Genomic DNA, 143,180 nt, shown 5'->3' with positions numbered 1-143,180 from the left:
AACACCTTTCCATGACAACTGTGACAAAAATCAATAATTGTCAGTCTGCTAGCTTACTTGTTTGCATATCGCCTTTGTTAGCCCACCATCATCAGATGGTGGGCTATTCAAATCACTCTGCGTCCGTGGTCCGTTGTCCTTCCGTCCGTTAACAATTCGTTATCGCTACTCCTCAGAAACTACCAGGGGGATTTTGACCAAAGATTGTCAGAATGATGTATTGGTACCCTAGTTGTGTCCCCCTGAAAATCAGACTGGTTCACCAATTTTTTAATAAGTTATGGCCCTTTGTTTATTTCTATAATTTACATAGATTTATATAGGGAAAAACTTTGTGAAAATCTTCTTGTCCAAAACCACAGAGCCTAGGGCATTTGTATTTGGTATGAAGCATCATCTAGTGGTCCTCTACCAAGATGATTCAAATTATTTCCCTTGGGGTATAATATGGTCCCGCCCCGGGGGTCACATGGTTTATATAAACTTATATAGGGAAAAACTTTGAAAAACCTCTTGTCCAAAACCACAGGGCCTAGGGCTTTGATATTTTGTATGTGACATCGTCTAGTGGTCTTCTACAAAGATTGTTCAAATTATCCCCCTAGGGTCAAATATGGCCCCCGCCCCGGGGGTCACATGGTTTACATAGACTTATATAGGGAAAAACTTTGAAAATCTTCTTGTCCAAACCACAAAGCCTAGGGCTTTGATATTTGTAATGTAGCATCATCTAGTGGTTTTCTACCAAGTTTGTTAAAATTATCCCCCTAGGTTCAAATATGGCCCCACCCTGGGGGTCACATGGTTCATATAGACTTATATAGGGAAAAGCTTTTAAAAACTTCTTGTCAATAACCTACAACATTCAAATTTGGACCACATGTATGGTTTTGAGCGGCAAGATGAACCTTGACATGAGTTGACCTTGATTTTGACCTAGTGACCTACTTTCACATTTCTGTAGCTACAACCTTCAAATTTGGACCACATGCATAGTTTGTGCACTGAAAAAAAACTTTGACCTTGACATTGACATTGACCTAGTGACCTACTTTCACATTTTTGAAGGTAGAGGATTCAAATTTGGTTCACATGCATAGTTTCGTGTTCCAAAATGAAATTTGACATTGATTTTGATCCAGTGACCTACTTTCACATTTCTCAAGCTACAAGCCTTCAAATTTGGACCACATGCATGGTTTTATGTACTGAAACAAACTTTGACTTTTACATTGACCTAGTGACCTACTTTCACATTTTTGAAGGTACAGGCTTCAGATTTGGACCACATGCATAGTTCTGTATTCCGAAATAAAATTTGACCTTGATTTTGACCTGGTGACCTACTTTCACATTTCTCAAGCTACAGCCTTCAAATTTGGACCACATGCATGGTTTTGTGTACCGAAACAAACTTTGACCTTTACATTGACCTAGTGACCTACTTTCACATTTTTGAAGATACAGCCTTCAAATTTGGACCACATGCAGTTTTGTATTCCAAAATGAAATTTGACATTGATTTTGACCCAGTGACCTACTTTCACATTTCTCAAGCTACAAGCCTTCAAATTTGGACCACATGCATGGTTTTATGTACTGAAACAAACTTTGACTTTTACATTGACCTAGTGACCTACTTTCACATTTTTGAAGGTACAGGCTTCAGATTTGGACCACATGCATAGTTCTGTATTCCGAAACAAACTTTGACCTTGACATTGACCTAGTGACCAACTTTCACATTTTTGAAGGTACAGGCTTCAAATTTGGTCCACCTGCATAGATTTGTGTTCTGAAGTGAAATTTGACCTTGATTTTGACCTAGTGACCTACTTTCCCATTTCTCAAGCTACAGCCTTCAAATTTGGACCACTTGCATAGTTTTGTGTACCGAAATAAACTTTGACCTTAAGATTGACCTAGTGACCTACTTTCAAATTTCTCAATCTACAGCCTTCAAACTTGATGCACATGCATAGTTTTGTGTACAAAGAACTTTGTCCTTGAAATTGATCTAGTGACCTACTTTCACATTTCTCAGCTTTCGAATTTGGACCACTTGCACAGTGTTGTGTACGGAAATGAAATTTGACCTTGATCTAGTCAATAAGTCTTGAAATTTGGAACACTCAAAAATGGCACATTGGTGTGTGCCAAGATCACTCTGTGATCTCTTGTTAAAGTTTGAATACATGTAGACATGTGACAATTAGGCAATCAGTATCATGTCAAAATTAGATTGTTTGCATAACAAGCGTGTAACATTGGTCAGTCAACTATCCAACCGTTTAAGTTTGCACCAATTAAGCAGATGACATGATCACTTGAGTGAATAAAAAATCGAACAACAGGCCCAGTTTTGTAATAAACTGCAGCCATTTTTCGTAATCATCACACTCAATTCATCGGAAATAACGAAGATTCGACGCACTGAAAGCCATACTGAGAATGTGCTCCCTTTTTAATATTGTATATCAACGACGGTGATTTAAAAAATTTCTATCTTATTTATCAATTTCCTTCATGTATTCAAAATTAATTTTTTTTAAGACTGTCCGCGTTTTTTATCTCTTTTAGTTACATAAACCCCCAGTGCAATTGCATTGCATATGTAATTCTCGCGACCGCGCACTCCTCACACAGCGTTATATATGTTTACTTCCGGGATACACAAATCCAATTTTCTTTTAGAATCACGACAAAATGAAAAGATGACACAGCGTTATAATTCTTTTAATGTATTTTTCAGTAGCATTTAAGGTAAATAAATGTCCCGTTTATACGATTCTTATTTCTTATTAACATAAAACAGCGTCCAAAATACGTTACCTGTGGGTGGGGTATTGCGTATACCGCTGATACAATCAACCCGCGTTATAAATTTAACTCCGCTACATCCGCGGGTCTCGAACCTTGGACCCCGACAACAGCGTTATAACGGGGTCCCAGTGTAATAAGTTAGCATTGAGCAAATAAATATTGATGAACCATGGCAATTTTACTTTAAAATAAATGTATTTTGTGTTAGATATAAATTATTTACCAAAAAATCAGGTAGGTAGAGGCAATGACAACTAATGTTACTAGTACGTTTCAGTAAATGTAAACCAGTGTTCAATTAGAATTGAAATTTGAAAAGTTTTCTCCAACCATCCTTGTAGAATGATGTATAATATCAATGGTTTTGCCCTATATATATATAGGCACAATATACAGAGAGCAGTCATGTTAAATTTCTCAACAGGTATGACAGACTTAAAGCAAACCTGTTACTTTCATCTTGGGAAGTTGTCACATTCTGGAAGAGCATTAGGAAGTACATTTGAAAAAATACAGGAAATGGAAATGTCATTAAATAGTACTTTTGAGTTTAACCAGTCAATCGTCTATATTAATTGAATGTATACCTGTACACAAAAGCACACTTTACAGTAGACACTCAATACTCAACTGAGTTAACAACTGTTTGACCAAATTTTAATTCATAGTTTTATGATAGTTTTTTTTTTGACAGACCTAAATGATTACCTGAGAGGATGATGACATGTTCAAGCAACAGACAGTGTACACCATGAATTAAATTTGCACTGCATGCATATTATTGTGTTCTGAATTGAAATTTGACATTGATTTTTACCTACTACCTACTTTCACATTTCTCAAGCTACAGCCTCCAAATTTTGAAGCACTTGCATATTTCTGTCAACCGAAATGAACTTTGACTTTGATATTGATCTAGTGACCTACTTTAACATTTCTCAAGCCACAGTTTTCAAATTTGGACCACATACACATTATATTGTACCGAAATGAAATTTGACCATGATTTTGACCTTGAGCTAGTCTTGAAATTTGGAACATTCAAAAATGGCTCAGTGGATGGCACCAATATCACTTTGTAATCTCTTGTTAGGTTAAAGGTCAAAGTCAGATTAAAACAGAATGGTAGAACTTTAATTTACAGTGAGCATATAATTTCTGTTCCTTGTGCAATTACTAAATGCATCAAGGGGGGCATTTCGTGTTCGACGAGCTCTTGTTTAGTGTGACCCTCTTCTAGAATTGTTCAAGTCAGAAACTCAGGTGAGCAGTCTAGGGTAAAACTTGCCTCCCAGGATAATTTTTTCAACTGAAGTAAAATACACTTGTTAGGAGCTTTGTTTAATTTTTATTGTACTTTAGTATTTGTCCGCCCACTTAACTTAGTAGGGAAAGTGCAGATCTACTAATTGCGGGATGTAAGTTTGACCTGGGTGAGATATATGTCACCGTGACCATTTGATGAAAAACATTGTGTCTGAGATCATTTGTCTGCCACCTCAGATTCATGTTGGGAAGCTGGCAGTTACTTGCAGCGAACAGGTTTTTACTGGTACAGAATTCAGAACACACCAGTAAGTGAATTGGTCACTATTATATATATAAATGAAATACTTTAGAAAAAAATGGCATTAAGCCAAAAACAAGCAAACACCAGTGTTTATCCCAATTTAATGATTTTTGTGCATCTGACCCCCGCCCCCCGCCCGTGAGTGGTGTGGGCATATAGATTTGGTCTTGTCAATGCATCTGTGTGTACGTCCGTCCGAAGTTTGTGTAACATGAAAAGTGTTTGATATAAATTGATGAAACCTTGCATGAGTCTTTATCATTATATGAACTTGTGCACCTCCTATTTTTCATTTGGCTCCGTTTCCTATTTTCAGAGTTATGGCCCCTGAAAAAGTCAAAAATGCACATTTTCACCTTGTGACACGCCTAGCTCAAAAAGCATTTGATATAGATTCATTCTGTCTGTCCGTAGACACAATCTTGTGTGCACCATCTCCTCATCCCCTTCACACAGTTTAATGAAACTTCACACAAGTGATCGGTAACAACAGTAGTTATTAATAGGGCATGTTAGGTTCTTTCAGAAAAAAAAAAATGCAGAGTTATGGGACTTTGTTTTTTTTTGTTACTATACTATATACATAGACACAATCTTGTGTGCACCATCTCTCCGCATCCCCATGACACAATTTTATGAAACTTCACACAAGCGATCAGTAACAACAGTAGTTGTGCATTGGGCATGTTAGGTTCTTTCAAAAAAAAATTTGCAGAGGTACGGGACTGTTTTTTGTTACTATATTATATACATAGACACAATCTTGTGCACACCATCTCTCCTCATCCTCTTGACACAATTTAATGAAACTTCACACAAGTGATTAGTAACAACAGTAGTTGTGCATGGGGCATGTTAGGTTCTTTCAACAACAAAAATTGCAGAGTTATGGAACTTTGTTTCTTGTTAACATACTACGTACATACAGTCTGCATATGCAATCTTGTGTACACCTAATCTTCCGAACCATTCCACACAATTTAATGAAACTTCACACAAGTGATCAGTACCAACCCTAGTTGTGCATGGTGCATGTTACGTTCTTTTAGTAAATATTCTGCATAGTTATGGGTTTGTTTTTTGTTACTATACTGTATACATACAGTCTATATACATACAGTCCACATAATTATGTTATCTTGTGTGCATCAAATTACAATGTACTGTGTCAGTGCATGTGGGAGTACATTCATCACCTTTAGTTATAGCTCTAGTTCATTTGGGTTCGCCCCCTATTTTTAGAGTTATGGCCCCTGAAATAGTCAAAAATGTACATTTTCACCTTGTGACGCACTTAGCTTAAAAAGTATTTAATATAAATGGTTAAAAACTTGCACAAGTCTTTTTTAGGATATAAACTTGCACACCTCTAATTTTGTGGCTGGCTCCACCCTCTATTTTTAAAGTTATGGCCCCTGAAATAGTAAAAAGAATGCACTTTTTCACCTAATTATGTGCCTAGCTCAAAAAGTATTAGATGTAAATTCAGAAAACCTTGCTGGAGTCTTTATCGTGATGTGACCTTGCACACATTTGAATTATTGCCCCTTATTTGTGACAAATGTACCAGTGGGGGGAACACCCTGTGTCCTACAGTCACATTCTAGTTGATTTATATGCTTCCCAAAAAGTTACTGTTTCCACTTTGTCCTTCAGTCAGTGATTCTATCCATCCCATTACCTTGCCCGGTACATAATTTCTGGACTACCAAAGGTAATTAAACATGTGATTGCACTGGTTTTGTCTTAGGGTCTTCAGATTTCTTTACTCTAGTAAGTCGACCACTAAAGATTAAGGATGTTTAATTCATTTTATCTTGTTTAAAAAATCATATTTTTGTAAAGAGAATGCATTTCCGGGGAAAAAAATCACTATGAATTCGCTTCCAATTGTTACAGACAGACATGCAGATGGACAGATAACAGTTTCAGCTATTACACAGCTCCTTAAATAAACTGTGGGTCCATAGTTTGTGTTATTATATGACTTATTATATATAAGTTGCCAGTATAGTCGTCCGCGGTATTCTCGCATCATTGGTAATTTCGCGTTATTCTCGTTTTGCACTGCAGCGTCATCTTGACATCATTAACAAACAACCTACTTCCATTTTCAGTTCAAATTTCAATCAATTTATCCAGAATGCATAGAATTTTGGTGAGTTAACATGCAAAATAGTTGAAATAATTAAATTTCTATCCAATTAAACCCAAATCCTGTATTTTTCACATGTTAACCGTTTTCACCAATGTTTTGTTTATGTCGTCTGTTATAAATATGCCCGATTCAGATGAACGACGATCCCACAATGCCCCGCTTCCCTTTAATTCTCGCCTTGGTACCATATTTTCCGAAACAGACTTATTTTAGTGGTCACATACAAAGGTTCAAAGGTCAGGGTTGTGAGAAGGGACAGCTCTTTCAGGTGTACACGCTGTCAAAATGAGTAAATTGTTAAGTACTGGGTGTGGAACATTTCACATAGTTTTACCAATATTGTTATAATTAAACTTATTTTTACACACAGACACAAAATTCCTTAGTGTACCGGAAATAAACAAATATCGTGGTATGTAACCTAACAATACTTCTACAACTACAACAACAACATCTTTAACGCGAAAGTACCAAGGATATACAAAATCAAAATGGTAGAAAGTGTACATGTTGACACGTGATTGTCGGGAGTATTTTAATTATATTTTGTGTCAAAACTTGTATGTTTTGATAGATAAGGAATTATTTTAAATTAGTTATTAAACAAAATAACTGTTATATTTTCATTTGCTTGCTAACTGTATTTAATGTCACTAGTACCACGAGAATATAGGGGAACAGGCTATGTAGTTTCTATTACATTATGAATTTATGATCACTATATACTCAGTAGTGTCATATTTACTGAGTTAATCAGTCAGAATTTTAAAGATAAAATTAAAAAATTATTTTATGATATTTATCATACTGAATGGCTTACCAGTCTATAGTCAAAACTATTGGCCCCCAGTCCGTCAAACCTTGGGTAATTATTTTGACTGGGAAGCCATTCAGAAAGTGTATACTATTGAGCTGTATAATGCTCAACACTGTATTTTGCTTGGCAAAAGTAAAAGCCTGTAGAAAAACTATGAAAATTGAAATCTGATGTAAAGTGTTAAAATACTTAAGGCCTCTGGCAATGGTTTTAACTATTGACAGGCAAAACCATTCAACAAGTGTATATTATTGATGTGAAATTTAAACTTGGGAAATGGGGAGAAAAAACTTGCATCTCTGCAAATATCTAATAACTATATTGACAGGCTGTCAACTAAATTAAGGAAAAATTAAAGATGTTGCAAATTTAACTTTTCGAATCTAAAAGAAGACTAAGGTATATATGTTTTCATTACAAGTTGTTGACAGCCAGAAACCAGTTTGAATACTTATCTAGATGTGTGTATTGGTTATAATACGTGTTGGTTAATTGGTGTGAGGTCAAACAAAAACAATTGTAGTTGTGAATAAATGTTAATTGAAATAAATGTTGAGTATAAGAACATTTCTCAGCTGATGATTCCAGTAGGATGAAACAAGAATTAATATATTTCAAAATGATCAATATTGTCAGCTGATTGATATTTTATCTTTCTGTTCCAAGAAGTAATAAAAATAATATCAGTAGAAATACAAAAAATATATATTTAATCCATGTATTAGCTCTCCTGAGCACAAAGTGCTCAAAGTGAGCTATTGTGATCATCCGGTGTCTGTCACCTGTCGTCAACAATTGGACTTTATACTTTAGAGGTCACAGTTTCAGCCCAATTTTAATGAAATTTGTTCAGAATATTACCCTTAATAAAGTCTCAGACTAATTTGTTACTGGGTCAGCTGGGGTCAAGAAGAAGGTCACTAGGTCAGTAAATGGGAAAACCTTGTTAACACTCTAGAGGCCACATTTTTTATCTCGCCTTCATGAAATTTAGGATGTTTTCCTTTATGAAATTTATGTCAAGTTTAAAACTGAGTTACCTGAGGTAAAAAACTAGAGCACAAGGTCAAATCATAAAAAAACTTGTTAACTCTCTAGAGGTCACATTTTATGTTTGACTTGTGTGTATGAAATCTAGTTGTAGTTCAAAACTGAATTACCTGAGTTCCAAAACTAGGTCACTAGGTCTGATCATAGAAAAACATTGTGCATACTCTGGAGGCCACATTTACTATTTGATCTTCATAAAACTATGTCAGACTGTTTGCCTCTTTGGAATCTAAGTCGGGTTCAAAACTGGGATACCAGACTTTTTGGTCTTCCATAGGAAAACCTTGTTGACTTTCAAGAGGTCACATTTTCTAATTGATGTTGTAAAACTTTATCAGAATGTTCGTCTCTATGAAATATAGTTTAGGTTTGATTCTGGATTATCTAGGTCAAAACCTAGGTCAGTAGGTCAAATTATAGAAAGACATTGTTAGCACTCAAAAAGGCCACATTTTCTACCTGATATGCATGGCGCATTGTAGGAATGCTTGTCTGTTTACAGTTAAGGACAAATTTGTAACTGGGTCACTTGTGGGGGGGGGGGGGTGTGAAACTAGGACAATAGGTCAAATCATAGAAATTCTTTGTTAACACTCCAGAGGCAACTTGATCAACATAAATCTTAGAAATTTTGTCTGTATGAAATCTAGGTCAAGTTAAAAGGCAGGATACCCAAGGTCAAAAACTATGTCACTAGGTCAAATTATTGAAAAACTTGGCTAATGATCTGATTTATATTAACCCTTGTCAAAATGTTTGTATCTATGAAATCTAATTCAGATAAGATACTAGGCTATCTAGGATAATAACTAGGTAAAGTGAGCGATACAGGCCCTTCAGGGCCCTCTTGTTGAAATTTTTCATATAAACCCAGCTAAGCATAAATGTGAAAATTTTTAGTACTATTGAAAAAAAGTTAACATTATTTTGAACTCTTTATTCTATGCTTATTTTTCTCAGTAAAAAATGGAAAAACCACCAGACAGACAAAATTCCATCTATTAACATACACAGAAGCATCATACCAAGGATGTATTGATGTAGATATTTATGAAGATACTTTTATCGATCAGTGGCTTTGTCGTTTAGTATACATGTAGATTCAAATCTAAAGTGTTTTTTTTTTTTATGTCTTCCAGTACGGAATATTATGTATCCAGAAGAGAAATGTAATGGATTGTCACATGGTTCAAATGTGAATTCCTGATTGGAAAAGAAAAATAGGTGTAGAATAGTTATAGATATCCATTGCCCAACTTTCACTAAAATATTTTATCTTTAGATCTTACATCAAATGTAAAAAATAATATGCACTGGAACGATGGCTTTCTTAAGTGATATTCTTGTTATTTTTGATTTCCTGCTAAAATGAAACATTAAAGTATAACCCATGCAAATAAGAAATTGTTTTGTTTCAGCAATCAGTAGTTTCAAAAGTATGCCAAATTGATGAATTATAATAATGTGAAAAACACAAAACTGTATTACTATCATCATATTGCCCACACTTTTACAAACATCTTAAGCAGTAAGGGAATTTGTATTGTCACACTTATTTCTTTGGTGAAATTTAAAAAAAGTTATCAATAAAATGCATACGTTTAAACACATTTCTCGAACACAGTATAGTAACTGTTTCTATATATTTTATTTATTGAAGTTGCTTATTATATTTAAAAATATTTTTCAGTAAATATTTTGGTACACTTTGGCATATATTGCTTCTTGTTCTGAGATTGGGACACTGCTTCATTTAATAAATGTCTCATTTTGTGTCAAACTGTTTATATCATTTATATTTTGATTTTCACCAAACTGCACTTAGAGTTGCCACTTGGAAGGATGTATGTATTTAAGATACAAATTAACTAAATGTTGTAATCATAGCTAGTGCTTCAAATGATATTTTTTGTGCACCTGTGATAACTTGAAAGGATGAGTGGATTGAGCTCAGTATTGGTACACAAGTATATGATCATAAGATACAGGTCAAGTTTGAATTTGGTTACAACATTAAAGTTTTTATCAGAGTTATTTTCAGCAACATGTCGATGTCAAACTGATATCTTTTGAAAGGATATGGATTAAATTTGTTTTTGATATTTGATTTTGGTTACAACCTGTTAATGTTTTGCAGAGTAATGGTCCTTTTTTACTTAAAATTTGTTTTAAGTTCAATTTTAGCCACAATTTGGCTATTTTTGGCAGATTTATGGCCTTTTTCTGACCTTAAATTTTGCATAATGTTGATGTCTGATTCAAAGCTTTCATTCCTGCTTGGTACACAGATATATGATTATGATATACAGGCAAGTCCAGTTTTGCTTACATTCAACCAGTTCTTGGCAGAGTTATGGTCCCTTTCCAACTTAAAATTCGGTTACAGTACAGATGAATGTATTGAATTATTTTTAAGAACACATACGTAATTCAAAAATACAGGTCAAGCTCAGTTTTAGTTAAAATTAAAAAAACAAATGGCAGAATTATGGCCCTCATCTGACTTAAAAATTGTCTGTTTGATAACTTTTGAAAGAGTGAATTCATTTTTGGTACAGGGTTATATGACTATAAAATGCAGGCCATATTCACTTTTGGTTATAATCCACCAATTTTTGATGGAGTTATGGCATTTGGTTGTCTGTTTTACAGATGAATGGATTCAGTGTACCCCTGTTAATCTTTTACACGGTCATGTAATTCTGAAAACCTGTTCTTTACCGACTTTATTACAGCTGCAAAACAGTTTTTATTTTTTTCTATTGGAGGGCAGTGTTATGGGAAATCTTAGTCTGCTGAAAGACTGACAGTGCTAGTTTGGATCAGTAGGCCAAAGGTCAATGAGAATCAGACCAGTAAGGGAATGTAAGACCCTGCTGCCTTAGAATTCATAAATTGAAAGTCTGTGATTAGTAGATGACCACACTTAGCTTTTGTGAACAGCCACAGCATACTTGAGCCCAGTTTCCTCCAACAGCCTTCATAGGGAGTGTAATTTTTTTAAAGGGCTTAGCTTTTCAGAATTAATAAATGATCATTTTGAACTCTGTTTAAAGGTAGATTGTTTTAAAGTGCAGAATTGAAATATATTGTCCCTGATGGAATTTATAAATGAGAGCAGTGTCCCTAGTCATTGAAATATAACAAAATTGAAAGTTGTAATGGAAGTATTTTTTACTTTTCCATCAATGTGGTTCTATTAATTAAAAAGTAGAAAACAACAGTAAGTAGTAAATTTAACACTGAAGTTAACTTATCAGATATTTTTTTAGTAAGACACCAATAACTAATCAGTATTGAGACAAAAAGAATTACGTATTGTTAGGAATATGCTTGTCATCATAGCTTTGTCAGCATTAAAAGCATCAGAATTATAGTGCAGTAATGGAAGAAATTATGTTTTTACATACATGTAGGTCAAACCATTATTAATGAGACATTATTTCTACTTCATTTGTTATATTTCTATCGCTAAAACTGTAAATCTGTGTACAACGATGACTGTAGCTAAACTTCATAGAAAATTAAATAGAATAGATACAATTCTCAATATATTTAAAAAGCTGAAGCATGGTTGTTGATTTATCTAATTAAAAACCAAGTTTGACACTGAATTCTTGATTTGATCATTTTAATGTGTCTGATTATAGTTTTCCTAGCAAATTTTCTTACCTGTTTTAAAAATGTGTAATCCTGACAAGAACTTGCCAAACTATGTAATTTATTGTATGACTTTGGCAAAATGTTTAAAGTCTTATATAAGATTCACTATTTCAAATTAAATTTTAAATAAAATGTCAAATATAATACCTTACATACAAAAAAAGAAAAACAACAAAATATTTTTGTACAGAGAAAATGGACTTTATGCACAAATAAAATTATCCCCAGGTATTTAACTATTTAGTAATCTAGATCATTGTTGCCTTACACCAGTGTCAATTTTGTGCTCAAGATACATGCTAGGTAGAATTATCAAAATTACAATGGTTTGATTCTAATACTACCCATAAACAAGTCTTGTGTAATTACTGAAGTGAAGCTTAAAAGTAAAAAATATTCAAAATTAGAAACCGTTGAATTTATAGTTCAGCTTGCATGTTTTTCAGTTAGTGTATGTTAATGGTTTGCAATCTGGATATTGGTAATTGTGTTGCTTTCAGTCCTGTTAAAAGCAATACTTGAATTGTTTGAAAGAAGGCATTATAGTTGTAAACAGATTTACAGTTTATCCCAGTATAAATGATTATAGCAGATAATAAATGTATGTGTAAACGAATGAGCAAATGAAACTGTTAGATTTGAAATTTACATTGTAGAGGTTCAGGAATTTTTTATTAAATAGAGAAAATGACTACACATAAAAGATATACCAGTACTACGAAATCATTTAATTTCATTGGAGTAAAATTTGGTGGTTTGGTTTCCAAGTTCTAAAGTTTCCAAAATGCAAAAGAAGTTTCTTTGTTGGGATTTAATGTCATGGAGTAACACAGCCAAGATGTCCGCGAAAATTAGCCCACATGAAAATTATTTCATAGTTACTCAGTTCTAGTATTGTTGGTGGTGTAAATGAGGCTTATAATTATGTACATGATATCATTATATGTTGTATAAATACATTTGGAAACTTCTATCGAAAGCATTCTCTTTTGCTCTTAATTGTTTGAAACTGCATGAAGAATAATTATCCATTAAATATGAAAAGCTAAAATAGGTATCCACTTAAAGGGAGGTAACAAAACACTTCACATTAACATCAATTTACCTTATAATCAAAATAGTATTATTATATGCTTTTAAGATGGATAAAGTTCAACATTTGGATTAAATGTGAAGCTGTACTAGATGACAGCTGAACCATGGCCCATCATATCCCAATTCTTATACTGAAAACAGGTTTAAGAAATCAAAAGTTTTTAGCTCACATGTCACAAAGTGACAAGGTGAGCTTTTGTGATCACGCAGCGACCGTTGTCCGTGCGTCCGTCCGTGCGTAAACTTTTGCTTGTGACCACCCTAGAGGACACATTTTTCATGGGATCTTTATGAAAGTTGGTCAGAATGTTCATCTTGATGATATCTAGGTCAGGTTTGAAACTGGGTCACGTATGGTCTAAAACAAGGTCAGTAGGTCTAAAAATAGAAAAACCTTGTGACCTCTCTAGAGGCCATACTTTTCAATGGATCTTCATGAAAGTTAGTCAGAATGTTCACCTTGATGATATCTAGGTCATATTTGAAACTAGGTTATGTGCCTTAAAAAACTAGGTCAGTAGGTCAGATAATAAAAAAAACCTTGTGACCTCTCTAGATGCCATATTTTTCATGGGATCTCTATGAAAGTTGGTCTGAATGTCCATCTTGATGATATCTAGGTCAAGTTCGACACCGGATCAACTGCAGTCAAAAACTAGGTCAGTAGGTCTAAAAATAGAAAAACCTTTTGACCTCCCTAGAGGCCATACTTTTGAATGGATCTTCATGAAAGTTGGTCAGAATGTTCAACTTGATGATATCTAGGTCAAGTTCGAAATGGGTCACGTGCCATCAGAATCTAGGTCAGTAGGTCAAATAAAAAAAAATCTTTGTGACCTCTCTAGAGGCCATATTTTCATGAGATCTGTATGAAAGTTGGTCTGAATGTGCATCTTGATGATATCTAGGTCAAGTTCGAAACTGGCTAACGTGCGGTCAAAAACTAGGTCATTAGGTCAAATAATAGAAAAACCTTATGACCACTCTAGAGGCTATACTTTTCAATGGATCTTCATGAAAATTGCTCAGAATTTTTATCTTGATTTCAAGGTCAAGTTCAAACTAGGTCACATAAGCTCAAAAGCTAGGTCACTATGTCAAATAATAGAAAAAACGACGCTATACGCCGTTCAAAACTGGGTCACGTGGGGACGGGGTGAGCGATTCAGGACCATCATGGTCCTCTTGTTTACCCTTTGATACCATCTTAAAAAGAAACTGAAATAAGTAACTTAGTTGCCTTGCCTCTAATATTCTAAGGTTTCAAGTGTTTGAAAGTAACAGATGCATCTGGATTACATACTGATTGGTTCTATAACTGGCTAATTTGATAATACTGAATATAAACATAAAATGAAGAACATTGTTAGATTTTATTGCCAATTAAGGGCTTTGTTGGTGTGAAGAATAGCTGTACAAAAACAATCTGGATATCAGAAATAAAAATTAGTTCCTGTGTGTCCCCTGATGTCTGAAAGACAAAAATAAGATAAATCCAAGACTACAGCACAGAGTATGTTAAAAATTGGAGGATTTAGACCTAGATCTTCTAAGCTGGAAAGTTGCCATCAGTGCGACGTTAAATTAAAAAAACAAAAAACAAAAACAAAAACAAAAAAACAAACATCACGGCAATGATACAGAATTATTTTATTGTATTGTATTGTATTGTTGTATCCCAGTTCATTTTTTGTATTTTGTAAAATGTTTTACAGTAACTATTGTTTCAGTAAACTCATTGTTAATATTCAAACTATGCTATAAGTTAATATCAGTTGATTATATTTTATCATAAGTTGTTTGATTAGGATGTATACATTTTCCTCTACCTACTGAGTTAGCCGGCATCAAACACTGAATGGTTTTTGTTGTGTGATTTTTAGCTTGCATCTTTTTGAGTTAGTGTATGTTAATGGTTTGCAGTCTAGATATCAGTCATTGTGTTGCTTTGCAGTACTTGAATTGTTTGAAAGAAGGCGTATGTTATTGTTGTATATTACATTTTGATATGATTATGTACTTTACCGTCTATTCCATGTTTACACTAAATATGTCGTGTATTTTCTGAAACTTACATAATGTTTGTTTCATAAACATAATTTACAATTATGTTAGTTTTTCAATTTTGAATGTTACACACTGTTATATGTATCATGTACACTGTAATTAGTTTGTTAAAAAAATATCTCAGTAAATAGGGAGATAAAGCGAGTATATGTAAACAGGCAGCTTTCAGCCTATGTGGAACACATTCTTCCTAGTAACAAACATTTTGAATTTGTAAAGACTGCATTCTGTTTGAAATGTTTTAGGCATTGTAGTGTAAACAAGCATTGTAGCAATGTTGTCATTTAGTAATATAAAATTGTGTGCAGATTTTATCAAATGCAGACGTGTTGCTTTAAATGTTTTTAGCAGTGAATAAAGATTTTTGTAAAATCAGAAATTTTAAGGAGGGGTTTATATTTTTTTTTATTACATGACTTCTTATATAAATCAGTGGTGCATAGTTTTTGTTTTTTGATCATTCTACAGTTCAAAACTAAATTTGCTTGGCTGAAGACAAAATTTGAAGAAAAAGGCTTTCATTGTCATATAATAAAACATTTATTGAATGGCTTTCCAGTCTGTAGTTAACCCTATTTGATTTCAGACCTTGGACAACTGTTTTGACTATTGACTGGCAAGCTATTCCGTAAGTGTATTATCTAGCCATGTACCTCTGAGTCAATATGTTTCCCAAGATGGCCGAATATTCTGAACATTCAGCCTAACAAACCATTCCTATTCTAAATATAGGAAACTGTAAGCCTCGTAAAAATATCTGGTTTAACAGTATATTGCAGAGGAAAAAGTTATATAGATATTTAAATTGATGAAAGTGGACTCTCAGCAAATGTGTTGCAATTATTATGTTCTGATACACAATTTTGGCAATCTTCAGTCTGGCTGAGCATCTTGTCAGTGAGAAAATATTGCTGAAATAGCATCTGGAAAATATGTATTAAAAGATAGAAATGTCAATCAAGATGCCTTTTCAAGACTACAGTTAAATGTGGATTTCTTTTATATTGCTTGTGACTATATCCACATTGCATTGTATTTTATTTGTTCACCTGAACTAATGGGTCCAGTTGAGCAATAAATATAGGCAGATGATAATCCCGGCTTTAGTTACCTATCTTCAATAAATTTATTTTGTAACAATCTTGAATTCACAATTTTGACCCAATTATGATGACATTTTGTTAGACGTTTGCCTCTATAAATCATAGAAAAAACCTTGATAACACTTAAAGCCACATTTTTTTGCCTGATCTTCATCTTAATATCTGGATTATCTGTGCATATAATCTAGGCGACTATATCAGATTATAAAGAAACATTATTAACACTGAAGAAATGACATTTTATCTGGAACTTAATGAAATTTTGTCTTGTCCATCTGGTTTCATTTTAAATATAACTTTTACTTTTCATGTCATAATCTTCTATGAAATATTCGAGGTGAAATGTTCAAGGTCAGGTGAGCATTTTATGGTGATTTCATTAGTGGAACCATGGAACTTGGCATTACAACATATTTTATGTTAATATCTCAGATTTGAATGTCGTGTATTTTACATGTTCTTCAGAATTCATTGTAATTTTCATGTGTTGTTTTTGCACCTTTAGGGCTTAAGGTATTTTCCTCAAATACTTCTCTTTAAAATTATCATATATGCCAGGTTATTTTTATTATTCTGTAGATTCATATATTATTTTACCAGCATAAATTTGATTATTGATTCAATAGCTTTTTAAGCTTGAGGGTTCTTATTTATGTTGCTACAAAATCTAAAAAACTTAGCATTAATGTTCCTGGAATGCTCTATATACTCCCAGCTTATTCAGGAAATTTTCTTAGAACCTGTAATGCAAAATGTTTTTTGTCTCTTTGTTTCTGTAATTTTGACCAAAATAAACAATAATTTTTCCTCAGCATTTTTGAGGCATTCCCAGAAATTGCGATCACTCAATGTCCATCCTACATCTGTTTGTATGTGTCAACATTTTCTTTGAACAACAACATCTCATGAACTGTTTTGTAGGTCTTCATGAAACTTGGTCTGAAGCAGCATTGTAAGATTCTTTCCCAAGTTTGTTCAAGTGGTGGCATTAAGCCCCTTTTAGGGGCCACTAGTTTATACTACACAGTTGTTACCGTCTATGATTCTATGTGTCATACCTGTATTCACGGCCAAACAGTCAGGGTCAGGTGAGCAACTTAGGGCCACAATGACCCACTTGTAAAGTAATTTCACAGACATGTTTCTTTGGTGTCCCTCTTCCAAGTGAATTCAGATTATTAAAATTTGTCAAAACAGGCCACCAGAGGGCGTAATCACATTACTGGAAACTTCAAAATATTTTTGTCAGAAAGTTCTAGCCCAGTTTTAAAAAAATTTGCACAAGTGTATCTTGAAAGACCCATTACAAAAATTGTTTCAGTTGTTTCGATGGCCAAATCTCCAAACAACATCCCCTAAACCACTGGGAAGATTTTGAAATAATTAAGCAGAAATGTTCATTTGGTGATCATTTACCAAATATTCGTATTATTCTGATTTTTATATAAAACTTGGTCATCTGAGCTTATACAGAAAAATCTTCAAACATTATTTCCTCCAGAACCACTTGCCCGATTTTGAAATAATTCTTGAAACTTTGAAAATCTTTTTCTCTGAAGCTTCGAGCCAATTTCTTAAAGGAATTTGGCAGAAATATGTCTGAGGTGTGAAAGGCAGGTGAGCAATATTGGGCCATCCTGATGCTTTTGTTTAAAGTTTGTTTTGTGTTTTATTTAGAGTTTGTGTATTTTTAGCTCACCTGAGCTATATGCTCAGGTGAGTTATTATGGTCGCCCTATGTCTGACGTCTGTCTGTTAGTCGTCTGTCAACATTTAGCTTGTGTATGCGATAGAGGCTGTATTTTTCAACTGATCTTCATGAAATGTTGTCAGAATGATAACTTTATGAAATCTAGGCTAAGTTCGAAAATTAGTCATCTGGGGTTTAAAACTAGTTCACTAGGTCAAATCAAAGAAAAACCTTGTGTAAGCTGTATTTTTCAACTGATCTTCATGAAATTTGGTCAGAATGATTACCTTAATGAAATCTAGGTCGAGTTCCAAAATGGGTAAAAAATTAGGTCAAATAAAAGAAGAACATTGTGTATGTGATAGAGGCTGTATTTTTCAATTGATCTTCATGAATTTTGGTCAGAATGATAACCTTGATGAAATTCAGGCCAAGTTCGAAAATGGGTTATCTTGGATCAAAAAGTAGGTCACTAGGTCAAATCAAAGAAAAACCTTGTGTATGCGATAAAGGCTGTATTTTTCAATTGATCTTCATGAATTTTGGTCACACTGGATATTCATAAAATTTAGTCAATATTCATAAAATTTAGTCAGAATGATTACCTTGATGAAATCTAGGTCAAGTTAGAATATGGGTCATCTGTGGTCAAAAACTAGGTCACTAGGTGAAATCAAAGAAAAACCTTGTGTATGCAATAGGAACTGTATTTTTCAATGGATCTTCATGAAGTCTGGTCAGAATGATAGCCTTGATGAAAGTAAGGTCAAGTTTGAATATGGGTCATCTGGGGTCAAAAACTAGGTATCTAGGACAAATCAAAGAAAAACGTTTTGTATGTGATAGAGGCTGTATTTTTCAATTGAGGTTGATGAAATTTAGTCAGAATGATTGCCTTGATCATATCTAGGTCAAATTTGAATGTAGGTCATCTTGGCTCAAAAACTAGATCACTAGGTCAAATTGAAGAAAATACCCTAAAATCCCGAAAATAAGCCATGGCTATTTTAAATTTTTGTAAGGATTTGGTGGCTTATTATCGAGACCTGCTTAGTTTTGAGTCCGACGAACTTTTGCGTACATATATTCAGCAACGGTTTAAAAACTGGCGTATTTTCAAGTACCGAACTACTGAAGATATGGATGTCATATATTTTGCTTTTTAGTAAAAACATCGACGTCAGTAAATATTTACACTTCTGACATACCAGTTTTGATACAATTTGTTACAATTTCTTAATTAAAATAATCCGATGCTAACAACCCATTAAAAAGTTTTATCTGGCCTAACAAATAAATACACCTATGATTTAATAGGCCAACGGGAATGAATAACTTACACAATGTGTGTTAAACACTGCATTGTGTTAAAAAGATCGGTCATGTTTATTAATAGACTGACATGACAAGAAGTGTTTGAGAATGCAATTTTATTGCTTTTAAAGTTTTAATTTGTCCAGAGTTTGAAAAATCAGCACAATTTCCATTGTTTCAAGTGTTTTTATTCCAAAGTACCTTTTATTGCAATTACATATGGAAATAAATCTGCTATGTACACGTTGGTAACTTTTGCTATATTATATGGTGTCCTAACAAAGTCATTGACACTATTACTGGTACAAAAAAATGGACAGCTTATTTTTGAGTGCGGCTTATTTATGAGCCCGTTTTGCCTGTAGTGAAATGGTGGCTTATTTTCAAAACCAGCTATTTTCGGAATTTCAGGGTACTTGTTTACACTTAAGCGACCACATTTTTGGTACAATCTTAATGAAAATTGGTCAGAATATTTTGTTTCCATGAAATCACTAGGTCAAACATGTTTACACTGTTATGGTGTGTTTCTCAGGTGAGCGACCTAGGGCCATCTTGGTCCTCTTGTTAATTTTCTTTTTATTTCTGCAACAGTTGCTGCCTTTATCATGACTTTGGTTTATGTTGAAAGAGTAACATGAATGAATGTCATTCTATGCCTGTTCGTATGAGAACAGTGTGCAACATGAAGAAATCATGTAAATAGTTGATGTAAAATATTTCCTTAAAAGTATGTTATGTATTTTTTATGTAACTATGTTTAGTTAGAATAAGATGCAGTTTTGGCATTAACTCTCCATTGGATATATAACTTTGTAGTTATCTGTATGACTGTCATCTAGTTACCACTGCTTAATGTTTAATAAACAGAAAAATGTAAGATTACTACATACATGTCAAGTTTCCCGGATAGTCCGGGAGTTTCCCGGATTTAGACTCAATTTCCCGGACGTACAGAAAACTTAAATATCTCCCGGAAAATCATTTTTCCATAATAAACATACCTTAGTTTAGTGTAATTTTGGACAGATGACAGCCTTAGCCAGACAGTTTTTACATTCCAGTGGCCAAAATTCCAGGCATCAAATATTAAATCACTAATTACACACTGTGGCTGACATAATTTATCACTCTAATCGATAAAAGTTTAACAAGGTCTAGCTCTGATGACATCAGTAGACAGGTGTATGTATGGGCTATTTTTAGATTGTGTTAATTGGCGAGTTTACATAACGTCATGATATGGAAATTTTAGATGGGAAAAGATTTAAATACATTTGAAATCTAGTAGATAAATTGGAGTGATGGGAATCATTACCACCAATGGCAGAAGTGTCAACAACTTAAAATAGGTTTAAACATTTTTTAACAGCTATGATTTTTATTTTCATTTTTATTGAGTAATTTTTTTTAAAACTATATAATGTCAAAATGCTGAAATAGATTCATTTCCAATCTATTTTAGCTACTGCTTGTGGGCTAAAATTCTAGGTATGTCAAAAAGACCTGCAGATTATTCACTGGATACTATTCTCCTCTGTTTATTAAAAGATAATAATTGAATAAATTTAAATCAATACTTTTTTGAAAAAAATATTTAAACCCTTACCCTGCTAAATTTCTATAATGAACTTGCCCATCTTTCAATTTGGACAGTTAACCATTAACTGTTAAAAGAGGTGACTGACTGAATGGCATACAGTGCAGATCATGATCACACTTTGGGTATGTGCAGGCTGATCATGATCTGCACTGGTCGCAAAGGCAGAATTAATAGTGTCCAGCATGATAAGGATTAAATGCAAAATACAACTCCTGAAACCATTGCCCAAATCAATTAATCAAGTCAGAAAGGATATGGTTTAGATCTAGTCTGTTTTACAGTTTTATGTTCGGCCCAAAATTTCCTAAAAAATGCCGGTCGATAAAACTGGAGTTTCATCAAATCTCCTGGATTTTCAACTGATATCTCCTGGAAAATTGTCCTGGGAACTTGACATGTCTGTTACTAGACTCTTGAAAATGTTATGAAAGTGGTTTCAGTTAATGAGTGTCCCAAACTGTCATTTTATTTGTACATAGAACATAAGTTGTATGTTGTTGTGTTGAGATGAGTGTTAGAATATATGTATACAAGTTAACTTGATAGAAACTTTGCTATATAAAAGCTAATGAACCTGCTTATTTCTCTTCGAAAATTTGTGTTTATTGATGTTATTTTTAGCTCAACTATTATTCCTCCTTATCACCCACATCATCTGGCATAAGGGCCATAACACTCATGCCAATTATGAATTATCCCCCCTTTTTACTTAGAATTTCAAGTTAAAGTTTTGGTGCACTTTCGCTCTATCTCTATTATTACGAATAGATTTGATTCAAATTTAAAATAGTTGTTCACATCATATGACACAAGGTCCATAACTCTGGCACCAATTTTTAGCTCACCTGAGCCCGAAGTGCTCAAAGGTGAGCTTTTGTGATCGCCCTGTGTCCGTCATCAAAAATTTGACTGTTAACATTCTAGAGGTCACATTCTTGACCCTATCTGAATGAAACTTGGTCAGAATGTTACCCTCACTAAAATCTTGGATGAGTTCGATATTGGGTCATCTGGGGTCAAAAACCAGGTCACCAGTTCAAATCAAAGGAAAAGCTTGTTAACACACTAGAGGTCACAATTTTGGGCCAATCTTAATGAATCTTGGTCAGAATGTTATCCTCAATAAAATCTTGGATGAGTTCGATATTGGGTCATCTGGGGTCAAAAACTAGGTCACCAGGTCAAATCAAAGGAAAAACTTGTTAACACTCTAGAGGGCACATTTTTGGCCCAATCTTAATGAAACTTGGTCAGAATGTTACCCTCAATAAAATCTTGGACGGGTTTGATATTGGGTCATCTGGGGTCAAAAACTAGGTCACCATGTCAAATCAAAGGAAAAGCTTGTTAACAGTCTAGAGGTCACAATGTTGGCCCGATCTTAATGAAAGCTGGTCAGAGTGTTATCCTAAAAAAAGTGTTGGACGAATTTGATCTTGGGTCATCTGGGGTCAAAAACTAGGTCACCAGGTCAAATCAAAGGAAAAGCTTGTTAAAACTGTAGAGGCCACATTTATGACTATGTCTACATGAAACTTCATCAGAATGTTAATCTTGATGATCTTAAGGTCCAGTTTGAATCTGGGTCATGTAGTACAAAAACTAGGTCACCGGGTCAAATCAAAGGAAAAGCTAGTTTACACTGTAGAGGCCACATTTATTACCATATCTTAATGAAACTTGGTCTAAACGTTAATCTTGATGATCTATAGGTCAAGTTCAAATCTGGATCAGGTGGGGTCAAAAACTAGGTCACTAGGTCAAATCAAAGGAAAAGCTTATTAATACTCTAGAGGCTACATTTATGACTGTATCTTAATGAAACTGAGCCAGAATGTTAAACTTGAGAATCTTTAGGTCAGGTTTGAATCTGGGTCAAAAACTAGGTCACTGGGTCAAATCAAAGGAAAAGCTAGCTTACACTGTAGAGGCCACATTTATGACCATATCTAAATGAAATGTGGTCAGAATGTTAATCTTGATGATCTATAGGTCAAGTTCAAATATGGGTCAGGTGGGATCAAAAACAGGTCACTTGGTCAAATCAAAGGAAAAGCTTGTTAACACTCTAGAGGCCACATTTATGACTGTATCTTCATGAAACTTAGTTAGAATGTTAAACTTGATGATATTTAGGTCAAGATCGAATCTGGGTCATATCAGGCCAAAAACTAGCTCACCGGATCAAGTCAAAGGAAAAGCTAGTTAACACTTTAGAGGCCTCATTTATGCCATATCTTAATGAAACTTGGTCAGAATGTTGATATTGATGATCTTTAGGTCAATAGGTCAGGTGAGCGATACAGGGCCTTCATGGCCCTCTTGTTCATGAATTATGCCCCATTTTTAGCTCACCTGTCGCGAAGTGACAAGGTGAGCTTTTGTGATCACGTGGCGTCCGTTGTCCATGCGTCCGTCCGTAAACTTTTGCTTGTGACCACTATAGAGGTCATAATTTTCATGGGATCTTTATGAAAGTTGGTCAGAATGTTCATCTTGATGATATCTAGGTCAAGTTCGCAAACTGGGTCACGTGCCGACAAAAACTAGGTCAGTAGGTCTAAAAATAGAAAAACCTTGTGACCTCTCTAGAGGCCAAATTTTTCAATGGATCTTCATGAAAGTTAATCAGAATGTTCATCTTGATGATATCTAGGTCAGATTTGAAACTGGGTCAACTGTGGTCAAAAACTAGGTCAGTAGGTCTAAAAATAGAAAAACCTTGTGACCTCTCTAGAGGCCATATTTTTCATGGGATCTGTATGAAGGTTGGTCTGAATGTTCATCTTGATGATATCTAGGTCAAGTTTGAAACTTGGTCAACTGCTATCAAAAACTAGGTCAGTAGGTCTAAAAATAGAAAAACCTTGTGACCTCTCTAGAGGCCATACTTGTGAAAATTAGTCAGAATGTTCACCTTGATGATATCTAGGTCAAGTTCAAAACTGGGTCACATGCCGACAAAAACTAGGTCAGTAGGTCAAATAATAAAAAACCTTGTGACCACTCTAGAGGCCATATTTTTCATGGGATCTGTATGAAAGTTGGTCTGAATGTTCATCTTGATGATACCTAGGTCAAGTTCGAATATGGGTCAACTGTGGTCAAAAACTAGGTCAGTAGGTCTAAAAATAGAAAAACCTTGTGACCTCTCTAGAGGCCATACTTTTGAATGGATCTTCATGAAAATTAGTCAGAATGTTCACCTTGATAATATCTAGGTCAGTTTCGAAACTGGGTCATGTGCCGACAAAAACTAGGTCAGTAGGTCAAATAATAAAAAACCTTATGACCTCTCTAGAGGCCATATTTTTCATGGGATCTGTATGAAAATTGGTCTGAATGTTCACCTTGATGGTATCTAGGTCAAGTTCGAAACTGGGTCAACTGCGGTCAAAAACTAGGTCAGTAGGTCTAAAAATAGAAAAACCTTGTGACCTCTCTAGAGGTCATACTTTTGAATGGATCTTCATGAAAATTACTCAGAATGTTCAACTTGATGATATCTAGGTCAAGTTTGAAACTGGGTCACGTGCCGACAAAAAGTAGGTCAGTAGGTCAAATAATAGAAAAACCTTGTGACCTCTCTAGAGGCCATACTTTCGAATGGATTTTCATGAAAATTGGTCAGTATGTTTACCTCGATGATATCTAGGTCAAGTTCAAAACTGGGTCACGTGCCGACAAAAACTAGGTCACTGTGTCAAATAATAGAAAAAACGACTTCATACTCAGTTCAAAACTGGGTCATTTGCGGACAGGTGAGCGATTCAGGACCATCATGGTCCTTTTGTTTAATTGAAATTTCAGGTTAATTTTTTGGTGCATTTTCACTGTATCTCAGTTATTACTAAATGGATTTGATTCAAACTCGAAATAATTGTTCCACCTTACCTCCCACATGACACAGAGTTCATAACTCTGGCCACAAATTTTTCATGAATTATGCCCCCTTTTAAAACAGAATTTCAGTTTTGGTGCACTTTCACTCTTATCACTGTTGCTACTTGATGGATTTTATTCAAACTTGAAACAATTTTTCATCATAATCACTCAGATCATATGGCACAAGGGCCATAACTCTGGCACAAATTTTTCATTAATTATTCCTCCTTTTGACAACAGATTAAAGTTTTGATGCACTTCCATGCCCTGTTATTATATTTTGACTCGTGTTGTATGCCTCTTTTTTTTTAACTTCCCATATTACAACTACATCTGTACCTTGTGTTCTCAACACCTGCTACAGTTTGCTTCTAATTCAAATGAAACTTGGTATGTACCGAGATGCATTTTTTATCAGAACTTTCATGTCCTGTTATTATGTTTTGCCCTTTTTTTTCAACTTACTCTTATTATGCCACCCTTCGAAGAGGGAGGAGTATATTGTTTTTGCAGATGTTGATTGGTCTGTCAGTTGGTCGGTCTGTATGTAGACCAATCAGTTTCCAGATGATAACTCAAGAACACTTGGGTCTAGCATCATGAAAGCTGATAGGGAGATTGGCCATGACCCTCACTGATCTTGAGTTCAGTAGGCTAAAGGTTAAGGTCACAGTGACCCTGAACAGTTAAACGGTTTCTGGATGATAACTGAAGAACTCTTGGGCCTAGGATCATGAAAGTTGTTAGGGAAGATGGTGATGACAAGCAGATGACCCCCATTGATTTTGAGGTCAGTAGGCTAAAGGTCAAGGTCACAGTGACTCAGAACAGTTAAACGGTTTCCGATTGATAACTCAGTGCTTGGGCCTAGGATCATGGAAGTTGATAGGGGGTTTGTCATCACCAGCAGGTGACCCCTATTGATTTCTAGGTCAGTATGTCAAAGGTCAAGGTCACAGCGACTGGAACAGTTAAATTGTTTTCGGATGATAACTAAGGAACGCTTGGGGCTAGGATCATGAAAGTTGATAGGGATGTTGGTCATGACCAGCAGATGACCCCTATTGATTTTGCGTTCAGTAGGTCAAAGGTCAAGGTGTGACATGGAACAATTAAACATTTTCCGGACAATAACTTAAGAACGCTTTGGCTTAGGATCATGAAACTTAATAAACAGTTTGATCATGACCAGCAGATGACCCCTATTGATTTTGAGTTCAGTAGGTCAAAGGTAACGGTCACATTGACCCAAAATAGTAGGACTTTTTTGGCCAAATAACTAGAGAATGCTTTAGTTTAAGATCTCATTTGATACAGAAGTCACTTATGACTGGTAAATGACCAGTAATTATTGATTTGAGACCAGTATGTCAAATGTCCAGTACACAGTGACTAAATAATTTCTGTTCCTTGTGCAGTTTCTGAATGCATCAAGGGGGGCATTTCATGTTCTATAAGCTCTTGTTATGTCTCCTCCATATTGTTTTTGCCCCGTCCGTCCTTCTGTCACACTTTATTTCCGATCAATAACAGGAGAACCATTTGACCTAGAACCTTCATACTTCATAGGGTGGCAGGGCTTATGGAGTAGACGACCCTTATTGTTTTTGGGGTTACTCCATCAAAGGTCAAGATCACAGTGGCCTGAACATGGAAAACCATTTCTGATCAATAACTTGATAATCACTTGACCTAGAATTTTGAAACTTCATAGGATGATTGGTCATGCAGAGTAGATGAAGCCTATTGATTGTGGGGTCACTCTGTTAAAGGTTAAGGTCACAGTGGACAGAGCATGGAAATTCATTTCCAGTCTGTAACTTAAAGCAGCATGCCTCCAGATCGTTCCACAACAAAAAAAAAATGTTTTTTTTTAGTTATCATGAAATAAATGCTATATTTCTTAAGAAGGCTGTGAAACTTAATTACTGACAAACTTTATTTTGCGAAAACATGAGAATTTGCTGTTTTTACTACATTTTATGATGAAAATCGGAAAGCATTTGTCACGCTTTTACTCCAGGTAAACTGTCTCGATTATAAATATCTATATTTTGAAGTCATTATTCACTACTTCAGCTATAGCACTATTGGTTACGATGACAGAAAAATGTCTTTATTGCCGCGGCAGTCCGTGGTTCGATTCCCGGTGCGGTAATAATTTTTCCTTGATTTAAAGCTTTTAAAATATTTTAGAAATAAAAATTCATATTCTAATGTTCATAATATGACTAAACTTCAATTTGAAAGAAAGAATATTTTTAGCCAAAACTGGAGGCATGCTGCTTTAAGAACCATTTGACCTAGAACCTTCAGACTTCAAAGGGTGGCAGGGCTTATGGAGTAGATGACCCCTATTGTTTTGGGGGTCACTCCATCAAAGGTCAAGGTCACAGGGGCTGAACATAGAAAACTTTTTCCAGTCAGTAACTTGAGAACCACTTGACCCAGAATGTTGAAACTTAATAGGATAACTGGTCATGCAGAGTAGATGACCCATATTAATTTTGGGGTCTCTCTGTTTAAAGTCAGGGTCGCAAGGGCCTGAACATTGAAAACCATTTCAAATTAATAACGTGAGAACCATTTGACTCGGAATGTTGAGTGAGTTGCGTTTTACGGCGGGTTGGCACAAAATGGTCGTATATTGTTGAGAAGTAACATTGAAAACCACAAACCAGAATGATGACACTTCATAGGATGATTAGACATGCAGAGTAGATGACCCCTATTGATTTTGGGGTCACTTTGTTAAAGGTCAAAGTCACAGCGGACAGAACATTGAAATCCATTTCTGGTCAATAACTTGAGAACCATTTGACCTAGAACCTTCAAACTTCATACTAGGCAGAAATGACTTATGGAGCAGATGACCCCTAATGTTTTAGGGTCACTCCATTAAAGGTTAAGGTCACAGGGGTCTGAACGTAGAAAACTCTTTCCAATCAATAATTTGAGAACCACTTGACCCAGAATGTTGAAACTTATTAGGATGATTCGACACGCAGAGTAGATGATTTTGGGGTCACTTGATCAATGGAAAACTATTTCCAGTTCATAACTTGAGAACCGCTAGGCCCCAAATGTTGAAACTTAGTGGGATGACTGAACATGCAGAGTAGAAGATCCCTACTGATTTTGGGGTCACTTGATCAATGGTCATGGCCACGAGCCTGAACATGTAAAACCGTTTCCATGGCATAACTTGAGAACTGCCAGGCCCCAAATGTTAAAACTTAAGAGGGATGATTGGACATGCAAAGTAGATGATGCCTAATGCAGCCAACCATCAGTGTCTTTCTGACTTTCACTCCTGTCCCCTTTTGACTTCTTGCCTATACGACTAAAAAAATTGCAGTGGGGGAGACACATGCGCTTATCTACAAAAGCATCTTCTAGTTACAAGTATCTGTATCTTTGTGTTTGCTGTCTTGGATATTGTTTTGGCATTGTCCATACAGATGTTCGTCCGAGCCAATGATTGACACCTTAGGTGGTAGGAGGTGTGGTCTAGGACAAAAGAAATCCACTGTCTTCACTCCATAACCACTCATCTCTTTGTTCCTCAAGTGATCATTCTTTTTTTTTCGTACAATGGAATGACCATCTAATAACAAACCATAGGGGTGTCCGTCCAAAATTGAAAATGCTTATAATTCAAGTGTTTAACTAGAATCACCAAACCTCGCATAATTATTGATTAGCACATGACCTTTACTCACGTTTAGTATTAACCCCCTTGACCGAGTAAAAGCAGAGTTCCTCCAATTGATTTTATAAAAAAAAAAAAAAAAAAAAAACTGAAAATGTTCATAATTAAAAAAGAATTTTAGCTACCTTAACTAGTAGAAGCAAAGTTTTCCCCTTGATCTGGTAAAAAATAGGTACATTTGACTGTATTCAAGTAACCTTTTGATGGAGCTTCATGAAACTACACAAAAGTAGATCACTAAAGAGTGGGGGTCTTCAGAGATATAGTCTTTTAATTTTTTTACAATCCATAAATTCTCACATTAATCCATTGATGGATTTACATGAAATTTAAGACAAATACAGATCACTATAGGGCAGTGGCGCATGTACATCTTTCATCAGGATCTCTTCGGTTACTGCTGAGTAATTGCCCTTTGTTTTAAAATTCATAGATTCCCATGAAACAAAGTAACCTTTTTTTTTTTAACTTTGTGAAACGTCATACAAAAATAGATCACTCTGGGGCAGAGTTTTCCCCATGATTTGGTAAAATTAGGAACAAACAAACCATGGCATTGTCTTATTATACATAACTTGCATATATCCGGAAATTGAATAATTTACAAAATATAGTCCCCACATTAGGGGTCTGAAAGTTGGGCATGACATACATTACAGGGTACATTTTTGCCAAGTAATAAATTCATTCATCAACTACTGACTTGCAGACTGGACAGGAAAATAACAGTTGATCTCTGACCTATTAGTGTGACCTTGATACTAGTATTTGAGCTTGGGGTCTTGGTTTTTGTGTATGACATGTCGCCTCATCATGCAGAACATTTTTGCTAAGTAATATTAAAATCCCTTTATGAATAATAAGAGTTATGGAAGAGCTGTCACAGGAGACAGCGCGCCCTAATATTTCGATGCTGGATAGTGAAACTGGGCACATCTGAGGAAACTGGAACTGTAACTAGAATGTTAAATGACTCCAGTAAGAATGAAGATACTGGACAATAGCTTGAGTCTGTGTCAAAAATGTAAAGTAGTAAGAGAGATAAAGAGCATAAATAGTATAATTCTAAGCAAAAAGGGGGATAATTCATAAATTATTGGTGCAAGTGTGAATTTTGTACCTTGTGTCATATGTGGGTACCTTGTGTGGGTGATGATGTGGAATAACAACTTCAAGCTTGAATCAAATCCATCTAGCAACAACTGAGATATAGTGAAAATGCATAAAATTTAACATGGAAGTATAAGTAGAAGGGGGGCATAATTCATGAAATGTTGGTACCAGAGTTCTGGACATTGTGTCATATGATGTGATAAAGTGGAACATGTTAAGTTTGAATCAAATCCATTTCGTAATAACCGAGATAGAGTGAAAGTGCACCAAAACTTTTAACCTGAAATTGTAAGTAAAAAGAGGATAATTCATGAAATGTTGGTGCAAGAGTTATGGCCATTATGTCATATGATGTGAGTGATGATGTTGAATAACTATTTTAAGTTTGAATCAAATCCGTATAATAATAACTGAGATAAGAGTGAAAGTGCGGGAAAACTTTAACCTGAAATTCTAAGTCAAAGGGGGGAATAATTCATGAAATATTGGTACCAGAGTTATGGACCTTGTGTCATATCATGTTGGTGATAAGGTGGTACAACTATTTCAAGTTTGAATCAATCCATTTAGAAATAACTGAGAGTGTAAGTGCATCAAAATTTTAACCTGAAATTCTAAGGAAAAGTGGGCAAAATTTATGAAATATTGGTACCAGAGTAATGGACCTTGAGTCATATGATGTGACTGATAAGGTGGAACACATATTTTAAGTTTGAATCAAATCCATGTAGTAATAGGCCTAACTGAGATAGAGTGAAAGTGCATCAAAACTTAACCTGAACTTCTAAGTAAAAAGGGGGATAATTCATGAAATATTGGTGCAAGAGATATTGCCCTTATGTCATATGATGTGAGTGATGATGTTGAATACTATTTTAAGTTTTAATCAAATCCATATAGTAATAACTGAGATAACAGTGAAAGTGCAGGAGAACTTTAACCTAAAATTCTAAGTAAAAGGTGTGTGGGGGAGGGGGGCATAATTCATGAAATATTGGTACCAGAGTTATGGACCTTGTGTCATATGATGTGGGTGATAAGGTGGAACAGCTATTTAAGGTATAGGTCCATGTTTCGGAGAAAAAAGTTCGAACGTCATCAAATCATAGAAAGAAAGCATTGTTTTACATGGAAATTTAACAGCGTATAAAACATTTACATTATTCTACAAAACCATTGTCAATTTACTGATAAATATATTGAATTCCGGAAAGGGACTGCATGAAGGGGCCACACTTCTGGACAGTGCAGCGCCTTTAAAATCTCACCATTTTTTAAAAGCTGTTACACGTCTTCGTTTTGATGCATTTGCAACATCGTGCGAGTGTTTAAACTTTACATAACTAGGTAAAACATCGTTTTTGACAATTGTTTACATTTATTTCTTTACAAATGGCATTCTTATTTAAAGGGAGACAACTCAGTAAGAATATTTTAAGTATCCAACTCTGTTGGACAGAACAGTAAAACATGTATTGGACAGATAATTTGTTTGTCAAAATGCTGTTCATTCGTTAAAAATATCTGTTGTTTTGTGATATACTGCTAAACCTTAAAGTTTGATTATTAGTCCCCTACTGGTTGAAAACCAGTTTTGGGGACTATAGGAATGCTCTTTTCCGTCATTCCGTCATTCCGTCTTTCCGTCATTCCGTCATTCCATCCGTCCGCAATTTCGTGTCCGGTCCATAACTCTGTCATCCATGAAGGGATTTTAATATTACTTGGCACAAATGTTCCCCATGATGAGACGACGTGTCATGCGCAAAACCCGGACCCCTAGCTCAAAGATCAAGGTCACAATAGGAGGTCAAAGGTCAACAGGGCTTTTTTCCTGTCCGGTCCACAACTCTCCCATCCTTGAAGGGATTTTAGTATTACTTGGCACAAATGTTCCCCATGATGAGATGATGTGTCATGCGCAAATCCCGGACCCCTAGCTCAAAGGTCAAGGTCACAATTGGAGGTCAAAGGTCAACAGGGCTTTTTTCCTGTCCGGTCCATAACTCTCCCATCCATGAAGAGATTTTAATATTACTTGGCACAAATGTTCCCCATGAGGAGACGACGTGTCATGCGCAAAACCTGGACCCCTAGCTTAAAGGTCAAGGTCACAATTGGAGGTCAAAGGTCAACAAGGCTTTTTTTCCTGTCCGGTCCATAACTCTCCCATCTATGAAGGGATTTTAATATTACTTGGCACAAATGTACCTCATAATAAGACGATGTGTCATGCACAACTTTCAGACCCCTAGCTCAAAGGTCAAGGTCACACTTAGCAGTCAAATGTTAACATAGCATGAACAGGGTCTGTTTCGTGTCCGGTCCATAACTCTGACATTCATTAAGGGATTTTAATATCACTTAGCACAAGTGTTCCCCATGATGAGACGACGTGTCATGCGCAAATCCCGGACCCCTAGCTCAAAGGTCAAGGTCACAATTGGGGGTCAAAGGTCAACAGAGTTTTTTTCCTGTCCCATCCATAACTCTGCCATCCATGAAGGGATTTTAATATTACTTGGCACAAATGTTTCCCATGATGAGACGACGTGTCATGCGCAACACCCAGTACCCTAGCTTAAAGGTCAAGGTCACACTTTGAGATCAAAGGTCAATAGGATTTTTTTCCTGTCCGGTCTATAACTTTGTCATGCAAAGCAGGATTTAGATATCAGTTGGCACAAATATTCCCCTGGATGAGACAACATGTCATGCGCAAGAACCAGGTCCCTAGGTCTAAGGTCAAGGTCATATTTAGAGGTCAAAGGTCAAATTCAAGAATGACTTTGTACGGAACATTTCTTCTTCATGCATGGAGGGATTTTGATGTAACTTGGACCAAATGTTCACCACCATGAGGCATCCTTGTTTTTAGAATTACATCCCTTTGTTATTACTATAAATAGATTTTATTGTAACTTTTTTATTACTCGCGGTAGAGAAAAATCGAGACCACTTTTCTGTGGTACAGCATGCATGTTACATCCCATTTTTAGGTGTATTTTGACCTATCTCTACCTGGTAAAGAGTTTCTTGTGGACTTATATAATTTTTTTTTTTTTTTTTTTTTTTTTTTTTGAAAGATTAATTTCCCTTTGTTGTTACTATAAATAACTTACATGATAACATTTTTATAATCAGCCAAAAAAATTCAATATGAAAACAACTGTGGGTTTTTATATATGCACATTTTAATCCAAGTGTGTTGATATAATGTTATAACATATTGTATATGTAGTACAATATTGTTTATACATCGTTGACAGATATCAGTTCATTATGTTATACTGCAGTAGAAAAAATTAGGTGCCTTCCAGTAGGGGACTTTGTATTGCATGGCAATACTTCATTCACTTGTTTTTTTTTTATTTGGGTTTTACGGGACACCAACACAGCATAGATTATATGAGGCCAAACAGGACTACAAATATTGGTTTCATATCTCATTTACATTGAAATAAAAATATGAGGTATGGAATTAAAATTTGCATACCTGCTGGAATCACGGAGTTACAGCAAAACCAAGTGTTACGATCCTATTAATCGCATCTTACGATCATGCAAGGGTAAGGCAGTGGTTCCAATTCTTTTCATACACAGATCATCCCAGAACCACATGGAGCTCAAATCCATTTAGTAATAACTGAGACAGAGTGGAAGTGCATCAAAACTTTCCCCTGAAATTATAAGTAAAAAAGTGGCATAATTCATGAAATATTGGTGTGAGAGTTATATCCCTTGTGCCATATGATGTGGGTGATAATGAGGAATAACTATTTTAAGTTTGAAACCAGTCCATCAAGTAATTACAGAGATAAAGTGAAAGTGTATCAAAACTTTAACCAACGCAAAGCGGACGCGGAAGGATGCCAACACCGGGTCAAGTAGGACAGCTCTCAATACTTCGTATAGTCGACCTTTGAGCTAGGGGTCAGGTTTTGCGCACGACATGATTATGTGGAACATTTATGCCAGGTAATATTGTAATCCCTTGATGGATGACAGAGTTCTGGACTGGACACAAAATTGCAGACAGACGGATGGAAAAGAGCAATCCTATAGTCCCTTAAACTGGTTTTCAACCAGTAGATGAATAATTAACAATTATAATTATTCAAGGACAGCATTATGTAGTAAAATCATGTAGACAAAGTTATTGAAAAACATTTAATCACATACTAAATTGTACAATATAATAGCTAACAGATGGGCAAACACTGCTATTGCTTATTTCTCTGCAGTGGCATAGAAATACATTTCTCTCTCTCTCTCTCTCTCAATATCATACTGTATGTAACAAATAGATTGTGTCATATCAGTAAAAATACAGATTTGATTTCTCTAAGTGCTACATTCTCCTGATATGGTTCTCTTAACTCTGATTTTAAAACAAGAGGGTCATGATGACCCTATATTGCTCACCTGTTAAACTTGGCCTTGGAATCATCAAGATAAACATTCTGACCAAGTTTCATGAAGAAAGGATCATCAGTGTGGCCTCTACAGTGTAAACAAGCTTTTCCTTTGAGTGATGACCTAGTTTTTGATCCCACATGACCCAGTTTTAAACTTGGTCTAGAAAACATGAAGATAAACATATGAAGATAAGGTCATAAATATGGCCTCTAGGGAGTTAATAGGCTTTTCTTCTGATTTGAGCGGGTGACCTAGTTTACGACGCCACATTACACAGCTTTGAATTTGACCTAAGAATCAAGATAATAATTCTGACCAAGTTTCATAAAGATAGGGCCCTAAATGTGGCCTCTACAGTATTAACAAGCTTTTCCTTTGATTCGACTGGGGGACCTTGTTTTTGACCCCATATGACCCAGTTTTAAACTTTGCACAGTAATCATTTATACCCCAGTCACACATACGGCACGGATAGCTACATCGAGCCGCGGATAGAAACATAGTTATCCATATCGATTTGTACCTGAGCCGTACCTTAAAGTAGCTCAGGTACGGATCGATATGGATTATTACGTTTCTATCCGTAGCTAGACATAACTATCTGCGCCATATGTGTGACTGGGGTATAAGATAAACATTCTGACCAAGTTCCATGAAGATATGGTCATAAATGTGACCTCTAGGGTGTTATCAAGCTTTTCCTTTGATTTGACCTGGTGACCTACTTTTTGACCCCACATGACCCAGTATCTAACTTGGCCTAGAGATCATCAAAAGAAACATTCTGTGCAAGTTTGTATCAAATCAAAGCATAAATGAAACTTCTTTATGGCTGGAAGGGCCAAAATAGAAAATTTTGCCCCTTTCAGTGGCAGTAACTATAGAACCCATGATGGAATCTATCCGGTTTTCAAAAGGAATCTGGATTTTATTGTGACTCGAGTTTTGTGTAAATGTGATTAAAGTCGAATGTTAAATGTCACTTCTATCGTGTTCACAATGTAAAAATTAATGAATTTTGACTCTCAGGGGTCAATCAGGGGCCATAGCTCCAGGATTGGATTTTCAGGATTCATCCTAGAATCAAAGATCTATTGTTGTTAAAGATATTTTAATGCAAGTTTGTGTCATATCAAACCTATATTGCTGCAAAAGCCAAAATAGCAAATTTTGGCCCTTTAAGGGGCCATGACTCTGGAACCAATGATTGCATCTGGCCAATTTTCAAAAGGAACCGAGATATAAGCAATACAAGGTGTGTGGAAGTTTGATTAAAATCAATAGCAAAATTTGGTCTCTATCGTGTTCACGAGCCAAAACAGCAAATTTGGCCCTTTAATTTAAGGGCCATAACTCTGGAACCCATGATGGGATCTGGCCATTTTCCAAAAAGATACAAGTTGTGTGTGGAAGTTTGATTAAAATTGATTGCAAAATGTGGTGTCTTATCGTGTTCACAAGAAACTGTAAACTGACGACGGATGGACATATACAATCACAAAAGCTCACCTTGTCACTATGTGACAGGTGAGCTAAAAAATGATGTAAACATTGTATGACACATATCTCTAACTAGAATGTGTCTGTAGGACACAGGGTGTGTCCCCTTCCTGGTACATTTGTCGAAAATAAGGGGAATAATTCAAATGTTTTCAGTCTTAATTGGGTATAGCCTCAACAAATTTTTATGAAAGGATTCATTATTCTAGGTCATATACTTTTTGAGCTATGAGCATCACAAACAAACAAAATCACTATTTTGACTATTTATAGAGCCATAACTCTGTAATAACTGCGAAGATTCTCAGGAAGAATGCCAAGTGTGCAAGAACACATCATGATAAAGACTCTAGCAAGGTTTCATGAATTTACATCAAATACTTTTTGAACTAGGCACATAATTAGGTGAAAATGTGCATTTTTATACTATTTCAGGGGCCATAACTTTAAAAATATGGGGTGGAGCCAGCCAAAAAATTAGAGGTGTGCATGTTTATATCATGATAAAGACTTATGCAAATTTTCAACCATTTATATTCACGCATTCTCAAAGAACTTGCCAAAACTATTTCACATCCATTATTTTCTAAATTTCATTGAACCAATAAATCCAGATTTGATATAAAACGGCCCAAGGGCAAGTATACTCTTATACAAAATAGGAAATGCTGGAAAAGACACTCTCAGATCTCTTATAATAAAAATCAATAAAGCAGACAAGACAATGCCCCTCGTAAAAACAGCATCACAACATTCACTCATACTTTTGCAGTCATTATTGTTATGTCATATGGGAAATAAATCCGCGAAAACAGTAGTTTTATACATAGTAAGGATCATGTTGAGTCTTTATAAGCATCATGTTACAGTATATTACACTTCAGGAAAAAGACATGGATCAATAAAATGATGTCACAATCTTCGTGAAGTTTACGTGACATATTTTTCAACCATAAATATTGAACAGAGATAAACAATAGAAATATGCTGTATCTTACTAATTTAACCTTATAACACCATATTTGTCAAAAATACTAATGTCCTTTGGCAGAAATAATGGATATGCTCGCTAGAAAAACTTATAGCAAACAAATGTCTATTGGGGATTTTTAATCTGTATCTACACATGACGGCGATGCACAGGTATACACATACATTAGAAACAAATAAATCTTTGTGCTTCAATGGTATACGAGTTTTAAAACATTCTAAACTATACATGATGTCCAGGCAGTAATTTGACTTGAAAATAAATCGTTTGGAAAGCTGATATTTATTTTACGTGACGTAGTTTTGGACCTGGTGCGATGTTTAATCCGACTACAACAATATTGTATTTGTACATTGTTTAAACACAAGTACCCGAAAGTACTCAGAAGTATGGAACCGCCGTTTGCATTTGAATTTATGTAAACACTAGGGGAGGAAACATTTACCGTAGTGCAAAAGGTTAATAAATCCACTTACATGAACTGTGTTCATTTTTTTTTCATTATCTTGTGAAATATATTAATGCCGATTGAAGGCGAAGTAAGGATGATACAAATTGAGTTTCGATCGATTTTCTTTCAAAATCTATGCGGATCAAGCAATGATGTACTGCTGAAGAATGTCACGTAAAATTATTCTCGTTGTCACGTAAAATTCTTTTTTTTTTAAAGTTTTTGTTCCAACATTTTAATCTTCACCACAACTATTTACACTTCACTGTTATTAAATAGTTACTACGTTTTGTACCTAATGTTAACATTTCAATTGTAAAATGATGCCCAATATGCTTGCTTTTGTCATTGTGTGTCTCTAATTGCATACATATAAAGTAATATCACTGAGGTGATTGATTTGCAATTTTCATCGACCACGGTATATAACAAATTAAACTATATCTGTCAAGAATATTTCCGTACACAGTTACTTGTAATGTTCATTGAATCGATTATAAAGATGATTAAAATACATGCTAGTCTGAGGTTACATCTATGAATGAAAATTGCCACGTAAAATACAGTTAATTTTAATCTAATTAATTGTCAGTGACTGAACTGAATTTTTATACTGAACCATAAATAAACGTCAAATAGATTGATAAGTAAATTTATAAAACCACAATAATAATAAAAATCCTTTCCTTTACTCATTTTTTACACAAATAAAGTATTAATAAGATACAATGTAAACCTAATTTGTTTTGTCTTTGTATTCCTCATTGTGGCCAAAATCAAATGCGCAGTGCCTGAAAGAATATCAAGTTTCAAAAGTTTTATTTACAGTAACTCGCAATATTCTTTCCTTTGGCCATTAACAATATATTATATTAATGTAAAAATGGCAAATACATAATTATGTTATATAAAAAAGACATAAATTAATAGTGAACATACATAATTTATACAAATAACAGAATTAGGAAACAGTTATAGTAACAAGGGTATCGATACGGAACTTCAAGGCATCTCTCAAATATTTTGCAGTTCTAAACAACATATTCTTATTATTTGTTGACATATTTGTTGAGAATTTGTTTAATGACGGCCACGCAATTGGCCCAAGATATATGTTGCGTATATCAGTGTATCTATAACAATGCAAAACGAAATGATATTCTGATTCTACAGACCTTTGATTACGAAGTTTACATAAACGATTTTCTCTATGTGTACCATTGTACCTCTCAAATTCAATTTCAAGAGAATGTGAACAAAGTCTTAAACAAGTAAGTTGCAAGTTCTTTACATAATATATCATTTGGTATAAGGTCTAAGTATTTTTCATAGCAAAGTGACGTTTTCAGTTTTCAATAGTATTCTATAAGTTTTGGCATATCAAAAATAGAAGCATACCAGTTTTGAATAAACTGGTCCCTTAAATGACTTTTGAATAAAGATGTGAAGTTTATCCTGGGGTTGATGTCTGTTAAGACATACGAAAAACCTATATTGTTAATAATTGATTTTATACATCTACACCAAGACTTTGGATTGGGGCTATTATAATTATCAACTATAGTGAGTGTATAGAAGACCCTATATTGTAATTGATTTTAAACCAAAATGTATGTGCTCTTTCTTTACATAAAAACACAGAAAGGAAACCTACCAACTTCTCTATATACAGCATAGTTTGGTGTCTGTTTTTTTACTCCTAGAATGTATTAACAAAGTCTCATATGTAGCTTATCAATTTCTTTAATGTTATATACAACCCATATTTCTGCTCCATATATATATAATATAATTGGAACAACAGTTACTAAGAATCAAATAAATGCAATTTTGTTAAAATATAAAGTTTAACCCTGTCAAGTAAATATAATAGACTGTGATAAGCCCCTAAAGCTTGATCAGATAGGGCTAGCTTTAACAGCAACATTCATATTCCCTGTTTAAGTTAATTTAATACATAGATATGTAAAATTGTCTACCTGCTCTATCTTAATTAATGCCGTTAATAAAAATTGCTGTGTGAAGAAGTTGTTTTCTTTTTTCAAAAACACATAACGTGACGTGATATGTAAAGTAAATGAACCAATTTCCACTGGAAAAGCAAAACGCTTTTAATTGTAAACTTGCAAAGGAAGATCGAAAGAAACTGAGTGGATATTTCAAATAGATGCAGAATGTCGTTTACGTGACATATAAAGTTTAAGTGAAAGCATATTTGATGTATCATTCTATGACGAATACTTAATTGTTATCATAACACACTTACTTTTTTAGCTCGACTATTCATAGAATAGTAGAGCTATTGGACTCGCCCATGCGTCCGCGTCCGCGTCCCGATTTGGTTAAGTTTTTGTATGTAAGCTGGTATCTCAGCAACCACTCGTGGGAATGGATTGAAACTTCACACACTTATTCACTGTGATAAACTGACCTACATTGCACAGGTTCCATAACTCTATTATGCATTTTTACAAAATTATGCCCCTTTTTCGACTTAGAAAATTTTGGTTAAGGTTTTGTATGTAAGCTGGTATCTCAGTAACCACTTGTGGGAATGGATTGAATCTTCACACACTTATTTACTGTGATAAACTGACTTATATTGCACAGGTTCCATAACTCTATTTTGCTTTTTTACAAAATTATGCCCCTTTTTCGACTAAGAATTTTTTGGTTAAGGTTTTGTATGTAAGCTGGTATCTCAGTACTCACTAATTGGAATGGATTGAAACTTCACACACTTGTTCGCTGTAATGATCTGACATGCACAAAGCAGGTCCCATAACTTTATTTTGCTTTTTTTCAAAATTATGCCTCTTTTTCAACATAGAAATTTTTGGTTAAGTTTTTGTATGTAAGCTGGTATCTCAGTATCCACTAATAGGAAAGGATTGAAATTTGACACACTTGTTCACAGTCATGATATGACATGCAATGCAAAGGGTCAATAACTCAACTTCGCATTTTACAAAATTATGCCCCTTTTTCAACTTAGGAGTTTTTGGTTAAATTCCTTTATGTAAGCTGGTATCTCAGTACCCACTTATGGGAATGGATTGAAACTTCACACACTTGTCCACTGTCATGAGCTGATAAGCACTATGCAGGTTCCATAACCCTATTTTGCTTTTTTACTAAATTATGTCCCTTTTTCGCCTTTCGTATTCATTCAATCGACAAGGCTGTTGAATAGTCGAGCGTTGCTGTCCTCCGACAGCTCTTGTTAATTCATTATAATAATCGTTACAGTTGGGTATTCTATATATGAGTGGTACTCATATATGCCCATTGTTTTTAAGATGTTAAATTTACGTGACTTTTGAGTAATTTTCCATATTTTCACTGGAAATTGTTTTAATGTTGCACAAAGTGTGTCCCAGATACTTTATATCTCGTTTTAAAGTTAATTGACACAAATATTCCAAATATTTTCAATGATTTAAGTGAATTTATTATTGTCCAGAACAAAAGCAGAGTTTGTCGTTTACGTGACAATAAGACCTCTTACTTAAGGCAGAATACCAACATTTTGATAAATGGTAATTGCTGCGGTAATTGATTTACCTTTCATGCATTATTAATGATTAACGCTTTTGAAATAGTTGTGTGATATTTAAACATTCCTGCTTTCAAGAATAAGTAATAGAAAAAACAATAACAACAATTACAAAGTCACAGTTTACAATAAGATGGTGAAGCGAAACAAGTTGTTATAAGTTGTAATTCAGGAAAACTATGCAGTATTTTTGCTTTGATGCTGTGCATGGTTTGTTTCTTGTTGAATAAAGACGAGTAAAGTCTGATTTGGTATGTTTTGTATATTGTATTGACCAAATTTATAATTGTACCGTAAGATACAAACATAAATACATACACTGTCTTCAAATTGCTATATGTTAACTGATTCTATGATAGATGGTGGACGTGTCATATACAAAATAACGTCCGTAGAAGCTTAAGTTTTCAAAACAAATTATTATCAAACATTGTATGGACCATTTTATTTTCAGTTTAACCACCAGTCAGATTGGCAGGTTCTTTGAGAATGCGTGTAAATACTTTTTGAGCTAGGTGCATCACAAGGTGAAAATGTGCATTTTTGACTATTCCAAGGCCATAACTCTGAAAATAGTTGCTGCGCAAGTTCATGTCATGATTAAAACTCCTGCAAGGTTTCATGAATCTATAATAAATACTTTTTGAGCTAGGCGTGTCACAAGGTGAAAATGTGCATTTTTGACTATTTCAGGGGCCATCACGCTGAAAATAGGGAGAGGAGCCAGACAAAAAATAGGAGGTGCGCAAGTTCATATCATGATAAAGACTCATGCAAGGTTTCATCAATTTATATCGAATACTTTTTGAGCTAGGCGCATCACAAGTGGAATTTTGCATTTTTTACTATTTCAGGGGCCATAACTCAGAAAATAGGGGGCAGAGCCAGACGAAAAATAGGAGGTGCACAAGTTCATATCATGATAAAAACTTGTGCAAGGTTTCATAAATTTATATCGAATACTTTTTGAGCTAGGCGCGTCACAAGGTAAAAATGTGCATTTTTGACTATTTCAGAGGCCACAACTCTGAAAATAGGGAGTGGAGCCAGACAAAAAATAGGAGGTGCGCAAGTTCATATCATGATAAAGACTCGTGCAAGGTTTCATCAATTTATATCATATACTTTTGAGCTAGGTCCGTCACAAACTTCAGAAGGACGGATGACGCACGGGTGCACGGACAAGACCAAATCTATATGCCCCCAATAAATGAAATTATTTTAAAATTGAGCTAACAGTGACTGTTCTATACAAGAAGATTTTCTAACAAAATGAAAGGAAATCACAAATGCCGGGGCGTGGTCACTTTTCCCTATATGTGTGTAGTAGAAAATCTTGTATAAAACTGCTCTGAATTTTAAAAGAACTTCACACAAACTGTCCTTGTGTAGCTTTCTACAAATACTGTTCATTTTTTTCTGATTGGTCAAAAAACATGACAGCCAGAGGGCGTGGTCACTTTTCATAAACAGTTTCTTTAAGAAAACAATGAATGGATTTTGATGAAACTACACAAATGACCTCTGGGTAGCCTGCTTTCAGAATTGTTCAAATGGTTCCGGTTCATTGAATATACGCGTCTTTTTGGTTGAAAATAGTTTTTCAGCTATCACACATTAAAAAGCTTTTTCTCTAGAGCTTTGATATTTGGCATGTGATATAAGAGTTTGACTCTACAATAATTGACCAAACTAAGGTAAAAAATGGCATCACCCCAGTATGTGACATGTGCTTACTATAGGCTTACAATAAGAAACTTTGAAAATCATCTTCTTTGAATCAATAATAGCTAGGGCCTTGATATTTGGTGTATGATATCAGAGTTGTACTGAACTTTACCGTAATTTTACGAATTATTGCCCTAGGTTAAAAAGTGTGTTTGACATGTACATAGGCTAATTAACATAGAAGAAAACTATCTCTGTACTTTTACAGACACTTGTACCATTGCGTTATACAAACACACTTAAAGCCTTATACACAGGTGAACGCATTAGGGTCAAGGTAAGCATGATTGTCAGAATAGTCTTTTTTCCTCTGTGGCAAAGTGGTTACAGTTGTTGACTAAAACACCCCTTACACATATAGGTTAATATGTTGTTTATGAGGAAGCCATCCAGCTGGCTTGCTGAAGGTTGTTACTAAAAGGGTGCCTGCCTCTGCTGAAATAAGGCAAATAGGGGCACTCAGGGTCTTTAAGCTGGAGCGTTGCTGTAACACTTAAGCTGTGTCAATATCTTCAAAAACAAATTAACCCAACCTCTGGAGCAAAAGACAAAGACTGTTGCAACACAAGTACCTGAGAAAGTCGTGCTGCTCCTGATTGTAGTCAAGTCAGGAGCATGTTACAACAATTTACTTAAGTTAAATTTTGTAACTGTATTGAAAGTTCGGAAAATAAGAGTTAAGAAAACTGATGGAATAAAATCATGTCTGTTGGCAAAGAATTTGTGATTCAGCCAAAAAAAAGGCTATTTCATGGTTATATGAATTTGTGATTTCGGCCGAAAAAGTGAGTATTTCATGGGGATATGAATTAATTTGTGATTTTTGGCCAAAAACTGGCTATTTCATGGGGATATGAATTTGTGAATTTGGCCAAAAACTAGCTATTCCATGGGGGATATGAACTTGTGATTTTGGCCAAAAACTGGCTATTTCATGGGGGATATGAATTTGTGGATTTCAAATCCAGGAAAAAACAACAGAAAAAAAACAGTGAATACTTTGTTTTCTTTTCTTCTGATCCAATAGAGAGAATTTTAGCTTGACTATGCGAAGTATGGAGAGCTGCCTACTCGACCCGTCGTGAGCATCCTTCCGTGTCCGCACCTTGGTTAAAGTTTTGATGCACTTTCTCTTTATCTCTGTAATTACTCGATGGATTTGTTTCAAATTTAAAATAGTTATTCTTCATCATCAACCACATCATATGGCACAAGGGCTATAACTCTCACATCAATACTTCATGACTTATCCCCCACCCCTTTTATTTAGAATTTCAGGTTAAAGTTCTGGTGCACTTTCACTCTATCTCAATTATTATACACCCGTCCCATCTGTACGTCCGTTCGTTCGTTAACAATTTTGTGTCCGCTCTAACTCTTGAAGCCCTTGAAGGATTGAAGAAACTTGAAACAAATGTTCACCACGTCAAGACAACATGCAGAGTGCATGTTTTGGATGGCTGGCTTCAAGGTCACACGAGTTGTTTCGTGTCCGCTCTGTAACTCTTGAACCTCTTGAAGGATTTCGAAGAAACTTGACACAAATGTTAACCACATCGAGATGACATGCAGTATTTAAGTTTGTTTCGTGTCCGCTCTGTAACTCTTGAAGCCTTGAGGGATTTTGAAGAAACTTGGCAAAAATGTTCACCACATCGAGATGATATGCAGAGCGCATGTTTCCGATGCCTCGCTTCAAGGGCAAGGTCACACTTAGGGTCAAAGCTCATACCTTCGGGCATATAATGCTCCGCATTGCGGTGCCCTTGTTACTTAATGGATTTGATCAAACTCATAGTGGTTGTTCCACATCACCGTTTACATCATATGACACAAGGTGCATCACTCTTGCACCAATATTTCATGAAATATTCCCCTTTTTGCTAAGAATTATACTTATTTAATGTTTTGATAACTTTATCTTTATCTCTCTTATCACTTGATACTTTTGACACAGGCTCAAGCTATTGTCCAATATCTTACTCCGCATTAGAGTATTTAAACACTCCAGTGACAGCTCCAGCTTCCTCAGATTATCCAGCATCAAAATAGTTTAGCGCACTGTCTGCTGTGACAGCTCTTGTTAAATTATGCTGGAGGAACCAAAAAATCCACAAAAAAGATTCCCCAACAAACAAATGATTTGACAGTACTCTGAAGGGATGTTTAAACGTTGCATAAATCTGGTCACACATTGATTTTTGTACTGGGCAATACTAGAGACACAAAAAGTAGTAAATATTTGACATTGTTATATCACATTTTATTGCAAGCATTGACTGAAAACATTCACACAGTGCCTGTTTTACCTTACATTCTTATGATATGTTGGAGTATGAAAAACATGATACAACTCTCTTTCCATTAAGCATTGATTCCTTTCTTGACTTCATGATAATGGTTTGTCTTGTTGACAGCTGAGAAATTTATATATTGAATAATTATGTAATATCTATGTATAAAAGATAAATTCAAAGTGAAATGAAAAAGCATGCATTAAGGTAAGATTACACTTGTTAAGGCACTGCTACTGTTGGACTTGTTTGATAGAATGGTATCATAAGACTTTTAGTCATATATTGAAATCATAAAGTAGTCCAGCTTAGGTTGAGAAACAGCATTTATTATCTACTCGTATAAAATGATGGTGTGAATGCTTTGTAGCTGAATACATGTTTTGTTTTTTTTTTTGTTTATCTAACTTTAAAATACTGCAAGACCTACTGATTAGTATGACAAATGCGTGTTTGACCTAAAGATTATTCTCCTGAATGGCATTTATATGATTGAGAGTTTATGCGATGCTATTTTTTTTTCTTAAAAGGTCATGGGCATCTAAGAATTCTTTTGCTACACTTGCTGTAATTAACATATTACCATACTTGCCTAAAAGGTAACAGAAGTATATCATAGGATTTTCAGTATGATCAATATATCAGCCAAGTCAGAGTCTTTAAATGGTGACTCCTCTTCGTTTTCAAAAACGAGTTTAAAAAGAGCTATAGATAAAGTTAGCGCTAAATTTTGGAATTTAAAGTTATAATTAGTATAGTTTTTAGTTATTGCCCTTTGATTATTCAACATTAGTAAACTATAGCGCCATCCTTCTCCGGAGTATTTTTCAGCAACCACTGGCTGGAATTTTATTGAAAATTCATAGGATTATTCAATCTCGAGAGGATATGCACAGAATTATTATCTTCATGTTCTGGTCGGATGATTTTATGTTAATTTATTGCCCTTTGATTATTCAACATTATTTAGCTGTACTGCCATCCTTGTCCAGAGTATTCTTGAACAACCCCTGGCTGATATTCAGTGAAACTTTATAGGAAGCATCATTCCTAAGAGATGCGCATATTATCTGCATGTTCTGGTTGGATGATTTTTCACCAAGTTATGCTATAAAAGAATGGTCTCTTAATAGATTCTTTAAGTATTTCCAGTAAACCAGTGTTTCTGTACTGTTAATAAACTATAAATCATACATTTATTATACACTCTATTACAATGTTTGTCAAATTAACAATTCTGCCAAATAAATGTTTTATTTTTATGAAACAATATAACCATGGAGTCATCATCAATCATAATTTTAATCATCATTACTTTTTCATTTCCTCGCCGATGTGGGTTCGAGCCTCACTCAGGGCGTTGAATTCTTCACGTAAGGAAGCCATCTAGCTGGCTTTTACGGAAACTTGTTGGTTCTACCCAGGTACACGCTCGTGATGAAATAATGCACAGAGGGGCACCTGAGGTCTTCCTCAACCATCAAAGCTGGAAAGTCGCCATATGACCTATACATGTGCCGTTGCGACGTTAACCCAACAAAAACAAACAAACAAATAAAAATCACAAATCTTAGTTTGCGTGTTTCCCCAAGTACGATGCAATAGCCATGGCTCGCTCAATAGTCAGTGGCCCTAAATTGTCAATAAATGAATTCAATCTGAAATTTTTTAGGCAGGCCGTATTTTCTCCGTGACGATTTGATAAAAGACATTGTGCCTGAAATCATTCGTTCAATGACCGTGAAATTTTGAAAGCTGGATTTAATTGCCATTATACAATGTGCAAGTGCATGCGTACCCGCCAATTTTAGACACGGTCTCTTAATAGATATATCTTTTCAGATCGGGACATATTTTCGGTGGCGGCTGGTCGCATAATAAAAAGTCACTTAATAGAATTAATTTATTTAGTGAAAATGTTCGGGGGGATGATTTTAAGGGGTTGTTTAATAGAAAAAGTCAAATAATCAGGTGGCCGCATGTACGATTTTGATTGTACTTTTGGGAGCAACCATCAACATTTTCATATTACGCGATATGTAAGGCGAAAGCTGGCAAGGAGGACCTCACAGTAGTAAGGCTCGACTTAGCCAACGCCTACGGATCCATAGAATACCATCTTATCTACACAGCCCTCCAACACTACCATGTTGACCAAGACATCTAGAAAATCATCACCAGCTACTTGGATGGAATCAAGTTCCGGTTTACAGTTGGTGACCAGCTGACCAATTGGTAGAAGTTGGAGAAAGGGGTCGTTACAGGATGCAGTTTCTGTGGTACTCTTCATCATTGGGATGAACCTGCTGATCAACGCAACCCAACAAGCGACTCGTGGACCAAAGATGGAATCAGGGATCTATCTCCCATCTAGCAGAGGCTTCATGGACGACCTCACGTTGACAACAACAAGTCACATACAAGCTAGATGGATGCTGACAGCTCTGACAGAGGTTGCTTCATGGACAAGAATGAAGTTCAAGGCTGCTAAAGATCTCTCATTATCAAGAAGGGACAGACGACAGAGAGGTTCAGACTTCAAGTACAGAACGAGGAGATCCCATCCAAAGTGAAGAGTCCGATAAAGTGTCTGGGCAAGTGGTTTGACGCTAGCTTACAAGATAGCGACAATGTCAAAAAGCTTGAGAACCAGGTAGAGGACGGCTTGAAGAAGATAGACTGTTGCGGACTACCCGGCAAGTTCAAAGCCTGGCTCTACCAGCACGCCCTACTTCCAAGGCTAATTTGGCCACTCATGCTGTATGAGGTAGCTAGCTCAACAGTGGAAGCCCTCAGAGGCTCACCAGCCGATGATGTGGCTAGGAATACCCCCAAGTTTCACCGGCATAGAACTGTACGGGAAGAGCAACAAACTACAGCTCCCACTGTCTTCACTAGTAGAAGAATTCAAGACATCCAAGACAAGACCGATGGTAACTTTGAGAGTTTGTTTGTTTGTTTTGGGTTTAACGACGTTTTTCAACAGTATTTCAGTCATGTAACGGCGGGCAGTTAACCTAACCAGTGCTCCTGGATTATGTACCAGTACAAACCTGTTCTCCGCAAGTAACTGCCAACTTCCCCACATGAATCAGAGGTGGAGGACTAATGATTTCAGACACAATGTTAGATTCTCCGGATGAACATATCCGTGAAGCAAGGATTGTAACTCGAACTGGCAGGAAATGGTCAGCAACAGAGACGCTGAGCCAGGCAGAGAGCTCATTCAAGCACGAAGACATTGTCGGAATGACTGCTGTTGGACGTCAGGGTATCGGTGCCACCAAGACAGTACTGTAGAGCAGGTCAGACCAGAAAGAGAGGCGAGCCATGATCCAGTCAGAGGTCAGGAGAGCGGAAGAGCATGCTAGACAAGCGAGAGCGGTGCAAATGGGATCACAGGGCACATGGACTATGTGGAACACCACAGACAGGAAGTTGGCCTGGGGAGACATCTGGAAGTACGAACCACTGAGACAGTGTTTCTCCTCAGGTTTGTCTATGATCTCCTACCATCACCAGCGAACCTCTGCCGATGGGGACTAACACTGGCCCTAAATGCAGCCTATTGCCCAGACAGACCAGGTACACTAGAGCATGTACTTTCATCCTGTTCAACATCACTGACACAGGGAAGATACAGATGGAGACATGACTCAATCCTCAGAGTTAGCTGACTGGCTGGAGGGAGAGAGAAAGAAGGAACGTGGAAGTAACCCCCACCAAAGTCACATCGCCTTTGTGAAGCTGGGTAAATCTGCAAAGATATACTCACAGCAAGTATCAATCCTAGACGACACTACCGGATGGAACATGGAAGTTGACTTCGGGAGGAGACTTGTATTCCCCGACATTGTCCAGACGACTTTGAGACCAGATATCGTTCTGTGCCAAGTCGGGGAAGAAGCTCATCGTCATCGAGCTTACAGAACTTGATGGGAGACAAGATGTGAGGAGGCCTACAAGAGGAAGAAGGCAAAGTACACAGAGCCTCTGGACCTTTGAAGCAACATGGTTGGCGTACTTGGCTGTTCCCTGTTGAAGTAGGCGTTAGAGGGTTCAGTTCGCAGTCCTTTTGCCGACTGATGACAGCAATTTGAACTACTGGCAGAGAGAGACGAAAGGCTATCCAGAGACGTAGCCAAGCTGCTGAATGTGCGTCTAGCTGGTTGTGGCTGAGACGGGAGGAGAAGACTGGAAGCAATCAACCAACGTGCAGTGACTGATCACCACTGTGGGCCCACCCGCCACGACAGTGTTCATGGATTTGAGGACCGAAACACCGGATGGTGGACTCCATGCTGATGATGTTGGTTGAGGAGCAGTCTACAGTCCATAACAGGTACGACTACGACTGTATCTCTACACATTATATATAATTCATCAACTTTTATATTGTTATTTAAAGGAAATGTCACCCAAAATTGGCAGTAAACTTTTAGTGTGATATTCCAGTGTGGCAGCACTACTTGAGCATTGTGCTTGCGTCTACAAGCAGACAGTGACTGCATTAAACACATTGCCACAAGAGATACCTTTATAAAGTTTGCAGTGCAACCCTTAAGATCTTCGGAGTGATTTTCTGTGTTATAACTGAAGCAAAATCAAAACAGAAAGCTTGAACAGTCAATTTGTCAAGTGGCATATTGTGCAATTTTAGATGTCTATTATTCTGATGATACAGACATTGGTAATTTTTAAGCTGCAGAAAAATTGTGTAATGTCTGCAACAGGCACTTTGCCATGCTAAGTTATTGCTAAAACTGGCAAATGACTATCTTAAAATGACCTGCTTTAGCACTGAGCACAATGCCAGACTACAGCTGCCTCACTGGAATATCACTTATAATAATACTTGTAAAATGGGCCAGATTTTGACTTCCTGTTTCAACGTTACATGATTTTACATTATCAAGAAGATAAAAAGACAAAGAAATTTAATTTTATTGAGTATAAAAGATATTATCACAGTTTTGAGAAATATATAGCTATACAAATTGAACAGTAACTTGTAATGACTGCTTGACCAATCAAATGAAAGAAAGGTACTGACTAGCAAATCCTCTTCTGCCGTTTATAAAACTTGTCGGCTTTGTTAAGAACATCATTTTTCAAGATTTCAATTCAATAAACATGTACAGTTCAATGTCTTAAAGCCCTGCTCCGCGACTAGTCAAATTCTAGTGTGTGTATGCAACCCATCATTACAATAGTTCAAAAATAGTACCCCTCATGCTTATAAAGTTATATGAAGCTATTTTTCTACAGGATATGTTTCAAGCAAAGCATTAAGCTAAAACAAAGTATTATTAAACACTCTGATACAGAATTCTTATCCTTTTTATAACTGTCTATAACCCTAAATAGAAAACAATGTATGTGAATAAGCTGTCGTTCATTCAGAGGTCTAATTAAGCTTGTTCTCTTGCATATTATACACTTAAATAATGTACACAGTACAACATACATAGGAAAATAACATACTGGTACATTGTGAAATAATATTAGTAAAATAACTCTTGAGACAAATAATAATTATAATTTACCCACCACAGCTATTTAAGGTACACAAGATTTGAAAATTACATATTTTTCAGTGGTTATATATCTACTATTATGAACCTTTTTTGTAAACCAGGAAGTCCAACAAGGGGTTGAAGCTAAATCAAATTATGATTTTCTATCAGTTACATGCGAGAAACTTGTCTGACATCAAAGAACGTAAGTAAGGTATACGAAAGTTGTAACATGATTAAAATACAGGCTAACACAGCTCATTAAACAAATAGTTACAACCGAAAAAGCCAAAACACAGTTTACTATAAAACCTACTACTTTCTTAATCATCTAGAGCTATTACCAAATGTGATTCATACCCCCACCAAAAGCCTTGTTTGAAATAGGTTACATTTGAAATTAATGACTCCAATGGTGGATGAATATTGCACAATAGCTTGAGTCTGTGTTAAAAATATCAAATAATCAGAGAGGTACAGATAAAGTGTATCAAAACACTATATAAGTATAATTCTAAGCAAAAAGGGTGCATAATTCAAGAAATATTGGTGCAAGAGTTATGCACCTTGTGTCATATTATGTGGGTGATGATGTGGAACAACTACTTCAAGTTTGAATCAAATGCATTTCGTAATAACTGAGATATAGTGAAAATGCCAGGGTCGCACAGGTCTGGAAAAGTCATGGAAAATGAGATTTGTCTGGAAAAGTCGGGGAAAATTGAATTATTGCATTTTGTCATGGAAATGTCATGGAAAATTTAAAAATCATCATGGAAAGTAGGAAAGTGATCTGGAATAAGTCTGTATGTGCATAAAACGATTACAACTGTTTTAATTTAATATCATCAGTAATTTACGTCAATATTGGGGTCGAATCTGGTTGGGTACGAAATGACCGTTAAGTTTACTATTGCACCGTTTCCGGTTTATTTTTGTTGTACTTTTAAAAACGAAATTAAGCGTGAAATAGCTAAAAATAGTAAAATATGAGTCAGAAAAGAAGTTGCCGATACAACACTAACTGGAAGAAATCTCAGAATTGAAAAAGAAAAAGACTAAGCTTGAACAGGAGGTTCAAGATTTAACTTCTGCAAGTGAAAAATTGTGTGACAACGCAGAAACCACAGGAGAGATAGCATTTGTGACCCAAGCTAACTCTTTGAGAAGGACTGCTAAAGAAAAGCAACAGGAATTAGAGCAGTTGGACCTTAAACTTGACCATAAACTTGACTCACTAAAACAAAAAGAGTAAACAGCTGTTGGAACTTGAACTTTACTCTTGAAAAAAACAAAAAAAAACAACTGAAGTCTTATTTTGCAAATAGTTTGAAATAAATAGTCTTTGTATGCCAATAAAATGAGTGTATCATTGCATTTATTTCGAGTTTCGTATGTTTGGATTGCGTCATGGAAAACCAGGCAATGTCATGGAAAAGTCATGGAATTCTTGTATCCAAGATCTGTATGAACCCTGAAATGCATCAAAACTTTAAAAACCCTAAATTCTAAGTAAAAGGGGACACAATTCATGAAAAATTGGTGTCAGAGTTATGCATCTTGTGTCACATGATGTGGGTAATAAGGTGGAACATCTATTTTAAGTTTGAATCAAATCCATTTAGTAATAACCGAGATATAGATTCCTGGACAGTACAGGACTGGACAAGACGCAACGGGACGGGACGTGACAAAACTGACTCCTACATAGCACCCCACAAACATGTTTGGTGGGGTATATAAACCCTCAACGATATTTTTAATATTGTATAGTACTGTAAAATTAATCACTATAATTGTAAAAAAAAAAAATGAACTGAGATAAAATGAGATATTTGTATGTCCAGTCCCGACTTAACTGGCAAAGAGAACAGAAAAGACCTTGGCACAAATATAGATTGCAACTACAGTGTTCAGTGTAAGAACTAGAGTTGGCAAGGATTATTCGTATATTTGTTCATTACATAAATATTTGAATTCTACTTCATAATTCTAATATTCAAACAAGAAGGCCATGAAGGCCCTGTATCGCTCACCTGACCTATTGACCTAAAGATCATCAAGATTAACATTCTGACCAAGTTTCATTAAGATATGGTCATAAATGTGGCCTCAAGTGTTAACTAGCTATTCCTCTGATTTGACCCTGTGACCTAGTTTTTGACCCGACATGACCCAGATTCGAACTTGACCTAAAGATCATCAAGTTTAACATTTTGACTAAGTTTCATGAAGATACAGTCATAAATGTGGCCTCTAGAGTGTTAACAAGCTTTTCCTTTGATATGACCTAGTGACCTAGTTTTTGACCCCACCTGACCCAGATTTAAACTTGACCTAAAGATCATCAAGATTAACATTCTGATCAAGTTTCATTAAGATATGTCATAAATGTGGCCTCTGAAGTGTTAACTAGCTTTTCCTTTGATTTGTCCTGGTGACCTTGTTTTTGACCCCACATGACCCAGATTCGAACTTGACCTATCGAGGGTTCAACGCAATAAGGGCGTATCTACATATGATTATTATATGTAGATACGCCCTTATTGCGTTGAGCCCTCGCTATAGATCATCAAGATTAACATTCTGACCAAGTTTCATTAAGATATGGTCATAAATGTGGCCTCTACAGTGTAAACTAGCTTTTCCTTTGATTTGTCCGGGTGACCTAGTTTTTGATCCTACATGACCCAGATTCAAACTGGACCTTAAGATCATCAATATTAACATTCTGACCAAGTTTCATGAAGATAAAATCATAAATGTGGCCTCTACAGTGTTAACAAGCTTTTACTTTGATTTGACCTGGTGACCTAGTTTTTGACCCCAGATGACCCAATATCGAACTCGTCCAAGACTTTATTGAGGATAACACTCTGACCAAGTTTCATTAAGATTGGGCCAAAATTGTGACCTCTAGAATGTTAACAAGCTTTTCCTTTGATTTGGCCTTGGTGACCTAGTTTTTGACCTCAGATGACCCAATATCGGACGGACAGACGACGGACGGACGGACAATGGACACAGGGCGATCACAAAAGCTCACCTTTACGCACTTTGTGCTCAGGTGAGCTAAACAAGAGGACCATGATGGTCCTGAATCGCTCACCTGTCCCCACATGACCCAATTTTCATGAAGATCCATTGAAAAATATGGCTTCTAGAGAGGTCACAAGGTTTTTCTATTATTTGACCTAATGACCTAGTTTTTGAAGGCACATGACCCAGTTTTGAACTTGACCTAGATATCATCAAGATGAACACTCTCACCAATTTTCATGAAGAGTATGGCCTCTAGAGAGGTCACAAGGTTTTTCTATTTTTATACCTACTGACCTAGTTTTGACCACACGTGACCCAGTTTCAAACTTTATCTAGATATCATCAAGGTAAACATTCAGACAAATTTTCATGAAGATCCATTGAAAAATATGGCCTCTAGAGTGGTCAAAAGGTTTTTCTATTTTTAGACCTACTGACCTAATTTTTGACCCCAGGTGACCCAGTTTCGAACTTGACCTAGACATTATCAAGATGAACATTCAGACCAACTTTCATACAGATCCCATGAAAAATATTGCCTCTAGAGAGGTCACAAGTTGTTATTATTATCTGACCTACTGACCTAGTTTTTGATGGCATGTGACCCAGTTTCATGAAGATAAAGTCATAAATATGGCCTCTACAGTGTTAACAAGCTTTTCCTTTGATTTGACCTTGTGACCTAGTTTTTGACCCCAGATGACCCAATATCGAAATCGTCCAAGACTTTATTAAGGATAACACTCTGATCAAGTTTCATTAAGATTGGGCCAAAATTGTGACCTCTAGAGTGTTAACAAGCTTTTCCATTGATTTGACCTGGTGACCTAGTTTTTTACCCCAGATGACCCAATATCGAATTTGTCCAAGATTTTATTAAGGGTAACATTCTGACCAAGTTTCATTAAGATTGGGCCAAAATTGTGACCTCTAGAGTGTTAACAAGCTTTTCCTTTGATTTGACCTTGTGACCTAGTTTTTGATCCCAGATGACCCAATATCGAATTCGTCCAAGATTTTATTTAGGGTAACATTCTGACCAAGTTTCATTAAGATTGGGCCAAAATTGTGACCTCTAGTGTTAACAAGCTTTTCCTTTGATTTGACCTGGTGACCTAGTTTTTGACCCAGATGACCCAATATCGAACTCGTCCAATATTTTATTAAGGGTAACATTCTGACCAAGTTTCATTAAGATTGGGCCAAAAATGTGACCTCTAGAGTGTTAACAAGCTTTTCCTTTGATTTGACCTGGTGACCTAGTTTTTGACCCCAGATGACCCAATACTGAACTTGTCCAAGATTTTATTAAGGGTAACATTCTGACCAAGTTTCATTAAGATTGGGCCAAAATTGTGACCTCTAGAGTGTTAACAAGCTTTTCCTTTGATTTGACTTGGTGACCTAGTTTTTGACCCCAGATGACCCGATATCGAACTCGTCCAAGATTTTATTGAGGGTAACATTCTGACCAAGTTCATTAAGATTGGGCCAAAAATGTGACTTCTAGAGTGTTAACAGTCAAATTGTTGATGACGGACGGACGGACGACGGACACAGGGCGATCACAAAAGCTCACCTCTGAGCACTTCGTGCTCAGGTGAGCTAAACAAGAGGACCATGATGGTCCTGAATCGCTCACCTGTCCCCACATGACCCAATTTTCATGAAGATCCATTGAAAAATATGGCTTCTAGAGAGGTCACAAGGTTTTTCTATTATTTGACCTAATGACCTAGTTTTTGAAGGCACATGACCCAGTTTTGAATTTGACCTAGATATCATCAAGGTGAACATTCTCACCAATTTTCATGAAGATCTCATGAAGAGTATGGCCTCTAGAGAGGTCACAAGGTTTTTCTATTTTTATACCTACTGACCTAGTTTTGACCACATTTTACCCATTTTCAAACTTTATCTAGATATAAACAAGGGAAACTTTCCCAAAAAAAAATTTTCTGAAGACCCTTTAAAAATTTAGGCCTTAGAGGGGTTTTAAAAAGGTTTTTATTTTTTTGGGGACCTACAAACATATTTTTTTTGCCCGGGCAGTTACCCATTTTCAAAACTTGACCTAGACTTATCAGAAAAAACACAGCCCAAACTTTCATACAAACCCATAAAAAAATAGGGGCCTTAGAGGGGCCCCAAAAGGTTTTTTTATTATCGGGGACCTACTGACCAATTTTTGCCAAACACTTTGCCCCTTTTTTAAAAACCTGACCTAATATCATAAAGGGGTGAACATTCGGCCCAAAATTTTCAGGAAGACCTTAAAAAAGTAGGGCCCTCTAAAGGGGTCCAAGGTTTTTCTTTTTTTAGAACTACTGCCCTAGCTTTGATCGCGGGTGCCCCTTTTGGCCCGAATTTGGTCCTGATATCATAAAGATAAAAATTTTCAACAAATTTTTATACAGACCCCAAAAAAAAATAGGGCCTCTAAAAGGTCCCAATTTTTTTTTCCCTATTTTTTGGGACCTACTGACCTAGTTTTTTAAGGCACGTGACCCCTTTTTTCGAACTTGTTTAGAACCCATAAAGGAAAAAAATTTCCCTGATAAAATTTTCAAAAAGGATCCAAAATTAAATTGGGCCTCTAAAAAGGGTCACAATTTTTTTCCCTATTTTTAAAAAACCTACTGCCCTTTTGGTTTTGCCCCGCAGTTGCCCCGGGTTTCAAAATTACCTGATATCAGTAAGTTTGAACATTCAAACCTTTTTTCCCATACATTTTCCCCAAAAAAATGGGATCTCAGAGTGGTCCCCAAGCAAAAGTTAGGGGACCCCAAACCCCGAAAAAAAAAAGCCCCCCTTGGTCACTTTGTGACGGGTAAAGTTTAAAAAACAGAACAAACAAAAGAAAATGAAAGAACAAAATTTTTAAATATTTTGCTAAACCTGCTTTCATTATAAATACAGTGAAAATGGTTTCCCAAAATTTCTTTGTCTTTGGTTTTAAATTATAAAATTTGCCCCAAGATTGGGTGACAGGTACCCTTTTATTAAAAAGCTGTTTTAAAAAATTTCTATATGGTAACATTGATACAAAACAAAAAAATCGTCATTTTTTATAAAAAATTTGCTAAGGCTTGAAATTTACAAAACTCGGGCCCTACACTTGTCTAACGACTGGGAATTTCAGTTAAAGATGTTCAAAAAAATTTTTGGTGAAAAAAAAAATGCCAAAGTCCCCATGTTAATTCCAAAAGTGATGCAAATCCTTTTTTTTTTTGAAAAAATGGATTTAATGTTTTTGGGGGAATTTATATGACCTATGTTGTGGTGAATTAGTACCCTTTCAAAAAAATCAAAACCCCGGGCTAAATTTGGTTCAAAAAGGCCTTGTAAGTATTAAAGTCGGGAACACTCAAAACTTTAAACTTTTAAATTTTTCTAAAAACGATCAAAACGTAGTTACATCATTTTGGGGGTGGAAAAAAGGGCCCAAAAAGGGGTAAAACCATGCAAATGTAATGGGTATTAATTATTTTAAGAAAATTTGGCTCATCCAGTCAAATACTTTTAAAAAATTAATTTACACAAAATTTTACTAAAAAGTATTGTATGGTAAACTTTTTTAAATTTTGTACTCAATTTTCAACAAATGGTGAAACTTCAGCCAAAATTTTATTTATACTCCCCCCTTTAAATCCAGCTTTTCAATTTGGAGAAAAAAAAGAATCTATCTCCCTCTTTTAGAATAAAAAAAAAAACCCCACTTGATCGTAAATTTGTTCATGCTTTTTAAAAAAATTTAAATGTCAAAATGATGCTTTCCCTTTATGTCGTTTAAAGTATTCAAAATTTACCCCATAAAAAAGCCGGGTTTAAAAAAAAATTGGGGGATTGTTTTTTTTTTTATTTACTAGGGGAAAAACATCCTGTAAGAATTAAAAAACTAAAAAAGGCAGTTTGCCTTTTACAAAGATGAAAAAGGGCAATTAAAAAAATTTTGTTGGGTTTAAAAATTGTAAATATTTAAAAACTACTTTGGAGTAAACAAATAGACTTTATGAATTTTTGGGTTATGAAAACCACAAAGCCCTTTGAGTTGATCAGTTAATGGCTGATGTCATAAAAACTTTTTTAAAAAGGTTTTTGACTGAAATTTTTTATACCAAAAATCTTTTCCGTTGCCATCCCTAGAAAGAAAATTTTTTCTATCTCTGAAAAATTATAGAAGGGCTCTACTTTTTTTGCACTTTCATTTTTAACAATAAGGGCAAAATTTTTAAAAATTCTCAAAAGGGGTTTCACAGGGGAAATTGGGAGGGAAATGGGGTAAATAACAGCACAAGAAAAATTTTTTTCAAAATTTTTTAAACACTAAAAGAAAAAAAAATTGATTCTAATACAAATGAATAAAAATTGTTTTTTTTGAAAACAAGTAAAAGAGAAGAACCTTATTTTTAATTACCTACTATGAAATCTTTTTTGAAAAGAAACACTCCCATTTGAGGGAAATTTTTTTCCATAGTCAAAAAAAATATTTTTGACCAAAACCCAAAAACAAGGGGGCTTTGATGCCCCGGGATCGCTCCACCGGGGGGTAATATGAGCTACATTTTTTCAAAGGGTCAAACTGTATTTTTTAAAAAATTTTTTGGAAAATTTTCCGATGTAAAAATAAAGAAATCCCGGGGGCGGGGCCAAATTTTCCCCCGGGGGTTAAGGTTTTAAAACAAAGTTTTAGAATCTACTGGGCAATTTTTCATTTTAAAATTTTAAGATCTGGGCCCTTCTGGTTTTTTTTTTAAAGCAAATTTATAAATTTTCCTTATGTACAATCAAGAAACCCCCTGGGGGGGGTTTCAAAAAAACCCCGGGAGGGTCAAGATTTGAAAAAATTTTTGTAGGGGCCCCATGGGCAATGCCCCAATGCAAATTCTAAACTTTGGGGCCTTCGGGTTTTATTTTAGAAAATTTTGAAGATTTTTTCATGTAAATAAAGGGAAACCCCCAAAGGGGGGCGGGGTAAATTTGCCCCCGGGGGGGCATGTTTTGAAAAAAATTTTGTAGAACTATTTAGGAAATGCTACATGCAAATATCTAAGATCTAGGCCTTTTTTTTTAAATTTTTAGAAAATTTTTGAATTTTCCTTATAAAATCAAGTGCCCCCTGGGGGGGGGGTAAATTTTGACCCCCGGGGGTATGATTTGAAAAAATTTTGTAGGGGTTCCACAGGCAATGCTACATGTAAAATTTTCAAAAGCTCTAGGTTTTCTGGTTTTTTTTAGAAAATTTTCAAATTTTTCTAGGTACAACCCAAGTAACCCGGGGGGGCGGTGTAAATTTGACCCCGGGGTTTTAAATGTTTTAAAACCCAATTTTTTAAATCTCTAGGGTTTGTAAAATTATCAAAACCCCCTTCCCCTTTTTCTTTTTTGAAAATTTAAAGTTTTTCCTATAAAAAATCAAGTGACCCCTGGGGGGGGTAAATTTTTGCCCCCGGGGTTTCAGGATTTAAAACTATTTGGGAAAAGGGTCCACGGGCAAGCAAACTTGTCAAATCTAAGATTCCCCCTTTTCTGGTTTTTTTTTAAGAATTTTTTTGAAATTTTCCTATAAAAAAATCAATGGACCCCCCGGGCGGGGTAAATTTTGCCCCCCGGGTTTTGTTTTGAATTTTTTTTTTTTACAGGTCCACAGGCAATGCTACTTTCCCAAATATCTAAGTTTAAAGGGCCCTTTTGGGTTTTTTTTTTTTCAATTTTTTTAAAATTTTTCCCTATAGAAATCATTTTTAAAATCAGGGGGACCCCTGGGGCAGGGTTTTTTTTGGGCCCCGGGGTAATGTTTTTGAACAATTTTAGTAGAGGCCCACTAGGAAATGCTACATGTCAAATATCTAAGCCCCGGGTCTTCTGGTTTTGAAAAGTTTTTTTTTAAGTTTTTCCTATTTAAAATCAAGTGCCCCCCTGGGGGGGCGTAAAATTTTGCCCCCGGGTTTATTTAAATTTTTTGGGGGTAAAAGGTCCACTGGGCAATGACATGTCAAATATTAAGCTAAAACCCTTTTGGTTTTTTTTTTTAAAAAAAAATTAAAAGTTTTTCCAAAAGAAATCTAGGTAAAATAAGGTGCCCCCGGGGGCAGGGTAAATTTTGCCCCCAAGGTCATTGATTTAAAACAACTTTATAATGTCCCCTGGGCAATGCTACTTTGGCAAATACAAGCTCTGGGGCCTTTGGTTTTGGAAAGAATTTTTTAAGATTTTCCTATGAAAATCAAGTGCCCCCTAGGGCGGGGTAAATTTTTGCCCCCGGGGTCATGATTTAATATTTTTGGAAAGGGCCCCATAGGCAATGCTTACAAAAAATATCTAAGCCTGGATTCGGGTTTTTTGAAAGAAGTTTTTTCAAATTTTTCCCTTTTTGGTTGCCAGGGAAACCCAGGTTCTCCCAAGGGAATTAAATTCTTTGAAAAATTTTTTGTAGAGCTTTCACCCAAGGAACATTCCTGTGAATTTTGGGTGAAATTTCCAGCGGTTTTAGGAGGAATGTTGGGTTTTTAAAAGGGAAAAGGGGGGACGGACACGCCAAAACGGACGCCAAAAACGGGCGGATGCCGGGCGGGGGGCGATTTACAATAGCTCATCCCCCCGCCTTTGCGCTAGGGAGCTAAAAATAAAGGTATTGGCCCAAATAGGCTAAAAGCCATTTCAAACTTTCACTGATAGGGAAAAAAAACTTTCAGTGGAACTCAGTTTTTTCTTATATTTAACATCAATTTTTTAAAAAAATACTTTAGTAAATTAGATTCTTTTCCTAAAAATGTTTTGGTTTAGCTCCCCTGCAGGGTTTTACATGATGAAATTTTTAGGTCAAGTTTTTAAAAAAGAAGTGTTTTCTTTGGCCCCGACCAGCCAAACCCCCCAAAACCGGGTATCCCTTTTTTTTTATGATATACTTGGGTGAAGCGAAAACCCCGGGGGAAAGTTGGAAAATGTGGTTAAACCCGTTAAAACAGAATGACAAACATTTAAAACAATTTTAAAAAAAAATCACAACATAAAATAGACATTTTTTTCTTATTTTTAAAAGATTCCCTTTAAAAAAGGGAAAAAAAACCCGCTATTGAACTACCGGGAGTTTTAAAAAACACAAACCCCCCTAAAATGGAACTCTTGAAACCCCCGAATGTTTTTTTAAAGTGTTTTGGGAAAAAAAAACATTTCTATAGGCACAAATTATCTGTCTTTTTTTTACTCAACACTTTGTTTTTCCCCGTTTTTTAAAAAAAGACCATCCCAAAAAAATTTTTAAATTTTTTTGAAAACATTAACCTGTTTAGTTCAATTATTAATTTAAAAAGGATTATTTTAAAAACCCCTATATGACCTTGCCCCCCTGACTTTCTGGGTGGGAAACTTGCACCGATCCTCATTAAAAATCGACATTTGTTTCACCCTTTGGGGGTTTTTTTTATTCAAATTCTTTATACTCAAAATTTAAAATTGGGCTAAAAAAGAGCTTTAAAAATTTTGAGCTGTATATGGGAAAAAGGGGACCCTTGAGGGAAACTGGGGCAGTCACTTTGGGGTGGTTTTTAAAGACTCCAATTTTGATGAAGGTATTTGGGCAATAACTTTTGTTTTGTCCAAAAAAAATTAAGTAATAACAAGATAAAATAAAGTTTCAAAACATTAAATAAATAATTCTAAGGAAAAAAAGGGGGCAAATTCATGAAATATTGGGGTTGGGCAAAGTGATGCACCTTTTTTTCAACATGTGGGGGGATTTAAGTGTAAAAACTCTTAAGTTTGAATCAAATCCCCTTTAGTAAAAACTCAAAGAGTGAAAGTGAAAACAAAAAATTTAACCGAAATTCATGTCAAAAGGGGGGGTAATTCATGAAAAAAAAGGCCCCCAAAAAATTTTGGGAGGGTGTTTATGAAGTGAAAGATGATTGTAACAACTATTTAAAATTTTAAAATCCTCTCTTAATAACAAGGGTAAAGTGAAAATGCATCAAAAATTAAACCCTTAAAAAATTTTAAAATAAAAAAAGGGGGGTTATTCAAGAAGGGAATTTGGGGTCAGAGTTAGGGGCCTGGGGTAATAAAATGGGGGGGGGGGGGGGAAAAGTGTAACCAAAATTTTTTACCAAATCTTTAACGGAAAAATTTTAATAAAAAGGAGGGTAAACATGAAAAAATTTGGGCCCAAAAGTTTAAAGGGTCTTGGCCCAAAGATGTGAATGATGAGTGGAAAAATTGTTTTAAGTTTTAATAATCCATTTAGTAAAAACAGAGATAGAGTGAAAGTGCACCAAACTTTAAACAAAAATTCTAAATCAAAAGTGGGGTAATTCATTTAAATAATTTGGGTTTAAGATTTTGACCCTTTTTTTCCCTTGATGGGGTGATGATTAGGAATAAATACTTTAAATTGAAACAAAAAACCATTAAGTAATTACAGAGAAAAGAGAAAAGCAATTTTTTAAAAAAATTTAAACCCAAATTTCAAAGCGGAAGGAAAAACCCCTTTCAACGTAGGGGCAGTAGGGCAGCCCCCTTTTCCCTACTTTTATAGTCAAGCTAAAAAACGTATGACAAAAACTTAAAGAAATAAGTACACAATTTAGTTATATAAAGTTGTTTTTGTTTTTTTCTATTCTGTGACAGCCCCAAAATGTGTAATTGTTTTAAGACCCAAAAATGCAAAAGGGCAATCCCAGTGAAAAACATCCAAAGGTTCTTTAGAAGAAGTTACTTTAAAATTTTCTTATTTTGGGTGTGGGGTCAAACTGAAATTTGAATAAAAACTGAAAAAAAGGGACACCCAAAGGGGGCTACGACCCGTTCCATGAAAAAATTTTTTGGTGGTTCATTTTCTTTTTTAAATGTTTCAACCCCCAAAAATTTGGTAAGGGCCCTAAGAAAAACTATCCATAGGGTGGATGGCAGAACTGGAAACCCTTTAAAAAAATTTAATGGACAAATGACAGAACGTTTCCCAATGACAGAAAGATGCAACCCTATAATTTGAAAAAAGGGTTTTAAAAACCCTTGGGGACAATTCCCCAAACCCCAAATCACAACCCAAAATCACAAACCCAAATTTATGTTAACATTATCAAGTTTCATTTAACTATTTGGGAAATTTTTTTGGAGTTCCCCAAGGGAATATGTAGGCCAAAAAAAGGACCCTAACTTTAAAAAAATATAAATTTTTAACCATATGCCAAAAGTTATGTATACTATTTTTTATTTTAGTTTGGGAAAGGAAAAATACGAGGAATTTTAATAACCAGGGGACGAAGTATTTTTAAAGATTAAAAAACATCAAAAGGTGATGGCAGAAAGACAAACAGTTATTCAAGAAAGCCTTTTTATTTGACCTTAATTTGGAGGTACCGACCTTTCGGTCAGTGAAACTATCCCCTTTTTTACCGAAACATGAATTGTCAATGTGATAACTGTATCATAAAATTTTTTTGGAAGCCCTTTCTCTTTTAAAAACAATTTGTCAAAAATAAACCCCTTTTAAAAGGGGCATTCTTGCTTTACCCCTAAGGACCCTTTCTCCCAAAAAAACCCTGAAGCACATTTCCCCCCAGATTAGACCCCAAGGTTTTTAAATTAAAAAAACTTAGTTCACTGGGTAAGCTAGCCCTTAGGGCCCGATTTTTTAAAAAAAGGGGAAAAAAATTTCCGGCCCAAACCCCACAATACAAAAATAGTCAACCATTAAATTTTAGCTGGGGAAATTAATTTGGTTTGCAGGAATCCAATTTAAACATACCTTGAACCCGTCCCCGCCGAGGTTTTTATCTTAAAAGTCCACTTTCCCCTGGCATGCCCTTTTTTATTTTTCAGCCCGAACAGTTTTTCGGGATTCAATACCGCCCAAACAAACCTGGCTGGGGATACCCCAAGAAATAAAATTTAAAAAAAAATGACAATAACAGTTTTTTACAAAATTTCCTTTTATTTCTTATGAAAAATTTTAAAATGCAAATCGGGAGCTAATACCCGAAAAAGGAAATAAATACCAGGGCATATTCAACCGCAAATACATGTGCAGGCACAGACATGCAGAGACAAATTAGCGGGGTTTTGGGCATGCTCGAAAAAGAATTCTGAATTGTTAAACAGTTCTGGTGCCTTTATGTTTATTTAGCAATATAATCTCCCCCTTTTTAGCTCACCTAAGCATGAAGTGCTCAAGGTGAGCTTTTGTGATCGCCCTGTGTCTGTCATCACTCGTCAACAATTTTACTGTTAACACTTTAGAGGTCACAATTTTAGCACCAATCTTAATGAAACTTGGTCCGAATGTTACCCCTCAATAAAATCTTGGACGAGTTCGATATTGGGTCGTCTGTGGTCAAAAACTAGGTCACCAGGTCAAATCAAAGGAAAAGCTTGTTAACACTAGAGGCCACATTTATGACAATATCTGTAAGAAACAAAGTCAGAATGTTAAACGTGATGATTTTTAGGTAAAGTTCAAATCTGGGTCATGTGAGGTCAAAAACTAGGTCACCAGGTCAAACAAGAGGGCCATGATGGCCCTGTATCGCTCACCTGAGTTTAATTGCTTTCTTGAAAAAAATTCTTTGCTAAAGCTAAACAAATAACCCCATGGGGTGGGGTCAATTTGACCCCGGAGGTCATGATTTGAACAAATTTTGTAGAAGTCTACTAGGCAATGTTACATGTGGGCTGTTTCAAAAAAAAATGGCTAGTTTTAGTTTTTTTTAAACTACTATCACATCATGCATTATTAGATCCTGATTTGTTTGTCTAAAAATGCAAACTGGTGTCATAGAGCTGTATGTAAAGTTTGGTCAAGATTGCTTCACAGAAAAAAAGTTATGTCTGAAAAACATGCCAAAAATGTCAGGAGTGCAACAAAAAAGTGTGACACTTTAAGAAAAGCTTAAAATTCAAAATATTATTTCAATGTCAAAATGTATATGAGAGAGTAAAACATGTATATTTTATTCAAGTTGAATGTCTTGACTAAAAGGTAACATAAATCTATGGATAATATAAGAATGTTTTAAACAAAATACAAGGCTGAAAAGGAATGAGGGCAGTTATGTTAATTTCCATAAAAAATCAGTATAAATCTATGTAAATGACTACAAATTTTTGGTACTAATAGTATTTCATAACCTACACTTACTATTATAGAGTAACACATATAATTGACTTAAAAAAGTAATAATTTAATCATAATATCTCTCAAAACTATTTTTAACACGGTATATCGCAGTGGACCCAAATTTGGTCAGGAGTGAAACATTTGCGCTTAATGAGGCACCGTGTTTGAAAATAAAACATACATGTACCCAAATGCAGTTTTTCAAGTAGTGTGTGTAGTGTTGCAATCATAAAAGACAGTCATGAGTGAAGTTGTGTTTTTGTATGGAGTACGTGGCTCGTATGTATATGTCAGGAGTGAAACATTATTTTCAGTTTTGGTGCTATTCTTAAAACTAGCATATTAAAAAGCAACACTGTTCAGCTGGGCATTTTTTAAAATTCTGGGTGATGAATGGAGGATATCACTACAATCTGGTTCATTTTAGGTAAGTGTTTTACTGCTCTATAAACTGAAATTGATACATTAATATTTTAGCAGTAGAAAATATATCTTATAAATATCTATGTCCACAAAGTAAAACATTTTTATGTATTACTTTTAAGATTTTCCTGTTTATGTTTTATCAAATGTATTTACCTATTGCTGAAAATAACAAATTACAGCATATATCTTTTCTTTTTAGCACGCTTTCTTGCATGAGTAAAAATGTTTCACTCCTGACATTAAAATGGTAAAATTGCATACATTCATTTTATAGAGTAAATATGAAGCAGCCAAGATGAGAAAACTTATTGTTAGCCTTCCAGTCATCAGAAAAATCATGAAGAACATAAATACTGAAACCAATAGAATAACATCCACAGAAAGAGTTTGAAAACTTTTACAAAAGCTGAAAAAGGATGGAAAACTACTTGAAAAGGCGAAACTGAAACAAAAACAGAAACAAGTCAAAAGAGCTGGTCAGAAAAGGAAGAAAATCAAACAAAGTTGTAGATGAAAGAATGAAATCTAAACAGAGAGAATGGATAAAAGAAAAGTAGAAAACAAGCAGTATCATTGTTGAAGGTAATACTAAAAACACTAAGGCTATCACTGAAGCTGATGAATGTACCCTACTCACCTGCACACAATGACACAGTACATTGCAATTTGATGCACACAAGATCGCATAATTATGTGGAGTGTATGTTTAGTAACAAAAAACAAAGTGCCATAACTCTGCAGAATATTTATCAAACAGAACCTAACATGCACCATTCACTGAACTAGAGTTTTTACTGATCACTTGAGTGAGGTTCCATTAAATTTGTATGCAGGGGTTCGGGATATTAGGAGTGCACAAGATTGCATCTGCAGATTGTATGTATATAGTTTATTAACAAAATACAAAGTCCCATAACTGTGCAGTATTTTTTTCTGAAAGAATCTAACAAGCACCATGCACAACTAGGGTTACTACTGATCACTTGTCTTAAGTTTCATCAAATTGTGTGCATGGGTTCAGGAGATTAGGCACGCACAAGAATGCATATGCAGACTATGTAAATAGTATAGTAACAAAAAAACAAAGTCTCATAACTCTGCATATTTTTTTTTTCTGAAAGAGAACATAACCTGCACCATGTACAACTACAGTTGTTAAATTTCACTTTTGTGAAGTCTGTTTCATCAAATTGTGTCAAGGGGATGAGAAGAGTTGATTTGCACAAGATTGTGTCTATAGACAGACAAAAGGAAACTAGTATACCCCCTTACAACTTGAGTTTTTTTTGGGGTAACAACTGATGAGCACAAGGTTGTGTCTATATACAGACAGATGGACAGACAGGCAGATGAACAGACTGATAGTCAGACAAACTGAAACCAGTTAACCCACCAGGCACCTTACAACTTCGATGTTCAGGGGGTTTAATTACGATAGTAGAAACTGACACTTCAAATAATATAAAATAATCAAGTTTATATGTTAAGGTAATAAAATATGACTTATGTAATGTTTAGCTCTAATTTCTAAATATAACCTTGAATTTCACGTAAATTTGCAGGATGAAAAGGTTGATGAACCGGAAATACAGTTGAGGTTCCTCCAGAAGACACTGAGGCTTTCCGGGAGTTCAAACATAGCCAAACACTGGTGTGTCCTGGCAGTCACTACATGATACTTAACAAACTCTAACTCAGCCTAGCTGTTGCCTTGCAGTGGAATCAAAATGGAGTTCAATATACCAGAGCTTGAATGTGCAGGATGAACTATTCATTCTTAGTGTTTAAGTTGACAAACGTGTCAGGAGTGAAACATTTTGACATTTTTATGTTTTCAGAACTTATCATGGTTATATTCTATTAATAGCTCATTGCTACTTTGATATGTAACAAATCAGCACTGTGAGGAGCTGTTCTTATAAAACTGTTCGTAAGTTAACTCAAAGTTGAAAATCTGTTGTTGTTTCTTGAATCAAATTCATCGTTGTTGTTCTAAAAATGTAAAAATATCAAAGTTTCAGAATCAAAACTTGTTAAAAAGCCGCTTCTTTTCTGCATTGCAATAATAAATTAAGGTGTTATTAGACTTGCATTCTGTTTAGATCACAACATTAAGTTAAAATCTAAGTTATGGTAATAATGTGTATTATGTCAGGAGTGAAACATTTATTGGTCAAACTGTTAATCAGTTCTGTAATATGAAATACTAAGTCATGTTTATGTAATACCTTGTGGTATTTATTTGATATTCTTTAAAATATATGGCCAAGTTGCCTTTTTGTATTAAGAGTACAGTTAATTTAAAAAACAAACTTTCTTCATTATAATAGCCATAAAATTGGGCTAAATAACGAAAAAATCAATTAATTTAATTTTTTGGAGGCATACAGCTAGCTCGGACATTTTTTTCATTTTCTTTAACACCTAAACTAAGAAAAGTTAGCATTAAAAGACACAAAGAATTATACTTTTTGTTTCTGCAGTGACTTTGTAGATGGTATGTTGTTTTCTCTTTTTTGTTGGGTCAGTTGAATTAAAGATCAATAAAAAACTTAATATGTGTTGTATTGTTTGCACGCAACCATTTTTATAGACTGCAATGACGGCTTATTAAAATGAGATAATCAGAATGCTACTTAGACCTGTTTTAATTTTTGATCATTTTTACATGTTTCCTGCCATTTTTTTTAAAACAGCCCATGTCAAATATCTAAGACCTAAGCCTTCTGGTTTATTTTTAGAAATTTTTTGAAGATTTTCCTATGTAAAATCAAGTGACCCCTGGGGTGGGGTCAATTTTAACCCCGGGGGTCATGATTTGAACAAATTTTGTAGAGGTCCACTAGGCAATGCTACATATGAAATATCTAAGCTCTAGGCCTTCTGGTTTATTTTGAAGATTTTTCTATGTACAATCAAGTAATCCCATGGGGCGGGGTCAATTTGACCCCAGGGGGTCATGATTTGAACAAATTTTGTAGAAGTCTACTAGGCAATGCTACATGTCAAATATCTAAGATCTAGGCCTTCTGGTTTATTTTTAGAAAATTTTTGAAGATTTTCCTATGTAAAATCAAGTGACCCCTGGGGAGGGGTCAATTTTGACCCCGGGGGTCATGATTTGAACAAATTTTGTAGAGGTCCACTAGGCAATGCTACATGTCAAATATCTAAGCTCTAGGCCTTCTGGTTTATTTTTAGAAATTTTTTGAAGATTTTCCTATGTAAAATCAAGTGACCCCTGGGGCGAGGTCAATTTTGACCCCGGGGTCATGATTTGAACAATTTTAGTAGAGGTCCACTAGGCAATGCTACATGTCAAATATCTAAGCTCTAGGGCATCTGGTTTTTGAGAAGAAGATTTTTTAAGATTTTCCTATGTAAAATCAAGTGACTCCTGGGGCGGGGTCAATTTTGACCCTGGGGTCATGATTTGAACAAATTTGGTAGAAGTCCACCAGGCAATGCTTCACACCAAATATCTAAGCTCTAGGGCTTCTGGTTTTTGAGAAGAAGATTTTTAAAGTTTTTCCTTTTGGTTGCCATGGCAACCATAATTCTGTATGGAATTCAATTCTTTGAACAATTTTTAAAGAAGACACCCAAGGAACAACCCTGTGAAGTTTCATCAAAATTGGCCTGTTGGTTTAGGAGGAGATGTTGTTTAAAGGAAAGTGTGGACTGACAGACGGACGGACGGACGGACGCCGGACGGTGAGCGATCACAATACCTCACCCTGAGCACTTTGTGCTCAGGTGAGCTAAAAAATCAAAGTAAAAGCTTGTAAACACTCTACAGGCAACATTTATGACTGTATCTTCATTAAACTTGGTCAGAATGTCAATCTTAATGATTTTCAGGTTAAGTTTGAATCTGGGTCATGTGGGGTGAAAAAGTAGGTCACCTGGTCAAATCAAAGGAAAAGCTAGTTAACATTCTAGAGGCCACATTCATGACCATATCTTAATGAAACTTGGTCAGAATGTTAATCTTGATGATCTTCAGGTCAAGTTCAAAATTTGGGTCAGGTGGGGTCAAAAACTAGGTCACCAGGTAAAATCAAAGGAAAAACTTGTTAACATTCTAGAGGCCACATTTATGACCATATCTTTATGAAACTTGGTCAGAATGTTAATCTTGATGAACTTTATGTCAAGTTCAAATCTGGGTCAAAATGGATCAAAAACTAAGTCATAAGGTCAAAAATTCAAAGGAAAAGCTAGTTAACACTCTAGAGGCATCATTTATGACTGTCTTCATGAAACTTGGTCAGAATGTTAACCTTCATGATCTTTAGGTCAAGTTCGAATCTGGGTCATGTGGGGTCAAAAACTAGGTTACCTGGTCAAATCAAAGGAAAAGCTTGTTAACACTCTAGAGGCCACATTTATGAACATATCTTAATGAAACTTAGTCAGAATGTTAATCCTGAAGATCTTTAGGTCAAGTTCCAGTCTGGGTCAGGTGGGGTAAAAAACTAGGTCATCAGGTCAAATCAAAGGTAAAGCTTGTTAACATTTCTAGAGACCTAATTTTAAGTTTAAACTCATGGGAATTGACTGATGACCTCTAGGTCAAGTTCGAATCTCGTTCAGGTGGGGTCAAAAACTAGGTCATCAGGTCAAATCAAAGGTAAAGCTTGTTAACATTTCTAGAGACCTATTTTCAAGTTTGAAACTCATGAGAATTGATTGATGACCTCTAGGTCAAGTTCGAATCTGGGGTCAAAAACTAGGTCACCTGGTCAAATCAAAGGAAATAGCTTGTTAACACCCTAGAGGTCACATTTATGACTGTAGAATGTTAATTTTGTTGATCTTTAGGTCAGGTTGGAATCTGGGTCATGTGGGTCAGAAACTAGGTCACCAGGTCAAATCAAACAAAAAGCTGTTTACACTCTGGAGGCCACATTTATGACCGTATCTTCATGAAACTTGGTCAGAATGTTATTCTTGATGATCTTTCGGTCAAGTTTGAATTTGAGTCAAGTGGGATCAAAAACTAGGTCTCCAGGTCAAATCAAAGGGAAAGCTTTTTAACTCTCTAGAGTCCACATTTATGACCCTATTTTCATGAAACTTGGTCGGAATTTTTGTCTTGATAATCTTTGCACACCAATCTTATAACTGACTTTCGGTGACAATGAATGTTACCTACTGGCCTACTTTCTTCTTTTTTAAGATACAGCCCTGAAATTTGGAAGATATGTACAGTTTTGCACACCGATCTTAAAACTAACTTTCAGTTACCATGAATGTGACCTACTGACTTACTTTCTTGTTTTTTAAGATACAGCCTTGAAATTTGGAAGACTTGTACTTTCTTAGTATTTCAGCATCAGTTTGACATTTGATACATGTAGCTCATATTACTAAAGTGAGCGATCCATTGAAATTATTAATAAATTACGCTTGCAAAAATCTTGTGCAGACCAGGGCCTTTGGGCCTAAAAGGTAGCTACACTAATGCTTACCCTATATACACCTCTATCGCCTACCTGGCATGTAAATTTACACCAAAATTTTGACAGAAGTTCACTTTTACTTGTCAGTATTCATGATAACAATTGATTTTTGGTATAACAACCATTATAAATTACAGAAATATGTCTAGACATAATGCAAAATAAAGCAGTCTGTTCTAAGATGAGTAAAATCAAAGAGTGGATTGGTAGACACAGAGAGGGGAAGCAAAATAAATGATTTTATTTCAGTAAAATTCTTACAGTTATATCACTCACTCATTGTTCAACCATTTCTATTTAAATTTTAGTCTTGTATATCTTAGCCTAAGTCTTGTATAATCATTAGACAGCAGATCTGTTGTCCAGTCTCTCCTCAACTTCAGCTTGATTATAAATACCACTGATATTAAGTTTGCCAGCAAAACAAAAAGCAAACTTCTTCTAAAATGATCGGAGGTCTGAATTTTAGGCTATAAAAATGTATACTTGCCAGCTATTAGGAGGTATATTGGATATGCCCCTTGAATCAGGTGGTAAATTGTATATACACAGTATTATATGTAAATGTATTACATGGGTGTAGGGATCTTCCAATGTTTAGTGCTAGGAATGGGAAAGAGTATGGGAGGGAAAACCCCAGTTCCTAAGAATGGTCCACCCCTTAATACAGAACCTATGCCAAGATTAGATAGAGTTTATTTACCCCAGTGACACACAATATAATCAAGCAGGTCTCAGATATACCACACATACTTCTTGAACTCAACTTACCATTCTGATACATGTATATCTGGCTTAACATCATCTAGTACATATTCACTACAGCCTCTCTCTAACAGGTCAATTGTTTGTGACTTACTACATTCTCCATATGATGATACCCAGCATCTCGTTCCTGCAATATTACAAATCAAATACAAACATTGTAACTTGACAGCTTTAATCTGATAGAAAATTGCCAGAAAGACAAATATGATGTAGTAATTCTGTTGGGTCCTGTCTTTAGTGGGTCTACATCCTGGTTCTCACTAAAACTAAAGTTAAACTGAATGTAATTAGCATCAGTAAATGCAGCTTGAATACAGGGAAAGGTAGTGGACCCTGTGGATTGGGTTTTGCATTCAGACAAGGTATCAGAATAATTCTTAACAATTAAATCAAGTTTTTCACTTCACTTTATTGTTTCTTACATTGTATTAAAATGAAATTTACTGTTACTCATCTGAATGAAACTCTTCAATCATTTAGGCAATCAAAAACAAATTTGTATCAAACAACTGAAGCATAAATGGCCTAAAGCAAAAATTATGTGCATACAAATATCTCATTTACACACATGGAAAACATCACCATTATATCAACAAGAGACCCAAATCCTCTGAGGAGTACTTTGGCATTTTGACCTTGCTTATAACCAAGTTTGGTGAACATCAAGTAAGCAGATCAGCTAAATAAAATTGAGGAGGGTCCATCAAGGATAATACTGACCAACTTCAGCAAAGACCTTTCAACCAGTTCATGAGAATGTATTTAAATGTTTTTAGCTCACCTGAGCTTTTGTGATCGCCCTGTGTCTGTCGTCGTCAACAATCTGACTGTTAACACTCTAGAGGTCACAATTTAGGCGCAATCTTAACGAAACTTGGTCAGAATGTTACCCTCAATAAAATCTTGGACGAGTTCGATATTGGGTCATCTGGGGTCTCCCATTGTAAGTCCCAATTTGGTTGAAAACCAGTTTTGGGGACTAGAGGATTGTACTTTCCTGTCCATCATTCAGATCAATTTACACTTTCATATCTGGCCCATGACTCTGCCATCCGTCAAGGAATTTCAGTATTAAAACACAAGGCCCCTACACTAGCTCATAGACTTCGATATATTATATTTAAATTTCTAATTTTAAAATTGTGAATATAGCCAGTCTATATCCTCTGTCCAATCACAGGTGTTTGAAGCTCTATCAATGAAATATATGTTAGATCTCTTTAAGTATTTATAATATTTTAGGTGGGTGGGATAAGGATAAGGTAATGCATATATTTATTGATAGAGCTTCAAGCGCCTGTGGGCCAATATGATAACATTACAATCAGTTCTCTGAGAAAATCTGTAAAGTAGACTGGCATTTGCTACTATTACATAAAATAAAAGAAACAAGAGCTGTCACTAACAGTGACAAATGCCCCTGCAGCACCTTGACCTTTGACGTGGTGACCCCAAAGTCAGTAGGGGTGGTGTACTCAATAAGTACTATCAGCATGTGAAGTTTGAAGGTCCTGAATGAAGTGGTTTGCATGTAAAGTGCCTTCATGCAAAAAGTTAACGTTGGCCCCTGTGACCTTGACCTTCGACCTGGTGACCCCAAAGTCAGTAGGGTTGGTGTACTCATAAAGTACTATCAGCATGTAAAGTTTGAAGGTCCTGGGTGAAGTGGTTCGCAAGAAAAGTGCCTTCATGCAAAAAATTAACATTGGCCCCTGTGAACTTGACCTTTGACCTGTTGACCCCAAAGTCAGTAGGAGTGATGTACTCAATAAGTACTATCAGCATGTGAAGTTTGAAGGTCCTGGGTGCAGTGGTTCGCAAGTAAAGTGCCTTCATGCAAAATGTTAACGTTGACCCCTGTGACCTTGACCTTTGACCTGGTGACCCCAAAGTCAGTAGGGGTGGTGTACTCAATAAGTACTATCAGCATGTGAAGTTTGAAGGTCCTGGGTGCAGTGGTTCGCGAGTAAAGTGCCTTCATGCAAAAAGTTAACATTGGCCCCTGTGACCTTGACCTTTGTCCTGGTGACCCCAAAGTCAGTAGGGGTGGTGTACTAAATAAGTACTATCAGCATGTGAAGTTTGAAGGTCCTGGGTGCAGTGGTTCGCGAGTGAAGTGCCTTCATGCAAAAAGTTAACGTTGGCCCCTGTGACCTTGACCTTTGACCTGGTGACCCCAAAGTCAGTGGGGGTGGTGTACTCAATAAGTACTATCAGCAGGTGAAGTTTGAAGGTCCTGGGTGCAGTGGTTCGCAAGTAAAGTGCCTTCATGCAAAAAGTTAACGTTGGCCCCTGTGACTTTGACCTTTGACCTGGTGACCCCAAAGTCAGTAGAGGTGGTGTACTCAATAAGTACTATCAGCATGTGAAGTTTGAAGGTCCTTGGTGCAGTGGTTCGCGAGTAAAGTGCCTTCATGCAAAAAGTTAACGTTGTGACTAACAAACGAACGAACGAACGAACTAACGGACGGACAGTTGAAAACTAATATGCCTCCCTTCGGGGGCATAAAAATACAAAAGTTGAAATTTTGTGGCAAATTCTATATTATCAGTCTAGTGGCTAGTCTACCAGGCCCCTAGTTCAAATGTCAAGGTCACACTTTGAGATCAAAGGTTAAAATGGTATTAACATGGTCTGTTTTGTGTCCAGTCAATTACTTTGCTATCTATCAGAGGATTAAAATATTCCTTGGCAAAAATGTTTCAAAGGTCAACTGCCTCTTTTTGCTTGACTAGGAAGTGTGTTCACACCTTGGTTAAAGTTTTGATGCACTTTCACCTTTTTAGCTCATCTGAACAGAAGGTTCCCAAATTTATTGGGATGCTTGGCCCCTTTTAGGGGCCTGCTAAGCTAAAGATAGAAAAACCTTCAAACAACTTATTCTTATGAACTGTATGATGGATCTTCATCAAACTTGGTTTGTAGCATCATTATACGGTCCTCTCAAACTTTCATTCAATTGGGGATACTCCAGCTGCTACAGCTAAAATAGAAGTACCTTTGAACCTTTGAATGACTTCTTCTCATGACCCATTTGAAGAATCTTCATCAAACTTGGTTTGTAATATTATTTTAAGGTCTTCTTTCAAATTTCTTCAAATGGAAATGCTTGGCCCTTATTAGAGGTCGCTAGAGTTAAAAATAGAAAAACCTTGAAAAGACTTCAGAACTTCATGATGGATCGTCACTAAACCCTGTCTATAGCATCCTTGTAAAGTTTGTTCAAATTGTTCTGTTTGCTTGGCCACTTTCAGGGGCTACCACAGCAAGAAATAGAAAAAACTTTATGGACCTCTATCAATTTTTTAATGACTGTGCTTGACCCATTTCAGGAACCACCACAGCTAAAAAATACAGAAAATCTTCAACTGACCTCCTAATGAACTGCTTGATGGATCTTCATCAAATTTGACCTGTGGCATCTTTGCATGAACCTCTAATGGTTCTGCTTGATCCCTTTCAGGGGCCATCAAGGTTAAAAAAGGAAGACCTTAAATCTTACGACAATAGATTTTATTCTCCAAACTTGTTCTTTAGCATCGTTGGATGGACCTCTCTGTATTTTTTTTAGACGGTTCTACATATTAGGGACCATCGATAATAAACAAGAGGGCCATGAAGGCCCTGTATCGCTCACCTGACCTACTGACTTAAAGATCATCAAGATTAACATTCTGACCAAGTTTAATTATGATATGGTCATAAATTTGGCCTCTAAAGTGTTAACTAGCTTTTCCTTTGATTTGACCTGGTGACCTAGTTTTTGACCCCACATGACCCAGATTCGAACTTGACATAAAGATCATCAAGATTAACATTCTGACCAAGTTTCATGAAGATATAGTCATAAATTTGGCCTCTAGAGTGTTAACAAGCTTTTCCTTTGATTTGATATGGTGACCTAGTTTTTGACCCCACATGACCCAGATTTGAACTTGACTTAAAGATCATCAAGATTAACATTCTGACCAAGTTTCCTGACGATACAGTCATAAATGTGGCCTCTAGTGTTAACAAGCTTTTCCTTTGAACTGACCTAGTGACCTAGTTTTTTGCCCCACCTGACCTAGATTTGAACGTGACCTAAAGATCATCAAGATTAACATTCTGACCAAATTTCATTAAGATACGGTCATAAATGTGGCCTCTACAGTGTTAACTAGCTTTTCCTTTGATTTCACCTGGTGACCTAGTTTTTGATCCTACATGATCCAGATTCAAACTGGACCTTAAAATCATCAAGATTAACATTCTGACCAGGTATCATGAAGATACAGTCATAAGTATGGCCTGTACAGTGTTTACAAGCTTTTCCTTTGATTTGACCTGGTGACCTAGTTTTTGACCCCAGATGACCCAATATCGAACTCGTCCAAGATTTTATTAAGGGTAACATTCTGACCAAGTTTCATTAAGATTGGGCCAAAATTGTGACCTCTAGAGTGTTAACTAGCTTTTCCTTTGAATTGATCTATTGACCTAGTTTTTTGCCCCACCTGACCCAGATTTCAACGTGACCTGAAGATCATCAAGATTAACATTCTGACTAAGATTCATTAAGATATGGTCATAAATGTGGCCTCTACAGTGTTAACTAGCTTTTCCTTTGATTTGACCTGGTGACCTAGTTTTTGACCCCACATGACCCAGATTCGAACTTGGCATAAAGATCATCAGGATTAACATTCTGACATGGCTTCATGAAGATATAGTCATAAATTTGGCCTCTAAAGTGTTAACAAGCTTTTCCTTTGATTTGAAATGGTGACCTAGTTTTTGCCCCCACATGACCCAGATTCGAACCTGACTTAAAGATCATCAAGATTAACATTCTGACCAAGTTTCCTGACGATACAGTCATAAATGTGGCCTCTAGTGTTAACAAGCTTTTCCTTTGAACTGACCTAGTGACCTAGTTTTTTGCCCCACCTGACCCAGATTTGAACGTGACCTAAAGATCATCAAGATTAACATTCTGACCAAATTTCATTAAGGTACGGTCATAAATGTGGCCTCTACAGTGTTAACTAGCTTTTCCTTTGATTTCACCTGGTGACCTAGTTTTTGATCCTCCATGATCCAGATTCAAACTGGACCTTAAAATCATCAAGATTAACATTCTGACCAGGTATCATGAAGATACAGTCATAAGTATGGCCTGTACAGTGTTTACAAGCTTTTCCTTTGATTTGACCTGGTGACCTAGTTTTTGACCCCAGATGACCCAATATCGAACTCGTCCAAGATTTTATTGAGGGTAACATTCTGACTAAGTTTCATTAAGATTGGGCCAAAATTGTGACCTCTAGAGTGTTAACAAGCTTTTCCTTTGAATTGACCTAGTGACCTAGTTTTTTGCCCCACCTGACCCAGATTTGAAAGTGACCTAAAGATCATCAAGATTAACATTCTGACCAAGATTCATTAAGATATGGTCACAAATATGGCCTCTACAGTGTTAACTAGCTTTTCCTTTGACTTGACCTGGTGACCTAGTTTTTGATCCTACATGATCCAAATTCAAACTGGACCTTTAGATCATCAAGATTACCATTCTGACCAAGTATCATGAAGATACAGACATAAATGTGGCCTGTACAGTGTTTACAAGCTTTTCCTTTGATTTGACCTGGTGACCTAGTTTTTGACCCCAGATGACCCAATATCAAACTCATCCAAGATTTTATTGTGGGTAACATTCTGACCAAGTTTCATTAAGATCGGGCCAAAATTGTGACCTCTAGAGTGTTAACAAGCTTTTCCTTTTATTTGACCTGGTGACCTAGTTTTTGACCCAGATGACCCAATATCAAACTCATCCAAGATTTTATTGAAAGTAACATTCTGACCAAGTTTCATTAAGACTGGGCCAAAATTGTGACCTTTAGTGTGTTAACAAGCTTTCCCTCTGATTTGACCTGGTGACCTAGTTTTTGACCCCAGATGACCCAATATCGAACTCATCCAAGATTTTATTGAGAGTAACATTCTGACCAAGTTTCATTAAGATTAGGCCAAAATTGTGACCTCTAGAGTGTTAACAGTCAAATTGTTGACGACGAAGGACGACTGACGGACGACGGACACAGGGCCACCCCAAAAGCTCACCTTTGAGCACTTCGTGCTCAGGTGATCGTGCTCAGGTGAGCTAAAAAGTTCAAACATGTATAATATGTTTTTATTCATCGATTCTTTCTATATAATTCTAAATGAATTTTAAGTACCTTCTGATTGTTTCTTTCCAGTATAGTCATCTACAGGATTGCAGCCGGTAGGTATTTCTATTTTCCAGCGGTTACCACCATTTTCATGGATTTTCCAGTTGTTGTATCCTGTATTTCATAACATATAAAAGCTCAAGTCACTGATATATTTGTAAAATTAAATTTTTCTCAAAAATATCATTACACTTTTAGAAAACTAGGGAAAATATATAAAATGGTAACATTGACTATATTTCTTCTCTTTTATTTCACAATAACATGTTTCAGCAGTCCTTAAGTATTTGCTTTTAGTTTAGATACCAAAATAGTTTGAAAATATGTTAAGTAGAGAAAATTCCAAAGATAAGTAAAAATTAAATGAAATTATTTATATATATTTCATGTACATGTATTACTATTTACGAAAGATTTATTTTAAAAGGAAATGTGAAACTATTAAACTGATCATTTAACACAACCCTGCAAATGAAGTATCAAATAAGTTCCCACATGGCAATTTCACTAAACCAAGAGCTCTTGACTATTCAAAAATGAACAGATTATTTTTATCCTTGTAGGTGTAGGGGGCAAATAGTTCTGTAATGTGTTGGGGTGATTTTTTTTCTGGTAATGGGAAAGGTGGGGGGCAGTGGTGGGTGGCTGTAATGGGTGGGTAGAAGTAGAGAGATGTATAATAAGGGATACTAAGAAACAATATAAGATATGTTAGTGTGAGAAATGTATACAAATATTTTTTTGTGGGGGATAAGGTGCAATGGGTGGGTAAAGTGGGGGGAGTATAAGGATATTAAACATTACAAGATATAAAATTTAAGTTAGCATACAAAATCTGTGAGGTGGGGTGGGGAATGTACATTAATAAAATACAAGCTGAAGATCAGGTAGAAAATGTAGCAGCTCCAGTATTGTTTTTTTTCTCTTAAATTTAACCTACTTCGTGACCTACGGTAGTTTTAGACCCAAGATGATCCAGTTCAATATTTATCCCAGATTTAATACAGACTAACATTCTAACAATATCTTGTGATGATCAGGCAGAAAATGTGTCCTCATGAGTGTAAACAAGGCTTTTCTGTGATCGTACATAATGACCTAGGTACTGACCTAAAAGAAAAAACAAGTGGATTTCATTAAGACAAATATTCTGACATGTATGACAACCAGGTAGTAAATGTGGTCTCTGGAACACGGTTTTATGATTGACCTAATGCCCTATTTTTTGTGATCGCTCAATGTCCGGCATCCGGCATCCTGCGTCTGTCTGTCTGTCTGTCTGTCGTCTGTCCGTCAACCTTTAGCTTGTGTATGAGATAGAGGCTGTATTTTTCAACTGATCTTCATGAAATTTTGTCAGAATGATTACCTTCATGAAATCTAGGCCAAGTTCGAAAATGGGTCATCTGGGGTCAAAATCTAGGTCACTAGGTCAAATCAAAGAAAAACCTTGTGTATGCGATAGAGGCTGTATTTTTCAACTGATTTTCATGAAATTTTGTCAGAATGATAACCTTGATGAAATTTAGGCCGAGTTTGATTATGGGTCATCTGGGGTCAAAAACTAGGTCACTAGGTCAAATCAAAGAAAAACCTTGTGTACGCGATAGAGGCTGTATTTTTCAATTGATCTTCATGAAATTTGGTCAGAATGATTGCCTAAATGAAATCTAGGCCAAATTCGAATGTGGGTCATTTGGGGTCAAAAACTAGGTCACTAGGTCAAATCAAAGAAAAACCTTGTGTACGCGATAGAGGCTGTATTTTTCAATTGATCTTCATGAAATTTGGTCAGAATGATTGCCTTGATGAAATCTAGGCCAAGTTAGAATGTAAGTCATCTTGGGTCAAAAACTAGGTCACTAGGTCAAATCAAAGAAAAACCTTGTGTATGCGATAGAAGCTGTATTTTTAAATTGATCTTCATGAAATTTGGTCAGAATGATTGCCTTGATGAAATCCAGGTCGAGTTCGAATATGGGTCATCTGGGGTTAAAAAGTAGGTCACTAGGTCAAATCAAAGAAAAACCTTGTGTATGCGATAGAGGCTGTATTTGTCAATTGATCTTCATGAAATTTGGTCAGAATGATTGCCTTGATGAAATCTAGGTTGAGTTTAAATATATGGGTCATCTTTAGTCAAAAACTAGGTCACTACATCATATCAAAGAAAATACTTGTTTAAACTCAAGAGACCACATTTTGGGTCTAATCCTAATGAAAATTTGCCAGAATATTTGTTTCCATGAAATCACAAGGTCAATCATGTTTATACTGTTATGGTGTGTTTCTCAGGTGAGCGACCTAAGGCCATCTTGGCCATCTTGTTTACTGTAGATACCACAGTTTTTAACCTGACCTGGAATTCATAAAGATAAACATTCTGATAAAGTTTTATACAGGTCAGTCAGAAAATGAGGCATCTAGTATTCTACAGTATTAACAAGACTCTCTGACCTAATGACCTAGATTTTGACCTCAAACAGCTCAGTTTTGAACTTGACCTAGCTTTCATACAAACAAACAATGTGACAAAAACTTATGATCATGAAGTGTTGAAAAAGTTGCCTCTAAAGTGTTAACAAAAAATTTTCTATAATTTGACATAATGACCTAGTTTTTTCCCATTTGACAAAGATTTATGAAGATCCAATTAGAAAATGCGGCCTCAAAACCATTAACAAGACTTTTCTATAATTTGACTTAGTGACCTACCTTTTTTATCTTACATGACACATCTAGAACTTTACATTTATTTCACAGGAAGTTTTATGAAGACTTGACCAGTCAGGCGTGTAACTGTTTTAAGTTACATGTATGTAACTTATTTCAGTTACTTTTTCCAGCATTTTATAACCTGTATGAGGGCTTTGTAATATTTTATGATAACTGAAACAAGTTATGAAAGTAAACACAATAACTCAAATGGGTTATAAAATGTGATTACTTGAAACAGTTACACCCCTGACCATTAACAAGACTTTTCTATAATTTGACTTAGTGACCTACCTTTTTTATCTTACATGACACATCTAGAACTTTACATTTATTTCACAGGAAGTTTTATGAAGACTTGACCAGTCAGGCGTGTAACTGTTTTAAGTTACATGTATGTAACTTATTTCAGTTACTTTTTCCAGCATTTTATAACCTGTATGAGGGCTTTGTAATATTTTATGATAACTGAAACAAGTTATGAAAGTAAACGCAATAACTCAAATGGGTTATAAAATATGATAACTTGAAACAGTTACACCCCTGACTGCTGACCTATTGACAAAGTTTTTATCCTAAGATAACCCAGATTTGATTTTTTTCTGTTTTGCTGGGTTTAACATCGCACTGACACGATTAAAGGTCATATGGCGACTTTTCCAGCTTTGATGGTGGATGAAGACCCCATTATTCCATCACAGATGGGAACCTGGGTAGAACCACGGACCTTCCATAAGCCAGCTGGATGGCTTCCTCACATGAAGAATTCAATTCCCTGAGGGAGGCTTGAACCCACATCAGTGAGGGGCAAGTGATTTGAAGTCAGCAACCTAAACCCCTCCAAGGTTTGAAGTTGATTTAATTTTATTGAGACAAATATTCTTAAAAATTTTGATCAAGATCAGAAAGAAAATGTGATATACAAAGGTTTTCAATCATTTGAACTAGTGACCTTGTTTCTGATCCTAGATAAACCATTTGCGAACTCTGAAAAAATTTCATTAAGGGAAATATTCTTACCATGTTTAAGTAAGGTTCAGCCAAAATTGTAACCTGTGTTACCTCTAGAGCATTAACACTTTATTACAGTAAAAACCTTGAAAACAACACACAGCCGACACAGGACAATCACAATTCATAGTGTGTGTGTGGTAGCAGGGGATGTAATGGGGAGGGGAAAATATTTTGTAGTTGGGGTGTTAGGGGCATGTTTGAGGTGTGTTATGAGGTGTTATAATGCTAAAAACCAATATAACAAGCAAATACGTTGAATTGGTATCCCCCGCCGAAAAGGTCTGTGGTAAGGAATGGCAAAAAATATATATATCCGGCAAGAAGTTAAGGATTTACTAAGAAGCAAATAATTTCAATAGTCAAAATCAATTTAACAGAAAATGAATGCTTTTTTTTTGGTTGGGTGAAGAGGGGGGGTGGAGTGGGGGGGCAGCAGGGGTTGATTATAAATATTGATGGAAAATTAAAAATGAAAAAAAAATGGGGGTGGGGGGGGGGAGGGGTTTGGGAGGGGGAGGGGGTGTGACCAAGGCAAGGTGGTGACCAGGTGTGGGTACACAACTTCACATGTTTATAATAAATGTTCATGGAAAAGAATGAAAGAAGTTTAATGAAATTCTACCCATTGGTTAGTTTGTTATGTACAAATCTGTAGATTTTTAAACAATTAAAGGGTAATAACTCTAAGGAAAATTGACCAATTAAAAAAAAACAAGAGGACCATGATGCTCCTGAATCGCTCACCTGTCCCCACATGACCCAGTTTTGAACTGAGTATGACGTCGTTTTTTTCTATTATTTGACATAGTGACCTAGTTTTTGAGCTCATGTGACCCAGTTTTGAACTTGACCTAGATATCATCAAGATAAAAATTCTGACAAATTTTCATGAAAATCCATTGGAAAATATGGCCTCTAGAGAGGTCACAAGGTTTTTCTATTATTTGACCTAATGACCTAGTTTTTGAAGGCACATGACCCAGTTTTGAACTTGACCTAGACATCATCAAGGTGAACATTCTCACCAATTTTCATAAAGATCTCATGATAAATATGGCCTCTAGAGAGGTCACAAGGTTTTTCTATTTTTATACCTACCGACCTAGTTTTTGACCGCACGTGACCCAGTTCTGAATTTTATCTAGACATCATCAAGGTGAACATTCAGACCAATTTTCATGAAGATCCATTGAAAAATATGGCCTCTAGAGAGGTCAAAAGGTTTTTCTATTTTTAGACCTACTGACCTAGTTTTTGACCGCAGTTGACCCAGTTTCAAACTTGACCTAGATATCATCAAGATGAACATTCAGACCAACTTTCATACAGATTCCATGAAAAATATGGCCTCTAGAGAGGTCACAATGTTTTTTATTATTTGACCTAGTTTTTGGTGGCATGTGACCCAGTTTCAAACTTGATCTAGATATCATCAAGATGAACATTCTGACCAACTTTCATGAAGATCCATTGAAAAGTATGGCCTCTAGAGAGGTCACAAGGTTTTTCTATTTTTAGAACTACTGACCTAGTTTTGGACCGCACGTGACCCAGTTTCGAACCTGACCTAGATATCATCAAGATGAACATTCTGACCAACTTTCATAAAGATCCCTTGAAAAATGTGACCTCTGTGGTCACAAGCAAAAGTTTACGGACGGACACATGCATGGACGACAGACGCTGCGCGATCATAAAAGCTCACCTTGTCACTTTGTGACATGTGAGCTAAAAATGACAGGCATCATCGAAGTATGTTGGTTCATATCTATTTCAAGTTTCATGAAATTCTACCAGCTTGTTACAGAGAAATGGCTGCAGACGTGGATTTTTCATTAAATCAAGGGCAATAACTTTAAGGGAAATTGACCAATCAAAAAAAAAAATTGACAGCATCATCGCAGTATGTTGGTGCATGTTTATTTCAAGTTTTACCTGATAGTTACTGAGAAATGGCTGCAGACGGACATTTTTGGGCATTTTTCATTAAATCAAGGGCAATTACTCTAAAGGAAATTAACTAATCAAAAAAAAGACTTGATGGACATCATCGTAGTATGTTGGTTCAGGTTTATTTCAAGTTTCATGAAATTCTACCTGCTAGTTACTGAGAAATTGCTGCAGACGGACATTTTTGGGCATTTTTCATTATATCAAGGGCAATAACTATAAGGGAAATTGACCAATCCAAAAAAAAATTTAATGGGCATCATCGCAGTATGTTTGTTCATGAATGTTTATTTCAAATTTCATGGAATTCTACCTGCTAGTTACTGAGAAATGGCTGTGGACGGACACACGGACGGACGGACAACACCATTTCAATACCCCACTCCTGATTTCATCGGCGGGGGATAATAATTAAGAAGAAACTATGCTACTAAGAAGCATGTCATCAAAAACTTTAACTACTGGTAATATTACTGAAATATTTGACCCCAGCAACCTTGACCTTTCAGGTACCTGACCCTTAACTATATGATGTTTGTCCCTTACAAAGAACAATCTTTCTGCAAGGTCTGACAACAATATGGGCAGTAGTTAAGAATATTTAGATTGTTATAAAAAAACTTAAACCGAATGCAGTGCTGACACCAAGGTGAGTACAACAGCCCTCCTTATTCTTCAAATAGTCAAGCTTAAAATCTGTTATTTAACAGCATGGATCATTTTATTAGAGTTGTTGACCTTAATCATTAATGATTACCTTAATTCTTCTGATACACATAGAAACTGAACTTACCTTCGCTAGCATCTGGGTTCTTTATCAAGTTATTTTGGTATGGTCTTTTGAAATACAGCTTTTTAAAGTCCTCATCCATAAGGAAGTGGAATATTTCATTTGTGTATCCAAGTTCATGAATACATTTTTCTTTCCAGAACATCTGTATGTTAATGACATCTCTCCACTGTTTACAAACATATACACATGACTTTACTATGTCTTTAGCTGGTACCCACTTTAACACTTCACAAATAATTTCATCAGGTACTTCTATCGCTTGAAATGTTTCACCAGAATACTCATTATCTACACCATACACTTCTTTCAAACTTCTTTGTGACTTCCCTGACCCAGATTGATGGGGCATTCGACCCCAAGCTTGACCCATAGCAACCTGATTTATTCTGAAAGGAAGAAAAGACACAAATTTATATAGAACACATAGAATTAAGATTATGATACAGTATGAAAGAATTTCTAAAATACAGCATGATATACAAGAGATCTGTTTGTTTCAGTAATAGATGGAAAATGTCTTTCACAATAGAAAACAGACCAACATTTTCATGACTGTCAATAAACGAGAGCTCATAGAACATGAAATGCCCCCCTTGATGCATTCAGCAGAAGGACAAGGAACAAAAATTACTTGGTCACTGTCACAAAAGCTCTACTGTTCTTGGTCAAAGTGACCTTCACCTTTGACCTATTGACCTCAAAAACCATAGGGGTCATCTGCTGGTCAAGATAACCCTCCCTATTAAGCTTCGTGATCCTAGGCCCAAGCATTCTCAAGTTATCGTCCAGACACATTTTTACTGTTCCAGGTCACTGTGACCTTAACCTTTTACCTACTGACCTCAAAAACAGTAGGGGTTATCTGCTGGTCATGCTGGCTCTCTACTAAGTTTTGTGATCCTAGGCCCAAACATTCTCAAGTTATCGTCTGGAAACGGTTTTACTGTTCTGGATTGCTGTGTCCTTGACCTTTGGTCTACTGACCTCAAAATCAAAAAGGGTAATCTGCTGGTCATGACCAACCTCCCTATCAACTTTCATCATCCTAGGCCCAAGCGTTCTTAAGGAATCATCTGGAAACTGTTAAACTGTTCCTGGTCACTGAGACCTTGACCTTTGACCTACTGACCTCAAAATCAATAGGGGTCATCTGCTGCTCATGTCCAACCTCTCAATCAACTTTCATGATCCTAGACCCAATCGTTCTTGAGTTATCATCTGGAAACCGTTTAACTGTTCTGGATCTCTGTGACATTGACCTATAACCTACTGACCTCAAAATCAATAGAGGTCATTTGCTGGTCATGACCAACCATCCTATCAACTTTCATGATCCTGGGCCAAAGCGTTCTTGAGTTATCATCCGGAAACCATTCTGGGTCACTGTGACCTTGACCTTAAGACCTACTGACCTCAAAATTAATAGGGGTCATCTGCTGGTCATGACCAACCTCCATACCAACTTTCATGATCCAAGGCCCAAGCGTTCTTGAGTTATCATCCGGAAACAGTTTAACTGTTCTGGGTCACTATGAGCTTGACCTTTGACCTACTTATCTCAAAATCAATAGGGGTCATCTGCTGGTTATGACCAACCACCCTATCAATTTTCATGATTCTAGGCCCAAGCATTCTTGAGTTATCATCTGGAAACGGACTGGTCTACATACCGACCGACCGACATCTGCAAAACAATATGTATACCCCTCCTTCTTCGAAGGGGGGCATAAAAAAGTTGGAATAATAAGAACAAAGACATAAACATTTACAAAATGGGCAACAGTTTTAAGACAATTTCCATTCTTACTATATGCTAGTTGAGATAACAGATAACAGTCAATGCCACAGCCAACTTTGTGAAAAAGTGAAACAGTGTTAAGGGACATGCACATTGCATGTCATATCATTACTGCGAGTTTAAAGCAATTCCCATTTGAAGTTACAGACCACTAGAAACATCTATATATGGAAAAAGGAGGTCTGAACCCCCCACCCTGACACTTTTGACACTGATTTTTTATTTTTTAATGTTTTCATTTTCCCCAACTGTTACAGTAAAATACAGATATGGGTGGTTTTCAAAATAATGAAGCAAAAGTGTGACATAGGGGTTAAAAATTCAAACTCATTTTTTATGGTGGTCACCTATTTTTTATGATAGCAAATACTTCAAAGTTGAAGGAAATAACTTTAGGAAAGTGTTGAGAAATGCCAATCAGCATATATTTCAGCCTTTAATTCAAAAGTTCAGTGAATTTCCAGTAAGATGGGTGAAAAATGTTGCATGGTTTTATGACGAAGAAATATGTATAACAGTATTTTTTTCAATATAAATGATATGTAATGGGTGTATGTGTTTGGTCTGAAACTTATTTAATCATATGTTTGTGGACATTGGTTTTTAAAATCACCCTTTCTGCACAAATCTGAAATGAAAATAAAACTTTACCTAGAAAAGTTGTTGCTGAATGCAGTATAACTAACATATAATTATAAAACCTATTTTTTTCTCACATTTTGCATGTTTATAAACCACATGCAAAATTTCAAGAATGTCCAGTAATTCTAATTTCTAGAATTGTCAACTCAAAATTGAGTTATTTTACAGATGCACAGGGGACACATACTGAAGATCATGTAATATTCATCCATTATTAGTTTTCTATTCATAAAAAGACTAATGGTAATCAACTTTAGACAAATGCTATTAAAAAATTAGTTTATTCCACAAAATAACTACAAAATCGAACATTTTCACTACAAAAACATGAAAATTCAACAGAATGTAATGCTTTAAATGAAAAATAAGTGACTTTAAACATAACTAACACGTTGAAATCATTTAGTTTACATGAACTGCTTATTCAGAGTAGAAAAATGACAAAATGCCATGCATGATAAAATGGAATAGTAAAATTCATACATACTTTTTAATTTTACTAAAAAGGGTGCACAGGGGACAAATTGTGTCAAAATATTTATTCATAGAATATGTTAATGGTAAGTAAAATTCTTTTAACTACACAATATTTACTAGTGAACATTTACATATGTAGGTAAACTTAAGAGCTTAAGATGCAATAAAATTGATGTTTTCACTTTTAAACTTGAAAATTGGCAACTTCAGAAAAAAATGCAAACAATGAATTTTAAATTGTCCAGGGTTTCTTATATAATGCTAAATTATCAAGTAATGCCTAAATTTTGCATTCACACTGCTAAGAATATAGAACTGCCACCACAAATTACTGGAATGCTATGATAATTGATATATGTAAAAAAAGGGTGCACAGGGGACATCACTTTTGGCTTTGTGAATATTTAACAGTCTGTAATATGTGAAGTTGAACGCTGCTTTTGTATCTATTGTAACTCCCTTTCAAGGAAAATAAAGTAAAATCCCATTTTACTTAAAGAATAAAAGAAATCTGACACTTAACAACTGAAAAGGTGCACAGGGGACATTTTTAGGTGTATAGAAATTCATCAAGTTTCTGAGAAATTTGATTTATTAAAGAAATAAATCATACTGTGTCTTCACAGCTGAAAGGATAAAGATCTTAGAAAAACATTAAGACTTTAGAAAAGTAATAAGGTTCTGAAATTGTAGTGTTCAACATTTTAATTTAGTATTTTTTCCACTATTTTTTGTGAAGGGGGTTCCATCACAAGATGTGAAATCTTGGTAACAATAAGATGTAGGTAATGAAAAAGAAGTATTTTATTTAAATGTGCAGAGTTTAAGTTACATAAAAAAGTCAAAGCTGTAACAATAAAGCATGATTTTAAAAAGTAAACCACAGTTGAAAACTATACTTCATGTAAAATGTCACACTTTTTTGGGTGCACAGGGGACAAAATTGGCTATATAATTTGATATAACTTTAAAACTGCTTGAGCCATCAAGATAAAATTGCACACACTTATTGATTACATTGATTTGGATATAATTTGCTCCAAAACAAATTCTAAAACTGAACTGAATTAAAGTAAGGTGAGGGAGAAGAAAAAGCTTCATTATTTTGAAAACCACCCATATGGGGTAAGGCTTAGAGGGATGACAACTATAAAATATTAGATCACAAGATAAGTCATACCGATAAGCCAAATGAGTAAGCAGGGCTGTTGCCGGCTTCGAAAAAGTGGTCCAACCATGGGATGCGAGTGCAGAAGGCAGAAGAGGGGGGTGAGCACAAGAAAATTTTAAGATTTGGGATGGCTTTAATTGCGTTTTTCTTGCATCTTGAAAGCATTTTCGTTTAAGATTTTCAGTCAATTTCATAATATTTTTCAAGGATAACTATCCAGCATTTGCCAAATTTTAGCAGACTGCTGTAAATTTTGATGTAAGTATTTCAGTTTCTGAGTGTTAGCCAAGACATAGAAAACAACTATTTTGACCCCTCTGTGAGTCTCATCAGGCGGTGGCATCAAGCTTAATGCATGATTAAATCTGATACAGATATCCCCGCTTTAGTTTTTTCATTTAATTTTTTTATGTTTCTTTCTTTTATTTCCCTTCTCTTCTTTCTTTGTTTTTTTTTATATAAAAATACAATTATAGACATAGTATTCAATGCATACATAAACCTGACATTATCATAACTAGTTGTAAGTATTAGATATATAGTAACATAGCTCAGAGCTGCTGAATTCAGCATAGCATTTGGAATTGGACATATGTCCATTCTGAAGCAAGGTTTTAGAGTAGATAGAAACGAAGTTTCCATTTTTGATAGTTGAGATGTATGTCGGCATTTTGTTTGATTTAAAGCAATCATATAAGATTAGTCCAAATAATCAGAAGAAATTAACTTTCGGTTTAAAAGTTTTTTTTATTACGCTGCAAAAAACACAACTGTCTCCCATTTTTTATTAAACATACAGCATGTTTTTTTTTATTTAATCAATTATTTTAAAGATAAGAAATCGTCCTTTAAATCATACCAGATTAAAGATCCATTTAGATAATCGTTTAATTATGATTAATCCAATCAAGCAGTGTCGAGAAGTTTGACACAAAGTGTACCAACGTTGTTTTCACACCACTCTACAGTTATAAGCATTGGCGAGTTAAAGTCAGGATAGCACGAATGGACTACTCCGCTGATCGGGCAAGTGTTTTTTACGTGGTAACTTTACCAAATTGAGAAATTACATCAGGCAAAATTACCTGGATTGACTGGAATTTACCTGCGAATCGTAAAAATATCAAAACATCATGCTGGTAATTTTCCATTCCACAAGCACGTGCGCCCTATCGTAATATCTAGTTTACATCGCGGCTACTTTGAACACAAAAAAACGCGCGTAGTGCATTCATTTTTATACGCCCGTTTGAAAAACGGGACGTATTATGGGAACGCCCCTGGCGGGCGGGCGGTGTCCACAGACTTTGTCCGGAGCATATCTTCTACATGCATGGAGGGATTTTGATGAAACTTGGCACAGTTGTTCACCATCATAAGATGGAGTGTCATGCTCAAGAACCAGGTCCCTATGTCTAAGGTCAAAGGTCAAATTCAAGAATGACTTTGTCCGGAGCATATCTTCTTCATGCATGGAGGGATTTTGATGAAAGTTGGCACAATTGTTTATCATCATGAGACGGAGTGTCACGCGCAAGAACCAGGTTCCTAGGTCTAAGGTCAAGGTCACACTTAGAGGTCAAAGGATACAAGAATGAAAAATTTAAGAATGACTTTGTCCAGAGCATATCTTCTTCATGTATGGAATGATTTTGATGTAGCTTGGCACAATTGTTCACCATCATGAGAGGGAGTGTCATGCGCAAGAACCAGGTCCCTAGGTCTAAAATCAAGGTCACACTTAGAGGTCAAGGATACAAGAATCAAAACTTTGTCCGGAGCATATCTTCTTCATGCATGAAAGGACTTTGATGTAGCTTGGCACAATTGTTCACCATCATGAGACGGAGTGTCATGCGCAAGAACCAGGTCCCTAGGTCTAAGGTCAAGGTCACACTTAGAGGTCAAGGATACAAGAATGAAAACTTTGTCCGGAGCATTTCTTCTTCATGCATGGAGGGATTTTGATGTAACTTGGCACAAATGTTCACAAGCATGAGACGGAGTGTCATGCGCAAGAACCAGGTCCCTAGGTCTAAGGTCAAGGTCACACTTAGAGGCCAAAGGTCAAATACAAGAATGACTTTGTCTGGAGCATTTCCTCTTCATGCATGGAGGGATTTTGATGTAACTTGGCACAATTGTACACCATCATGAGACGGAGTGTCATGCACTGGTCCCTTCTTTTGAATTACTTCCCTTTGTTGTTACTATAAATAGCTTATATTGTAACTTTTTCATTACTAGTCGTAGGGAAAAATCGAGACCACTTTTCTGTAGTACAACATGCATGTTACATCCAATTCTGAGGTGTATTTTGAGCTATCTCTACCTGGTTAGGATTTTTGTATGGACTTGCAATTTTTTTTTTTCTCTCTCTTTAAAGATTAACTTCCCTTAGTTGTTTCTAATGCTCAAAGAGCTAAAAGAAGTGTGTCGGTTATTATGGCATCTGAAGTGATCAAAGCGGTTTAGTTGCCCGAGATTGTCATGGCATTACGTCATGTTTTGGCGCCATATGACACATCACTGTCTGATCGTACTTTCTCGATTCCTTAAATTGTTGAGAAGAAGTCAATAAAAAAGTTTTTTCTTTAATTTTTTAAAAGCGAATGTGCAATATCCCGAATAAACTGACATGTAAATGTGTCAAACCGTGAACGATGGTAGTGGATATCCTACCTCTGTGACCTATTTGCCCTCAAGAATTTCAAAACCACATTTCTATTTACGTTCACAAGGTCACGTAACCTATTCTGCTGCGCTAACAGAAATCTGTTTGCCAAAAATCGTTTTACTCCATGCATTTAAAACTTGTTCAAAAATAATTTAGACTTACACAGCACCAAAACTTTAACCTGAAATTCTAAGTAAAAAGGGGGAATAATTCATGAAAAAATGGTGCCAGAGTTATGCACCTTGTGTCATATGATGTGGGTGATGATGTTGAACAACTATTTCAAGTTTGAATCAAATCCATTCAGTAATAACAGAGATAGAGTGAAAGTGCATCAAAACTTTAACCTGAAAATCTTAAGTGAAATGGGGGGATAATTCATGAAATATTGGTGCCAGAGTTACGGCCCTTATGTCAGATGATGTGGATGATGATGAGGAATAAGTATTTCAAGTTTGAATCAAATCCATCAAGTAATTACAGAGATAAGTTGAAAAAAGAGAAAGTGTAAAAAAACTTTAACCAAGGTGGGGATGCGGAAAGACGCCGACACCGGGTCGAGTAGGATAGCTCTCCTTATACTTTGTATAGTCGAGCTAAAAATGTAAGTGTCTAGCTAGCCGTCCGGTTGCCGGACGGCTAGCAAATCCTCAGGGGATTTTCTAGTGGTCCGGTAATTGATTTCCTAATGAATAAGACATGATTTTATATAGTTTTAATGTTATTTACTTAGATACTGATACTTATCTGCAAACAAAATTTTGTGTAAATACATACTATAAACATTTACAATAAAACACTGCATTAATTAGCCTATAAAACGGAAGTTTGCCGAACTCAATAATGGCGAGATCGACGTGACATCACTTATTAAAATCTGTTCATCTGGATGCTTTTAACGGATCAGAATTTTTAAATTTTAACAACTTTTTCACTGGATTTTCAAAATTAAAACAGTTTTTAAGTACTTTCAAATTTTCATACTGTATTTTAGTATTCAAATCTTTTTTAATGAATAACTGTTTTAAATGACATCTAATGTCAAAAGCGGCAGCGTGATGTTCAAAACTTTAAGAAAAACAGTAGTTAAGCGTTCATAATTAATCCATTTTATTTTGAAATAATTATAGTCAAAATTAACGAATGAACTGCTTTTTTTAAAGCTTTCCATATAATTCTTCAAAAAATATATATAAATTTGTGTTTTAATATTTAAAGTTTAGGCCGTTAGAAAAAAACACATCACTTTTTACAAAGGAAGTGTCTAGGGGTACGGATCCATACCTCTAGAATTTGTTAGGGGTTTTCTAGGGGTACGGACCTCCTTTTTCTAGAGATTGAGGGTTATATTTACATCTTAAATTTATTTTGTTGAAAATGAAATAACAAATAAGACTTAACCAGTATTCACATAAAACTTGGATTTAAATGGTTTACAGATATCAGCATTCATCCGATTGTTTAACTTATCTTACAAAACCCAAATAGCCGAGGAACTCCAAATGAATACACTGTTCCGTGCCTATTAGTTTATTGTAAAATGAATTGTTTATAACAGATAAATGAGTGAATCTAACCCTTGAACATGTTGAATGAATTATATTTGAAATTCAACAGAAAAAATAAATTTGGCATAATAATATGTAGCTTTATTTATTTTGTTATTTAACAAGATATAATGATAATCGGCACAGAACTGATTGTTTGATAATTAATTTAATTAACCCACATGAAGTAAAAGAAACTGTTTGTGAAAACGTCCCTTAATTTGTATCTCATAACGGCTGCAAAGTGTGTGGAAAACATAAATACCCTACGGGTAATTATCAATAAAAATCGTGTGTTTTTTTCACAACATAATTTAACATTATTTTGTTTAATCTTTATATCTTTTTTTCTGCCAGTTCGAATCCTCGTGATTTATTTGGTGTTCCTCGGTTATTTACGTTTCGAAAGAAAATGTAACACTCGGGTAGACGTTAGTATCTGAAACCATTCAGATCCAAGTTTAATGTGAATACTGATGAAGTTTTATTTATTAAATTTTTTATTTTCAACAAAATTTAAAATATAAAAGACCATTAATCTCTAGAAAAACGGAGGTCCGTACCCCTAACAGGCTTGTCTAGAGGTACGGATCCGTACTCTAGAATCTGATTCTAGAGGTACGGATCCGTACCCCTAGACACTTTCTTTTACAAAATAGCATACGGACGTTCGGCGATCAATGTTTTATCATTTCTAAAAATAAAATATCAACGGATTTGTAAACAAACACGATCTCTTGCGTTTAATCGACTGAAAAATCAGATAAGTATTGATATTTTAAGTAAATAACATTTAAAACTATATATAAAATCATTACTTATTCATTAAGAAATCAATTACCGGACAACTAGAAAATTCCCTGAGGATTTGCTAGCCGTCCGGTAACCGGACCACTAGAACGCAGGCAAGGCATCCGGTTACTGGACGGCTAGACACTTCCATAAAAATACTTAGGGCCTATAAAATTAGTGGTCCGGTTACCGGACCCTAGCCACTTCCATTACTGAAAGGAAAACTAAAGTGAGATTACGAGGGGAAAACAGAAAAATAAAAATCTCATAATCTTTAACGCAACATCTAAGGATGTTCCAGGCTTCTACTCTACATGAACTACATGAATCTACATGAATCTTACAATATATTTAATTCACACTTGAATAGTTGGTGTTTATCTGGCTGTTAAATGTCCAAAAAAAGTTGCGAAATTTTCTTACAGACGCTTGGTTTCTCATTATTTCTGTCATCAGGCGCTTGAAATTCTGAACGAAAAATCTTGATTGTTGGAGATGGAACTACATAATTTTAGGTGTTGTGATGCTAACTTTGAGAAAAACAACAGAAATAATGATGACGGCCTATCGACATTTTCATCAGAAGAACAAGTAAAATGTTTAGATTTTATCCTTTTTCTTTCAGCTGGCCATGATATTATTTGTCATAGGTTTTCGTGACCACGATATTTCTGAGAAGTGAACAAAACTGTATCTGACAGTGAACTTGCCTATTCCGAACCAGTCTGTAAATTGACTCATTTCCAAGTTTTTCAGCAGCCGTCGCGCATACGTCAAGAAAAACCGTTAGCTATGTTTTGGTTTTATACCTAATGCATTAAACTTGATAATTAATTGCTGGTAAATGATCGAGTTATTCTTACATAATCCATATTTGCAACATTGTCCAAATGCTATATTTTTCTTATGTGGAAACAAAAATGTCAGATTCAAAGAGTGCTTGCGTTCTAGTTTTTTAATGAAATGAAGCGGAAGGGAGATTAAAAAGAAGGAAATTTTATGCTCTTTCCAGTAATATATCCCACATTAAAAACAACTTAACCATTGAGATGCCTAAAGAGGAAATATAGAAGACATACATTGTGCCTATTCCGAATCACACAGTTTCAGTTCTGTTCTGCTGCACATTGTTTAAAGATTGCATAAAAAATATCGATTCAATGTGACCAAAATATTAATTTATGTTATTATTTTTACCCATGGCCAGATGTTAAAGAAAAAGGCGGAGGTATTATTATACAATGTGACTATTTTATTCACATGAAGGACAAGACCGCCCACATGACTGTTTTAAAACAGAATATTTCAATAATGCCAGAGAAGGATGTCATGCCTATCGTTTTAGTCATTTAATTGGCTTTTAATGCGATTATTTCTATTCCTGATATAAAATAATTTCAGTTTTCGATTCAAGATGGTAGTTTTATGTTATTGTGGATAGTAGTAAGAAAACCATTTAAGGTCATTTGTGGTGATTCGGAATAGGCGAGTATGACCCAGACTACGCACAGTACCACTACCAGTCAGATCAATTACAGAAATCTGTTACAAACAATGTTTTGTTTCGAATTTCTTTTCACATTATTTTAATTGTGACATATTTGTCTAGCATTAATGATGAAATTTATGTTTAAAATATAAACTTGACGAAGTAAAACGATAAAAAACTAAAAACTGGTTCGGAAAGGGCAAGTTCGCTGTATTGATACTCGAAATTATCTCACTAATGAGCAAAAATTATCGGGGTTGTGTGTGCGCGCTTGATGTTAGATGTTAATCGCGCGATCTGTAGTCCAAGAGCACGTTTGAATGTATCGATTTTGGTACAAGTTACAACTGAGTCCGGTAATGAGTTCTAAAGTAAACCCTGGGAGAGAAAATACCAAGGTCCCTACTGGGACCTCGAGATCTGTAGGCGGACACTCAAACACGTCGCTAAAGGGTTAACCCAACAGCAAGGCTGTTGGAAGTGGCCTATAAACCTACTATCACTACACTTCTCCCCCCTTTACTTTTCAGAGCTTACCAGCTCTCCAGAATGACACTCCATGCACACTGCATGAGTCCATCAAACACTTCTGACACCATTAAAGTAAATCCTGGGAGAGAAAATACCAAGGTCTCTACTGGGGCTCGAACCCCGGACCTCAAGATCTGTAGGCGGACACTCAACCATGTTGTTAAAGGGTTAACCCAACAGCAAGGCTGTAGGAAGTGGCCTATAAACCTACTATCACTACAGTTCCAATCGCGGATGGTTTTAGGCACAAATAAGTTTTTGTATATGTCTGTATTACTTGTCACTTCTTTGATTGATTTAGAGTTTGATCGTCGTTGTTGCATCATCAGCAGGGACAGCCACCAGGCGATCTTGTGTAGGAATGCCAGGCGCTGCTTGTAGACGCTTATCACTGTTATATAAATGAAATTATCGGATATCTAAGTAAGCGTCTTGACAATATTTATTTTCGTTTTGGACGGTGATTCGCAACTGCGGAAATGGAGAGAAAAATTAGTTTCTTTCAGCGAAAAAGGACCAGGGAGACCAGGAAGGTCTAATACGGGGAGTAGACACTCCATATCAGTCAATACATAAATCTGTGTTATCCTGTCGTCCATACCTGTACATATCGATCAGCCGTTAGCGATCGATATTTTGTTCATAGGATATTGGGTCTGAAACTGAATGGTTTCCATTCAGTCTTATCACTTGCTCAAATTACATGATAATTAGCTAAGCGGTCAGCCTCCCTGGATGTTGTCCCTAAAGAGCGCAATAAATCACAAGTCATACTGATCTGTAAGGTGCCTGATAGAAACAACTAATGGAGAAATAAGAGTTTAGTGTTTTATGAATATACCTGCTGATTATTAATGGTCAGTTTATTGCCTCTACCCTGTTATCAGTTACATGCTAGATTAGAGGCAAAGATCAGATTCAGCTGAGGTTTTAACCAGTGTCCTATAACTGATTATTTAACGTAAGTATCTCACATGAATATTTCACTATGTAACTTCAAAAATTAAAATGTCAACAGAAAGCTGACACTTTCCTCACGCAAAAGGTGTAGACTATAATCATAGCAGTAATTCTAGTCATTATTGTTAAGAAACATTATTTTTGCTCATAGAGCATGTAGAGAATGACTCAAACAGGATTGATGTATAAACTCTAACAATTAATTAAATCGTAAATCTGATATGTTAATATATAACAGTGTATGTAAAATATCATTAAACACTGCACTGAAATTAAAAAAAAAAAAGCCGACAATGAAGTGATTCCGACTCCAAACTTTCTGAAAAAACTTCAGAAAAATATCCTAAGTTTAACACACTTTTAAATGGTGAAGAACATACAATGTAGTAATATGATAAAAAAAATAATTTCAGGCAACAGTTTACAGTTACGACTTGCTAAATTTATCAAAATATGTCATAAAATCTTTGATCTAAATACCCTGAAACTACAAGGCAATTAGCATATAAAAAAAACGACATATTCTCACTGGGTAAAACAAGTTTAGATTTTGCCATTTTCACAAGGCAAAATGTAACATTAAAGTAGATATTTTCTATTCAAAAACAGATGCAGGCAATAATTTCATGGTAGAACTTGCGTTTCCAACAAAAAAATACAAAAATTAGTTTTCAAGACTTTCACTGAAAAGACGATTTAAACTGTATGGCATAAGCATGTGGATAGTGGCGGAATAACCTACGGCATACACTTCGATTGGACGACAGGATAAACTAAGATAAATGCCGTTTTCCAGTTCCCGTATTAGTTGTTCCAGGGGAGACGTAAAATGCCAATCTGACTAAAGTACTTGATCTTCTAAACAAAGATCTGAGAATGACCCATTCACATTCGTCTTCTGTATATTTTGGATTTCCAATATTGCTATTTTTATTTTCGCAAATCTATTTTTATTTGAACCAATCAGACAACTTGTTCGAATGTCAGAGTAAGAAAAATTTGCAGTCAATTCAGGGTTCGAACCCGGGACCTCTCGCTTACAGAGCAAGTGCCCTATCGACTGAGCTAACCGTCTATCTGACATATTACGACATAAAAATTGTAGATATCAAAAATCAAGGTTTTTTAAAGCTTGCAGAATGTTGTAAGTTAGCTTTTGATTGGCTAGCGGAAGGGTCGTCAGAACGAGGCTATCAATAGCTCGTTTTCAGATCCAAAGCATAGCGTAATAGGAGATGTACTTTAGTCAGATTGCGTAAAATGCTAGCGACACCATGGGCAGTGACCTGAAAGAACTTAAAATTTCCGAGCCCAGCCAAAAGTCCAAAGAATCATTGAGTACTTTGGTTTGTACTTCCGAAACCAGAAAGTTGGAAACGGAGCTGAACATTTAACTTTTATATGAAACCAAATAACAAAGTGGAACCCACCATGTTGCTAGTGGAAAAAATGTGCTACTCCACTAGCAAAAAATTGTTAGTGGGAAAAAAAGTTTAATTCGATCCCTAAAATAGGATAACTTAAAATATGAATTGCTGTAAAAAAATCTAATGACTAATGTATACAGTGTAAAAGTTGTATCATATGATGTATATAATATTGTGAATTTTCCCCAAATTGGCCTCTTTCATGTGATTTTTCCCCATTTGACCAGCGCCCAGCGTCTTCTCCAACTCCTAAAAAAAAACTGTTATAATGGCATTGGTAATTATGTCTCCCACCACACAGTGGTGTGGGAGACATATTGATTTACTCCAGTCTGTGTGTGTGTCTGTCTGTCTGTCACAAAGCTTGTCCGCACTCTAAGTCGAACATTTCTCATCTGATCTTCACCAAACTTGAACAAAATGTGTTTGACCATGAGACCTCGGCCAAGTTCGATAACTAGCCAAATCCGCCCAGGCACTTTTGAATTATGGCCCTTGAATTACTGATTGGATCCACTCATCACAGCCATCGAGAGAAACTAGACATTTTTCAAGCTTGTCCGCACTCTAAGTCGAACATTTCTCATCTGATCTTCACCGAACTTGAACGAAATGTGTTTGACCATGAGACCTCGTCCAAGTTCGATAACTAGCCAAATCCTCCCAGGCACTTTTGAATTATGGCCCTTGAATTACTGATTGGATCCATTCATCACAGCCATCGAGAAAAACTAGACATTTTTCAATGGGGTCCATTCATCAAAGCCATCGAGAGAAACTAGACATTTTCCAATGTTGCAGTTGTGGGAGACATGCGCTTTTCTCAAAAGCATCTCTAGTTATATATTAATTTATGTGAATCTTGCTGTGGAGTTTTTTCTAGATCTATACTAGTGTCACGGGCCGTAAAATTTTATAGAGTATTTTATCCTTAATAGTAACTTGTGCCGTGCATTAAGTCTTTTCCAGAGCGGGAAAATAATACTTAACCCTCGCGCATGCGCCAAATTTACGATAGTGAATTATTGTTTGTGCAATTTTGTATTATTTTATCTTTATTTTATCATGATTGCTAATTTCATGTTATTATGTTTTAGACTTTTTATAAGTAGGGAACAATAAAGAGTAAGAACCTACGCCGGGATTGCTAAACTATCTAGCCCTGTGACACTAGCTAAAAAATTTCAGCTCAGAGATGTTTAAATGCTATTATGGATCTCTGAGCTAAAACAAATCCCGTAGGAATCGTGCCAGAAGTCTGTCACGCTATAATTTCATCAAATGAAATGCAATGGACACACCTTTTACTTTAAAATATTCCTCAATCATTTTTCTTTTGATCTGGCATAGAATAATCCATGCAACTTAATTTGAACACAAGTGATACACACAAGTTTCAAATTGGTACCCCCGTCTGCAATGTTTTGTCTGCCATTGCAGTTGTCACCTGATCAGGGTACTCTTCATTTTGAAAACCAATAGGCGGTATAGAATCATTATTTATTGACCTTTTCTAAGAATTTAAACCTTTTAAGGTATATATTTTATCGAAAATGGCTATGTTTATGATTAAATTAAATTCATAAATAGGTAAAATTTTGATCTTGATTTTCAAAAATAACCATGTGCTCTGAACTGTTGCATGACGTCATCAGTTTTTCACGAGAGACTGTTTGAGATGTTGCAGTTTGATACTGGTTAGTTTACCAAATGGGGTTTCGCCATAACTTAATGGACGCGACCATCAGAAAAAAGAAACAGCGTCATTTAAGTTATGGCAGCCAGAACTAGATCTATACATGTTTTGAAAGGTTGTCTTCTTGCTGACTCAGAATAAAACTGTAGCTCAGATTCAGCTACCTATATTGGGAAAATACATCATTGGTCCATAATAAAGCAAAATTCATGACCCTCAATAAGAAAGAACAGAACCAGATGCTGACAATTGCACCTGTTTACAATATATTTCAGAATCTGAAGATTTTTAAAGTCTGTTACTAAGAGTATGCATTTTATTCAACTCATAGGAGCAACATAGGAGTAATTGGGGTTGAAAAATATATAACCACTGCTTTCGTAAAACTATTTACTGTGCATATCACAGAACATTTTCTTTAAATTCCAAAGGGAAAATATGACCTTTAAGGGAAAATGGGGGGAAAATCACTGGATATACATGTGCTAATATGAAATAAACGCTTCCTATTTGATGGGAAAATCTGATCATATATGGTTATTTTGGTACTTTCCGAGATATATTTGTTAAGCATGACTTCTTAAAAATTGCTTTTGGCCAGCATCACATTCATTAAGGTAGTTCTGCACGTTTGGATCGAAATTATTTCTACAGTGTAGAATTTGATTAAACCCCAATTTTTCAAAACTTCAGAATATACCTAGAAAATTCAGCAAATAAAAAACACAGGGTCGTGTGCTTGATTTTTTGCTAGGCAGATTTGAAAAATTTGGACCTCACGCAATACTGTGAAATCATTAATATTCGTGGGGGACTAATTTTCGTGGATTTCGTGGTTGAGTCAATCCACGAAATTTAATCCCAACGAACAAGTAAAACTCCCATTCATTTTATGTTCAAAAGTTGAAATCCACGAATTTATATCCCCACGAAATTGCCGTGTTGACCAAAACAACGAAATTTCATGCCCACGAAATTTAATGATTTTACAGTATTTCATAATGGGAGCCTATGGGAAAATCATAACTTTCTTAACATTTTCACAAATAGAATTTTTTCTACAATGTAGATTTTGATGAAACTTCTCAAAATTGTAAATAAACACATGGCCTAAAGTTTGGTGAAATAAATTGTATAGGTCCGTGTGCTTATTTTTGAGATATTTGATCATGATTAAAGGGAACCGGGTATTTCACGTTAATTTTAAGACAATTAATTTGATTTTTTAACGTCCCACATGTTTTAATATCATATTTTGACTTTAGAAATATAGCAACAGTGCCATTGTATCAAATTTACTCACAGGTTTCGATTAATTCATAAATTGATTTTCATTTCCGTACGCCAAATCCAGGCTTTATTCTACGTTTTCCAGACGTGCAGAACTACCTTAAATAAGGAATAAAGGGAAACTGTTCAAAATATACCTTAATTAAATATAAATAATAATTTTTTCACTTGTGTTGTTGTAATACCAGATTAGTATCGTAGATACCCATGTATAATGCGCAGTTTTTTAACCCCCGGGACCACCCCCGAATCGTGGGTGCGCATAATACACAGGTATAGACAATTTTCCAACTTCAAAACAAGTTTGTTACCGATGTTCGCCATTTTGGTAAAGGGAAACTACTACCCGCGCTTACTGTCACCGATAAAATCTAAGATTGCCGTTACGTTCCGTAAAAGATCGAATGGTTTATTTTTCTTTCAAACAAAATTAATTTCATATAAATTTAAAAGTATTTTGATGAAAGAAATGTTAATAAATCACAAAAATTATGATACTAATTAAAGATCGAGAATTATCTTAAACCGAGATCAAACTGTGAACAACATAATTGACACGAGGTGACACATCAATTGCCGGTAATTACTGGCTATTTGATCGTGACAAAAAGACTATCACACCTTTTGTTATTGGTTTGAATTGAGAAGCTCATGTCATTTTGAAAGATACCATTCCGAAATATTGAATCAGCTGCTGTTTATTTATTCAAAATAGTTAATTGAAAAGGTAAAACAACAAATAAAACAATATTTTACTGGTTTTATTTTCGAGAAAACAAAAATCGATAGTACCGCGAGACCGATGCTGCTCTCCGTCGCGGAAATAAGATTTATTATCGGTGTCGATGTAAACTCTACTTTTGTTTTCCATCCACCTCAAAATTGACCAAAAATGTTTTTTTCCCAAGATTTTGGGCCAAAATCATGGGTGCGCATTATACACAGGTGTGCATTATACATGGGTATCTACGGTAGTGCAGAATCTTTTTTTTCATGTGTAAAATGTAATTTTGATCTCACATGATGTTTTTATTTCATGTTGATATTACAATAGTTTTTTTTTCACAACAATTACACATTTCGCCCACTTAACATCACACATAACATAATGATGTTGGCGCAATAAGTGTGAAGTCATTTGATCCCAGCCTCTAGTATTAGCTCCAGTTTTGTTCCATTTCCTTTCAAAAATGTATCTGTAAACTTCTTTTATCAGTCGGTCAGTTAATTTAAATGGAAGCCAGTATCCCAGGATTAGGTTGATATGTTATAGTGCAACTCTGCATTAACCAACAGTGGAATTAACTTTGTTTGGTGTGTAATTTATGCATTTTATTTGTTTATTAATAACCTCCCTTTAATCGATATTTCATTATATTTTCATTTATTTTTCCTTACCAATTTAAAAATTAAATCAAATTAAATCTTTAAAATACAGATATTGGCATAAATTTGAAAGCATTCACTTTTGTAGATTTTCCAGACATTTTCAAACTTCATATTGTTTTCATGAATGATGCTATATAGTTATGACTTATAGTGGTCGCGGCTTGACCGCGATGGTTGACCTTAGGCTGATTATTCATATCGATTATTTCATTGTAGAAATAAGAGGTGTTTAGGGTAGCCGTCAATTTTAAATTTATAAATGCAAAGGGATGAAGCGTTATATTTACACTCCTTTTCAATAATAGGTTGTAGCTACTTATGTATTATAATGCAAAGGTCAGCCATCGGGGTCAAGTTGCGTCCACTATACATACATTGTTAGTATGTTGCCCTGTTGTTTAGAAGATGCTGTATTGGCATGCAGTTTTCTGAAAAATGTCCTTAGACTGGGGACATTGGTAACTCTATTACAAATTCTTGTTAATTGTTGCTTTAAAATATAAACAAAAATACTTTTGTTCAAAAATATAGGTGTATTATGAACTACATCTTTTTACAAATAATAGGGACTTTGGTGTCCCTGACTGCTCTTAGCTCAACTGTTCGAAATTTTTCAAATTTGAGAGCTTTTCTTGTCACCCTTTTGTCAGCATCCACATCACAAAAGTTTTGCATGTAAGCAGGTCTCAAAAATACCAGGCCAAGTGGTTAAGGTCGCTGGCTTCAAATCACTTGCCCCTCATCGATGTGGGTTCGAGCCTCACTTCGGGCGTTGAATTCTTCATGTGAGGAAGCCATCCAGCCGGCTTACGGAAGTTCGGTGGTTCTACCCAGGTGTCCGATCGTGATGAAATAATGCACAGAGGGGCACCTACGGTCTTCCTCCACCATCAAAGCTGGAATGTCGCCATATGACCTATAATTGTGTCATTGCGACGTTAAACTAACAAACAAATAATTCACATGTCTTTGTCATCATTAAGTTGACCTCACAGTACAAGTTACATGTTGCTAACTTACAATTTGTCAAGATCTTGCCCTTTTTAACATAGAAATGTTGGGAAAGTATTGCATGTGAGCAAAATTCTCAGAAACTACTTTACTAAATGCTTTCAAGCAAGTCATTGGCATCATAAGATATTTCACTGTGACATAGCAGGTTTCATAACTCAGGCTTACATTTTGTCAAAATTATCCCCTTTTTTAACATAAATATTTTATGATAGTTTTTCATGTAAGTAGGTTTCTCAGGCATGCCAGGAACTATTATACTGAATGCTTTCAAACTCTTCATAAGTCTTAGGCATCATGAATTGACCATTCTGAAGCAGGTTCCATATCTCTGACTTACAGTTTCCAAAAGTATGTCCCTTCTTTTTAGCTCAAACAATTTTGGTAAAGCATTTGGGTGTAAGTTGGTATTATGGAAGGATCTAAACTTGTCAAGAATGCTGTCATTAGACAGCTGTTGTGTAGATAATATTGAGTCATATAGATAATGTCTAATACATCTATTTTGTATTTCTACAGGTTGAAGTTGAAGAGTCTGTCACTAAACTTTTGACAAATTTTAAACATAGACTAGAAGTAGATACTGAGTGAGTATAAAATCATGACACCCATTCATACTATATACCATTAACCATGAACTAAATACATATATTTAGGGAACGCTGGATACACGTCTATGAGACTATCCTGATCACATTTTCTTACATGTGCCACCGTGGGTACATTGCACCCCAAGTTTTATGAAATAATAAAATAATAAAAATAGTAAAATTATAAAATATAATAAAATTGAATAAATTTTGTATATAATAATAGTTATATGATTATGGTTGTATGTGAGTGTGTATGTCATTTAAGTATATTATGTTTCATTTAAAATGTTAATTTTCAGATGTATTGTATTTTATTCCAAAAGATTTTTATAGAAATTAGTTCTGATTAACTGACAGCTTTGGCAGGAAACACTTATTCTAAAGATCTTTTAACATATAGGAATTAAGCCTTAAGCCAGATTGTCAATTTTACAGCTTGGACACTATCTTTGTTGGTTGAATCTTTTTGATTATTTAATTGATAAGGTGTGAAGCCATAAGGCAATTTCACTGTCCAGCTTTCTTAAGTAATTAGATAATGTTGTGACATTTTTATTGGTTTGCTCAGTTTTTATCTTGTAATTCTGAAATTTTATTAGTTATAATATCAAATATTTCATTGGTTGTTATGCTTAAGCTAGAATTTTGCTAAGTAACATAACTTCAGTCTTGGTAAAACATTTGACAAGAAAGCATTGAAAATTTATTCTTTATCTTCACCAAAAGGAAAACTGGGAAATTAAATAATTTTGAATGACCTAAGTTAAATTGGCAGAAACAGTAAAAGAACATTAATTTGTGATTGTGATAATGCTAAGGGAACATTTACATTGTTAGAACTTACAATTTCATGTTGGACATTTTACTATATTACAAAAATAAAAGGAATTTGAATCAAGAGACATTTTATGGTTGTAACTTCTAGGAGTTCGATTGTCTGCTTCCATACTCTACCCATTGGGAGTAGAGTGGACCCCGGGGCCCGTGACCAGACTGGCTCTTTGGGCATAGAGACAATACAGGGACTTCCTCAAGACCTCAGTTAATTCCCCAAGTAACTATCGGTACCGCCACAGCTCTACCATAGGTCTTGGTCCCTACTACAAGTGCTTAAGGGGTTACACCTGAGCCCCAGCAGTGTTATATGTAAACAAAGTATAAGGGCACGCCCCCCACCCCCCGAGATCTAAGGAACGTCCCGGTCGCACATGTATGATATATCTGCAATATCCCATGTTCTGTGTCATTATACTTCACTATTGTAGACTTGCTACAATGTGATTAATATAACAGAGCATAGATTTATTAATCCCCCACCACGAGTGGTGGGGGTTATACATGTAGGAATGATTTCCATCCGTCCGTATCATTTTGTGTCCTCTCTGTATCTCTCAAAACCTCTTGAAGGATTTTCATGAAACTTGGGTCAAATGATCACCTCACCAAGACGATTTGCAGAACTTATGAGTCAGCCATGTCTGCTCAAGGTCAAAGTCACAACTCAAGGTCAAAGGTTTAACTTTGAGCCTTCCATTTTGTGTCCGCTCTGTATCTCCTAAACCCCTTGAAGGATTTTCATGAAACTTGGGTCAAATGATAATCTCATCAAGACAATGTGCAGAACTCATGAGTCGGCCATGTTGGTTCAAGGTCAAGGTTACAACGCGAGGTCAAAGGTTTGAGCCTTCCATTTTGTGTCCGCTCTGTATCTCCTAAACCCCTTGAAGGATTTTCATGAAACTTGGGTCAAATGATCACCTCATCAAGACGATGTGCAGAACTTAAGGTCAAGATCACAACTCAAAGTCAGAGGTTTGAGCCTTCCATTTTCTGTCCGCTCTGTATCTCCTAAACCCCTTCAAGGATTTCAATATGACTTGGCTGTAATATTTACCTTATCAAGACAGTGTCACATCATCATGTGCAGAACTCGAAATTCACCCATGCCATCTCAAGGTCAAGGTCACAACTCAGATGTTTAATGCTTCCACCCAATACCATCAACCCTTTCACTATCTATAACAGCAGTGGAGGATATAGCTGTCTTTCAGACTGCCTTGTTATTGTAGGGTTTAGTTTTAGTATGAATTAAATGCGAAATACATATAAACTTGCAGGTGTATTTTGCCAGTGTTACATAGAGAGGAACATGTTGCATTTCTCCGGAAAGGTTTGAGTAATCTTTCAGCATCTTATGAGGTGAGTTAGAAGTTAAATTTCTGAAATATTTAATTACTCAATCGTAATTACTCGTCTAAGATTGCTTTAGGCAACTGGGTATTAACATAAACATTTTCTTTAATTTAGTTATAACTTAGTCAGCTTTTTAGCTCACCTGTCACAAAGTGACAAGGTGAGCTTTTGTGATCGCGCGGTGTCCGTCGTCCGTCCGTGCGTCCGTAAACTTTTGCTTGTGACCACTCTAGAGGTCACATTTTTCATGGGATCTTTATGAAAGTTGGTCAGAATGTTCACCTTGATGATATCTAGGTAAAGTTCGAAACTGGGTACGTGCCTTCAAAAACTAGGTCAGTAGGTCTAAAAAAAGAAAAACCTTGTGACCTCTCTAGAGGCAATAATTTTCAATGGATCTTCATGAAAATTGGTCAGAATGTTCATCTTGATGATATCTAGGTCAAGTTCGAAACTGGGTCACGTGCAGTCAAAAACTAGGTCAGTAGGTCTAAAAATAGAAAAACCTTGTGACCTCTCTAGAGGCCATATATTTCACAAGATCTTCATGAAAGTTGGTCAGAACATTCACCTTGATGATATCTAGGTCAAGTTCGAAACTGGGTCACGTGCCATCAAAAACTAGGTCAGTAGGTCAAATAATAGAAAAACCTTGTGACCTCTCTAAAGGCCATATTTTTCATGGGATCTGTATGAAAGTTGGTCTGAATGTTCATCTTGATGATATCTAGGTCAAGTTCGAAACTGGGTCACGTGCAGTCAAAAACTAGGTCAGTAGGTCTAAAAATAGAAAAACCTTGTGACCTTTCTAGAGGCCAAATATTTCGCAAGATCTTCATGAAAATTGGTCAGAACGTTCACCTTGATGATATCTAGGTCAAGCTCGAAACTGGGTCACGTGCCATCAAAAACTAGGTCAGTAGGTCAAATAATAGAAAAACCTTGTGACCTCGCTAGAGTCCATATATTTCACAAGATCTTCATGAAAGTTGGTCAGAACGTTCACCTTGATGATATCTAGGTCAAGTTCGAAACTGGGTCACGTGCCGTCAAAATCTAGGTCAGTAGGTCAACTAATAGAAAAACTTTGTGACCTCTCTAAAGGCAATATTTTTCATGGGATCTGCATGAAAGTTGGTCTGAATGTTCATCTTGATGATTTCTAGGTCAAGTTCGAAACTGGGTCACGTGCGGTCAAAAACTAGGTCAGTAGGTCTAAAATAGAAAACCTTGTGACCTTTCTAGAGGCATATATTTCACAAGATATTCATGAAATTGGTCAGAACATTCACCTTGATGATATCTAGTCAAGTTTGAAACTGGGTCACGTGCCATCAAAAACTAGTCATTTAGGTCCAATAATAAAAACCTTGCGACCTCTCTAAAAGGCCATATTTTTCATGGGATCTGTATGAAAGTTGGTCTGAATGTTCATCTTGATGATATCTAGGTCAAATTCGAAACTGGGTCACGTGCGGTCAAAAACTAGGTCAGAAGGTCTAAAAATAGAAAAACCTTGTGACCTCTTTTGAGGCCATTTATTTCAGGAAATCTTCATGAAAATTTGCCAGAATGTTCACCTTGATAATATCTAAGCCAAGTTCGAAAGTGGGTCACGAGCCTTAAAAAACTAGGTCAATAGGTCAAATAATCAAGTCATACTCAAAACTGGATCATGTGGGAAGAGGTGAGCGATTCAGGACCATCATGGTCCTCTTGTTTTGTTATTGATGTGACAGAATGGAAGCTCATTCAGTTTTTCTTTGGGCAGTTTGCTTAGACATAAACCCAGTGCTCCATCCATATGACAATATGATAGATATATTTTGCCTTTAGATAAGATTTGAAAGAAAAATAAAATGCACTGGGGGAGACATATTGTTTTTTGTCCTGTCCATCAGTCTGTCCATCCGTCACACTTCATTTCCGATCAATAACTGGAGAACCATTTGACATAAAAACCTTCAAACTTCATAGGGTATTAGGGCTTACAGAGAAGATGACCCCTATTGTTCTTGGGGTCATTCCAGCTAAGGTCAAGGTCACAGGGGTCTAAACACAGAAAACCCTTTCCAAGCAATAACTGGAGAACCACTTGACCCAGAATGTTGAAACTTCATAAGATGATTGGGCATGCAGAGCAGATGACCCGCATTGATTTTGGGACCACTCCGTCAAAAGTCAAGGTCACATGGGGCCTGAACATGGAAAACACTATCCGATCAATAACTTGAGAATCGCTTGACCCAGAATGTTTAAACTTCATATAATGATTGGACATGCAGAGTAGATGACCCCTATTGATTTTGGGGTTACTCCATCATAGGTCAATGTCACAGGGCCTGAATATGGAAAACCGTTTACGATCAGTAACTTGAGAAGCACTTGACCCAGAATGTTTAAACTTTATAGGATGATTGGACATACAGACTAAATGACCCCTTTTGATTTTAGGGTCTGTCCATCAAAGGTCAAGGAAGATTGGACATGCAGAGTAGATGACCCCTATTGATTTTTGGATCACTCCATCAAAAGTCAAGGTCCCAGGGGCCAGACCATCGAAAAACCGATCCCAATCAATTACTTAAGAACCATTTGACCCAGAACATTGAAACTTCATGGGATGATCGGACATGCCAAGGAGATTATCCCTATTGCATTTCAGTTACTAAGCCAACCATTAGTGTCTCTTTGATTTTCGTTCCTGTCCCCTATTGACTCATGCCTGTTACTACTATGCTTTGGGGGGAGACATGTGTTTTTCTACAAAAGGATCTTCTAGTTTTGTCCATGTTTAGGTAGGTTGTCATATATTCTTTTTAGCTCACCTGTCACATAGTGACAAGGTGAGCTTTTGTGATCACGCAGCGTCCGTCGTCCGTCCGTGCGTACGTGCGTCCGTAAACTTTTGCTTGTGACCACTCTATCTTTATGAAAGTTGGTCAGAATGTTCATCTTGATGATATCTAGGTCAAGTTCGAAACTGGGTCACGTGCCTTCAAAAACTAGGTCAGTAGGTCTAAAAATAGAAAAACCTTGTGACCTCTCTAGAGGCCATGTATTTCACAAGATCTTCATGAATATTGGTCAGAATGTTAATCTTGATGATATCTGGGTCAAGTTCGAAACTGGGTCACGTGCCATCAAAAACTAGGTCAGTAGGTCTAAAAATAGAAAAACCTTGTGTCCTCTCTAGAGGCCATATATTTCAAAAGATCTTCATGAAAATTGGTCAGAACGTTCACCTTGATGATATCTAGGTCAAGTTCGAAACTGGGTCACGTGCCATCAAAAACTAGGTCAGTAGGTCAAATAATAGAAAAACCTTGTGACCTCTCTAAAGGCCATATTTTTCATGGGATCTGTATGAAAGTTGGTCTGAATGTTCATCTTGATGATATCTAGGTCAAGTTCGAAACTGGGTCACGTGCCTTCAAAAACTAGGTCAGTAGGTCTAAAAATAGAAAAACCTTGTGACCTCTCTAGAGGCCATATATTTCATGAGATCTTCATGAAAATTGGTCAGAATGTTCACCTTGATGATATCTAGGTCAAGTTCGAAAGTGGGTCACGTGCCATCAAAAACTAGGTCAGTAGGTCAAATAATAGAAAAACCTTGTGACCTCTCTAGAGGCCATATTTTCTGGGATCTGTATGAAAGTTGGTCTGAATGTTCATCTTGATGATATCTAGGTCAAGTTCGAAAGTGGGTCACGTGCCTTCAAAAACTAGGTCAGTAGGTCAAATAATAGAAAAACTTGTGACCTCTCTAAAGGCCATATTTTTCATGGGATCTGTATGAAAGTTGGTCTGAATGTTCATCTTGATGATATCTAGGTCAAGTTAAACAGGGTCATGTGCGATCAAAAACTAGGTCAGTAGGTCTAAAAATAGAAAAACCTTGTGACCTTCTAGAGGCCATACTTGTGAAGGATCTCCATAAAAATTGGTCAGAAATTCACTCTTGATGATATCTAGGTCAAGTTTGAAAATGGGTCACGTGCCGTCAAAAAGTAGGTCAGTAGGTCAAATAATAGAAAAACTTGTGACCTCTCTAGAGGCCAATTAGTTTGTTAGCATGTATTGAGAATCTGTAATTGAAAGGTATGGTCTGCAATCTTGCCTGACCTCTTGACTTAGAATTATAATAGGTCATGTTGCATTGAAACTGGGTCAAGTACTGGTCAAATAGGTCAATGAATAGAAAAACCTTGTGACCTCTCTAGAGCCATACAGTCTCATGAATTGGTCAATTTCATTGATAATATAGGTCAGATGTTCACATGACTGGTAACTGAGTCAAAAACTGGGTCACTAGTCATTAAAAAACTAGTCATTCAAAACTATATTGAAACATCAACCTATGACCTCTAGATTTTTCATTGATGTACTGAAGTTGGTAATTTCATCTTGAGATATCTAGGTCAATTATACTGCACTGTGCATCATAGAAACTAGGGTCATAGTTAAATTACTTTAAAATTTTTGAACTCTCAAGGCCAATTTAATGATCTCATGAATTGACCGAATGCACCTTGGATGATATTGGTCAGTTTCGAACTGGTATCACGTCTCAAAACTAGGCCAGTAGGTTAATAATAGAAAAACCTTGTGACTCCTTCAGAGCCATATTTTCATGGATCTTCATGAAAATTGTGAGAATGTTCACCTTGATGTATCTAGGTAAAGTTCAAACAGGTCACGTACTTCGAAACTAGGTCAATGGTCAAATAATAGAAAAACCTTGTGACCAATCTAGAGACCATATTTTCCCAATGGATCTTCATGAAATTGGTCAGAATTTATCTGATATACTCAGTCAATTCAAAACTGGGTCCATGAGCTCTAAAACTAGGTTCCTATGTCAATATAGAAAAACGATGTCATACTCAAAACTGGGTCTGTGGGAAGATGGTGTAGATTCATGGACATCATTGGATCTTGTTTTTCTTCAGTTTAGATCTAGCAGACCATGTATGTTATGGATATACATGCTTGGAATTACTTGATGAACCACTAAGTGACGAGACTATAACTCAGTAAGTATGCCTATATCAGTTTAGAATATATGTCATAATGTAGTTTGGTTGCAAAAGCAAAATCATTTTCTGCCAGCAGGCTAAAGGTTTAAGGAAATGCTAATGTTTTGCATGAAATTGTATCGGTTTTTATGATACTCTAATAATGACACTAATGTAATAGTATAATTATAATGTATTACTGGGAAGTATGTTGTATGTTTCAGGGTAGCACAGTTTCTAGGGAAGTGTCAATGTCCAGATGGGGGATTTGCAGGTAAATATTGTTGCTTATATGCTGTGTAGAATATATTGTTCTTTCTTCCATACATAATTACATCAAAGAGTTATTGGAACAACTGATTTATTACTATTTACCGATGAAAACTGTTGGTTTAATTAAAACCTTGGAAAATTTATTGAATTATGAAATTGATTAGCTTTTTGGAAGGTATGGTTTCAACCATACAAGGGGATTTCCTCCAAATTTGAGAGTTGGGCCAGCGAGAAGCGGTGGGGGAGGGAGAGGGAAGCTGTTCTAAATGCTTTTTGTTCTTTATGCACATTGACCTCACAGAATCACTTGTTTATACTATTAACACTAACAGATAAAAATATTTGAAAAAAAAAGGTTTGAGGGGCCTCCATGGCGGAGGGGTTAAGGTCGCTGACTTCGAATCACTTGGCCCTCACTTTTGTAGGTTTGAGTCTCACTCAGGGTGTTGAATTCTTCGTGTGAGGAAGCCATCCAGCTGGCTTACTAAAGGTCGGTGGTTCTACCCAGGTGCTTGTCTGTGATGAAAAAATGCCCTTGGGGCACCTGGGGCCTTCCTCCAACATGAAAACCTAGAAAGTTTCCATATGAACTATAATTGTGTTGTTGTGACATTTAACCCAACATCTGAAAAAACATACTGGATTAACCTATCAGCTTTCAAACTGGTACTGTCCAACTATATCCTCAAATTGTACAGACCAATGTTTAATATCCTGATAGTAATTAATGAGATATTTCATATGACATTGTATATTTTAGGGGGACCAGGCCAAGAGGCACATCTAGCACCAACATATGCAGCTGTGAATGCATTATGTATACTTGGCACAGAAGAATCCTACAGAATTATAGATAGGTAATGTATCTGTGTACATGTATACTGTTATTTAAATCATCATAGTATGTAGACTGAACTTGTCCAGTGTCTGTCTTTGACTACCAAGGTATTGAAACATGGTTTTCACCATAATTGTCATTTCTGTATTCTAAACAGTATTAGTTGTACCCCCCCCCCGAACAATGAAATAATAAGGGGGATTATATTGGTTTCAGGTTGTCTGTCCATCTGTCTTTCTGTCCATAGCCACAATCTTATGCGCACCAAATCTCCTCATCCCCATGACACAATTTAATGAAACTTCACACAGGTGATCAGTAACATCAGTAGTAGTAGGTGCATGTTGGGTACTTTCAGAAAAGACAAATGTAGAGATACGGGAACCATTGCACATAGAATTTGACATGATATTCATGTAAGTTATACCATTTTAGGTTCCGCTGGAGTTCTGAGCATTTTTGTGTGTGAAGAATTAAGTGTTGATCAACTATATTTATGTTACACCTTTGCATTTCATCAAGGATATCATTTTATACAATTTTGTGAGCCTGGAGGATCACATTCAGACAGCCTTCTTGTCAACACCATAACTAATGTATTGTCAGTACTGTTTTAGTAACTGTTCAGTTGATTACAATAAGGATGATGTATAGATAGATTGGCCTTACATCAACTATATAACATATTTTATACAATTTTCAGGGAAACATTATATGACTTTTTGATGAGAATGAGGACATCACACGGGTCTTTCAAGATGCACAAGGGAGGTGAGGAAGATATTAGTAAGGACAAGCATGTATTTGTACTATAATTTAGCGTCGTAAACAATTGTATGAAGTTTTTCACTTTAATCTCCTCTGAACAATGAAAAGAAGCTAAAGTATTTGGGTCTTTTATAGAAATATAAAAATATTAAAAAATGGACACTGCTTTTGAACCAGTTATTGTGAAATACAAATTCTGTAGTAGATGCAATATATCTGAGCAGTTCTGGATATACAATAATGTATTTCGATTATTTCTAAACTTTATTTCCCACATGTAGAGGAGCCTATGCAGCAAGTGTTGCCAGACTGACCAATATCATCACACCACAGCTGTTCGATGGCACTCCAGAATGGATTGTCAGGTATTCTAGCATTAATTTCACAACCATTAGATGGCACACCTTTAAGTTAGTGGATTGTCAGGTATTCTAGCATTTATTTCACAACTGTTTGATGGCACATGAAAGTGGATTGTCAGGTATTCTAGCATTCATTTCACAACAGTTTGATGGCACACTAAAGTTGATTGTCAGGTATTCTAGCATTCATTTCACAACAGTTTGATAGCACACTTAAGTTGATTGTCGGGTATTCTAGCATTCATTTCACACATTTGTGCACCTAAATGATTGCGGGTATTAAGCATTCATTACACAGTTTGATGCAACTAAAGTTGATTGTCGGTATTATAGATCATTCAAACAGTTTGATAGCACACTCAAGTGAATTGTCGTGTTTCACAACAGTTGATGGCACACTAAACTGTTGTAGGTATTTAGCATCATTACATCAGGTGTTGCACATCTTCGAGTGGATGTCAGTATATTAGCATTCATTTTACAAAGGTTCATGGCACTCAACACAACTGGTTTCAGTATCTTAGATTAAATTATCCACTGTTTAGGCACACCTGTGGATTGTCAGTTTCTACATTACATCTTACAACTGTTCTGATGGCATACCATTGTGGATCGTCAGGTATTCTAGCATTAAATTCACAACTACTTGATGGCACACCTGAATGCATTGCCAGGTATTCTAGTATTCATTTCACACCTGAGTGGATTGTCAGGCATTCTAGCATTAATATCACAACTGTTTGTTGGCACACCTTTGTGAATTGTCAAGTATTCTAGCATTCATTTCACAACTGTTTGTTTGCACACCATTGTGGATTGTCAGGTTTTTGGGTTCAGGGTGCCCAAAATTTACAGTTGAAAATATGCCACCAAAATTGTTTTGTGATGATAAATTCAGGATTTATCAAGATGCTGTGAAAATTTTGAAAAATCCTGTTACCACCCTTGGAGTTCTATAGAATGATGTAAAATCACAATTGACTTGTCTAACATATAAAGAGAAATCAAGGAAAAAATCTTGTTTTGGAAAAGGTATTCTGCTTCCTTAGTAGAAGGCAGCATCCAAAGCTAGTTGCTAAGATCCCTAACTTAAATCAAAACAGTAAATCTTACAGCAAAAAAGTCAACCTTGTTATGTCGATGCTTTTATTATGGCGATGCTTTTATCCATTAAAAGAGTACCAAAAGGTCACTCGGTATGGTTGTCAGAATTATATGGGAGGATTTGCTGGCTGTCCAGATATGGAATCCCTTGGTGGATCTTCTACCTTAGTCTTGTTTAGAATAGATGACTTAGCCATGTAAGGTTTATCTCTGTATTGTAGATGTCAGACATATGAGGGAGGGTTTGCTGGCTGTCCAGCTATGGAGGCCCATGGTGGATATTCTTTCTGTGGTATAGCAGCTTTAACTCTACTTAGCAAGACCAATCTTTGTGATATTAAAAATTTATTGGTGAGTATAGCATTTGCAGCTCTCACTTTCAGTAAGAAAACAGACTGTTCATTGCAGTATAGTAACATAATCCTTCAAGATACAAGTACCTTACTCCTTATTGACACAAACCTCTGTGATACCAGGAACTTACTTGAATGTAATATATGGTTTAAGTATTTTACTGTAACAATATTTACTATAAAGGCACACAGCTTAGTAAAGAAAATAATTTTGAATAATTTCTCCATTTTCATAGATGTCATTTTTGGGTATTGTTCGAGTTACAAGAGCAATGACTGCCATTCATATACAATATACTAAATATATGCTATTAGTTCTGTTGAAAATTTTATTGCTGTTCCACGTGAGGAAGCCATCCAGCTGGCATACGGGAGGTGAGTGGTTCAACCCAAGTGCCTGCTCTTGATAAAATGATGCACATACGGGCACCTATGGTCTTCTTCCACCATCAAACCTGAAATGTTGCCATATGATCTATTATTGTGTGGGTGCAACATTAAACCCAACAAAGTAAAAAAAAAACAAAATTTATTGCTGTTTGTAGAACCATTAAGATTTAAAACAGATTTTAAGCAAAGGTTTATAGCAATAAACTGTGAATGATTATGAGTGTATATTAATTGTCATATGCTTAAATCCATAATTCATGGCTTGTGACTCCACCTTAATTAGTTGAAATATTTGGGTTTTATCTTGAAATGGCAGGAATTAGCTTAGTTTATAAAATGTCACTAGTATAGTTCCATATTTATTACCTGCTGTGTATGATGAAGTATAGTATTTCATTGTTTTCAGCGATGGACAGTGAAACGCCAGATGCGCTATGAGGGAGGTTTCCAGGGTCGGACCAACAAATTAGTAGATGGTTGTTATTCTTTCTGGCAGGGTGGAGCTTTCCCACTTATACACATGGTTCTATCCTTGCAAGGTACTCTTAGCAGAAGTACTGTTTGTCAAAATGTATTATTTCTTGTAGTTAAAAAGTAAGTTTTTGTGAAATACGGTAAACTAATTTCATGGGCACAAAATTTCGTGATTTTGACAAAAACTCATTTCATGGAGAAATGTACCGGTAGTTGTGGATTTTGACATTTGAGCGTAACAGAATGGGAACTTTACTGCTTAGTTGGGATTAAATTTTGTTGATTGACTTAACTACATTATTCATACAATTAGTCCCCCTTGAAAATTAAAGATTTTATGGCATTTAAGGTCTTTACCATGACAAATTAGAGCCTTCTTCTGGTTTCCATGTGAGGAAGTAATCTAGCTGGCTTGCAGAAAATAAACTGTGTTACATAAACATATAGTTCAGGCCTGTAATTTTTAGCTCATGGTGAGCTTTTGTGACCGCTCAATGTCCGTCGTGTGTCGTGTGTTGTCCGTCCGTCAGCATTTTCTAAAAAAATCTTGAAAACCACAGGACAGAATTACATCAAACTTCACAGGAATGATCCTTGGGTGGTCCACTTTCAAAATTGTTCAAAGAATTGAATTCCATGCAGAACTCTGGTTGCCATGGTATTCGAAAGGAAAAACTTTAAAAATCTTCTTGTACAAAACCGCAAGGCGTAGAGCCTTGATATTTTGGCATGTGACATCATCTAATTGTCCTCTATGATATGCCCCTGGGGTGAAAAGAGGCCCAAGTTTTACATAGACTTATACAGGAAACAACTTTAAAAATCTTCTTGTCTAAAACCACAAGACTTAGGCCTTTGATATTTGGTATGTAGCATTGCCTTGAGGTCCTCTACCAGAATTGTTCAAATTATAACCCTGGGGTGAAAAGAGGCCTTTCCCTTCGGGGTTCTCAAATTTTACATAGACTGATATAGGAAAAAACTTTAAAAATCTTCCTGCCTGAAACTGCAAGGCCTATGCTTTTGATATTGTTGCATTGCCTTGTGGTCCTCTACCAAAGTTGTTCAAATTATGCCCCTGGGGTGAAAAGAGGCCCTGCCCTGGGGGTCCCAAATTTAACATAGACATACAGGGGAAAAAAATCTTCTTGTTTCAAAGTTCAAGGCCTAGGCCATTGATATTTGTTATAATGCATTGTCTAATGGATGTCTAACAAGATTGTTCAAATTATTCCCCTGGGGTGAAAAGAGGCCCCGCCCTGGGGTCACTTGTTATATGAGTTATATAGGAATAAATACTTCAAAAATTATCAGATCATATTTCCTAGACTGTTTGATTATAGTTACCTGATGACCCCAAGTGATTAGGGGTCACCTGACTGTGACCTTGACCTACTGACCTACTTTTTTTTTTTTTAAGATACAGCCTTGAAATTTGAATGACATGTACAGTTTTGGACACCGATCTTAAAACTGACTTTTAGTGACCATGAATATGACCTTCTGACCTACTTTCTAATATTTTCACATCAGTCTGCCATATTAAACATGTAGCTCATATTACTCAGGTGAGCGATTGAGGGTCATCATGACCCTCTTGTTCAGGACTTGTCTTGGCTACCAGTTTTTTTCCCCTATATAATTCAATTGAAAAAGGACATACCAGGCTTTAGACTTTCAGGCTTTTGATTTTTGACTGAATCCCAGACCTGATAGCTATAATTAGTTGGTTAAAGTGCAAATGTGACATGGGGGTGGGGCAAGTAACCTGACAAAAAATAATTATGACTGCTTTTGCATGTTCAAGTACATTGGTAAAGTTTTTGCATGTAAGCTTGTATCTCAGTAACCACTATTAGGAATGGATTGAAACTACACACACTTGTTCACTGTGATGATCTAACATGCATTGCTTAGGGTTCATAACTCTACTTTGCATTTTTAGCTCACCTGAGCACAAAGTGCTCAAGGTAAGGTATTGTGATCACGCTGTGTCCGTCGTCCGTTCCTGCATCCGTCCGTCCGTGCATCAAGTCATCCGTCGTCAACAATTATGTTTAAACAACATCTCCTACAAAACCACTGAATGGATTTTGATGAAACTTGGCCTGGATGTTGCTTGGGTGGTCCTCTACCAAACTTGTTCAAACGGTTCCGCTTGGTTGCTTATAGGGGCCACCAGAGCTAAAAATAGAAAAATCTTCCAACGACATTTCCTCCTAAACCAACAGTCAGATTTTGAAATAATTTCACACAAATGGTCCTTATGTCACCCTCTACCAAGGTTGTTCAAATTATACTGATTCGTCAAAAAACATGGCCGCCAGGGGGCGTGGTCACTTTTCCCTATATGTATATAGTGGAAACTTTAAAAACCTTCTTGTTTGAAACTGCTAGTCCGATTTTAAAATAATTTTACACAAATGGTCCTTGTGTGACCCTCTAGCAAGATGTTTAAATTATTTTGATTCATCAAAATACATGACCGCCAGAAGGCATGGTCACTTTTCCCTTTATGTATATAGTGGAAACTTTAAAAATCTTCTTATGTGAAACTGCTGGCCTGATTTTAGAATAATTTTAAGGTATTGGACCCCTAATAGTAATGTTTTAAAAATGACATCTGCTTGGTATATTCTTAAAGCTGACCATGTTTCACACTGTATTGCAAATTTTAAACAACTTTTACCGTGCCGTTTTTGGTAAATTTTGTATAATTTATGGTATTTCCTCACGCTCAGGAAGAGACTAAATTCAATGTGATGGCCACTATCTAAAACGTTTGCAGAGAATTCATTACAACATTAATTTTGATAAAAGAAACATCAAACTATTGTTAAACAATTATAAAACACAAAATAAAACTTTAAAAATCATTTTTGTCTATGGTGCCTCAAGTAAACAGATTTAATGAGACAAAATTCTAACTCAAACATTGAAAAATTAAGGTGGAATCCGGTGGATCTGTTTTGAATTTTGCTCACTTCAGTCAAAAATAACCTCGGGGCAATAGTAAAACCTACCTGCATTTCTTCCACAATATGTAATCTAAAGAATGAATGCAAAATAGAGAACTTTTACCGCGCGTAAATCAATATTTTTAAAGATGTCTAACTCTACCCCTCCTGATTCAGAGGTAAATTCACATTGAACAGCAAAAAATCGCTTATAAAATGAAAATTTTCCACTTTTGTACAATTCATCCATAATTAGTCTTGAAAGAAGTAAAAACTTACTAGAAAAAAAAGGAAAACATGGAAAAAAAATTTGGTCCCAGTGGGGTTTGAACCTACGCCCCCCTGAAAATTGCAGTCAAAGTAGGTTTATGGTAGGAATTGAATACTCTTCAAAAAGGAGATACTCTATTACGGGTCCAATACCTTAAACAAATGGTCCTTGTGTGACCCTCTACCAAGTGTGTTCAAATTATATCGATTCGTCAAAAAACATGGCTGCCAGAGGGCATGGTCACTTTTCCCTATAGGTATATAGTGGAAACTTTAAAAATCTTCTTGTGAGGAACTGCTTGTCCGATTTTAAAATAATTTGCAAAAATGGTTCTTGTGTGACCTTCTACAAATAGTATTTAAATTTTTCTGATTCATCAGAAAACATGGATTTTGATGAAACTTTACTCAAATGATCTCTGGATAGCCCTCTTTCAAAATTGTTCAAATTTATTCATATTCATTGAACATAAGCCAGGGTCTTTTTGGTTAAAAATGTTTTTTTAGCTATCAGACTTTAAAAATCTTTTTATGCCCCCGAAGGGAGGCATATAGTTTTTGAACCGTCTGTCAGTCTGTCCGCAATTTTCGTGTCCGGTCCATATCTTTGTCATCGATGGATGGATTTTCAAATAACTTGGCATGAATGTGTACCACAGTAAGACGACGTGTCGCACGCAAGACCCAGGTCCGTAGCTCAAAGGTCAAGGTCACACTTAGACGTTAAAGGTCATTTTTCATATAGTGCATTCGTGTCCTGTCCATATCTTTGTCATCCATGGATGGATTTTCAAATAACTTGGCATGAATGTGTACCACAGTAAGACGACATGTCGCGCGCAAGACCCAGGTCCGTAGCTCAAAGGTCAAGGCCACACTTAGACGTTAAAGGTCATTTTTCATGATAGTGCATTCGTGTCCGGTCCATATCTTTGTCATCCATGGATGGATTTTCAAATAACTTGGCATGAATGTGTACCACAGTAAGATGACGTGTCGCACGCAAGACCCAGGTCCGTAGCTCAAAGGTCAAGGTCACACTTAGATGTTAAAGGTCATATTTCATGATAGTGCATTGATGGGCGTGTCCGGTCCATATCTTTGTCAGTTATGCATGGATTTTAAAATTATTGGGCATGAATGTGTACCACAGTAAGACGACGTGTCGCGCGCAAGACCCAGGTCCGTTGGTCAAAGGTCCTAAACTCTAACATCGGCCATAAATATTCATTCAAAGTGCCATCGGGGGCATGTGTCATCCTATGGAGACAGCTCTTGTTCTCTAGAGCTTTGATATTTGACATGTGATATAAGGATTTGACTCTCTACCATACTTGTCTGAATTATTACCCTAAGGTAAAAAAAATGGCCATGCCCCAGTAATTGACATGTACTTACTATAGGCTTTTATATAAGAAACATTGAAAATCTTCTCTGAATCAACAATAGCTAGAGCCTTGATATTTTGTGTGTGATATCAGATTTGTAATTTCTGTCGTCGTTATTCAAATTATTGCCCTAGGTTCAAAAATGTTTGTGACATGTATATAATATAGGCTAACATAGAAGAAACCTAACTCTGTACTTTTACAGACACACTTGAAGCCTTAAACACAGGTGAGCGCTTTAGGGTCAATGACCCTCTTGTTACAGATTTGCCCCTTTTTAGCTCACCAGAGCACAGAGTGCTCAAGGTGAGCTATTGTGACCGGTCATTGTCCGGCGGCGTCCGGCTTGTGTTAACATTTGCCTTGTTAACATTCTGGAGGCCACATTTCTGACCTAATCTTTATGAATCTTGGTCAGAATGTTTGTCTTGGTAATCTGTAGGTCAAGTTTGAAACTGGGTCATGTGGGATCAAAAACTAGGTTTTTAGGCCAGATCAAGGGAAAATCTTGTTAACACTCCACAATTTAAGTTTGAAACTTATGAGAATTGGTCAGAATGTTTGTCTTGATTAGGTCAAGTTTAGCTCAGTATGGAGAGCATTGGTCTACGGAGCGCGGGGTAGCAAGTTCGATCCCTGGGTGGGGCGTATGTTCTCCATGACAATTTGATAAAAGACATTGTGTCTGAAATCATTCGTCCTCCACCTCTGATAATTCATGTGGGGAAGTTGGCAGTTACTTGTGGAGAACAGGTTTGTACTGGTACAGAATCCAGGAACACTGGTTAGGTTAACTGCCCGCCATTACATGACTGAAATACTGTTGAAAATGGCGTTAAACCCAAAACAAACGAAAGTTCGAATCTGGACTAGGTCACCCAGTCAAATCAAAAGAAAAGCTTGTTAACACTCTAGAGGCCACAGTTGTAACCCAATCTATATGAAACATAGTCAGAATGTCTGTATAGATGATCTCTAGAGTAAATTTGAAACTGGGTCATGTGGGGTCAAAAACTAGGTCAGTAGGCAAGATCAAAGGAAAATCTTATTAACACTCTAGAGTCCGCAGTTTAAGTTTGAAACTCATGAGAATTGGTCAGAATGTTTGTCTTGATGATCTCTAGGTCAGGTTCGAATCTGGGTCATGTGGGTTCAAAAACTAGGTCACCCGTTCAAATCAAAGGAAAAGCTTGTTACCACAGTTGTAACCCAATCTTTATGAAACTTGGTCAGAATGTTTGTATAGATGATCTCTAGGCCAGGTTTGAAACTGGGTCATGTGGGGTCCAAATCTAGGTCAGTTGGCCAGATCAAAGGAAAATCTTGTTAACACTGTAGAGTTCACACTCATGAGAAGTGGTCAGAATGTTTGTCTTGATGACCTCTATGTCAAGTTTGAATCTGAGTCATGTGGGATAAAAAACTAGGTCACCCAGTCAAATCAAAAGAAAAGCTTGTTAACACTTTAAAGGCCACAGTTTTAACCCAGTATTTATGAAACTTAGTCAAAATGTTTGTATAGATGGTCTCTAGGTCAAGTTTGAAACTGGGTCATGTGGGGTCAAAAACTATGTCAGTAGGCCAGATCAAAGGAAAATCTTGTTAACACTGTAGAGTACTCAGTTTAAGTTAGAAACTCATGAAAATTGGTCAGAATGTTTGTCTTGATGACCCCTAGGCAAAGTTCAGATCTTGGTCATGTGGGGTCAAAAACTAGGTCACCCGGTCAAACCAAAGGAAAAGCTTGTTGCCACAGTTGTAACCCAATCTTTATGAAACTTGATGAGAATGTTTGTATAGATGATCTCTAGGTCAGGTTTGAAACTGGGTCATGTGGGGTCAAAAACTAGGTCAGTAGACCAGATCAAAGGAAAATCTTGTTAACACTGTAGAGTTCACACTCATGAGAAGTGGTCAGAATGTTTGTCTTGATGACCTCTACGTCATGTTTGAATCTGAGTCATGTGGGATAAAAAAACTAGGTCACCTGGTCAAATCAGAGGAAAAGCTTGTTAACACTTTAAAGGCCACAGTTTTAACCCAGTATTTATGCAACTTAGTCAAAATGTTTGTATAGATGGTCTCTGGGTCAAGTTTGAAACTGGGTCATGTGGGGTCAAAAACTATGTCAGTAGGCCAGATCAAAGGAAAATCTTGTTAACACTGTATAGTACTCAGTTTAAGTTAGAAACTCATAAAAATTGGTCAGAATGTTTGTCTTGATGACCCCTAGGCAAAGTTCAGATCTTGGTCATGTGGGGTCAAAAACTAGGTCACCCGGTCAAACCAAAGGAAAAGCTTGTTGCCACAGTTGTAACACAATCTTTATGCAACTTGATGAGAATGTTTGTATAGATTATCTCTAGGTCAGGTTTGAAACTGGGTCATGTGGGGTCAAAAACTAGGTCAGTAGACCAAATCAAAGGAAAATCTTGTTAACACTGTAGAGTTCACACTCATGAGAAGTGGTCAGAATGTTTGTCTTGATGACCTCTACGTCATGTTTGAATCTGAGTCATGTGGGATAAAAAAAACTAGGTCACCTGGTCAAATCAGAGGAAAAGCTTGTTAACACTTTAAAGGCCACAGTTTTAACCCAGTATTTATGCAACTTAGTCAAAATGTTTGTATAGATGGTCTCTAGGTCAAGTTTGAAACTGGGTCATGTGGGGTCAAAAACTATGTCAGTAGGCCAGATCAGAGGAAAATCTTGTTAACACTCTAGAGTCCACAGTTTAAGTTAGAAACTCATGAAAATTGGTCAGAATGTTTGTCTTGATGACCCCTAGGCCAAGTTCAGATCTTGGTCATGTGGGGTTAAAAACTAGGTCACTCGGTCAAATCAAAGGAAAAGTTTGTTAACTAGAGGCCACAGACGTGACCCAGTCTTTATGAAACTTGGTCAGAATGTATGTCTTGATGATCTCTAGGTCAAGTTTGAAACTGGGTCATGTGGGGTCAAAAACTAGGTCAGTAGGCCAGATCAACTGTGGTGAGCAATATAGGGCCATAATGGCCCTCTTGTTGCAATTTTTATGCCCCCGGCATCTACTAATGCGGGAGGCATATAGTGATCGTCCTGTCCGTTCGTCCATCCGTACGAGGTTAACCAAATGGGACCGTTTTGTCTAGCATCAATACCTCTTACTAGAATGACTTGATACTAATGCAGATGTAACCTGTGACCATTCCTCATCTTCAGACATCACCTGACCTCAGTTTGACCTTGACCTTGACCTCATTTTGGACTTGGGTTGCTTTATATGGGCCATCTCTTGGTTAACCAAATGGGACCGTTTCGTCTAGCATCAATACTGCTTACAAGAATGAATTGATACTAATACAGATGTAACCTGTGACCATTCCTCATCTTAAAACATCACCTGACCTCAGTTTGACCTTGACCTTGACTTCATTTTGGACTTAGGTTGCTTTATATGGGCCATCTCTTGGTTAACTAAATGGGACCGTTTCGTCTAGCATTAATACCGCTTACAAGAATGAATTGATACTGATACAGATGTAACCTGTGACCATTCCTCATCTTCAAACATCACCTGACCTCAGTTTGACCTTGACCTCGTTATCTGCTTAGGTTGCTTGGTATTGACAAGGATGCCACCGGGGGCATCAAGCGTTTATTGAACGCAGCTCCTTGTTGATTCAGTTTTTCGGTGCTAGGGGGCGTGAGAGGTGTTGCACATTTCATTACCTCTCATGAACACACTCAGTCAAACCGAGTCTGCTATTATTCTTCTTGGTTGCATTCTTTGCTTCCAAAGGATCTTTTTACAGATTTTATTTGTATGTAGGCTGGTATCTCAGTACACACTAATGGGAATTGATTGAAAGTTCACACACTTGTCTGCTTTGATGAATTGACATACATTGTACATGTTCCATAACTTTGTTTTGCATGATATTTAAAAAATTGTGCCCCTTCCCACTTTTATATTCATTAAATTGACAAGGCAGTTGAATAGTCAAACATTGCTGTCCTGTGACAGCTCTTGTTACACCTTTAAGTCTTCACAAACCATTTGCCAAATGATAACTTAGAAAATACTGTAAACCTAGAATTGTTTTCGCGCTTTTTAAATTAGCGCCTTTCGCGGGTAGTATATTTCCGTGAAATTAAATAGCCGCGAAAAACTCTGTTCTAACAAAAACGCGAAAGATTCTAGCTTCAGCTTATATAGATCGCTTTAAAATGGTTCTGTGCTTACACATACCTGGATATTTATAATAATAATAATTCATATTCTAGTACCGTAATTGTATAACATGAGTGCACAAGTCCACATTATTTCAATTGATTAACAATTTATTTATTTATGAAGCAACAGCATTTTCAATATCGATCCGTAAGGCAAACAGGGGATAAAAACAAAAACAATATGCATCTATCGAACGACATATACGTGCAATTTGCAGTCGGCAGCCAATACGATATATTATTTGTAAGTAAAATATTGTGTCTATTTCTGCTAAGTGTGGATTAATCGCCTATTTAAATGGCAAACAAATGACAGTGTAATAACACATGTAACAGCAATTTACTGACTGTCAATAATTTTAGGTGTGAATAACCGTTGATATGGATGAAAATGATTAGGGTGCATTTATAATTGAAGGGTACAATAAAACTGAATGTTTTCGAGAATAGTATAAATGCAACTATGCAGTGATACTTACCTTATTATACTAAATATGTTCACTTGCGACTTCATATTCGCGGGATTCGCGATGGATGTGATTCCGCGAAGATTTGTATCCGCGAAAATGTTCATGTTTTGAAAAACGCGAAATATTGTATCCGCGAACATTTCTAGGTTTACAGTACACAAGTAGTGAGATTTTGCCCTTCTATAATTTCAGATGATGCAGCGCTTAGTGCTGAACATTGGTTATTTAATCAAAAAGCTTTACAGGAATATATACTAGTATGTTGTCAATTTCCTGGTGGCGGACTTATTGACAAACCTGGAAGGTATCTATATAAGTGTCTTTAATATATCTTTATACAAAATCAGTGATTCTAAATCAGAAAAAATTGTAAGTTTGAGAAGCTGTCAAGTCGAAAGTCCCATTGATTTCAGGTATTATTGGACAGGTTTAGTAAAACCAAGTCTGCCATTATAGTGCTTGGTTGTGTTTTGTTTCAAAAGGATTTTCTTACAGATTTGATTAGATGTGTAGAAAGTATTCTGTTATGTCATAGAATCAAATATATTGTGTAATAATTCTTTTGTGTGCATTGCTGCCATGAGTTTAATGCAAAACTGTGTCAGATTGGATTGTAGAAGAGTTAAATCTTTAATATATGTAAATTTTCAGATAGAGAGATACTTGTATCCCCACTTCCAAAGGCTAAGGAGTCTGTAAAATGTGTTATAATATACCTTACTATAAATAGAAAAAAAAATACGTTAAAATGAATGGTACATAAATTCAGTATGATTTACTCTAGTGATATTTGCACACTTCTCATCCCAGGAGTAAAGTCGGTGCAATCTGGGGTTGACGTGATACAGCATTGTATAAAATAAAAGGTCAATAAAAGGCTGGGGTGTGTCTTATTGTAATTATGGCACACATACTTTTACAATGGCCCTCGGTCCATTTTTGTACTAGATTTGTCATTATGGCCATCAGGCAAAATGTAGCTGTATATTAATAACCTCTTGTTATATAGTCTAATGATATTGTATAATTGTATGTATAAATGTTACAGGGTGAGAGATTACTACCATACCTCATATTGTTTGAGTGGGTTGTCTGTCGCCCAGCACTTTGCAGGAGGAAAACTTAGTCACGTATATAATATAGGACATGAAAACAATATTTTGGTAAGGCAGATGTTTTATGATTCCTGATAAATTGAAATGTATAAACGTTGTATTATTCAACCATAAGACTCTACTAGTATTCAAAACAATTAAGAGTAAAATAATATGACAAAATTTAGTCAGTACTCAGTTTGTACAAAGGTTGTCAGACCAATTGGTAAAACAAATATGAGCCTGGGCAAAGGAATGCAGAAATAGATATTGTATAAAACAGAAGACAAAATTAAATGTTTACATTATACAAACCGCTTGCATTAGCTTAATATACCCGGTACTTATTTATTGTAGCTTGATAATAATAGGTCAGAGGCTTATTTGAATCACTCTTTGAGTTTGTTTTCTGGATTAAACCTGGTTAAATTAGGAGGTGCTCAGTCATGACTCCGGTAGGGATTGAACTTTTGGCTTCCCAGCTGTTACCCTTATCAGAAACCATTGCGATGATAAAAGTTTGAAAACATATATAGTCAGTATAGGCTTGCTTTGGAACATTTTTAGCTCACCTGTCACAAAGTGACAAGGTGAGCTTTTGTGATCGCGCGTCGTCCGTGCGTGCGTAAACTTTTCCTTGTGACATCTCTAGAGGTCACATTTTTCATGGGATCTTTATGAAAATGGGTCAGAATGTTCATCTTGGTAAATTCTAGGCCAAGTTCGAAACTGGGTCACATGCCATCGAAAACTAGGTCAGTAGGTCTAAAAATAGAAAAACCTTGTGACCTCTCTAGTGGCCATAATTTTCAATGGATCTTCATGAAAATTGGTCAGAATGTTCAACTTGATGATATCTAGGTCAAGTTTGAAACTGGGTCAAGTGCCTTTAAAAAAAATAGGTCAGTAGGTCTAAAAATAGAAAAACCTTGTGACCTCTCTAGAGGCCATATATTTCACAAGATCTTCATGAAAGTTGGTCAGAACGTTCTCCTTGGTGATGTCTAGGTCAAGTTCGAAACTGGGTCACGTGCCATCAAAAACTAGGTCAGTGGGTCAAATAATAGAAAAACCTTGTGACCTCTCTAAAGGCCATATTTTTCATGGGATCTGTATGAAAGTTGGTCTGAATGTTCATCTTGATGATATCTAGGTCAAGTTCGAAACTGGGTCACGTGCGGTCAAAAACTAGGTCAGTAGGTCTAAAAATAGAAAAACCTTGTGACCTTTCTAGAGGCCATATATTTCACAAGATCTTCATGAAAATTGGTCAGAACGTTCACCTTGATGATATCTAGGTCAAGTCTGAAAGTGGGTCACGTGCCTTCAAAAACTATGTCAGTAGGTCAAATAATAGAAAAACCGTGTGACCTCTCTAAAGGCCATATTTCTCAATGGATCTTCATGAAAGTTGGTCTGAATGTTCACCTTGATGATATCTAGGTCAAGTTTGAAACTGGGTCACGTGCGGTCAAAAACTAGGTCAGTAGGTCTAAAAATAGAAAAACCTTGTGACCTCTGTAGAGGCCATATTTTTCAATGGATCTTCATGAAAATTGGTCAGAATGTTCACCTTGATGATGTCTAGGTCAAGTTTAAAAGTGGGTCACGTGCCTTCAAAAACTAGGTCATTAGGTCAAATAATAGAAAAACCTTGTGACCTCTCTAGAGGCCATATTTTTCAATGGATCTTCATGAAAATTGGTCAGAATTTTTTTATCTTGATGATATCTAGGTCACATGTGCTCAAAAACTAGGTCACTATGTCAAATAATAGAAATAACGACGTCATACTCAGTTCAACACTGGGTCATGTGGGGATAGGTGAGCGATTCAGGACCATCATGGTCCTTTTGTTTTGTACCTCCCGACAACAAATTTGTAAGCGGGGGTATACTGGTTTCAGGTTGTCTGTCCGTCCATCGTCTGTAGACACAATCTTGTGCGCACCATCTCTCCTCATCCCCTTGACACAATTTAATGAAACTTCACACAAGTGATCAGTAACAACAGTAGTTGTGCATGGGGCATGTTAGGTTCTTTCAGAAAAAAAATTGCAGAGTTACGGGACTTTGTTTTTTGTTACTATACTATATACATAGACACAATCTGGTGCGCACCGTCTCTCCTCATCCCCTTGACACAATTTAATGAAACTTCACACAAGTGATCAGTAACAACAGTAGTTGTGCATGGAGCATGTTAGGTTCTTTCAGAAAAAAAAATTGCAGAGTTATGGGACTTTGTTTTTTGTTACTATACTATATACATAGACACAATCTTGTGCGCACCATCTCTCCTCATCCCCTTGACACAATTTAATGAAACTTCACACAAGTGATTAGTAACAACAGTAGTTGTGCATGGGTCATGTTAGGTTCTTTCAGCAACAAAAATTGCAGAGTTATGGGACTTTGTTTCTTGTTAACATACTATGTACATACAGTCTGCATATGCAATCTTGTGCGCACCTAATCTTCTGAACCCTTGCACACAATTTAATGAAACTTCACACAAGTGATCAGTACCAATTCAGTACCAACCCTAGTTGTGCATGGTGCATGTTACGTTCTTTTAGATAAATATACTATACTGTATACATACAGTCTATATACATACAGTCCACATAATTATGCAATCTTGTGTTCCTCAAATTGCAGTGTACTGTGTCAGTGCATGCGGGGGGTACATTCATCACCTTTAGTGATAGCTCTAGTTTTTCATGTTCAACTAGTATGTAAACCTTAACACTTTTGAATTGGGGAATAAAATATTGGGTATGTGAGTAATAAATATTGTTCTTAAATACAGAAGGAGAATATTTAACTCATCAAAACAAGTTTAAATACTATCAGTGATATATGAGTCTACTGAATGTCATATACATTATGATGACATTGTTATTTTATTGCTGGTGTACGTAATAATATTATATTGTTACTGGAATATAGTTTGTCTTGTTTAGGAATTGTTAGTACTAACAATAAAATGTTTATATTTCAGCGACCAACCCATCCAGTTTACAACGTATGTGTCGAGAAGATAGTCCATGCAGACCTGTATTTTCGACAACTACCACATCCAAAACAATCTGAAAACTGTGCAAAGAAATAATCCCTCCTTGAGATGTTAAACTGTTTACAATTGAAATGATTTTACATGTTTAATGTATTCTTAATTACAAGAGTTTATCACTGTTTTAACAAAATTTTCTAGGAAAAAATTACATCAACATAAGACCGATATTTTAGGTATTTAGGAAAATTTTACAAATGGTTCTGACTTTATTAAGTCAAGATTACTAGAACATTTTAATACTACCAGTGACATTCAGGGATATTTGACAGTCTTCTGATGATATGTCCTATAATTATGTTACTGCAGCTGAAATGCTATAACAACCTTGTAATTATATTCCTTACCATAAATATTGAAAAATTTACATTAAAATTACATAATACTAGTTGACTTGCACTGATGTTATTGGCATAATGTGTCAAATAACAGATTATGAAAACATTTCAGGTATCAGTGTGCATGTTCTGACATTAACATCACATAGCATGAATGTATATATTAAAAAAGAGAAAGGTTTGGAAGCCTTCTGGCCATAACGGCACACCTAGTTTCTCAATGGCTTATTGACATTTATTGCATTAGGTGTGCAGTTATGGCCAGAAGGCTTACTGTCGTCTCTTGCAAGGGGTCTTCATGACTGAATGGTATAGGTTGCTGACAAAAACATCTTGCCTTTCACCGGTTTTGAAACCTCCTTTGGGGTGTAGAATTTTTCATGTGAGGATGCCATCCATTTTACTAAGGAATGCTGGTAGTTCTACCCAGGTGCCTGTCTGTGAGGAAATGATGTCCAGAGGTGCGTCTGGATTTTTCCTCCACCATCAAGTTACACCCATGTGTTTATTTGATAGGTAAAGACTAAGTCTTTTAAAATCATTGTAATATTTCTAGTTTTTCTGCAAAAATAATACGTATCTTATCCAAAGAAGCATTGCAAATTTAACATTTGGCAAATTCCTGAAATCTGTTGGGCCATTTTTAGCCTGACTTTTTGAAAGTTTTCAAGAAGTTGAGCTTTTTTTGTCACCCTCTTGACCGAGTCCTCCTCACTAAAGTTTTATATGAAAGCAGGTTCTCAATAAAACTGCTAGGCCAAATGCTTTCAAACTTCACATCTCTTTAGCATCATGAGATGACCTCAAAGAGCAAGTTACATAACTTTACCTCTTATTTTGTCAAGAGTATGCCCTTTTTTCATTCAGAATATAAGATTGTGTGGATCCTTTAATTTCTTTGTCCGAAAAAGGGTTTTCGTCTCCTGAAAAAATGAGCATAAGGGATTTTCGATGCTTGCCGGCATACCTAATTTCCATATAGTAAGCAGGCACATTAAGCAGTCAAAATATTTAAATTTGAATGTTGTGTAAGTACTTGTCGTAAATGTATGAAATATTTCAGATTATGGTTATTTATGTCACCCACCACACAGTGGTGTGGGAGACATATTGATTTACTCCAGTCTGTGTCTGTGTGTGTGTCTGTCACAAAGCTTGTCCGCACTCTAAGTCGAACATTTCTCATCCGATTTTCACCAAACTTGAACAAAATGTGTTTGACCATAAGACCTCGGCCAAGTTCAATAACTAGCCAAATCGGTCTAGGCGTCTTGGAGTTATGGCCCTTGAATTACCAAAAATCGGTCTTTTTACTCTTGTCCGCACTCTTATTCGAATATTTCTCATGCAATCTTCACCAAACTTAAACAAAATGTTTTTGACCATGAGACCTCGGCCAAGTTCGATAACTAGCCAAATCGGTCCAGGCATTTTGGAGTAACGGCCCTTGAATTATCGAAAAATTGGCCTTTTTACTCATGTCCGCACTCTTAATCATACATTTCTCATCCGATCTTCACCAAACTTGAACAAAATGTGTTTGACCATGAGACCTCGGCCAAGTTCGATAACTAGCCAAATTGGTCCAGGCATTTTGGAGTTACGGCTCTTGAATTATCGAAAAATTGGCCTTTTTACTCTTGTCCGCACTCTAAATCAAACATTTCTCATCCGATCTTCACAAAACTTGAACAAAATGTGTTTGACCATGAGACCTCGGCCAAGTTCGATAACTAGCCAAATCGGTCCAGGCATTTTGGAGTTACGGCTCTTGAATTATCAAAAAATTGGCCTTTTTACTCTTGTCCGCACTCTAAATCAAACATTTCTCATGCAATCTTCACCAAACTTAAACAAAATGTGTTTGACCATGAGACCTCGGCCAAGTTCGATAACTAGCCAAATCGGTCTAGGCGTCTTGGAGTTATGGCCCTTGAATTACCAAAAATCGGTCTTTTTACTCTTGTCCGCACTCTAATTCGAATATTTCTCATGCAATCTTCACCAAACTTAAACAAATTGTGTTTGACCATGAGACCTCGGCCAAGTTCGATAACTAGCCAAATCGGTCTAGGTGTCTTGGAGTTATGGCCCTTGAATTACCAAAAATCGGTCTTTTTACTCTTGTCCGCACTCTAATTCGAATATTTCTCATGCAATCTTCACCAAACTTAAACAAAATGTGTTTGACCATGAGACCTTGGCCAAGTTCGATAACTAGCCAAATCGGTCCAGGCATTTTGGAGTTACGGCCCTTGAATTATCGAAAAATTGGCCTTTTTACTCATGTCCGCACTCTTAATCAAACATTTCTCATCCGATCTTCACCAAACTTGAACAAAATGTGTTTGATCATGAGGCATTTTGGAGTTACGGCTCTTGAATTATCGAAAAATTGGCCTTTTTACTCTTGTCCGCACTCTAAATCAAACATTTCTCATCCGATCTTCACCAAACTTGAACAAAATGTGTTTGACCATGAGACCTCGGCAAAGTTCGATAACTAGCCAAATCGGTCCAGGCATTTTAGAGTTACGGCCCTTGAATTGTCGAAAAAATCCGTCTGTTTACTCTTGTCCGCTCTCTAAGTGGAACATTTCTCATCCGATCTTCACCAAACTTGAACAAAATGTGTTTGGCCATAAGACCTTACCCAAGTTCGATAACTAGCCAAATCCGCCCAGGCCCTTGATTTATGGCCCTTGAATTATTGATTGGATCCAGTCATCCAGACCATCTAATTGGATCCACTCGTCTTAAACATCTAGAGAAACTAACATTTTTCATAGGGGCAGTTGTGGGAGACATGTGCTTTTCTCAAAGCATCTCTAGTTTGTATTTGTTAAACAAATTTTAGCTAAACAAGTAACTGTTGTTAGGTTTGTGTGGAGCATATATTGAAATTGTGCCATTTATTTCTAATGATAGTGTACCCTTTTAAAAAGGTGGTTACAGCATGTTTATACAAATGTTTTAAGAATGTGTTTATATATGAACAAAACAATATTTGCATTTTCATTGTTGACTACCATTATACTAGGTGCAATAGCAATAAACAGATATTCTGCTTTGAATGTTATATCTTGAAAATACTGAATATTTTGTTTAATTGTGTTGAAGTAAGTTTTAAAATTTAATGGTGTAAAACTTGCTAGGGCTGTCCCATTAAATTGTAGACATTGGGAAAAGACATAAATTCAGTAGACTTTAATATTGTTTGAAGAGGCACACTAAAAAGATAATAAAATATGTTACAGAATGATGATTCTACATTAAGTTTAAAAGAGGCATATACTAGCGGTTGGCACATCATAATGTCATTAATACCAGCTACAATGAGATGTTCACTCTTTCTCAAAATGCTCGCATGCATGCTCAATACATATTTGATTGCTGAGCAACCCTTTGCAAAGATACATGTGATATTGATAAATTGTGGGTAAATGGACGCTGTGCAGTTAATTTATAGAACCATGTAATTAAAAGCTTCTCGTATTTGCCTCTTGTTCATGTTTATGACATCTTTTATTAGCTCACCTGTCACATAGTGACAGTGTGAGCTTTTGTGTTTCGTCCGTCCGTCTGTTCACAATTTCCTTGTGAACACGAAAGATACCACATTTTTAATTTGATTTTAATCAAACTTGCACAAAACTTGTATTGGCATAATATCTCGGTTCCTTTCGAAAACTGGCCAGATCCCATTATGGGTTCCAGAGTTATGGCCCCTTAAAGATCCAAAATTTGCCATTTTTGGCTTGTGAACACGATAGAGACCACATTTTGCAATCAACTTAATAAAACTTGCACACAACTTGTATTGGCATAATATCTCTGTTCCTTTCCAAAACTGGCCAGATCCCATTATGGGTTCCAGAGTTATGGCCTCTTAAAGGGCCAAAATTTGCTATTTTTGGCTTGTGAACACGATAGAGACAACATTTTGCAATCGGCTTTAATCAAACTTGCACACGATTTGTATTGGCATAATATCTCAGTTCCTTTTGAATACTGGCCAGATCCCATCATGGGTTGCAGAGTTATGGCCCCTTAAAGGGCCAAAATTTGCTATTTTGGCTTTTGCAGCCATATAGAGACTTCATTTATGGTTTGATTTGATACAAACATGCAAAATATTTTCAACAACAATAAATCTTGGATTCCATGATGAATCTGTCAGATCCAATCATAGGTTCCGGAGTTACGGTCCCTGATTGACCCTTAAAGAGCCAAAGTTTGGTAATTTTTACCTTGTGAGCACGATAGAAGTGACATTTTATATTTTATTTTAACCACACTTACACACAACTTAAGTCACAATAAGATCTTGGTTCCTTGTGAAAACCGGCTAGATTCCATCATGGGTTCTAGAGTTACTGACCCTAAAAGGGGCAAAATTTTCTTTTTTGGCCCTTTCAGTCATATAGAGGTTTCATTTATGCTTTGATTTGATACAGAATTGCACAGAATGATTATCTTGATAATCTCTAGGCCTGGATGGAAACTGGGTCATGTCTGGTCAAAAACCAGGTCATCAGGCCAAATCGAAGGAAAAACTTTTTAACAACCTAGAGGCCACATTTATGGCCCTGTCTTCATGAAACTTGGTCAGAATGTTTATTTTGATGATTTCTAGGCCAGATTTGAAACTGGGTCATATGGGGTCAAAAACTAGGTCACCTAGTCAAATCAAAGGAAAAGCTTGTTAACACTCTTGTTCGTTTGATGTGCATGAAACTTGGTCAGAACGTTTGTCTGCATGAAATATCGAATGAATTATTATCTGGGTCATGTGGGGTCAAAAACTAGGTCACCAGGTCAGATCAAAGAATAAGCTTGTTTACACCCTAGGGGGCACATTTTTATCCCCCACTGATGAAATCGGGAGGAGGGTATCGAAATGGCGTTGTCCGTCCGTCCGCAGCCATTTCTCAGTAACCAGCAGGTAGAATTTCATGAAACTTGAAATAAATATGAACCAACATACTGCGATGATGCCTGTCAAGTTGTTTTTTTTTATTGGTCAATTTCCCTTAGAGTTATTGCCCTTGATTTAATGAAAAATTTACGTCTGCAGCCATTTCTCAGTAACAAGCTGGTAGAATTTCATGAAACTTGAAATAAATATGAACCAACATACTTCGATGATGCCCGTCATTTTTTTTTTTTAATTGGTCAATTTCCCTTAGAGTTATTGCCCTTGATTTAATGAAAAATTTACGTCTGCAGCCATTTCTCAGTAACAAGCTGGTAGAATTTCATGAAACTTGAAATAAATATGAACCAACATACTTCGATGATGCCCGTCATTTTTTTTTTAATTGGTCAATTTTCCTCAGAGTTATTGCCCTTAAATTGTTTAAAAATCCACAGATTTGTACATAGCAAACCAACCAATTGGTAGAATTTCATTGAACTTCTTTCATTCTTTTCCATGGACATTTTATTATAAACATCATTACATGTGAAGTTGTGTACCCGCACCTGGTCATCACCTTGCCTTGGTAACTTCCCCTCTGCCTCCACCCCCCCCCCCCCCCCCCCCCCCCCCCCCCCCTTTAAAAAAAAAAAATTCATTTTTAATTTTCCATCAATATTTATAATCAACATGTGACTTTTTGCCGGATATATTTTTTTGCCATTCCTCACCACAAACCCTTTCATCGAATTTGCTTGTTTATTCTATCTTCATAAATTTTGGTCAGAGTGTTTGTTATCATGAAGTCTTGGACGATTTCAAATCTGGGTCACGTTGGGTCAAAAACTAGGTCACTAGGTCAAATCAGAGGAAAAGCTTGTATACACTCCAGAGGCCACGTAATTGCTCTAATCTTCCTGAAACTTTGTCAGAATGTTAAATTTGTTTTCATGAAATTTTGGACAAGTTCTAATCTGGGTCATATGGGGTAAAAAAAACTAGGTCACTCAGTCAAATCAAAGAAAATTCTTGTTTATACTCAAGAGGCCACGTTTTGTGGTCCAATCTTAATGAAAATTGGTCAGAATATTTTGTCTCAATGAAATCATTAGGTAAACATGTTTACAGTGTTATGGTGTGTTACACAGGTGAGCGACTTGGGGCCATCTTGGCCCTCTTGTCTCTGCATGTTGCATGTATTGCAGATTTTTGGCCGTCCTTGGGACACAAGTTCTGATTATCCTATGGAAATATGTAATGCCACTAATAAACTAGTGTCCATGAAATACTCTGATGCCTGTCTTATGTTGTGATATCTTTCGTATATAATTATGAATCATTTCACACTTTACCCAGAATCTGATGACTATCTGGTGCACTGCAGCATTATCTGTTACTGTTTTAACTAATTTTTTCAGTCTTCTGCATGACACAAGCACTGTTCAACAGCTAATAATGTCACTTATTTAAAATGGCAGGGTGATGTCAGAATGATCTATGCTGGCTAATATCAAGAGGTTTTGCAGAAATGCTGACAAAATATTTCAGTTTGAAGATGAATAAGTTTTCTTCCTTGCATACCAGACTGGGATTTCTGGTGATTTGACCAGTGCTGGAAAAACTCCTTACACACCAGTGTGTATGATGACGCCCGTGCTTTAAATGACATATAAAGAACTACATCTATGTAGAAGATTTAGACAGTAATTTGTATTTTATTGCATAAACAAGATAAACAAAATATCTTGAGAGTTCCTCTTTGTTCCTTATAGTACATTTCTCGTATCAAAAACATTATTTCATGAAAAATACATATCGTTACATTGCAAATGATAAAACAAAACCGGAACTAAACATCATTTGTTTAAATACGCTGCTTTTAAAAAAAAAAGTGCTTTTAAGTAAGTCAGTTGTTCGATTTTATTTTTACTATTATTTCTTGATTATAGCATGCAAGAAAAAGATTCCATCACTGACTATAGGTGCGAATCGGAATATCCGACTCTGTAACTGTTTACACTTGAGAACATTTCTAATTTCGTAGAAATAAGCATTATGCTTATGTATAATAATTGCAGTCAGGCATCTTTAAAAATGATATATTCCCATTGTCTAAGATTTATTGGAACAGCTGCCATACAGTCAAACCTGTACTAAGCAGCTAGCCAAGGGAGAGACCTAATCTGGGAGCTCCAGCTAGCCAAGGGAGAGACCCAGTCTGGAAGCTCAAGGCAGGTAGGGTAGTTCTGCATGTTCAGATCAAAAATTTTCTACAATGTAGAATATTTGGATAACCTTGATTTTTCAAAACTTAAGAATATATAGAAAATTATGCAAATAAGTAAGGTAAGGTTGTATGTTTTGATTTTTCACTAGACTGATTTGAAAAATTTGGACTTCACACATGATTTCATAGTGGAAGTATATTGGAAAAAGCACACTTTTTTTCTGCAATTTAGATTTTAAAGAAACTCACAGTTGTAACTGAACATACGGTCTGATATAATGAAATAAAATGTTAAGGCCTATGTTCTTTTTGAGATATTTGATTAGAGATGCACATTTCAAGCTGATTTTAAGACATTTTATGATTATTTAATGTGTCAATAATTTAATATCTTACTTTGTATTTAAAAAACATTGTAACATCACTATTTCAGTAAATAAACTCATTTGTTGTGATTAATTCATAAAATGATTTTCACTTCTGTATGCAGAGTGCTGGCTTTATTCTATATTTAATTTATCTGAATAAATGACATTACATCATTACTTTGGTTTATCAAATGTGCAGAACTGCCTTGGCTTGAGATGGGTTGAAATAAAAACAAAAAGTCAACTTAAGATGCTTGCTGGATTGAAGTGGCTACTTAAGGTAGTAGAGGTGGAATAGCAACGTTTACAAAATGGCATTTGCTTGGTATATTCTTAAAGATGACTGTGTTTCGCACTGATTTGCAATTTTTTAACAACTTTTACCATGCCGTTTTTTCTAAATTTTGTATAACTTATGGTATCTCCTCTACCTCAAGTAGAGACAAATTTCAAAGTGATGGACTCTATATAAACGTTTGCAGAAAGCTCATTTTACCATTAATTTTAAAAAAAAGAATCATCACACTATTGGTAAACAATTATAAAACAGAAAATAAAAATGTGGATATCATTTTATATAGTGTTCCTCAGGTAAACGGATTTAATGATACAGAGTTCTATTTTCAGCGTTGAAAAAATAAGGTCGAATCCTATGTTTCTGTTTTGAATTTTGCTTACTTCATTCAAAAATAACCTTGGGACAGACGTAAAACCTACCTAAATTTCTTCCACGATATGTAATCTAAAGAGTGAAAGCAAAATCAGAGAACTTTTACCACATGTAACTCAATATTTTTACAGATGTGTAACTCTACCCCTTCTGTTCAAGTAGTAAATTTACTTTGAACAGCAAGAAATCGCTTATCAAGTTATTTTTTTCCATTTTTGTACAATAAATCTATCATAAGTCTTGAAAAAAGTAAAAACTTACCAGAAAAAATCGAAAATAAGGAAAACAAATTTGGTCCCAGTAGGGCTTGAACCTACGCCCCCTGAGAATTGCAGTAAATGTTGGTTTATGGTAGGAATTGAATACTCTTCAAAAAGGAGGTACTCTATTACGCCACTACTACCTTAAGGAGGTAGGTTACCTTTATATTTGTATGTGCGCATGTCCAACCGGAAGCTAACGTGATGATTTACGACGACATTTACGTCAAACTAAATGTGTTTGTATATTCATTCTTCTGAAAACAAATCATAGACCTGTCTTCAATCTGACGCTTTATGGTTTAATAATGCAGAAATAATGAATAAATTGCCGCAGAAGCGCTTCAAAACAATGTTGCCTTAAAATGACGTCATTGACGTCATGACGTTACGTGTCAGTTACCGCGCAAAATTAATAGCTTTTATCTTGAAAGTACGTAATTCTGTGCATTTTCTTTATATAACATATTCTTTAAATAACCAATATTTGCTGAAATATTTTTTATGAGTCTTTTGCTCTGAATAATAATCAATATTTTGCTTCTTTTATGTAGTTATATTGAAATGTTATGCGGAATGTAAGAAAATGGATGATGGTAACCAATGTTATTTGGAATATAGTTGGGTGAGAGGTTACTTGTTACGGCCATTTTCAAATAAAAAATCTAGCAGTTTGATTTGTAATACCTATTTTACAGGTTCCGTGAATAATTTGTTACTTATATACTAAAACTAAGATCTAAAATTGTTCAAATTTCAGTAGAAAATTGTGGTTTCTTGAATTGAATTGATGTTACCATGGAAACGAAGCCCGTGACCTATGTATCTAAATGTAAAATTCAAAAGCGTTGACACTAGTCTATTTAAGAAACACAGCTTCGGCTTTTTATTTTCATTTCAACAATATCCATGAGAATAATAGTAGCATGCTGAACGATTTTTCCATGAAAAATGCCAGACGAGGGGTACTGCTATAAGTATTCTATGCTTAGAAATTTGTTTGAATAAATGCAGATAACGCGAAAATATAACACGTTAGAAATAATATGTTTTAAAGCTACATCAGCTAGAAAGATAATCTTATTCAATATTATTTTATAAGAAATTACGACAAAAAGCAAGATATAAGCCATTTTAAACATCTCTGTTGCCATGGTTACTTTAAACTTCAAGAAAAATAGGGTACCATGTATAGTGCTTGGTATTTTGCTAATAATATTACCCAAATATTCCATGTTGGTCATTAACAGAATGGCACTGAAGCCCTCGAAAACCCAAATTTTTATACATGTCGTAAAATGAGTAGCTATTGCATCACCCTGGACACGGCGCGGCGTCGGCTTCATTTAAGCCTTAGGTAACGGCTTTTTGATGAAGTACATACAGATATCAAATTACTAAACACTAAAGTTGTAAATTGCATTTTCTTCTTCTTTCAATTAAAAACCTTGAGGGTCAAGTTCCAAACTTAAAATGATTTGAAGCAAATAATGCAACTGAGATTTTGAACATTAGAAAATTCTTTAAATTTACAATGCAAGATCTAGTTCAAACTAATTGCAGATTATTGAATAGAAACCTCCTTGACCGGGGCTTTGAAATAGTTTAGACAAGTCCTAACTTGTACTTGCTTTTTGGCATAATTAATGCGCTTCTTGACTCAGAAATGGTCTGTTTAAAGTTTTGCGGAAGTCATTACTAGACTATTGGTAAAAATCATAATGTTGAAACTTATTTGTCATTTCTAATTAATTACCACCTCACTGGTGTCAATATTTCCATTGAATTCTGAAAAATGTAGTTATTGTCACATTGAGTGCCCGCTTTCTGGGCTTCGAATTCTGGTTAAGTTTATGTTAAGTCACATTACGCTAACTACAAAGGGTATTGCTTTGAAACTTATATCTTGTTCAATCATACCTGACCCTTATGGCAAGACATAACTCGACTTGTATTTTGCAAGATTTATGCCCCCTTTTGACTTAGAAAATCACTGGTTAAGTTTTAATGTCAGGTACTTTCTCCAAAACTAAAGCAGACTTTAAATTGAAATTCACTGTTCCCTTCGGCGGTTAAAACTAGCAAGAACAAATCCATCTTGCTTTTTGCAAATTATTTCCCCTTTTGGACTTAGAAAATCATCTTGGTTAAGTTTTGTCGGTCAGTACTAAAGCTATTCAAAGCATATTGCTTTAAACTTAACACTTGTTCTACATCTAGTTACCCTTACGAGTCAAGTCATAACTCCCTTACTGTTTTGCAAAATTTATGCCCCTTTTGGACTTAGAAAATTCTGGTTATAATTTTAGGGCAAGCTTTACTATCCAAAACTATCAAATATTGAATTAAAACTTAACACTTGTTATCATAACTAGTTGACAGCAGCATCATAACTCCATATGCATTTTGTTCAAATTATGTCCCTTTCGAAATTAGAAAATCATTCTTGTTGATATATGTTAACAATTTTCGTAAAACTTCACTTTTCTTTACTGTGACAGTTTTCAATAGTCGAGTGGCGCTGTACAAGACATACTCTATGCTTTTGCAAGAATGATGTTTTAATTAAAATCATGAGTAGACAAATTTCATTAACCATGGAAACAAAGAGCCCCGCGACATATACAGCTTTTTAATGCCATCTTAAGAAGGGCTATTATGTGACATACTGTCAAATTAAAGCATGTTCGGCTGACTCTACAGTTATCATGATTACAAAATTACCTGACAAGTGTCATAAATATCCAGCAATTCTAACCCAATTCTTTCTCTTTAGTCGAATATCAAAAAAACTGGATTCATGTTCTTCCCCTGTAATAAAATTTTATCAACTTCAAGACATGAGACAAACAAACTGGCAAATTTATAACAGTAAATCAAACTCTATTACCATTAAACTGAATACCAAAAGGTGCGCTTCAACTAGATTTGAATTTCACCAACTTGTGACAAGTGTATACCTACTCGCCATTCAAAACAGTGGCATGCTTTGGGTAGTCCTGTAATTACCTAAACTCGAATTTGCTTTTGCCTTGTGAATGTATAAAGAAAAATCTACAACTCTGATTGCCAGACTGAGCCACATAAATTTTAACAGTCAAATTGAAGTATCAGAATGTCCTTTTTCCACATAGTCTGGGACAAAAATACCCACATTGTTTAAATCCCTTGATTCATTCTATCTATTATGTTCCCTGACAGTATTTTAAATTTTGAGCCTGATCGATTTGTTTGAAAATAAAAATGATAATTTTAGAATGTTACATTGAATGGTTTGATTTCAGGCCAAGTCTATGGTCTCAATGAGTCTGGTTTACACTGTTAGTTATTAATAAGTAAACTTTTATCCAAATAGATAACAAAGTATAGTTTGTAAACTTGGAATACTTGTGTACACAAAGTGACCCTGATTGCGTAAAATTAACTCCACTTCTTATGAACATTTTGAAGGTTTTGTACTTAGTCATATTAAGATTTCTTGGTTAAGTTTTATTTAGGTCAACTTTTCTCCCAAACTGTCAAAGCTATTGCTTTGAAACTTGGAATACTTGTTCACCATCATAAGCTGACCCTGTACAGCAAGAAACATAACTCCATCTTGCTTTTTGCAAGATTTATTGCCCCTTTTGGACTTAGAAAATCAGTTTTCTTGGTTAAGTTTTATGTTTAGGTCAGCTTTTATCCTAAACTATCAAAGCTATTGCTTTAAAACTTGCAACACTTGTTCACCATCATAAGCTGACCCTGTACAGCAAGAAACATAACTCCATCCTGCTTTTTGCAAGATTTATTGCCCCTTTTGGACTTAGAAAATCATTTTCTTGGTTGAGTATTATGTTTAGGTCAGCTTTTATCCTAAACTATCAAAGCTATTGCTTTAAAACTTGCAACACTTGTTCACCATCATAAGCTGACCCTGTACAGCAAGCAGCGTAACTCCATCCTGATTTTTGCAATAATTATTGCCCCTTTTGGACTTAGAAAATCATTTTCTTGGTTGAGTATTATGTTTAAGTCAACTTTTCTCATAAACTATCAAAGCTATTGCTTTAAAACTTGCAACAGTTTTTCACCATCATAAGTGGACGCTGTACATCAAGAAACATAACTCTATCCTGCTTTTTGCAAGAATGATGGCCCTTTTTAGACTTAGAAAATCATGGGTAGGACAATATTTCTATTACACAAAAAGAATCAGATGAGCGTCAGCACCCGCAAGGCGGTGCTCTTGTTTATATGCCCATCTCTGAAAGAGCGGGGCGTATTATGTGAACACTTGGGGCGGGCGGTCGGCGTCCAAAAGCATGTTCGCGCTGCAAGTCAGACAGTTTTTATCCCATCTTTACCAAACTTGCTGACAATGTTTGTGGGCATAATATCTCAGCCAAGTTCGATAAGCACCCAAATGGCTTTAGGACTCTTAGATTATGGTCCTTGAATTACTCAAAAAAACTGCCAATTCAGCCTTGTCCTCCCTCTTAAGTCTAATAGTTTTCATCAGATCTTCACCAGACTTGATGACGATGTTTGTGAGCATAACATCTCGGCCAAATTTGATAACCACATAAATCACCCCAGGCACTCTTGGATTATGGCCATTGAATTACTTGAAAACTGCAAATTTAGCGTTGTCCGCTCTCTAAGTCTAACAGATTTCATCCGATCTTCACCAAACTTGCTGGCAATGTTTGTGGGCATAATATCTCGGCCAAGTTCAAAAACAACCCAAATCGCCTTAGGCACTCTTGGATTATGTCCCTTGAATTACTCTAAAAACTGCGAATTTAGCCTTTTCTGCCCTCCTAGTAGAGATGGTACCTACCAAAGAAAATCTAAGGGGAGCAACTCTGAATTGACCAATGAACTGAAGCCAACATAAAAGTTTTTTAAAACACTGGTCAAAAGTGAAAGAAAAATCAGATATGTCCTTTTTCCAACAACTGATCAGGCAGACAAAATATGACCTACATTTGTTTAAATCCCTTTGTATTCAATATACAATATGCACACTTTTCTCATGGCTTACACTGACAGTTATTTTGTAAATTGTAGTGAGGCCCTGATAGAAAATTTAGTAGTGCATGAAGAATATGTAAAATAATGCATAAATTCCTTTGAAGAAAATGTATGACATTAAGAAATTATTATTAAGTTTTGATCTTCAAGCCAAAGTTTCTTATTGGTCTCAATGATGATACATGGTTTACACAAAATTTGTATATTAAAATGTAAAATTTATATATCCAACAATGAGAATTAACAAAAAAGTTACATGTAAATTGGAATAACGTTTGTGTAACAAAGTAGCTAGATTGCGTAAATTTATCACTTCAATGAACATTTTGAAAGTGTTTTGTACGCTTTAGTCATTTTGAAGAATTTTTCTTACTGTTCAGGAGTACTTAGCTTCATATAATGTAACATAAAAATTCATTGTCATCAAATATAATTGCAATGTTTTAAGGTAGTGGTTGTAATTACAACATTTTGAGGTAGCTGATAGGTAATGACTCTATGCAATATATTTTAAGCAATTCAGCATTCTCTGGGTGAAACTATCACGAGCATTGCTTTCCTTGAAAAACGAATAAATGCTGAAAAAGCATATGGAAATTACTTTATTTGATGATTTTCGTTACAAGTCAACTACCTTAAACAAACTATAAGGTTTTTTATTTATTGTTGTAAACAAAATAAGCGGGTAACTTCAGATATCAACATTAGATTACAACTGAAACTGTTTACACATCTTGGAAAAAGGTTTTTGTTGGGGCCCCTCATTTACAATTGTCACCTGAATTGCGTGCATTCACGAGTGGAAAATATTGATGGTAAAATGGTGTAGGGGTTTGTTTACATTATAAAATCTTTAATAACTTTTTTCAGGTACATTTTCGGTATGGTTTTGGTAAGCTTATGATAAAGAGCATGTCATTCTCTTTCACTCAGAATTTTTACAAGCGTTTTAGACTCTTGGCTAGTCTTGGAATTTGAGTTTATTAAAAGACAAAAGGAAGTTCAGTATAGGCTCTTTCAAAGT

General features: G+C 35.8%; 3 protein-coding genes and 1 long non-coding RNA gene across 5 annotated transcripts in view; 2 read left to right on the top strand and 2 right to left on the bottom strand.

Moving 5' to 3' along the window:
• LOC123530096 (TNF receptor-associated factor 3-like) overlaps positions 1 to 8,943 on the top strand; it is a 20,618-nt gene extending 11,675 nt beyond the window's left edge. Inside the window, exon 5 of the mRNA XM_053517700.1 lies at positions 1 to 8,943. This exon is cut by the window's left edge and continues 1,707 nt beyond it. The gene's annotated coding sequence lies outside the window, so the exon portion shown is untranslated.
• A 40,587-nt stretch (positions 8,944 to 49,530) lies between these two features.
• On the bottom strand, positions 49,531 to 55,070 carry LOC128546654 (uncharacterized). Its single transcript, XR_008366131.1, has 2 exons — positions 52,932 to 55,070; positions 49,531 to 52,560 (listed from the first exon to the last, which is right to left on the bottom strand). It is a non-coding gene; the product is annotated as an uncharacterized LOC128546654 (long non-coding RNA).
• Positions 55,071 to 70,911: 15,841 nt separating this feature from the next.
• Positions 70,912 to 93,182, bottom strand: LOC123530019 (F-box only protein 6-like). 2 transcript variants are annotated; one of them, XM_045310705.2, is made up of 4 exons: positions 93,072 to 93,182; positions 83,624 to 84,009; positions 77,158 to 77,265; positions 70,912 to 71,059 (listed from the first exon to the last, which is right to left on the bottom strand). In XM_045310705.2, the coding sequence occupies exons 2-4, from the start codon at positions 83,991 to 83,993 to the stop codon at positions 70,932 to 70,934; spliced, it is 606 nt and encodes a 201-aa protein (XP_045166640.2). In that variant the 5' UTR covers positions 83,994 to 84,009; positions 93,072 to 93,182; the 3' UTR covers positions 70,912 to 70,931. The 2 variants fall into 2 exon arrangements, with proteins under 2 accessions (XP_045166640.2, XP_053373665.1); XM_053517690.1 differs by lacking the exon at positions 93,072 to 93,182 and adding an exon at positions 88,571 to 88,688.
• On the top strand, positions 93,182 to 132,192 carry LOC123530009 (protein farnesyltransferase subunit beta-like). Its single transcript, XM_053524111.1, has 14 exons — positions 93,182 to 93,318; positions 103,040 to 103,107; positions 105,231 to 105,312; positions 109,411 to 109,415; positions 110,262 to 110,345; positions 110,552 to 110,601; positions 111,361 to 111,457; positions 112,142 to 112,224; positions 112,490 to 112,571; positions 113,894 to 114,023; positions 114,822 to 114,954; positions 124,383 to 124,494; positions 125,239 to 125,353; positions 128,288 to 132,192. Exons 1-14 carry the CDS (start codon positions 93,223 to 93,225, stop codon positions 128,396 to 128,398), a joined length of 1,248 nt encoding a protein of 415 aa, XP_053380086.1. The 5' UTR covers positions 93,182 to 93,222; the 3' UTR covers positions 128,399 to 132,192.
• Positions 132,193 to 143,180: the final 10,988 nt, after the last annotated feature.

Source organism: Mercenaria mercenaria, chromosome 1, assembly GCF_021730395.1.
Source record: "Mercenaria mercenaria strain notata chromosome 1, MADL_Memer_1, whole genome shotgun sequence".
In the NCBI taxonomy this organism is placed as follows: Eukaryota; Metazoa; Mollusca; class Bivalvia; order Venerida; family Veneridae; genus Mercenaria; species Mercenaria mercenaria.
The sequence above is the reverse complement of the archived record's forward strand: the minus strand, read 5'-3'. Positions and strand labels throughout refer to the sequence as shown.

Coding starts and splice junctions, on each gene's coding strand:
- LOC123530019 (XM_045310705.2), bottom strand. CDS start 83,993: ATGGGTCAAGCTTGGGGTCGAATGCCCCATCAATCTGGGTCAGGGAAG. Junction 77,266..83,623: donor GAACCCAGATGCTAGCGAAG/GTAAGTTCAGTT, acceptor TATGAAATACAG/GATACAACAACTGGAAAATC. Junction 71,060..77,157: donor TGGAAAGAAACAATCAGAAG/GTACTTAAAATT, acceptor GTAATATTGCAG/GAACGAGATGCTGGGTATCA.
- LOC123530009 (XM_053524111.1), top strand. CDS start 93,223: ATGGAACTACATAATTTTAGGTGTTGTGATGCTAACTTTGAGAAAAAC. Junction 114,024..114,821: donor GTGATATTAAAAATTTATTG/GTGAGTATAGCA, acceptor CATTGTTTTCAG/CGATGGACAGTGAAACGCCA. Junction 124,495..125,238: donor CTTATTGACAAACCTGGAAG/GTATCTATATAA, acceptor TAAATGTTACAG/GGTGAGAGATTACTACCATA.